Genomic DNA, 144,179 nt, shown 5'->3' on the forward strand with positions numbered 1-144,179 from the left:
TGAGTGGTGGGAAATGTACTCGCACTCTTCAAAAATTGTTAAAAAATGTGGGTTGCACTCCCTGGTGATGGTAACAGTTGCATCATTAACCACAGATGAAGAAAAGTCATCCGATGCTGCATATTTTTATGCATGAGGTAAAGTCTCCTTCTGCTGATTCTAGCTCAGAGGGGGGTTAATCTGGGGGCAAAAAAGGAAGAAGCTGAAAGTCTTCTTCATCGTAATGATTGCTTGAGTTTGCCTACACAGCTACAAAGCTTTCCTGTTAACATCAATACGTAGTAGTGAAACCAATCATTTAGACAAGATATAATGGCATATTATTGCCTGTGAAGGAATTGCTTTTAGGTTTTCCAGTATTCCTCTGTTGCTAGATTTAGTATCACATTACAGGAAGCCTGACTGGACAAACCTTGGCAAGATCTAATGATCTCATGTTCTTTGCTGCTGTTTTACAGGCTGACGTGCAGATGCTGATCAGTTTTGGAGAAAGTATGGGCTGGCTTTGCATCTTTAGCTATTTAAAAAGAATTAAGTTTTAGAGGCCTATATCCTGGAAAACCTGTGAGGATGAAGCTTGAGACTGTATTTTGTCTCTTCAAGCCAAGAATACTCCTGAGTCTCCAGAAGAAGCTGTAAAAAGCATCATGGATTTTTATTGTGCTGGTTAGTCAGTGAGGCTTTTAATGCCACAGGAAATCCGAGCGATGCAGCTATGAGTCTCCTTGTAGTTAACTACGGAGGCACATAAGTAATGCCCTGGAAGAATATATTCCAGGCTTAGTTGAAAAACAAAACAAAAAAACAAAACAAAAATCACCAACAAAAAAACCTTAGAAAATGAAATCACAAACCCCAGTATCTACAAGATGAGAAAATAGAGGGCTCCCTCCATTCTTACCTACATGAAAACATCTTTTCTTTGATCATGACCATCCTCTATGTGCTTTTTCATCCACCCAGCTGTGTTAGTCTGTTAGGCTGTTTAGCAATAGCCTGTTTGGATCTACGTGTCCAGCAAAATCTTGCAAGTTACTCCTTGGCATCTTTATTGCATTTACAAATAACAGGCTATAGTTATCAAATTCTCCACCTCCCACTTCATCATAGTGCACAAGAACATACGCACTGTCTGCCAGATCAACCCAGGACTTAATTTCCTTAGATGAGCTAATCAGCAAACAGGCGCCAGCTAAAGCAGATGAACCAAGGCAATCTCAAAAAAGTCAGTGGAAGTTTTGTTCTCAGACAAAAATAAATAAAAAGAAATGCATGATATTTATCGAGCATGGAATCATCAGATGCTAAGCATCAGATATTGCAAATTCTCACCATCCACCACAAATTCTGGACTAGAGAAGCACTCAGTACATTAGTGGTACTGCTGCAACTATTAACAGGTGGGTCCCATGCGTAAGCAGTGGGCTACGGAAAGGAGATGTGCTTGCATGAAGATAAACATTCCTCAGAAAAGCTGTGAACTCAAACTCTTAATGGCTACCAAGAATCATTTTTATATTGTTTACCAAAACACAGTGTTTCTAAATGCTTGTCTATTAGAAAAGGGTACTTTGTGTTGTCGGTAAATGGGATAACAAGGAAGTGTGAAAGATGAGTCACCAAACCACAGGGAAAGAAAACGTAGTGTGAACAACCGCAGCACCCTCACTTGCCCTGTGGTCCTTCGGTAGAGCGTAACGCAGTTTCCTGCAGCCGTGGCCTCCAACAAGAGCTATGTGCGGATGAAGGTTAAGGACACTTACTTCAGCTGCCCCAGATATGTCTTCAAGACCAAGTTATCTAAACAGCTTGTAATTTAGGAAGTACATTTATCCTGATCTAACAGGTGTGACTTGAAGGTTGAAGAGCTAAGCTCCATCTTCTCATAGGATTCAGGTGACAACATACCTTCTGGGGATGTGAAGCAACTCGGCTGAGGTCTGTGGTGAGAGCTAGGGCAGGAGTCCTGGCACAGCTGTCCAACAGGGCTGTCCTTCCCTCCATGTCTGGTATCCAAATTGTTACAATACTCTCCTTGAATGTTGAAATGGGGCAGATTCAAAGCAAAAACATCCAGGAAGTTGGGTAAGTTGAGCCCAGACACAGAGTAACACAGGAGCAAAACACTGAGCCAGAACTATGAGTAGGGAGGGAAAACATGGCTCAGCTGCTGAATTCTGACCAAAACCTATTTCTGTAGGTAACACTTGTGTAAAAAAAACCAAAAAAACACAACAGCAAAACAAAACACAAAATGCAAACCAACCACAGACCGTGATATTACTGCTAACGCTACCAAAAGTTAAAAGTGGGGGAAGTAGAAGGGAAAAGTTAATGGTGTGTGGTAGAGCAGCAATAACTTGTTTTTAAATCTTCATTGCATCTGTGACCTCCTCCTTCACCTAAATTTGAACCTGTGCTCGCTCTCAATGGCACCTATCTTTTGTCAAGTGAACAGTCTCCCTGGTAAATGCATCTTTCCAATAAAAGATGCTAAAAAGAAAGCTCTGTGGGAAGAGTCACACTGATGAGAGTAACTGTAGGAAGCAAAGAACTTGGCCTTGTGGAAAAGCAGTATCTTCACTGTTCTGAGAGGGTTTCATAAATAACTTGGCATATACTTTGAAAATGTCCTTGACAGTGCCCTTTTAACCAACAAGAAAGCAGGCGAGCTCATGTTACAGCATCAGATACGCCGAGCAACTGGTGCGGAGGAAGTATTAATGCCCACAAATCTCCTGTGTAAAATCAAACAGAGACAATTACCTTGGTTATGAACCATGATGGTGTAACAGGCTTCAGCTAGCAGCCTGTCCAGCTGCTCTTTGGCACCGATCCTGAACGGACCTTGCAGGTGGTCCTAAATCTTCAGATACTTTCCTCCTCCCTCAGCCGCTTGGCTAGTAGCCCTGCCGATTACATCACGCGTCCACAGAGCTGCTGGTGGCTGCCCTTTTCCGAGAGACACGGGCAGCTCCGCCAAATTGCCACTGACAGGCACTCTCCCAGCCTTTCCCAGCGGAGGGTGTAAGTCAAGGGGGGATATAGTCCCGAAGGAGGAGAACTTCCTAGACCATCGCCATTCAGAACAGAGCTGTAACTAGCTGAAGAAATCTGTGCTCCCTTCCCAAGAGAAGGGACAGAGAGGAACCCCCAAATATACGAGCTCCCCTCACCCCAGGCAATTCTGTTGCCCGCGTATCTCTCTTAACGACCTCAGGCCTCCCCTGAAGAGCTTTAGCACTGGATAGAGCTTACTCCTTTTACCTATCCACGGACACCCTGTCCTTGACAAGGCCTGTCGTCAAACCCCCTGCTCATTTCTTTCCTGCCATCCTTCTTACCATGTAATTCGTACATGTTTACTTGCCATTCTCTTCCCCTGCCTTTGACATCCTTTGTGCCTAAGCTGCTCCAGAGATCGAGCAGAGGCGTGTGTATATTAATAGAGCAGGTAACGGATGAGTACACTCTCATGCTCCCTGGCTCGTGCTCCCTCCAAAGTAGATCATTTCGGCATGGTACAAACAGTATTGCCAGACTACGTTTTAAGCATTTAAGCTAATGAAAAAAAATATTAGCATCTCAGAAGTCTATTAACAAACTTAAGAGGATTGTTTTTTTGTTACCCAGTATGTGTTTTTATATATTATTAATGAAATCCAAGAGTTTTGCTGTATATGCCTCTATTACTCCCATATCACTCCTGTGTATGGTGATGTTTAAATTATTCCTATTATTGGCCCTTGCTAGTTGTCTCTTAGGAAGTTAACAACGAAAAAGAGCTCTCTGGTCCTTCCAGAAATGAAGCCCCACTACCATGCCAAGCACAGGGCTGAGCTTAGCCCGCTCCCTGCCTGTTTTACCTGCCTGAAATCTGCATTCCCCCCTGCAAACTGCCTTCTACAGGGGTGAGAAACCAGGGGAAAGCTGCAGGATTACCCCAAGATAACAAAGAAAAATGCTGGGTACGAGGTGGTCTGGGAACCCACGCCAGCCTGAATTGGGTCTTTACACTGGAATCAGCAGGGGATGAAGCTCTGGGGAAACAGGTCTGAAGGAGGGTAGGCAAGAAAAACCCACATGCTGCTTCATTTCTCAGAAGAAATATTATTGTCCTTCCTGCTCCTCCTCCAGAAGCAGCCATTTCTGATCCCTGAGATAAACCCAACTGTTTTCTGTTGTTCTGCCTCTCTTAACCAAGCGCTGCTCCCGCAGCGGCTCCTCCGCTGCAGCACCCGCGGCAGCGTTCACGGGGGCTCGGCGAGCTGCCTTCCAGCCTCCTCTTCCTCCTCCTCCTCACCACCTTACCTGCTAACTCTGCCTCCCCAGCCCCGCTCCCGAGCATGATGGGACTCCCCAGCCTCTCGTTTTCTACCCTTTTTCCATTGCTTGTGTGCTGCCAGTTTGGGGGATCTTTGGCCACAATCTGCTCAGTCTTTCCTTGTTAGATCCTTTCTACTCCTGCACCCCTTCCTCCTCCTCCCAAGAGGAGAGGGAGCTCTTACAGGTTCATTTTCCAGACCAGCTGCGTGTTGATAAATAATTATGCAATATTTAGTGGATATTTACTGACTGCAAAGGAAAGCAAGCCTGCCGTGATCTGCGGAAAAACAAGGCAGGGATCACCTTTTCAAGCCTCGACAAAGGAGTTTTGTTGGATGACGAGCTCACGGCAGCATCTGCAGTGGAAACAGTTAATAGTTGTATTTAAAAAAACATGAACGTGAGACTAAGGTAGAACATTTAAAAATAACTGTTCTTAATGTTGCTACGGAGACCTTTATTATAGCCATTGTACGTGATGTGCATTGATTATTTTCCACGTAGGTAACATTTCTCTCTCGGACTAGTAGAAGCTGACAGTACTCCCACTTGTACGAGATGGTACATAGGAACATACAGGTCATGAAACTGAACAACAGTTGAGAGGAGGTTTACTCAGTTTTTCAACCTAAAAATTTGTAGATGTGCAGTTTTAGCACTCCATTAACAGTTTTTCGCCCTTGCAGATATCCCTTGTTTAATACATTCTGCTTTTTCTACACCAGAAGCGCTTAGGATCATTGTAACTGGGGTGATAAACACAGCAATCCTATTATAAAAATAAGGGCTATCATTCATATGGCTGGCAGAGCATGCATCTGGAGCTCCCCCAGTTAAATCTGAGTAGTTTCAGCAGATGGCATTCAAACAAAAACTGTATTGACTGCATTAAAGATTTTATTTGTCTTTAAGCCTAGTTGATTAAGCCACAGTACTGAAGGCAGAAAATGTATTGCTGGTGCTCATGTAGTTACATGGGCTGCTTTTTTTAAATGCTTTTGAGAAAACGTTGCTGATCAAAAGCAGTTAAGTCAAACTCTTGGCAAAAAACCTCCAAGTTTTCATTACCATATTCTAAGCTTTACTCATTCCAATAAAAATAACAGTATTTGGAAACGCAGCCCTCACAGAAGTTCAGTTTCACTTTTTATATGACAGTTTTCATCTTCCTGGCTTTTTTTTTTTTTTTTTTCCCTAATATTGACTCGGATTAAATAACCTTGTACAGATGACAAATTTTAGCAGAAATTATTCAGGAAGTCAAGCTTCTTTAGAGCTTATTTCAGAGACGTTTTAAATTTCATATTGAAAATATTTACTTCAGTTTTTCCATTTGTTAGACGGAGAGCTCAATAAGTAAATTCAAACAGAAGTGTAAAGGCTGCATTTCAGGCAGCTGTGGTTTTAGAGACACGCTTCTAAAATTATTGGAATAACTGAAAAGTTGTAGGCTGGTAGTGGGAGGAATTCCTAATTTGCTGCGATACTGAGGACAAGTTTCTCACTTGTTTTAGCCTGCAGACTAGAATTTCACCTTCTCAGTCAATCCAGTATCCTCAGCATTGCCGAGTGCCCGCGAAAAAAGAATGGAAATTGAACAGAACCAAAACTGTATGAATATCCATGAGTTTTGCCTTCTGGCTTAATGACGCTACAAGAGTACAGTTTGTCCGAAAATGGGGAAATTATTCTTCAGGGAATTTGATTTTTTTTTTTCCTTGCCATTAGTTTGGAAGTGAACATGAAGAACACTGATTCAAATCCCATTTCTGCCGGAGGTTTTTATCTATTTTTATTGATAAACCAAATATTAGAACAACCTCCCATCCCTAATATTTTTTGTAATTATTTTTCTTAATTATTTTGGATACTTTCCTTGTGTAGGCAGTTCACTCAGCCCATTCCCCTGCAGTGTCTTATGCTCAAACTAGGTAGAAAGCGTGAAAAAGTTATGGCCCAGACTCAGTGCCGAAGGATAAGGCCAGATCTTTTTGTTACTACAGAGATACGACAGTTTTCCAACTTGCATAATGTTTGTGAAACTATGAGTTGCTTCTGTCCTTTCAAATGTCACTTTTTGAGTGTGAAACATGAGGTCGTGTTTCTGGGTAAGTTTAAATTTGGCTGGTGTCTGCCTTGCTCTGAACAGACTCCGAACAGAAGCAGCGCAGACAGCGTAGTATGAAACCAGACTATTAAATAAACTCTAACGGGAGAAAGACAGGAATTGTAACATTATGCTTTCTCAGCTGAAATGCGTCACTAATGGTATTTACAGAGATTTCAGTAATATAGCTATTTGTCTTACAGAGGTGAACAGAGTAATTTATGCTATTACAAATATGTAGCCCAGATCGGTATGTATATGTATTACGTATGGATGTATATGTGTATGTATTACAATATGTAGTCCAGATATGTGTGCAATGATCATTATTTTTCATTAAACGTAGTCTTTGGGCCATCTTCTGTCAAAAAGCTACTTGAGTTTGTGCAAAAATATGTTGTGAAGCAAATAAAACTATATGGGTAAAGACTAGCCATGGGAGTCCGCACGCGTCTTTTAATTCTCTGAATACAGAAGCGTCAATACAGGCATGGGAAGACTGTTCCAAAAACCTGTTAGTAGGAAGGTACAGAAATGAAAATATGTAAATAAGCATTTCTGTTTACCTTTCCCGAGCTTGTGCCAACACAAAAGATCACGCAACAAAAAGCCAATCCACTTTTCCATGCTCAAATGGCCTTGAGTTCATACAAGGAAGGGAGCTGAAATGGCCATCTTCCAGCTCTGCGGTGGGAACTGAGGAAACTGTTTCTTTACTTAGTGCTTGTCAGACTCATCTCTAAAATAGGAACCTTTTTCCCCCCAGATATATTTACATCAAAATGCCGGGTCTAGCTTTGACTGCCTGGAACAAGTTATTTTCATTTCGGTTTAAACTGTTAGGTCGGGACGAGGGAGGGCTGACCAAATGAGGGAAAACGAAAAGATCTCTTCAGGCATTTGTGAAAGGTGCAGCTCTGCAAACACGTTTACGCGTGTTTAGATGGACAGCTTTTACGTACAGCCCTATGTGGACGCCTGTAAGCACTGAGAGGCCCGAGGAGTCCCGGAGTGGCAGCACACAGGCACGCCTGCCCGCTGCACTTCCACAGAGCACATCTTCTCCATAGGGTAAGTAGATGAGCCCACCAGTAAAGTCCTTTTTCCCTTTTTAGTGGCTTGATACCATATATGAAACTTAGAGGCAATCAGAGAGGCAAAAGTGAGTAACAGAGAAATCCCAGAATCTCCCAAGAAACCTCATAGATCTGGGCTAAAATTTCTGAGATACTCCCTCCGGCTTGGAGAACTGTGGCAGCTCCCCTCAAATGCCCTCCTGTCCCCTTATTTAGTTTTTCTTCCCAGCTGAGCCAGCGTCAGGATACACGGGAGCTGCGAGCAGCTACAGAAACCCAAGACGTGCCACGGTATGTCACCGATCCCAGGACTGTGGCTGGTGAAATTGGATTACCGAGTATTTGCACAAGTAAGCACTCTCCCGCGAGCAGGAGACGGATCCCGGGCTGGGATTGTTGACTCCCACTCCCCCAGCGCAGCCCCTTCAGCCCCCGCTCCATGGCCATCATGGCTAATAGTCTCAGCTCCGCACCGAAACGGCTGCAGCACGGACACGTGTTCAGCTCTGACCTTACCGCAGGGGTGGTAACTCCAGCAGAAGGGAGGAAGCTTCTCGCCGTGGCCTGATTTGGCCGAGCTTATCTGGAGGCTAACGAGACGGAGCAGATGCTCTGCGACCGGCTGCCGCCGGGACCCCGGGCACAAACCCCAGCCCGGTAACCAACCACCCGCGGAGCGATGCAGGGAATTACACTTTTAATGAAGGGCAAGTGAGGCACAAAGCCTCGCAGGGACCCTCATCTCAAAAATTACATTCATCCCTGAAGTGTGTATTAACTCTTTAGCCATTGAATCCTACAAACTCAAAATTGCTTTTTAATGCAGTTCCTTGAAGCCTCTCCATCAGCCAGAGGCTGCTTCGGATTAATCCAGGAAGTGAGCCAAGTATTAAAAAAAAAAAATAATGTGAGGTTGTGGAACACCAAAAACATATTGATCATAGTGTAATTATACTTGAAATGTATTAGGGGAAGTAGCTAAAACAATCTACAGTCTGAAAAAGATGATTTAGGAGTGTGCAAGAGGGCCTGGGGGAGGCTGCCTGCAATTCTTACGAGGGGTGGTGCATCTGCTTGAGGGTATGTAAGGAAAAAGTTCTTCAGCAAACACTAAATGACAAATGTGACAATAACTATCATCTCAAACATACCACTTTCTAAAGCTGAAGCAAGCTAGCATTTACATGAATACCAGCAGTCAGCGAAGCAGATGCGGTAAGAAGCAAAATACATGTGACAAACCTCAGTTGCGTCTTGCGATTTAAAGAACAGTTCCTGGACTTAAGAAGTAACTGCAGGCAGGGAATAAAGGAAATCTTCAGCTTGCCTTGGATACCAGCAATGTAAAAAGCCTGAATTTGTTATATTTACATTTAAAATAGCGCTTTTTTTTTTTTTTTTTAAATCTTGGAAAAGTTATCTCAGTGCTACAGTTCCTACGCAGAGGATCTTATTTCACGATATAATAACAGCCAGGGTCTGGGTGAGATAGTACAGAATCCCTAATTAGAAGACAGGATACTTTAAGCTTGAACATGAGCCTCTGGAAGTAAGTATCCAAAGCACCTTTACATCCAAAATGTTAAGCTCTTGATTAAACAAACAGAACATACTTTTGATGACAATTAAAGATGAGCTTCAGTCAAAATACTGGATTTGTATTTGGGCCAAACTAAACCTTGGATTCAAACCCTCACTCTCTTTTTGTTTTGACACGTTCTGATCCGAACTGTTTGGGCTCTAAGCAACTATTACTAACCAACTCAAGTGCTTTACTCGTTGCATGTAAGATTGCAAAACCGTTTCATAACCAACCAGAGCATCCCTCATGTGAGACAGTTCATATTAGATTGGTAAATTGAGACACAAAATTTTAAAGCCTCTTTTTTTCAGAAGTGAATGTCAATTTGGGGCATCTGTATCTTTGGGCAGCCAACGGGGATTTTTTTGTTTTTCCCTCCTGCTGCACACAGTATTCACAATTCCAAAGTGAACTCTGTAGTTTCTCATTAGCTCTGAAAATTGAGGTTTAGGCGTCTCAGGTAGGATCCAACCAAAAAGCAACATTTAATATGCACCCCAGTTTCAAAAATGTGGGTCTAGCTTCCTTTTCTGAATTCATACAGCAAGTCATTTCTAGGATAGGAATAAAACCTCCTAAAATTCTCAGTTGCCATTCTTAAAAATAACTAAAAATTGGGGGGATGTGGGGTGTGGGGGGTGTGTGTCAGATTTTTCAATGGGATAAATGGATACATTCAACTCAGTGGATCCAACAATTGATTCTTGCTGACAGTTCTCTGTAGCACTAATACAGTCTAAATATGATTGAGTCACCCAAACTCTGTTTTTTCCTCTACTTCTGAGTGGAGGAACTTAACTCATGACAGTGAAATGTACTTGAGGGATCTGAAAACGAGTACTGAGCCACAAGAGATGGAAGGAATGGGCTCAGAGGGGTCACAACAGAGGAGTTCCTCCAGGGAAGCTGAACAGAAGTCTTCCAGGGACCGGCTGGAGGTGGGGTGAGCCCTTTCCGCCAGCACTGGGAGCAGACTCATACTGCAACCTGCCCCTTCAAAGGCAGAATTAAAAATAAATTTAAAACAAACAAAAAAAAGGAATTTAGATGGCAACAAAGGAAAACTCACATGATTTAAAGCTTCAGAGGTTCACTCCAATAAAATGTAGGATCACCTGATATTAAGACGACATTGTGCTTGGCAGAGTTCAGAAGTAGAACTGGAAGCAGTCCTGATCACTGCATTTCTTTTTTTTTGTTTAGGTTTTTTTTTTTGGTTTTTAACATATCTTCAGAATTGGACTGGACCAGCTGTTGTCTGTGCAGTGTATCTGTCCTGTCTGAAATTGTAGATGCCCAAGGACCGTCAAAAGAAACCCACACACCCCCCCAGCAGTCGGTCACCAGTGTAACTTCCAGCAATCTTTGTACTTAATAGCCTTCAATGGATGGGTTTTTTCCTCATGAATTTACCTAATCACTTTCTAAATCCTGTTTCACACAGCACCATGAGAATGATAATCTAATTTTGGTCTCTAAGAGATGTAACACAAAAACAATAGGAGGCCCAGCAAAGAATGAAATCATTTTGCCAAAAGACATTACAAAAGCAGGCAATGGTTCCTGTCCAGTGATGAAGAAAAATACTAAAACCACTCATTACAAAACAACCCAGCACTTCCTGCTTTGAAAAATAACCTATTTAGAGTACTTTGCAGTTTTGAAAAAAAAACCCAACCCACCTGTATTTGCTTTTCTAAGCTTGTGATATGGATGTTTCTGTCCTCCATGCCATAATATGAACTCTAAAGCGTGCCACTTTGACTAGTCCTAGTGTCTGGGGTTACCTAAAAATGCTCCTAAACCCCAAAAGATCCTTGGACCAGTCATGAACAAGATGAATCAAGACAAATATTCCCAGGGTGTCACTACTCCTTGCTGAGAACAGGAGAATTGGTTCAAACACATGTCCCTTCTGTGAATTTATGCTACTTGCTATTAAATTACCAGGCTCTACATATTTTGCAATCTTCGTACACTCTCAGTGTTGCAATCTCCCGTAAAATGTTGAAAATTGAAAAACCTACACTTACAGGTTTGTTGCAATCATGTCCTAAATTGATTTGCAGAAGAAAAGAATATTTTCTTTGTTTAAATATAGGCGAAATATCCCTTTTAATAAGCTCTTCCCTAGTCCTTTTAAAAAAATAAATCAAATATACATATAGGGTGGGGTTTTTTGCATGTCTTGCATCCTATTTAATAATTTCCAGCTGTTCAAAGTGCAAATAGTTGAGTATATTCTACACAGTTTGACAAAGCTCTGTGTAACCAGGGTGGAAACTGGTGAGATTGCATACACCTTTCTACTTGCCCAGACTTCCAGAAAATGCAAACAGCAACTTCCAAACTGAACCCAAAGTAAAATATGCTCTTAAAGGCCCTTTTTAGATGGTATTAAGATCAATCTTTTTTTCCTCCTCGACCTGACAAATTTAAATTTTCTTTTCTCTCTTATTTCAAACCTGTTTCATGTTATATAACATTTCTGCACATCCTTTTTGTATTCATGTTAATGCATCTGCTGCTATTTCCCTTTATTCTTTCATTCTCATTGAAAATGCTAAAACATGCCCAATTGATGCCTCGTAACCTGTCTTTAAGATAACACGGCCCCTGTTGAAAATGTTCCTGAGAGAAGAGAAAAGCGATTACCGAGCTGAACATTTCAGAGGCTCTTTAGCAGCCATCAGGTGCACAAAATGTACCAAATTTCCTATTTTGCTTGTTTAACAGAAGAAAATACTCAAGACATCTGCAACATTGCTTTTTTTGCTTTTTCTCCTGCTGTTCCTCCTGACCCAAAACCAAGGCTGCTATTGCCTTTCTGAACATATTACTCCTTCTCTGAAAAGCCGTTTAGTTGCAAATCCAAAACCTTTCCGTTCTTGCCGCACATGCCTGTATTAGCCATGGTAAAGGCTCATAACAGAGCAGCTCAAATGTTGGACTAATGACCTCTCTGGTATTTCTATGGAAATGCTCTGTTAAACACCCAGGCATTTCAACTTTCAGTCACAAGACCTATAAAAAATTCATACTCTGAATCTCTAGTTTCAAACCACAGCACTGCATCATTAAGAGCTTTTCAATCCTCCCACCCCACACACTTTATGAAGGGGGAGGGGGAAGACGGCTTTTATTTTCCTGGCATTGAAATTTCACATTTTCTTCTCTTGTTTGCATTTTTGTAGTTCCAGAGGTTGAAAAAAAAACCCCAAAACCAAAAGCCAGCCAACAACGTGAGCCTGAGTTTTCTTTTATTCTATTAAAATATATTATCTAAGAACCTTTTAGCTAGTCAACTAAAAATGAAAACAGGTGTAAAAAAGAATCTTTATCATTTAAGTAACTTTTGTCTGAATTGTGGCTGTTTTTCAGAAATTATAAAACTGCTGCTTCAAGATTGAAAGAAAAGACTACCCTTGACACAGGGAAGCACCTGGAAAACCAACGTGCAGCTGTCATAGTACATTCTCCAGCAGTACGTACAGCTTTGATCTGGCCTTTAAATCAGTGTGCTGGACTAGAGTAACAGTTTTTTTGGAAGTATGTTTATATTTTCCAGTAAAAATATGGTTATGTCATATGATGCTTTTGTAAACCCAATTTGAATATAATGGGTCTTCTGAGTTAGTCTCTCAAAATATTCAAAGCAACTTTCTGAAGAGTCTCCACACATGTTCTTCCCACTCCCTGTAGCCCTGCCTCATGTCACGTTTCTTCTTTCTATCCTTGTTCATTGCTTTTAAAGCAATTTTTGTAAGTGTCCATTCTTTCCGGTCCTGTTTGATCAGCTGCCACTCGCCCTGCCTCCTGCGGGGATTACAGCAGTTGTCTCCCCTAAAAGGGTTGTGCCTGCTCTGGGAGGCGAGATGCTCTCCTCTCCTTACCCCTCTGAATTCAACGAAGCCGCAGTCCGTCCTACAAAGAAACGGCTGACCTTGATTGTCGCACAATACAACAGCGACTTCATGTACATCACAGGCTGAAATATCATGATGTTGTGCAAAGTTCTCAGCTTTCTTTTCTTCATATTCCTTTCCTCTGTAGGTTTGGTTGGGGTTTTTTTACTTCATTTATTCAATGACAGCTTTAAGCGGTAGTAAATAGCTGAAGAGGATGCAAACTGATTTACATGTTATCACCAATAACAGCAGAGCTTGATAAAATGTCACCTACGTAATATTTTTAATATTTGCTGAAAGCACCTCTCAGCAGCAGGAAACAGAGAAGAGGTTCTAGGAAGTCACCAAAACACTCCCACGAAAACAGCTTTCGTCTCTTTGACCCCCCCCTTCCCCCGAGCAATTTTACTAAATGAGCATCCTCCCACCGGTTCTGGAAGAGCCTAAATGTCCTTCCTCTCTCATCACTCCCCGTACGCTCCTTGGGCAACGCACTGCCCAACCAAACCGGTCACCTTCCCCCAGGCGGGACGTTCTCCCTCTCCGCCCCCCCGCTCAGCCGCGATGCCCTAACTACCGCTGCGGGTGACGGCGTCCCGGACACCCCGCCACCGTCACGTAACGGCACTCAGGTCCTAGCTCCCCACCCCAGCCTTCTTCTGGCCAAGCACCGAAACGCCCCCGGCCGCAGTCACGGCCCTCTCGCTCACAGGCGGCGGCGGGGCAGGGTCGGCCGCCACAGAGGCCCCTCCCCGAGCGGCCGTGCCGGGGTACTGGCTTTGGAGGCCGCTCCCGCTCCGGAGGTTCGCACGCGTGTCTCTGCGCTCCCGTGTGCCCCGGGAGCGGGCCGCTGAGGAAAGCCGCGGCTGTCCCCGCCGGCCCGCCCTCACTCCCCTCATCCCGCCCGACTACCCGCAGCGCGGGCGGCGAAGCTCCCCACGCGCATGCACCCACCGCGCTGTGACGCCACATGGCGCGGCGCCATGACGTACCCGGCGAAACCTTCCCGGTTCCACCAATGGGGCCGCGCGGAGGGGAGGGCCGCGCCGCAGTTGGCTGGCCACGCCCTCGCCCCGCCCCCTGCCCGCCGCCGCGGAGAGGGCGGTGGGGGGGACCCGGATGAGGCAGCCTCGGGCGGCCGCGGCCGTTAAACGCTGGCCTGCGGGAGCAGCCCCCGCCATGGCGGCGGAGCGGTGAGGGCAGCGCGCTCGGGGCGCGGCAGCGGGGCGCGGCGAGGATGCTGCTGGTGTATGTGATCCTGCTCTCGGCGCTGGCCGGCTGCTTCCTCACGCTCCTGCTCCAGCTCCTGCTCCTCTACAGGAAGAATCCGGAGCCCCCCGGGGCGGCCGGAGCTTCCGACGGCCTCGTCTACGCCCGCGTCGCGGCCGACCACAGCCTCAGGGACTACCTCCAGGGCTCGGAGCCGGCCGGCAGTCAGGCGTCTCCGGAGCCTGCCCCCGGCCCGGTCCCGGCCTCAGCGCCGGCCGCCACCGCGGCTCCCGCCACCGCCCCGGGCCCGGAGCCCAGCGCCAAGCAGCAGCCGCCGCCGCAGCAGCAGCAGCCAGAGCCCCCTCCGGCCCCCTCCTCCCCTGAGGAGACGTGCCACTTCCTCAATGCTATCTTCCTCTTCCTCTTCAGGGAGCTCAGGGACACGGCCCTGGTCAGGAACTGGGTCACCAAGAAGATCAAGGTGGAGTTTGAGGAGCTGCTCCAGGCCAAGATGACGGGGAAGGTGCTGGAGGGGCTCAGCCTCAGGGACGTCTCTCTCGGCAACGTCCTGCCCGTCTTCAAAGCTGTCAAGCTCATTCGGCCAGTGGTCTGTGGTGAAGAGGGCTGCCCTGAGGAGCTGGGCTTTGAGGTAGACCTGGAGTACAATGGTGGCTTCCACTTGGCCATTGATGCCGACCTGGTCTTTGGCAAGTCGGCCTACCTCTTTGTCAAAATCTCCCGGGTGATGGGGAAGCTGAAGCTGGTCTTCACGCGCCTGCCCTTCACGCACTGGTCCTTCTCTTTTATGGATGACCCTGTGATACTCTTTGAAGTGAAGTCTCAGTTTGAAGGGAGGCCCATGCCTCAGCTCACTTCCATCATTGTGAACCAATTCAAGAAAGTCATTAAACGCAAGCACACGTTACCCAATTATAAAATCAGGTAAGATGTCCTTGATGTTACTTTGGGTGGCGTACGTTAGAGTTGCTGTTTTGCCCTTAATAGGTAAAAAGAGCTTTCTCTTGGTAGTTCTGCAGTAGAGGTACTTGTATGATATGCTTGTGTGATATCAAAAGCTTTCTGTGAAGATAAGCGTTGTTTTCCATTTATAATAGGTGAAGAAGCCATTGCACAATGAGATTGTGACATGCTCTGAACCAAGTGTAACTAAATGACAGAATCAGTAGGTATCAAAAATTTTGGGATCTGATCAGGTGTCCAATGACAGGACCATGATATCCCCTTTTGGAAAAGGTAGAAGGATGGCTCTGTGGACAGCGTGTGGGTTTGAGGTGTCCTTCTCCCAAGCTTCTGCCACTGGTGAGCCACCTGGGCAAGACTTGTGGCATATGCTTACCTATACAGACAAGGTGGTTGTTACTTAATGTGAGAAAGGATAAAGTTCACTCTCTAGGGAATATTTTTTAGATCCCATGATAGATCGTGTCCTCTTCCTTTCCAGTTTGCTGAATTTCTTCGATAACTTTGGGAAAAATCTAAAAGTTGATAAGAGAAGTATTGCCACTATTGTGGTAAGCAAAACTTTGGAGAACTTCTTGGGGTTTTTTGTCTTGTTTTGTAAGATAATGTTTTCTTTTATAAATGCATGCACTGCAGCACAGGCTGCATTATATAGTGAATATAATGAAATATTCAGTGATATTTCTGTAGCAGAAGTGGCAAGTGGCATCTTTACTTTGATTCCACCCTCATTTCTGATTACAAGATGTTGAATGTCTTACCGCTGTTCAGGTACCATGTTCCCTTTTTGTCATGTGTCTTACCACTCTTAGGATACCGTGTTTCCTTTTTCTTTTATTTATTATTTGTAGCTTGTATTATGTGTTAAGTAAGGATTTTTGTTTTGTTTACCACATTCTTCTGCAATAAGCCTTTTCTCTGAAATTCATCACAGATGAGTAACTGGAAATGCCTATTTGAATTTTGAAGTGTAATTAGCTTTGCAGTGATGTAATTTTTGAAGCCTTTTCAGCTGTTTCTTCTGCAGTTGAATTTATAAGAGTTCTTATGAAAGTGGATGTGTAAAATATCCAAGATTTGGAAAGTTGTGACAGGGCAATAAGTAGTTTCTCTGGGTAAGGTGGCGGTCCTTTCACATTTTGAGGTACTGAATTGCTCTCCAGAAGAGAGCAATCCCTGGGCAGCAGGGAGGCTGTCAAGAGCAAGTTTGCTTTCATTCTTTTACTGTGTTGGAAAGAGACTGAAGCTGTTAACTGTGGAGAAGAGCCTGAAGGAAAGGCAGGGATAACACACTCATGGTGCAGAGTGAGCGCTCTTGACATACCTAGAAAGAGGAAGGAGAGCAAATGATCTTTACACTCTCTAGACAAGTTTTTAGAGTGCCTGTGAAACCAGTGATGATGTGCTCCTCCCCTTCAGCAGAGGCAGACATCTTCATTTTTCTTCTGGGAGATGCACCTGGGCAGTAGTGTGCACTCATCATTTAGTTTCCTTTAAGTTATAAGGAGTTGGGAATTTGTGAATGCTTGAGAGGGAAATACAGTATCATAGCTGGTTTTCACGCTAGATAGTAGCCTGGTAGCACATGGTGGCGAATGTTCAGTTAAACGGTGTCCAACCCTGTATATGGTGCTTTTGACCTTTAAATTTTATGCCGTGTTCTGAACAGGTCATTCTGACCCACTGTGTTGTGAAGGAGGAAGGGAGGACGCTAGGCTTAATGCGCATTAATGAAATTGTCTTAAGGAAGGAAGATTGGGTCATTGGTGTCCTAACTGTCTAGAACTATGACTTCAAAGCTTCAAGTGGGAACACAGACCCCTGCATGGCAACGTTTAGCTGTCCACAGTTGCCCAAGGTTTTGGGGAACACAGACTGAAAACACATATTCTCTGCCAGCGTGTCTCAGATGAGTTTTGCTCTCTAGGGATCTACCCGCATAAACTTGGTAACAACCAAGTAGTAACAATACACTCTTACGTGGTGGCATAGTTGAGATTTGAGACATTATGGTTTAGATGGTATGGATAACTGATTTGGAAAATCAAGCCCCCTGCTGATAAGATGCAAGATTTGGTATTTTTAATAGCATTAGTAAGAATACATTGGTTTGGAATTATGGTATGTTAATGCATTCCTTAGCAAAGAATATATAGGAAGAAGTCAGGAAAGTTTCACAACTGCTTAATAACCTGTTACTTCACTTTAAATTTCTCATCTACAGGGAATGTGCTTATCCTCTCCCCATTTTTTTCCTATGGCCTATATGCCTTTTGTTTAATAGAGTCAGTATTTACTTCCATGTGTAGTTCAAAACCTTTTTGATGTCTTCCTACTCTTGCTCAAGTAACTTTGTAAATAAATTTTGAATAGCAGTAATTACAACCTTGTAAACAAAAGCACTTGAAGTGCCAGGAGTTCCCTTTTCTGCTGGTTAAAAGGGGCACTTTGTTACCCTGCTAGCTTCCATATTGAAGTCCACAAAGTTGTTTTATCTTTTTTTTGATGTAAGTAGTATTAAAAATTAAAATATGCCATTTTCTTTGTCTTTTGTATTATGCAACTTCTAGAGATTGTTCCTTTGTAGTGAATGGCATAAGACCACTTGACAATAGTTGATTTTCAACATCCTATAACTAAGCTTGTGCTAAGGAAATCCCCCCTCCTCTGTTATTTATGCATTAAAAGCATTGTGTCTTCATGCATGTACTGTCTGTTGCTACAGCCAAATGACTATACACATACTTTTGTATTATTTCCAGTTATGTACAAAATTTTATGCAGCAAAGCAGTGATTAGTAAGATTAGCTTCTTTTGTATCATCCATTGCCAGGAGTGGCTTTGTGCGATGTGCATAACTTTAGCTTGAAAGTGGAAGAAGGCATCTTGCATTCCTGATGCACTCTGAAGTGTCTATGGGGGGAGGCAGTGTAGACTAGTAAATGCATTTTAAAGTTTGCCTAGCATTTTATGGACAATTTTTCTCCATAAAAGCAATTGTCTACTAATTGAAAAAAGGGGAATGCACTTTATGTCTAAACAAATAAGTAGTAATTTGTGTTTTATTCTAACAGTGTGTGATCACTTTTCTTTGTCTCTTTAAGAAATGTGGTTGTGTCTGGCAAAACACCCTATTTTGAAGCTGCCCTGCCATTGAATGCAATTGTTAGAGAACAGAATTTGGTTAAGACTCTGGAAGCAAGGCTGCTGGTAAAATTCAGTGAATGGTATCTTTTCTTTTTTTTTGTTATTGTTGATAAAGGATTTGTGCAATTCAAGCGGTAGTAGCAAGAGTCAGTACCGTTTTATAGTTAATCTTAATGTATTTGTTGTTGCTTTGTAATAGAAGTACAAACAGATTTTCTGAAAACATTGTGGTCTGTCAGAGAAGTTTCTTGTTCAGATGTGGGAAAGATCTAAAAATGACAGGTTTTTTTTTTCTTCTCCCATATACATGAGTTCTGGTGTGCTCTTGAGAAAGTAGGTAGCTGTGAGTCAAGATTTTCTTTTTTTTTTTTTTTTATAACTAGTCCTAATCTCAGTAAGTTAATGAAGAATTGTAGATATCATTTATTTGGCTCTACATACTCCATAACTCTATTTTGACTTAACTGTTTAAATTATACTTTTTTTAGTTCTAAGTCAAGTTGGCCAGTGGGTGGAGTTTGAGCATGGAAAGCTTTGACTTCCCCGTTGGTTGGTTGTGATGGCAACTATTGGTGTTCTGCAGGGCAGCTGCTGACCCACCAGCTGTGTCTTGCTGTCCCGAAATCTCTAGTGCTAACACTTGGGAACCGTAGTCAGTCAGTCTTGCCCATCAGCATAGCTTGACTAGACACACTATTTTTCATGTAGGTTTCTTTTACTAGAGCAGGGTGGTAGATACTAATTATCAGCACAAAGAGTTTATCTAGAAGCCTCAATCGACCTTTGGTTTTTCGTTGTATACACTCAAACAGTTCTTTCAAAGTAGTACTATAGATATTGTTCATGTTGGCTTTAACTTTCTGTATCATGCCTTTCTAATAGTAGGATAAAGTTGTTAACACTAAGCTGGAGTTACTAGTATTGCCATGATGTGTTTAGTATGAGACATGTAGTAAGGACTATTTCAGGTGTCTGTCTCCTTGCTTGTGCTGTTGCAGTGGTCACAGATTCATCTATGTTTAGTTCTCTAATGAGCTGTACCTTGCTTATTAACCTATTATTAAGCTGCTTATTGGTGGCAACCTTGATATTCCCCCCCCCCCCCGTACATAGGTATGCTAATTGTGCTGTATATTCTAGCCTATTCTTAACAGTCAGCTGTAGTTTGCTGTTTTGAACGGGTCCTGATCTCGCTTTGTGTAGGTTTTGGAGACCTTTGGTTTTTGGGCTCTTTCTAGATGATAAAAATACACTTTGCCATAATGAAGATACAAAGTTCTTTGTGTGTAGGTAAAGGGTGAGGAGGAAGTACTTGCAGTCTAGTCTCCCTCCAGAATTTAATTTCCTGGTACTTCTTAATCAATGATGTAAAAAATCTGACAGCTGCTGGGTTTTTTTCTAAATTTAAGGTCATGCAAAAGTTCATCCATTTAGATTCTAAGCAGATTAGGTATTGCCTAAGTAGTGAGTCAGTTCTGTATATTTTAAGAATCCTTGGTTTCTCAGTTTGTTACATTAAAAAAGATAATACTTTGTATTGATACTAGCCTGTTTGAGAAACTATACTTTGCTTTATTTTAATGCATGCTACCACAGAGTGGAATAACTTTCTTTTCTTTAGAAGTAATCCCACAAAGGATTACTTCTAACACTTCTATATCAGGGATTTAGATGACCTCCTGAGGTACCTTCCAACATGAATTATCCTTGGAACTAATCGTTTGAAATATAGTTAGTAATGTTAAATAGTTTTATGCTTTCTTTGGAAGCTGGGGCTATATTGAATTTCACTGAGAAGAACCATTAGACAAGCCTATTTTAATTTACCATTATAGAATGCAATTTGAGAGTTACATAGCAGTTTCTTATTTTTGGCAAAAATTAAGCTAAGAAGTAATGTACCTACCTATTGATTTGAAGTGTGTTTTATAATAGAAATGACTTCATAATGTGGTAGTAAAGGTATTGGAAAAAGTATAAAATTAAAAAAAGTATATATTATTCATATGATGAGCTTATACTCAGAAATACCAAAAATAATCATAGAGATTGGGATTGTGAGCATGTCTTCAGAAAGCAGCAGCCAGTAGAGATACCTACTTTCTCTGCAGCTTCTGCAAAGGGAGAGGATATGGAGATTCTTTTCCTGAGTGGATTTCTACTGTAGTTGTGATAAGAATCTCTCTTACTAGTTAAATCTGTAAGGCACTCCTGTTTAAAGTTCTCATTCCTGTTGCTGCTGAAAGGAAAGAGGGGACTCTTCTTTTTCTTAATGCCATGCCTATTCTAGGTGCAAAAATCTTCTAGTATACAGAAGTATTAAAAAACCCAAACAAGATCCGAGTCCTTTCTGCTCTGCAAAAATTGGTGGTAGAACAGCACTGTGATACTGGTGGGTTTTCAGACTTACAGAGATATAATGCTCTGAATGATACCAGTACAAAGACTTGTTCTGTTAAAGGCAAAGTGTGATGATTGGAATCAGTAGAGCTGTCTGCAGACAGTAGTTTCATACTTGGAAGACTGTCTTTGTAGTGCAGGGACAAGTAGTTTTTCTTATTCATACAGTTAGATAAATAGATCTGTAGGCAACCTGACACACAGTAAACAAAACCAAACCTTGGAACATTAAATATTTTCACTACTTCAAGTTTGCAACATGTGTAGAAGGAAGCATTTTGTAGTGCAGAGCTTTTCATTGTCTTTATTTTGGGAGTGGTCTATCTCAGATATATGTTGTGTCGGGTAGATCACTAAATACATGTTTCTTCAGATTAAAAGTATGTGGTACAAAATATGTGTGTAAATATCCTTATGTAGATATTCACAACCTATTGGTTCTAGGAGTTTTGAAACCTTTTAGTTATCTTCCCCAGCTCCAGCACTTCATGGGCTTTCTCACTAGAAAGATCTAATTCTGAAAGAATGCCAGTTTGACACTTGTTCATTATAAAGTCAGATTTAATGAGTGACCAGCTACATATTGGATATTTCCTGGTATACAGGTGGCATTCTTTTCAGGTTAGACTGAGCCTTTTCCTATGATTAGTCAACAAATGTTACGTCTTCTTTTCTTACCTGCATGGGTGAGGAACTAGTGTGGCACTGACTTGAGATGGATTAGTGAAGAAACTGGGAGACCAGAGGGATAGTTGGGGACCAAAACAAAAAAGGAAAAAATCTCAGTTGGAGGGAGAGATGGATGAAGACATAATCACCAAAACTTGTTCTTTTATTGTTTGTGTTTGCTGCAGATAGCAATCCGGTAAGCATTAAGGTTAATTGGTCTGACAGGAAAATAAAACCTCCTTCAACTTCTCTTACTTAAAACAGTGCAATAATAATGAAAAGAAACAGCATGGTGTTCCAGTGATGGTGAAGCTTAGTCTCAGGCTGCTAATTTCACCATTGGAGCTAGTCCTTTCATGTTACTGGGTTTCTATGGGAAACTGCTTACTCTGCATTCCTGCAGAGATTGCCGCAAGTCACCCGATATGCTCCTGTGTTTACAGTTCATGTTCACGCTTGTTTGATTACAAAACTGTTTCAACATTTGGTTATTCTTGATATTACTGTTCTTTAGAGAATCGTAAAAGACTTTAAATTTTAAACTTCTAGGATTAATAAGCTTTATTGTCTAAAATGAGTATGGAGAGAATGTTACATACATATGCGGTTTGTTCATTCAGTAGATCATTTGTGCCACCCCAGTCTCCTAGAATCCATTAATTGTGGAACTGCAAAAACCTTTGCATGATGATCTCAAACTGTGCTTTTGTCCAGAAGAAAGCAGTGATCCAATATTATAAATGTTAGCTGGAAACAATTAGCTTTTCAAGCACGTTCCATTCTGCATGATACATGAATATCAATATTTTATATAATTAAGAAAAAAATACTCTACTGAAAGTGTTTATTTTTGATGTTTGAGTGTTGAAGAGGGCTTGTTCATAACAGTGGATAAATTCTCATTTTGTAAATGAGTGTGGAAGGGGATTTGGGAGTCATTATTTTATAAACATTTCTCAGGTTAACTGTGACTTACTAAGCTGAACAGAGTATTTATAAATTATTTGAGTAGTTTCTGCTGCAGTCACTGAGTTTCTGGTTAAACTAAAGAATTGACTGCTGGAATGGTGTTCATCTCGGCTGAGACACGAGTAAGATCCACACAAGTTTTGGAAGCTTTTCCTGTTATTTACCTATTGTTTAACAAATTGCAGTTGTTTCACAAGCCATTCAAATCAAAGCTAGAATTCAGACCTTCAAGATGTTCAATGATCCTAACCAGTGTATTTGGTAAATTAGTGGAAAAAAATCTGCGGTGAAAACTCAAGCTGACAGATACATTTGTGTTGCAAAGAAAGTTTCTACAGTAAAGTGGTTGTGCATGCAGTGCAGTGGATATGGGTGCTCCTAAATTGCTCTACCCAGCAAGCCAGGTATACGCTGTGCGTGGTTTGCTAGCTCAGATTTCTTCATCATGCCTGCCCAAAGCCATTTGGGTGCTTCTGCCTCCCTAAGCACCCTTCCTTCTGAAAAGACTCTTATTCTTGTGGAGCTCTGCCAGGGTTAATAAGCCCTCTCAGGACTTGAGACTGCACCTCTGTTTACTGCAGGACCCAGCTGGAGCCCGGCAGCATTTTAGACTCATCTGTGGCCATATATAGCTATGAAAATTGCCAAGGAGATGCTAGGTGTAGCGGGGAAGAAAAGAAAGAGAGGACAAACCTAATTTTTTGTGAGATGAGAGGAAGGCAGAAATTTGTTTTCAACTCTGGGTTGGGCTGTGGAGAGCTACTGCCCCCCCCCCCCCCCCCCCCCGCCCCCATTAGCAGTTGTAATTAATTTTAGCCTTAAAACTACATGGGAACACCTCAATTTTATGATTTCTTAATTCCCCTGTTCAGCTTGCAGCTATGCTATAGTTCAGCTTGCAGCTATGCTATAGTTCAGCAGAATGGTCTGTGAGGAGCAGTGCACCCAGCCCTCTCCATTAAAGCCGTTTCGTGTGATGGAAAATAAAGGGATTCTACTACATCAGTACAGTCTTTGCATTTTTGAAGGAAAAAATCAGTCTGCAATAAAGAGTGAATTACAGAGATCAGCTGATGATAGAGTTAATCAGACTGGTTACACATACTCAAAGACAGTAATTAACTGCTAGATATGACCAGCATAAAATTAAATTAGCATAATCATTTGGGAGTACTTTTTTTAGCAATTTTGTGTTGCTTTAATTGTAAAACTTACAGGGACAATTTGAGATGTAAATTTACAAAATTATTTCTTAATTTCTGTCCAATATTTTAAAATTATCTGTGGATATCTAATGGAAATCATGATTTTTATACTTTGTTCCTGACTTTCTTAACTTAGTCTTAATGCTAAGCTTCAATATATTTTCCTGTATCAGTTTTAATGGTGACATAGTTATGAAAAATGCCCATTCAGAAGGAAATACGTACAAATATTACAGTCTGCTTTTGTAATGGTATTAAGTGCAAGTGGTGTTTACCAGTGTCACTGAAATGGAGATACAGATGCGTACAAGAACTAATACCACATATTTAAAATGCTTTAAATGATGCTAAAACCTTTGCAAAATATCCTGTCAAACGTACTTTTTTATATAGTATTTTAAATGTAAGCCATTGTGTAGTAAGAACTAAAATGGACTTTTACATGAATGTCACTTGTGTAGTAAATGACTTTAGCTCAGGCAAACAGGAATAATAGTTTAAATAGGAAGAGCAGTCTTGCAGTGACATGGCGGAAGGCTTCATGGTGGAGTTCGAATCACTGCTGTATATGATCTGGCTTGGTGAATAATTCCTAAGTAATTAAATAGTGGAAATGATGCAGTGTAACTCTGAAAATGTCAACATTTTTTTTCTTTAAGAATAACTGCATACTCGCTAACGAAACTTAATGCAATATTGTAGAACAAACAAAACAAATTCTAATGTTGCCAAACGAAGAGCCCAGTGGATTACAAGGGGACGTGAGGTGAGGATAGCAATGTTAGTCAGTGGTATTGTTTTAAAACAATACTACAAAAACTCAGCATTTTTTTCTTTTCTTTTCTTTTTCCTGTTCCTCTGAAAGAAGGGCAAATTAGAAAAAATATTTAAATTCATTATGGGGATGGTGGGAGAAGACTGTGGTAACTTGAGCAGCTGCTTCTTTCAAATGTAATCCTAAGTCCCAACTGTAACTTGCCATCAGTGATGCAGGATGTGCAAAGTGCAGGAATCCTTCCTGTTAATCTCACAAGCCCCTCCTGTATTTGATTTGCAACAGTGGTGTCACTGGTCACATCCAGACTGAGCTTCTATTTGATCCTGTTTGTTTACAGTACAGTCCCATTAATAACATGCTGTGACTCACAAATGGTGACACCTTTGCTTAGGGGACAGTTGACAACTATGTGCCATGGTGTGTCCCCCAGTCCCACCATTGCAGTCTGAAGAGCTAAATGTCTATAAAACAAGTCCTTAATTACTGCTGTTTACAACTTTAAGGTGAACTGTCAGTCATCTCAGGTTTGAAAGTGATACTACTAGTATGAGCTAGACTGTCTCCACCACTTTGGAAGACTTTAAGGGTATGCATTGGACCATCTTCTGTCTTGTCAGAAGTGACCAGATAAATGTAGATTGAGTAGAAGCTTCTGTAGTTCAAGCATTTTTAAAACAAACTGGAGTGGGGATAAACCTTGAAAAACTATCATGTCTAGAATTCAGAACAAAGTTTTTTTTTACTTTTGCTTTACAGCTTTCAGAGACTCTTCTCAGCAGTGAGACAGTAATTTTCTGTCCAAGTGGTCTAAGAGGATGTCATTAGTTTTCCTATGGACATAGGCTAGTGTTTAGTGCAGAGGATTAAAGCTCTTGAGCTCAATGAATGAGTCATGTACAGAGCTTAGACTTCTATTAGAACATCAACATTGTTTTCCTTTGACCAGTATGGCAGAGAGATGATGTTTGTAGAAAGACTTGAGACCTCCTTATGGGAAAATATATTGCTGAAGTGAGAAAAAGCTAGCATTTTGCTAGCATCAGTTACTGGAACCAGTCTCTAATCCAACCGACTAAAGACGTAGAGTTTTGGAGCGGCTTGGGTTTATTTATTTGGGTTATTTGGTGGTGGTTTTTTTTTCCTCCTGCTGCTGTTCTCCTTGAATACCTAAAAGCTGAACTGCACCTGCCTCTCTTCCAGCTCTACGTGAACATATTCTGCATCTCTTGTCCCATTTGGAGTAGAGCCACAACACTTCAGGCTTTCTGGTTAGACAGAGAAATTTAGTCTTCGTCCTGTCTGAGACTAAGAGATCAAAATCCTGCTATATTTCACTCTTAATTTGAACCAACAGTTGGCTTCAGCTAGGTCACATACAATGTTTAAAAAAAAAAAAAATCACATGAAAACTCCGAGATGAAACAGGCATTGACTGCATTGAGTTAACTAAGCAATTTCAGTATTTATGGAATTAGAATTTGGGAAACTAGTATTCTTGAAATGCGCAAAAAAACCCCAACACCAAACCCTCTGCATGGTCAAATTGATCTTTTTTGTGCTGATAAGAAAGTAGTTTTGATAAGCCTGAATCAAGACTTCTTTTTTTACCAGTGGCTATTTCAATACAAACAGGAGTGACGATTCTTTAAGACTCTTCTTGCCGTATTTGCAATGACTTCTGTCATATAATCAGGAAAAAAAAATCTACTATCTTTTTGGAAGGAGCTACTTGCCTGTTTACATTTGTTCTTTTATTTTTTCTTGTAGAATGGATCTTAAAGTTTTAAAAGTGTTTGTCTTGAGTGTCTGATTGAAGAGATATCTCGGAGGTACTGATATCACTGTAAGAAAGATGACTGTAGTGTAAGAATCTGGAAATGTGTGAAACACCTTTGAAGGGGAAAAAATTAAATCCTTGCTGCTTCTTTTTTTTCTTTGAGATCTTGATTTTAAAAAGTGACTGTTCATATATTGAGAACTTATGTGGATGAGCCTCCCACATGCCTGTGGCAGAATATCCTGCAACACAGTGGGTGGAGTGCTAGAATTGATTTGCAGTTTTCCATAAAATTTGCTAGAAAATAAACCTACTCTCTTATTGCAATGTTTTTCAGGTTGTTTGTAAGCCAAATTTTTCATGGGTGTGTATAAAGCTGAAATGTGTAGATTTCTATACTGAATAAGAGCATAGTTTGAATTAGTAAAGTCCCCTGAATATGAATCGTGACACAGTTCTGCAGCTTGGTTCCTTCTGAAATCAGTGGAAGCTGGAGAATTGCTTTTGCAAAATCTACAGTGGTTGTACTTTTAATGTATTAAAAAAACGCCAAAAACTTACTAATTCTTTTCAAAATAAGGCTGAGTCCCATTTTTATATCTTCCATGTAAAGAACGATATAAGCTGTTTGTATTGTAATACCTAACCCTAACAAGTTCAAATTTTTAGCTGTTAAGTACTTTTAAAATCTTATTAATATGATCATGCCTTTTTAGGAGTGGGTAGTAATATTTCAGAATTTTTGTAGTGCTGAACTTCATCTTAAATTACACAAAATGTAAGAATACAGGACTTTTTTATGACTTAAAATATCTGGTGTCCATCACTTTTTTGGAAATTCATACACTTTATAAGTGCATGACTTGTATTTCTGTGAATCAGATAAAAAAGGAAATCTAAAAATGACTGAGTTCTGTTCTGTAGCTAGTTGAACTTTTGAGTACTCCCAAAATGGAAAAAAAATTCAGCAGTTATTCATTCAAAAATATTTTAGATACTAGAATCTTCAAATACAGGAGCATTTACAAAAGTAAATTGATGCTTTACTAAACAGAGTCTGACTTTTAGATTTTGATTTGATTTTTTACTTAGAGTGGTAAACAAAACTCTGAGACTTGGAATGTACACAAAATAGCCTTACGCTAAAGAAACTTGCATTTTTAGCTGGTGGGTTCTTCTGAGATTTAAGGTCTCTTTTTGCCTTGTTTATTAAGATTTAAATGTTCAGTTAATGTAATTCGATTAAAAAAAGTTCACAAACCTGACAATGTTTAATCTTTATGGCAAGAGAGTGGTGCTGGAATTCATATAATACAAGTGATCAATGTGGTCTTAAACAGATATCCAGTAATTTTTAGGCATCAAACTTCCTTTATAAAACTAGAGAATAATTTAAAAATTTTCCCAGAACTTATTTGAGAAAAGTGTTCTCACATCTTAGCAAAAGCTCTACAAAATCCTAGCCTCATCTTGCATTTACAACTGAAGCTGTAAGTCTTTCTGCTTCTCCAAGTAGGAAATGAAGTACTGAAAGCTTTTGAAGTTTGTTCCTGTCTGTGTTTAGCTCTTAACAATTATTTTTTTTTTACCCGTGATTCTGGATATTCTTAACAGATGCAATGAACAGAAACACATAAGCGCATGGTTATCTTTGGCCAGATAAACTTGATATATATTTTTTTTTTCCCAGTTCTTAATAGATTTCCTCATATGACTAAAAATATTATAGTTAAGTAGGTACTGGTAGGAGCAGTTAGTTTAGGTAATAGGTTAATTAAACTAAAGTGTGAAAGAATATTAACTCTGTTAAAGATGGCTAAAAGACCACAAAGCAGTCATCACAAAATAGTGAATACAAATTAATGAGAATATAGGTCAGACATTTCTGAAACTAAACTAGTGAATTAGTTTTGTTCCAAGTAGATGAGTTTTTCCCTCATAGAACTGACAACTGGAAGGAAGAATAACGTTATTCAGGGGCAGAAACACCCAAAATGGAGAGAACAAACTTAATTCGTTTGGGTTTTGGTTTTGTTTTGTTGTTTTTCTTTTTGTTTTGTTTTTTATTTTGGGGTGTTTTTTTCAGATGCAATTTTGATCTAGACTGTGTGAGTGAGGTGGTGGTAAGATCAGAGCAAGTGAGCCACTGAAGTGACTGTGAAATATGACATGAATGGAGTATCGAAGTCCTTCGTGTGAAGGAGATATCTGACTGCCTGCAGTGTCTGGAAGTATTTTTGCTGTGCTTTGTATGTGGGAGAGCTCAGTATCATGCTATTTTAGAGTTTAAGTCTAATCCTGTATATTAATTGAGTAACTTTATCTTGATTATCTTTCAGTATAACTATCTGACCTAATTCCTTAGACGAAATGACTTTTTGCTGTTTGCGTCTTGCAGTATTTGTTGAGAAATGCTTTTGCTGTTTGATGGCTTCTTTTAAATATTATTTTAATAGGATTTGTTTTCACTTGCTAAAACTTCACATGAAGTTTGATGGATATTCCTATTCATATTATTAAGTTAAACTGCTGGGTTTTTAACGCTTTCTTAATAGTGTGCTGTTTGGATTTTAGACTTCTGGACAAATAAGATGATAGATTTGTGGAGGGAGACGGATAATTTAAAAACGAATTGAAAACACATAAGCATCTAATATAAGGCCCTTCTAAAGCAGGGGTGTAAGGTGTCTTGTTTTTCTTACATAACTACGATGTGCATATCTTACTCTGGAAAAGGTGAAAAGTTTACAAAAGCTTAACAAATACGGGTTAAAGACAGTAAAATCTCTCCCCCACAAAATCTACCTTAATTCTGATAGTTGTTCAGTATAATATCGCAGGTTTGGAATTGAAAAGGAGGCTTTTGGATAGGTGGACTGAGTTGCTGTAATGTCATAAATCCTCGACCTGCAAAGCATGAGCATGAATTTTGCCTTTTGACCTTGCTGAATAAGGAGATGGCAGCATTGTATCCCACTTGAAAGGAGTGTGATATAGATGCAATGAAAATCTGCCTCAGAGAATGTGGTAACAGCTCAGCAGTGTTTAGAAAGTTACTATATTTTTTGTAAATGCCTTTTGGTAACACTTTCTCAACTGTTGTACTGTCAGGAGCATCTCCTAGATTTCCTCACGTCATTGTCATGGCTTAAATCCTTTTTCTCAGGCTGCAGCAGCGAACGGACCGATTGCAAACCATTTGTTAGGGCTTGTTCTCCACTGATGAGGTCCACTAGCTCTTTTTGGTTACTGGTTAAAGTTAAGAAAAGGAGCTGAGAATACTTTATGAGTGTTTGAAGATCTAGACAGCAAAATAGAAACCACATTTTTTTTCTTGTTCAGAGTTTGCAACGTGGGAGCCTTGAATTCACAAGAGCAACCTACCAGAACGAATCAGATCCTGGGATGGCTGCTGTGATGAGGGCAGAGACCAGCTGAGATTAACTGAGGCATTTAGTTTGCTGTCAAGGTTTCTTTATAGACTTTTTGAATTGAGGCTTACTGGTAGGCTACATAATCTTTTTTTTTTTTTATTTTTTTCTTCATCAGTGTGGTTTAACTTCCCAAAGGCGTTTATTGGTGGGCTTTTGATCTTTAAAGATGGACTAAACATTAGAGGGTAGCAAAATACACCCTTAAAACTATTACAGAAGTTACAGCGAGGTTATTTACACAATGTATTTAGTAAAGTAAGTTCTACATTATAATAACAAACATAGGATGATAGGAAACTTCTCTCCTTTTACATAGGGAAGTTTGGGACAGGAAGGTGCTGAATCACCAAAGGTACCATAGTCCGCAGGGCTTGGGAATAGAGGTTGTATCTCTTGTCTCGTTCACAGAATTGTGTTATTGGCACTGTTAGCTAAAAGCCTGCTCTTGGTGCTTCAATACGATGATGTACAGCTCTGCTTTCATATTAGAAGTGTGTTTGTTGTCCTTACTGTAAATGCTTTATGAAACAAACTTCATGATTACATTTTGCCTAGCAACATGATTGTTTTCAAGCAGAAAAATTAGGCATTGCAGAGGTGGGGAATCTGGCTTCTCCGCAGAGAGGAGAGCACCCGTTGCTGTTCTGTGCGCCTGCTAGACTGAACAAGACTGCAGCACTGATGGCTCTGTACGAACGCGCTCCTCAGAGTGGCCTTCGTTATTGGTGACTGTGGTTTTGAAAGGTAGAGTAGCTTTCCCTGCCATGGGGGAAAAGATGGGAGAACCTGTGATGCCTGACGGTTATGTGAGTAGACTGCAGGTTGCCTACGTGTTGCTTTACAACGCAAAGGAATGGCGTCTCACTGTGTTACCAACTGTTGCCATCTGGGTCTGTATTAATTCACCAATTCCCAGTAGGAAAGTCTTTCCAGATAAATTTTGGGTTATCTTCTACTTAAATAGTCTGTCAACAGTTCACTTACCTAATGTGTAATTGAAATCTACTTGAAATAGTAATTTCTCTGATGTTTAATTTTGGAAATGTACAAACTGATAGTAAATTACCTTAAATAGATAACTGCTATGTTATAAAATTGGAAGGCTTCAGAGCAGCACTTAAACATTAAAAATGCATTTAATGTGGGATATTTAGCTCTTTGTATGTTGCTAATGCCAATGGAAATAGGTAATGTGTTAGGGTTTTTGCCAAGGATTTTGCAAATTAGTTGCAGAGGTAAGAATGCGAACATAAGTGCTTGTTGTAAATTAAAAATGATGTTGAGACTGCTTTTAATCCCGTGTTTGTAGAAAATTTAACCAGTGCAGCATAAAGTTCAGCATACACTTTTTTGCATATTATTGTAGATAACTGCATTGGTATTTTAGAATTTTTTCCTCTTTAATTCATTGTTGTATTAATAAAAAAAGTCTATTTTGAAAATTGAAATAAAAAAAATATTAACCATTATGTCTGAACCTACCAAGAAAAATGGCTTCTTCTGAGGATTATTTCATCATTCCATGCAGCAGCAAAAGCTTGCAGTGTGTGCTGTACTTAATTTTATTCTGAAGTTACTTGAGAGATGACACTTTTGGTTTGAATATGTGGGTAGGTATGTCTGCATCCTTGCTGGAATATTTTAGTCTGTTGGTTTGCTTTTTTGTTTTGTTCTTAGTTTTAGTATTGAAAATAGATTTGTTCAGGTTTGTGTTTTTGTTAAATAGCCTGCACGCTGTTTTATGGTATATGTAAGAGAAAGACGTTAGCAGTACCAACACTTTTAAGCCTGGCATTTGCAGAAATTCAGAGAGGTGAGGGTAACCTATTGGATCCTCTTTCTTCGTTTGTTCCTCCCTCCCAGAAATCTTGTTTGGGTAGCTCACTGATGTTCCTGATGGTGGTTGTTCGTTTGAGGTTCTCATGGAAAAACTAATTTTTTTAAATAGATTTTGGGAGAAGGTATATGGGCAGTTGCTGGTACTAATTGAAAAATTGTTTATTTGTGCTGGAAAACCCCCAAATCTACAAATATTTATTCACTCCAAACTTGGTGTTATTTTCCAGTATGCTTGCCCAACTCTTCCTTTTTTGCCTAACAAAATCTGAGCTAAATCTGTATTTTGAGGGGGTAAAAATCATTCCTAAAAGGAACAGGGTACCCTTACTTGTACTTAAAGTGAGAAACGTGTAGGTCTGTGTGCTGTGATGGCTTGGGGTGGGTCTGAGCAGAGAGGTGGCCAGGCCCTGAGGTGGCAGAAAGTCTTGTAGAGTGAAAATAGTGGGGTCATCCTGGTCGTATTTTCCCTACCCTTGTGATCCTTACTATTTCCCTGATTCAAGAAGATGATGAGTAAAGTATCAGACCAGATAGTAAATGCACAAGGCATGTTTTGAGTTGGTGGTTTTAAATCCCACTGGCCATGGTTTAGGTTTTTAATAGCTTCATATTTTTCATACACAGACATAATAAAATAAAAAAAATCAAGTATTTAAGATTGAAATTTTTTACTTGACCAATTCCAAAACATTTTTGTTCCTGAAGGAGTTAAGGAGGAAGAAACTTGGAACAAAATTAAAGTTAGAAGCTGAATTGGATTTCAGGAAAATATCTGGAGTGTTGAGTTGTATTTATTCACAAGGAGAACAAAAGACATGTCTTTCTCATGGCTCTGTACGAGGCTGATGCTCGTACAGAAACGAAGTGTCTTGAATCAGAGCATCGGGCTCCCTCCCAAAGAGTGTGCCGACAGTTAAAGGAAGCTTAATTATTTATTTGAATTTCTGAAACTCTTCAGTTCAGATCCATGTGACTGTTTCCTGAACATATTGTGATCTCTGAATGTGACAAGCAGATGCCTCTGGTGGTTGAGCAAACAGTACTTATGAAAGACTTCTTTCTCATGAAATGGCAGATACATCCTGCAGGCAGTGGTGCTCGTGTCCTGCTATTTGTAAGTCTTTTCCACAGAAATAATCTCTGTCGGTGACAGAGGATGGAAACCAAGGCATAGGGCAGTGCTAGGAAGTGGGAGCAATAAAGAAAAACTGAAAGAAGGAATACCCTGGAAGTGCTTTTTCAAATACTTTTATATAAAATGCTAGCGTAGATTTCATGATATTTTCTGATTTGGAGGGTTGTGCTCCTTCCCGTTGGGATCGCATGTGCATGTCTGCCATGTGATGGGGCTGCAGCTGCGCAGCCTCTTCTCCTCCTTCCTTCCCTCAGATCGTGGCTGTGTCCGACACTTAAGCACTGTCACTTAAAAATGAAATCTGTATTTATAACTCGGCATATTCTAATCAAAGAGAGAGAATTATGTGGTGAGATACTGAGTGTTTTTAAGTGTTTTACACACATTATCTTGAACATGAACTGTTTTTCCTTTGAATCACGTGCTGTGATGAGGGAAATAAAGCTCAAGTGCAAGTATTTAGAATACCTGTATCTTTATTTTAATTCAAAAAGACCAGCTGAAAAGAGCAACCAAATGTTTTCTGCAAAATAAGAGAAGTATTAATCTGTGTAACTAAAGTGTACTGTTTATTAGGATGTGCCAGTCCTCTAACTACAGCAGTGTCAAAACTTTAGGCTTTAGGGTCTTAGTGTATTTTCACCTTTCAATGCTGTGATGTTTTATGTAGATGAGCTTAAACAGGAAGCTGATAACAGAAAACGTTTCCGATTGCAAACATGATTTAACACGAGTCTTTTTGCAGTAAATGGCTTACCAGGTCTTTATTTTATCAAAATTAGCTACACTGGTAACTGTAACTCAAATAATCTATTCCAGTGAGGTAATCTGTGTTTATATTGTCTCCACTCTTCTGCATTCAGAAAGTTTTAGTAGCTTCTACTTGTTCCTTTTGATCAATAACTATGTAGGAATGGCAGTGTTTCTCTTTAGGAGTGTTAAAGAGTCATTGTAATCCTGTTACTCTTTTTGTGTTTTAGTCTTGTTTATGTAACTTGAATTAGAATAAGTCTCTCATATTTTTCAGGTTCAAGCCATTTTTTCCATTTCAAGTGTTGCCACCTGACGAATATGAAGATCGAGACCTCTGTATACAGGATTTTCTTTTGACAGAAGGTCGACTAAAAGTCACGTTAATTGAATGTACAAGGTATGTCTTGTGGTCTTTTGCTCGTTCTTGACTAAGCAAGTACCCGTGTTTCTTGAGTTTGTAGTAAATGTAGCGGTAGGCCTGTTCTGATTCACAGAGTACTAGCTTTGATGTTATCCTTGAGTTCTAATCAAGAAATGTATTTTTTTAAGTAAAAATGAACAAATGAAAGTTGCAGTAAGTTTCTGAGGCACTTCTGTGTTGTGTGTGGGCGTGTGCATTTGCTTTTCTTCTGAATTTTGCCTGGTTACAAGCTAATCTGTGCCTCCTCTTTACTTGTTGGTTTTGTTGGTTTTTTTTTCTTTGGCACACCAACTTATGAATCTCTTTCCAGGACAGTATAAATGTTGTAATTATCCTATTGTATTATGTTGTAAGCAAAGGGAAATAATTGTTTCACTCAGTCTTACTTAGATTTAATTCAAATCACTTTTATAAGGCATTATTTAACATCTGTGTTTTGAACAAAATAATGGAAAGAAATAAAATTACTGCCTTTGCTCATTGAAAACTATTCTCTTTAAAGCTGGAGGAAAGGTGTGTGGGCTCTTGGTTTGTTTGTGTTTTTTTTGTCAGGCCTCTTAGTTCTTGGTTTATGTTAGATCTTATCCAAGTAGTGCTTAGGCTTTGATCTAGTCATGTGCTGTTCTGCTCTTTATGAACTAAACTCTGGTTTGCAGCAAGACTTTTTATTTTTAACCTGTTCCTTTCATTGCTTGTATTACCATATGAGCTCCTTTTTTTCTGTAGCCTTGTACAACTGTTTGAACAGTATTTGCTGTATTAATGTAGTTTAGGTGCTGTGGATTTCCAGAAAGTATTCTTCTGTTTCTAAGGATTGTGTGGGCCACGCAATCCTTTATTTTTTGTAATAAAACTGCTGCTTACCTGTCTCCATAGCTTTGTGATATGTTTTCTGTGAATAATCCAAGAATACTTAATGGCTCTGTGCACTCCTTGGCTGCTAGGAGTGTTTCCTCTTTACGCAGACTGAGTAAGGGAACTTACGATCTCCCTTTATAGGCAGTTTGCAATTTCAGTCCAGTAGTGCATTCATTTTTATTACAAGAGGGCCCAAAATAACAACCTTAAGCTGTGTACAGTCTTCTTGGTTTGGAAAGTAATCTTTTAAATACTATGTCTTTCCTGAATCTGAAACACTGTAACATCACCAATATATCGCTAGTGTGTTTCTTTCCATTACATTTAGAAGCCAGATTGCTCAGTTTGACGTTGTCATCTGACCTCTCAGTATTTTCAGCTATCACAGATGCTTATCAGATGGCTGGGAGAGGATGCAGTTGCTGGCTTGTCAGGTCTTTTAAGCTTCAGGTCTGACTTAATTTGTTTTATGCAGCTTGGAATTTCTCGAAACGCACTTGAAAATTATGTCTCAACAGGCACCTCTCAATCTAGATGTCTGACTCTTGGTCCCATAGTAATTCCTCAGATCTTCCATGTGTCCTGTCCTTATTTGAACTAAGCTGTCCGTAGTCCCCCTGTGAGTAAATATTCTTGCTTACTTTGCACCTGAAGATATTAATGAGATAAGAAGCTGAAAGACACGTAGAGGATTTTGGTAGTAAAAGAAGAAATATACAACATGTACAAAAGTAACAATGACAAAATTTTGCTTTTTCAGCACCACTTTATGTGAGCTGGTGTGAAGGTTGCCTGGGACCGTTCTCAATGCTTCTTTTGCAGAGCAGCACTGCATGTTGAAATACAGAGCTTTTTCACTCATGTCTGCCATAGGGCCTTGAAAATTTTTCTTGGCAATCATTCTTGTTCCAGAAATGAAAGATCATTTTAATTTAAGTGTTGCTCAGTGCCCCAGAAAGTCTCTATCTTCTCTCTCAGTAGCTGTTCTTTGACATCTGTACAGAATTTAGAGTAGAATTCTTGACCACTGATGTTGTATTCAGTCTAGTCTGGTAACAGAGTTCTGCTGCTCTCCTGGTTAAGTCTGAAATACAGTGGTGAAACTATAGTGCTAAAACATTTAGAAAAAGTTTTGTGTGTGATAAATGCATGTTTTAATTCCATTATATTCTTCACATGATCAAATACCTGCACTTTTTGCACCTGTTGCAGGCTTGACCACATTAATTTTCTCACTATCATACTATTGAAAGAAAAAATAAATTTTGCACATTTTAAAAATTAAGTTAATGAAAGGATGGGAACTTTGGTGTAAATAATAGGGAATATGTTTTGCAAATTTTTGTTTGAGCGGTTGAAAAAAAGTAAGTTTTCCTGTACAAGTGCAATGCCCTCACAGAACTAAATCATTGCAAAAATGCTGTTACCTTTCATTACCTTAAATTTTTAAGGAAAAGGGAAAACAAAGCAACATGCTGTTAAATTTTGCTATAATTTTTTTTAAAGATAGACTGTGGTGAAAGCCTTAGAACCTATAAACTCTGATTTTTATATTAGGCGAGAATACTCCTCCAAAACTATGCCATCAAGTGGGCTTGCTAAATTAGCATTTGTTTCAATAGTTAACCTTTGTGGACAAGGAAATTTTCCTAAGATAGTTATTCAGTAAAATACCACAGAGTGTACCTGAGACTGGCCTGTCAAATTTGGAGTTTTATGGGTTCTTTTCCTTTTGTCTTCAAGTGGACTTCAGTGTGCAGCAGTGGCACCTTTAAGTGTGCGAATATTGAATCTGCCTTTGACATTCTTAAAATTTGGGAAATATTCTGCTTATTTCAGCTCCTAAAATGCTTGCAAATAGAAAGGCCACAGTTGAAAGTAAAAAATTACAAAAGAATTGTAAAGGAAATGAATTCAGCTTGTTTTTACGTAACTGGCAATAAATAGCATGTTACTAAAGGTTGGTGTGTACTTTGCCAGCCCACACCAGATTCCTGTTAAATTTGCAGATCAGTACTTTAGCATCATCCTACAAAAAGCAGGAAGCTCGATAGCCTCGTTATAGTCTTCTGGAAGGAGGATGAATAAAGACTTGCTGAAGTTCTTGGCTCGGCTCAAGAGTTGAGGTGTCCACAGCCTCTGTGTGCTTCTGCTGCTCTGTATCAGAGGACAAACCCTTCACGTCCTGGAGTCCCAAGCAGGAGAGCTACAAACTGTTTTCATATCCATAGCTACTCTGCTGAATCATTCTCTTCTACCTCATGTTCACCTGCTGCAGATATCCATACCATTCACAGCTGGGGAAGGAATAGAAAGTCACTTTCTGTATGTGTATTTTAATTATTCACGTGGTAATTTAATCACATTTCTTTATTGTTTTAATTGTAGCTGGGGTTATAAACTTTGTCTTTCATACATCCTTTCATACTGATTTACAAACTTTCACTCTGTAGGATATAGATATCTCCTTAATATCCAGTTGTTTTGGGTATGTCGCAACACACCCAAATGTCAGTCTTTATCTGCAGCTGTGTTACAGAATACAGTACCTCTGTTGGCATGCTAATGGCTGTATTATTCAAACAAAAATTTCTTTAGTGTAATAGCAGTTAAAATTTCCCCTTTGTCTTTCTGAAATTGGAAATGGAATTCCAAACTCCAGCATGAAGAGCTCTTTAAAATTTAAATGTGTACTTTTGCTGTCTTGTGATACTCTTCAAGTTGGGTGTTGGTAACCTAATGTAAGGCAAAATCTCATTATAGCTCATTGTTTTTCTTGTGAGTTTTATCTTATGGTTCTGGCTGAAATTATGTTTTACTCCTGTTTTGAGCTACTTCCTGTCCTTGTTCTTAGTTCCCACCAGTACAAGACAGCTAAATAGCTGCTGTGCTGATATTTTAGAGGGACAATAAGTACCCCTGGAAGATTCCCTGAGAGTGTGTCTAAGTGACCAGAAGATGAAATGCATGCAGCCGATGATCAGCTGTGGAAAAGGTTTAATGAACTGTCTGATATCAAGGAGACACTGAGGAAAACATGTTACTCAAAAGCAACTACTGAAAGCAGAACAGAAAAGCCACAAAGGGTTACTGGGGATGGCTTAAAAATAAGCAAAGGAGGCATGAGTTCATCACTTCAAGTAACCTCAAACAAACTAGGTCAAGCTGGAAATGAGGTTGACAGCTGCTGTTTGCAGTGTTTCACTAGAGCGTGCAAACTTTCCTTCTGAGGATGGGCTCACAGGATACAGCCCCTAACTCTGAATCAAAACCAGTTGACACTTTGGAAAGCAAGTGCGCTGGGTACCATCTTCCCCCATGCATTCATGTACTCAGCTAAAAACCAGTTAAACAAATTCTTCATAGAGAGCCATAGAAAAGAAATAGTTATTTACATCTCCTTGCTGCAATGCAAGCTAGAGAGCTGTCATAGCCAGAGAGGTGTTTTCCCTTGGGATTGGCTTAATTTTACCAGTTCTAATTGTTGGTGAAAGTTATTTTCAATAGCTTTGCTTAATTTTCTAAGTATGTTTACTATGTATCTCCACATCTGGAAGTCTAGGCACTTTTTGATCATAAATATTTAACCTAGAAACATTATTTAACAACATCAAGATAAACAGAGAAAATTGATTGTTTAGATGATATAGACAAAAGCTGTCAGAAAAGAGCTGCGTAACACATCACAATCACAAATAAGATACTCTGGATGAAAGCTTAGAAACTGTCCTTGTCAAATACAAATATATATATATAGAAAGTTGAGGAGGAGGGAATTAAACTGTAATAGCTGTTTTGAAAGAATAAGATTTGTTTGAAGGTTTTATTCCAAAATACTTACTTCCAGAGACTGTGAGAAGCTGTGTACAGCTTTATTGCTGTTCTGTAGCCTAAAGGTTATTGTTTGGTTGGTTTTTCTTGGGTTTTTTGTGGTGTGGTTGGATTTTTTTGGTTTGTGTGTTTTTGGTTTGTTGTGTTTTGGTTTGGGGTTTTTTTTCTTTCCCATGATATCTACCTGAAAACCTTTATAGCCTTCTGGAATAGGATTATCATGCATGAAGAACCACTCTTTTGTTTGTTATGAATGTTACAAAAAATTATAGATATTAGAGGATCCCAGTTTATTGAAATATAAACATAAGCAGTAGTAAACTGTGACTTTAATCTTCAGTAACACTCTCTTGAACCAAGAGCAGCTGCGGTATATGGTGAAGTTTAGGAGCAGAATGGAAGACTCTTGTGGCTATTGCTACTTTTTAAAAAAACAAAAAAGTAACTCTTTTATGGAAGAATAGTAGTCTGCCAATTGAACACATAATTTAAAAAAAGAAAGGAAAAGGGAAACACAGTAACAAAAAAAACCCCAAACAAAAAAACCCTAGCTAAAAATTTTAAGTGATATTTGATATTTATGGAGTTCTTCCACTAGAGGGTGGCAGTGTCTTTCCTTTGGTGTAAGGCTGTGCCTGTGGAATCTTTTCTGTGTGGACTTCTGTGTGTACACATTGATGATAATAATAGAGTATATAAATGAAGAATGGTGAGTTTGATATAATATCTGGGATAAATGTAATAGTATTACAATTCTTACTATGAGCTTTTCTATTTCAGGTTACTTATGTTTGGATCCTATGAAAGAGAAACAAATGTTCACTGCACGATGGAGCTGAGCAGTAGTGTTTGGGAAGAAAAATCAAGAAGTTCTATTAAAACGGTAAAAAAGGGTGTAATCTTTGCATATTGCAGTATGACTTACATTCTTTATACATTGTCAGGAAAGAGTGTGTTTTTGGACAATCAAATGGGTGATACAGCAGGGGGAAAAAACCCCAAACAACCCAAAACAAAACACAACAGACTAGTTATTTACTTTTTAATCCAAAGTACTTTACTGTCAGATTGATGTGTATACATAACATCACATTCAATTATCACAACTGTGCTTGAAAATGTACCTGGTTTGAATATATTGCCACCTGTCCCATCTGCATCAAAACAAATAGTGTAAAATATGCATTTTTATAGTCCTGCTATATTTGGATGGGGCAATGTTTAGAAAACGGGAAGATTCACCTGTCTTTCACTGAATGGTACTGTATTCCCTTCTAATGTGAGTGGTGAAGACACACGTGATCAGAGGGTAGCTCATGTGACTGACTTCCTTCTTTCCTCTTGCATTTTGTGAAAATTTAGGCAATTACCTCTACCTATTTTAGAGCATATGACTCCTACCCTGACTGCTAAAGAAAAATACTTCTACAAATGTCTGCAAATATAGAAAGCAGTAGTATTGATGGTATTGTAAGTTAGTCTTTTACTAATTATCATACTTGATAACATGAGTTTAGCAGCATACAGCCTACAAATTGCCTTTTTTGTGTGTGTGTAAGGATGACATTTACCTTTTTCTTCTTCAAGCAAGAGGTGCAATATGAAAGAGCCTTTCAGTTTCACATTAGAGTGATACTGTGGTAGTCATCAAACTGAATTGGGCTTATGCTGAGCAGTAAGTGATGTGCGTATTGAAAAAAAAACCCAGAAGCTTGAGAAAGACTTTATGTTAACAATTGGTTTCATACAAAGAAATCACTGGAGCAAAAATCAATGTCCTGCATTTTACCCTCTGCTGTCTCAGTGCAAATAGTTTGAGCCCTGTGCCTTTGTTACATCTCACTGAAATTGTGTTTGGAGACCAGCATTGTTTTTCCACTGGAGCAGCAAGAGTCTGGAATTTCAGCATCTCATTAATTTTCTGCAATTAAATTCCACTTTGCATTGTTTTTAAAACTCCTTGTGACAAATGCTGTGATACTTGTTTTCTGCTTACTGTACATGATGTTTTGCCAAAAAGGGTGTATGGCTGCGCAACAGGCAAAAAGCCTCTTTTTATTTTCTTAGCTGCTGTATTCTTAGTCAAATGAAAAACTTGAAGGGGAGGGTAGAGGTTCACCTATGCTTTCCTAGGAACCCATAACACTGGGTGGCAATTAGCTTTCTGAGTGCAACAGGGAAATGAGAAGTGGGGAGCCTGCAGCTGCAGCACAGGCTGAGCCACTTCAGAGAAGAACTTTCCCAGAGCTGTGGTTCAGCAGCCAGACATCATAGAAACTGATGGCAGCTCAGGACTACATTCTCCAAAGCTGTCTCTGTCTTGACCCCCTCTCTCCTGCTCCTAACACAGTCAGTGGTGTTTACGTGGTTGCAAATTAGCCATGTCAACTCCCTGAGCTGGCTTCTGCGTGGTAGCTCCAGTGCCAGTAGAAAGGAGAAAGAAAGGTGAGGTGGCACCAGCTTCAGCTAGTTTGAGGTGCTGAAGCATGGCACCACCAGAGGTGATGACATAAAGTGTTCAGTGGTCCTGAGAGGAATTACTGAGTTTGCTTAACTCTAGAGGTTACTAGACTTCATTGAAGCACTAGGGAGAAGGTAGAGTTGAGTAATTTATTTTCAGGCCTTCTTGTTTAATCTGTTTTATGTAGCAGTTTTTGTTTAACTTTTTTTAGTTTGTTTTAATCTAAAGGTTTAAGCCTCTCTGCTCCTACCTTATCCTTATGTGGTCATACAATTTGGCCTTAAGTAGTCTGGCCAGTTCGTAGTCTTAACCCTTTCCTAACGAAAATAACTATTTCAAAATCTTCAAGAAACAAGAATACTACCAGCTTCAACCCTCCCCCCCCCCAAAAAAAAAACCCCAAACCAAAAAACCCCAAACAACACCAACAACCCAAACAAAAAACCAAAAAACACCCCAAAACAGCCTGAACAATTTCAGGATCAGGACCCAATCCTGCTAATACTTACTCATGTGAATGACCCTTGTATTAGGATAAGCTGCGTATGAAACCATGCCCAGAGCTGCAGGGTTGATGCTCTTGCAATGAAGGTGGCAGTACACCGATTTGACTGTTACACTTCTCTGGTAAAATTAATTTGTGTTTATTTTTAGATGATTTTGAGTAGCAATATTGGAATATATTCTTTTACACTCTTAACAACAGAAGAGGAAAGAAAAACCACTCTGCAGACAGTGTGGCAGCGGTGTGTTTGTGACAGCAGATGGCAGTAGGACTAAACCGATGGAGGGTGGAAGGGCTCCTTTTGAAAACTACAGACAAGTACTCGGGGTGAGACTCAAGAACTCATCTTCTGTTTCAGCATCTAAAATGAAATGGCAGGCATAAATTTTTCAAGCTTTTTGAAATCTGGCCTGCAAAGTACAGAAGGGTTTTCTATACATTTATGCTGCAATCCTTCATTAAGCATCATTCTAACACTGCCTGCCAGAGAGCAGAGATTCCTTGATCTGAGGTGATGCATCTCTAGCTCTCCTGTCAGTAGGAAGAATTCACTGTGCTCAACCACCTTGAACTTTAGGCCACTAGACAAGCAGTCTAATTTTAATGTCTTGCTTTTGAAAAATCTTGATATGGTAGAACATGGAAACTGAAAATTAGGAACTTGTAGAACTACTTTTTGCTTTTCAACTTACGTTCAACAGATGTAGTGAAATCATGGAAGTATCTTTTCCTTACGAAATCAGGTTAAATATGCAAGTTGTTACAAAATGTTAGGACATCTCACTGGGTGGCAAGGGTATTGCCAAACATTCTCAACAAAATAAGAACTGTTGCTAACACACTTAACACTGGAACTTATTTATTTTTCTCAGAAATTGTAACTGTGTGAATAGTTAAATAGGAAATTATAAAGAAAAAAACATTGTGATACTTTCCAAACAAAAAGTTTACTTGTATCTTCTATCTATCCCTGGAAGTGTTGAAGACCAGGTTGGATGAGGCTTTGGGCAACGTAGTCTAGTGGAGGGTGTCCCTGTCCATAGCAGGGGGGTTGGAACTAGATGGTCTTTAAGATCCCTTCTAACCCAAACCATTCTGTGGTTCTATGATCTTCAGTTGTGATTTTTAGCTCTAATGCAATGTTAACCACGAGGCAGCTGATTGCAATATTTAATAACTTTCTAATATTAAATCCTTCTTTTAATGCTCACATGTACAATAATTATTTGAGAGAAAGTTGTTAGAATGAATAACAACTTCAGAAACTATAGAGGAGAAATGATAGACTAAGTTGAAGAGAAAAGCAGAAAGATATGTTCTGGTTTAAAAACGTCTAGTATAAGAGTCTCACATAGACATAACAATACATCCTCTGATTCAGATTGTGTTCTGCAATGCTCCTGAGGAAAATTCTCATAACTTTCTATATTTCCTGGCATTTTCATTCTTTTTATTATGTTAGTAGTAGTGATAAAAGATTAGACGGGTTTAATACTTCATAATGAATTTTGGTGAGACTTTAATCTGATCCCATTATTTATGGAATATTAGTAGGTGTCAAAATTGGTTTTGAAAAGAAGATGCTGTGTTATTGAACGTATCTAGAGCATTATTGAAGTGTCAGTTACAATACAGAGGTGTCTCAGGCTTCTGTTTATCAAATCAATCTGAAACACCACTAAGACTTCAGAGAGGTGATTTGGCACATTCCTGTGTGACAGATATAAACATTCTTAACTATCTTAATTAGTAGCACATGCTGCTGGAATTAACATTAATCACTGCATTGCTATGTAAAACTCAACTATGTATGGATAGGATGTGGTAATTAGCATTAGCAGTATTGGATTACTGAGCAGGTGTTCTATGGCTAAATAATTAGATATGTTTGTAGATATTAAATGGAGGCTGTGTCATAAATGTGAATGGTTATGTCCACTGAACTGCCAGTTAGCAATACCAGATTGATTTTTACAAACAAAAAGAATTGTTCTATTTTTGCTTGCAGCACATCTGTTTAGAGTGGACCCCTCTCCTTGTTACACTTGGTGAGAATCTTGCTGCTAACTTTACCTGTGCCAGTATTTCATGTATAGTGTTGTGAAAGAATAACGTAATTTTTCAGCAGAAACTGAGGTCGCTCAATGAATAAAAGGAAAACATAGTCTGCCTGCCTTAAAAATGGCAGAAGAATGAGCATAGAAATCATCTTGAAGAGACTTGAGGTAGCTTTGCAGCTGTAAGTACCCGTTACATTGACTATGCAATGCCTTGACTGCTCTGTGGATGCTCGGCTGTCCTGAGTGTGGCAAGCACTGGTACTTGCCTCTGGTTCTAGCGCTGCAGAGAAGAATTAATCTAGAGTATAGCTGTATCGAAATGAGAATCTTGTTTCTTATGAACTGCTCTGCATATCTTGGTAGTCATGGTGCCTTTGTTTAAGTGCTGATTTTTCTGACAGATAAATCAGTTTTCTACAAATTGTAGAAACTATTACACAGAGATTGGTATCTTTGGATACTTATACCCAGGAAGCATGTGCAAACTCTAAATGGTTTGTGCTTTTTATTGGTTGTATGAATGTAAAGTAATGGGGGAGGTATGCTCAGCTGCAAAAGAAAATGTATGTGTTCCAAGTTTTCTCTTAAGTCTTTCTTTCTTACTGAAATTCAGGAGCACAAGAGAATCGTTATTGATTTTGAAATAATCAAGTTAGATAATCTGAGAAAAACATGAGGAAACACCTTTAAATTCTGGTTTCAACTAATACATTGTCTGAGGTAGTCCTGTAGGAATAGCCATAGTTTTGTATTCCTAAAGGTAGTAAGTGTTGGGCCTTTTTTGTTGTTGCTGGGGTTTTTCTTCTAACTTTTTTGAAACCCTTTCTGTAGGTATTAACTTTAGCAATGCAGAAACTGCATTTCATATTCTGCAAAGTAAAAATTTCCATCTAAAATGCCATATCTAGTAGCCTATAGAATTTACTTTTGCAGCAGTTGTCTCAGGAGCACACAAATATCCTCTGAAGTAACCTAATAATAGAAAGAATTAAGAGAAGGATCGCACTGGGTTTTTTTAGGAATTCTGCTTGACGTTTTTTCCAGTTCATCTTGAACATTTTGGTCAGCACTGGAGTAACTGCTGAAGGGAAAGGCCAGTGACACAGTCTTTCACCACTGCACTCTGAATTTGTGCATGTGTATACATATATATATAGGTTTTGATTTCCACTTCTTTTGGTGAGATTTTTCTTGATGGATATGGCCTTTTATAGGTAAATTTAATGGTAACTTTGAAATGGCTGTAGGCAGGCTGATTGGTACCTGTTTTTATAAACAAAGCAATATTTCTCAGCCTTTCATAAAACTAAATTCCCTTTATCAGGGATTAAGGGAAACTTAAAGGCATTCCAGTACTGTAACATATGAATGTAAAATGAGAAATAATGTAAATCAAATCCAGCACCTTCTGAAATGAGTTGCCTGAAGGTACTAAACTATAATGTCAAAATTTAAAGCAACTGTGAAACGTTAATTTGTAAATACACAGAGTTAAATGCCTCACAGTTGGCATTTCAGTGTGCTTATTTAACGGCCTGCCATTTCAGCATTTAATCCTATCAAAAGAAAGGAGGAGGATTAAAGCAAGAGAAGCTTTTTGAAAATGTCACTTTTTATGAAAATTCATCATCTTGTAAAATTTGATAATATTTGTAAATACAGTGGGGAATAGTTCTGAGATTTGTGCCTTACATAATATTCTGTAATCCGTTTTTCAAATAAACTTGAAGGCCATCAGGATTTTTTGGTCTCATCCTAAACATTTAAGCTTTTTGACTTGGGGCTCCAGAAAGCTTTTCTGTGATTTAATGAGACACCTTCTGTGAAAATGCACTGTAGTTCTTTACAGCTCAGACACTATTGAATATGAGTATTAAAAAACCCCACTAATTTTTTTTTTTTTAGTGTATGTATATTCAGATAGCTGTTTAGAACTAGATGCCATCGCTCTAGTCACAGCCTGACCTGATACTTTTACCTGCTTATGTATCACTTAGAAGGTATCATGTACAGCATCCTTGGACATGTATATCCTCACCTGGGACAGGTAGAAAGCAGAACTTGCTACACTTCTGCGTTTAGCAGCAGACAGTACTAAATGCATCATGTGCAACCAAGTCTGTAGCTTCCCTTACATGCACCTTCTTTCTCCTTACGTCCAAGCTTGGAAGTTCTGATCCTCCCCGACTTCCCCTAGAGTGCTGCAGAGATTGCTGCAATGAATCTGACTTGCTGAGTTTCAAATTAAAATACCAGATGAAAAGTTAAAATAAAAAGATAAAGTTAAAATAACTTGAGTGAGAAGAATCTGTAATGAGCAGAGCTTAATGCTCTATGTGTGCTTGCACTTTGCCATCCCCAACTCTTACATTCAGAGCTGCCGTGGTACTCAGAGAAATTCTTCTGCAGCCAGGTACTTGTTTTGTATAGTAAAATAAATCTGTTTTGAAGCCACTGAATTCCAGTTCATATTCCATTCCATACATCTCCGTTATATTTTGTAACTGAGTTGTATTGCAGGTGCCATTGGTGATACTGTCTGTTCAGTTGGAGTCTTCCAAGTTGCTATTTTGCAGGGTGTTGTACTCTCTGAAAGCACGGTAGTGACCTCCTCCTGATCCATCAGAAAGAGTCATGAAAGAGGCATAAGCTTTTTAGATGGCTGTGTTGGGTGAATTCACCTTTGTGAGACCTCTCTGAATGACTGTTCTAGGACAAAAATTACATAAAACCTCACGTTTGTTCAGGGATTAGTTCTGTTCTTTTAATGCTTTTTACAGAGCTGATAAACAACATTCACTTTCACTGTGTCTTTTCCTTGAAGGTTACTCATATAATAACCAACCTGTAGTACAGATTCTTTGAGTTAGCTTTTAGTTGCCTATCTTCCATATCTTTCTGATAGTACCCAGTTTGAATAGCAATTGTAAGCTTTTCTTGTTGTACTTGTTAAGTTACAACTTTGTATTTAAAATATAAAACTATTAAGGAAAAGATATCATTTAGCGTTTACTTAAAAATGCTTGTAAAAGCTAAGACGGGCACACTGTTTAAGCGTGTCACTAGACGTGGTGCTGATGATACTTTTTTTTTTTGTTCTTGTCATCTGTTCTGCTGCATGTCCAAATACTAGATGCAGGAAAGAGTTTTAGGTGGGTTTTACAGCAGCTGCTTTCTTATTTGCAAAGAAATTGATTTACAGTGATAGCTGATCTTGCTAAATAAATAGATGGTTGATGCATGAAAGCTAACTTTGTATAAACAGTATGGCCTATTGTAAGAGAGATAACAGTGTTTTATTGACCAGATTAAACAAAGTGGTTTCTGGGTAATTTAGTATTTTTCTGGAATGACTTTCTAAACTATTTTGTTACATCCTATTGCAAAGTCGTACAGCCAGGTGAGCCAGCAGCTCAGGTTGGAGGCTGCTGCACATGGCTAGAGTGGAAGGGGAGGGACTTACTTAGACACAGATATCCACATATGGTTGGGTATTTTTTTTTATTTGGAAAAATAAACTGTTTTCATTCTCAGTGGTTTGTAGTTTTTCCTCTTCGGTCTTCTAGTTTACTTTTTAAATATATTTTTCTCAGAGCACCTTTATAAAGTTAACCTCCTCTTAACGTACTAGGTTTTTGCTTTTCAGATTGAGAGATTGGGATCTGTTCCTACTAAGGAGGTAGTAACTGGACTGAAACTAACTTACCCATTTGTGTGGATTTTAGTGATGTTGTAATGTTTCGCTACCAAATCAGAACCTCACCAAGTAAACTGTTGGGCATGTCGAAAACTGTTTCCTTCCATTGGAGAACAGTTACATCTCCCAAAATAAAAAAAGGGAGCTTGTGTTCAAATGTTTAATTACTGAACAAAAATGTGTTTTACAGGTTGTAACAACACAAAGAGAAAGGCTGGGCATGGGTAGAAAGTCTGGGAAAAGGGGCCTGTGGTTTAATGTGATAGTAAATTATATAAGTAAGAATAATTGTTAAGAAATAGTGAGGTACTAGTGCTTGGTGCTCATATGCTCTCCTAAAACCAGTTAACTTCTGAAATCTCTGTGAGACATGTAGGAGTTTGACACATGACAAAGTTGGAGGGGTGTCCGTTTCTGACTGCAAATTGCTCAGTGGTAACTTGTCTGTGAGTTACTCCCATAAGTAGTTTATCATCTGCAAGTTCATTTTGCAATTAAGGAAAGAGAATTACATTATAGTTTCTGCAGCTTGTCAAAGGGTAGGCAAGTGCTTGTAGTTATTGCAGAACAGCTGATGTTTAACTTATGACCTATTAGTGCCTTTGGTACTCTGGTATTGTCCTTGCTTCTAAGTAGAAACAATTTACCTGTTTATCGACTTTGAAGTGCAGTAATAACTACTGAGAAGGCTCGTCTTCTGAATACTATTGTATTTAGTTGCTTTGTTCACAGTTTTCAAAGTTTGAGCAATTAAAGCTACCGAGTAACTTTTTACTAGAAGTTTATCAAGAGCCTGCATCTAGATCTTGCATTTAATTTTGGGTTTGCTCTTTATGGGTTGTGTGGCACCTTCCCATGTTCGCCTGCAGTATGTCAAATGCTGCTACTGAGGCTTATCTTCTTCCCTACAGTGTTTATTGTTGCTATGGGCTGTACTAGAGAAGGAGCAGGGACAGTCTGTGTGCAAATGACTGTCCAGGAGGAGTTAACTTATTTTTAGTAGGATTTTGCCCAAATTGGTCATGTCACTCATTTGTTGTTGTCTTGTGATGTGGGTTTTTTGGTTGGCTGGTTTGGGGTTTGGTTTTTTCCTTCCTGTTTTTTTTTTTTAAACCCAAGATTGAGTTTGGAGACTTGACAGAGTCTTTAACTCCTGCTAAATCACTAAAAATGATGGATAAATTTAGCAGAATTTTTCTTGAAATAAAGTAAACCTGTTACAGGTTGGCCTCCTGGAAAGTTTCTACTTTTCATTTTATAGTCTTAAAAAGGCATAACTAGACTAGGAGTAATATCAACTCTTTAGCAACTCATTTTGGCAAAATGAAAGAGTGAAACGTAATGGCATACGTTTGGCTGCTGAACCGTGCCATCTGAAACGGAGATGCTTTTAGGTGACACACACTGTAATACAAGGAGCAGATGGAGCCAGCAGAGAGGTAAATGGATTGGTACTCACTGGTGTTCATCACCAGGTGAGCAGGTTCTAAGAATAGGCTTGAGGGACGTATGAAATGAAGGGGTCCCCAACAGGTTGGTTATTACAGGCTGCTGTGTAAGTGAAAATGTCCTTTTGTTGGTAGGTCATCTGTCACTTCTGTAACCGAAATTTGCTTGGGTGTGGTGTTGCTCACTTTTAATGCCCATAGATGCATCAAAGTATCCAAAACAACCACTTGCTTTTAGTTAACGGACACACTGAGAGCTGGTTGGAGCTTGTGGCATTCATGCTCCCACCTTCCTCACAGTTCCTCACTCAGAACGCATGCTGTGTGGCAATAGACAAGGTATCCAGTTATCTGCAAGGGTTTAGGGATGCTAAAGGGGATGGTGAATAGCATGGGCAGCCAGCAGGAATACCTTGTGAAAGATGTGGCCATATAGTTTGGACAAGAATGTATTCTGCTTATCTGCCCCTATCTGTAGGGCCTCTGTTACTATACGTACAGAGCTCCTGGTCAGCAAGGGCTGCTCTCACCTGTGGGCACCTGGCATAAGATTGTATTGTTTTACACATCTGCTTTGGCCTGCAACATATTATACACTTAGAAGTGTGATTTAGGCTTATAGTTGTATACGTGCAGCTGTTTGCATTGATTATTTTTTTTTTTTAATCAGAAGTGTGACTCTTTCTTCTGGTTCTCTTCTGGGTTTTTTTTCCTGAAAACAAAGAGCTAGAGATAGATATGAAAATAGCATCTCCAGGGTAAATAGTGATGGAGTGCTGGTGCTGAGGTGGTGTAGGAAGCTGGTTACTCAAATGCTCTGCACAAACGTAGTTCACTGTGAGCCACAGCATGTCTTCGTTCACAGTGTGTGAAGGGAAGAGAATGCAAATGGCATTGGGTTCCTTAGTTTTGCTTTTTACAAAATGGCTTGTGCATAAACTCATTAGTAGAGATGTCAAGTACTTGAATCTGATTCTCATGGCTAATTTAGCTGGTGTAAATATAAAAATTACATTAGCTTAAACAAAAAGCATCATCAGGCTAAATATCAGGAAGAAATTTGGAATGAAGATTTTTTAAAAAAGATCCTTCATTAATATTTAATTAATAACATATAGTATGATAATAGTTAATATTGATGATTTAACTAATGAACCCTCTGTTCTTTACTGTAGGTATTTGATGTTCTTCAATGGGAAGGAAATTAATTTTCATACACTGCAAATACTTGATATCTAGTGGTCTTAAATTTTGTGGTTCAAGTGTCAAAATACAGGCATAAAAACCGCTGAGTGACTGCAAAGAAAGCCTTTAATTATGTGGGAGGAATTCTTTATTCTGAGGGCACTCTTATGTAATGTAGCTATTTTGATGAAGTCAAATGAGTTAAGTAGTTCAGATTCTTGGAATCAAGACAGTGTTGTTAAATGTGTCGTGTCTTACCTTCCTAGAATGTAATTATTTAACTGAACATCTTCTCAAAATGGCTATTCATTTTTGTTCCTTTCTCCCTCTTCAATCACAAGCTGAAGCAGGAATTAGATGTTTGTCTCTTAGCATTACGAGTCTCTTCTAGGTCTAGCAGGGTGGAGCTCAACACCTGGAGGCAACACATGGTGAATGAGAATGGTCTTTGGAATATTTATGTGTTGCTCTTACAATTTTCACTAGTTACAGTACTGTGGCTATGCTATGTCTGTAGAAGAGCAGGAGCGAAATCTTGCTTTGTGGGAAAAGTGCACATTAAGATAATTATTAGTGCAGGATTAGTGATTCTTCTTGCTTTTTCTTAAGGGTGACCAAGCATTTTTAAAAATACTTTCAGTAATTAAAAAAAATGTATAAACAAGCATGTTGTAATGCAAGTGCAGTGTGTGTTCTCCAAATGCTCTATAATGATGGCAGATAGAAATGAGAAAGTAATATGGGTGGGCAGCGCAGCAATTGCCCTGGAAAAGCCTTGGGGATCAAAAATGGAATTGCTGATTCCCGTCATACAATTGAAATGACTAAAAGGTCATTCCAGTCTATTAAGGTTAGATACAGCAGACTGATGCTCTGCAAAGGACACCTGCAGATCGGAAGTAATCAGTAGTGAATTATCGTTAGAAAATGGAGCATTTCCCTTAATGCAATCTCTTAAAAGGCTGTCTCCATTAATGTTTTGGTAAGATAAATAGAATCTTTGAACTGTGAATGTCTTTACAAATATTTTAACCAAAAGTCTGTGGTTTCAGATCCATGTTTGTCACCTGTTTCCATTTTTAGGTGCTTAGTTTGGAACAAGTATCATGTTTGTGCACCCTTAGATCATTTGATATTAAATGAAGCTATGTATTTTCCCTAGCTGACGGAAGAAAACAAAACCAAAAAAAGCCCTTAGAAATCTGAGGCCAGATCTGCAGAAAGATTTTGGCTGGGGGTTTTTTTGTTTGGTTTTGACTTTTTCCTTAAGTTATAAAAACAGCCATAAAGTTTTTTACATCTAAACAAATATATAAATATACACACTCTTTATGTACATATGTATAAGTTGTGCATATATATATACACGCACTTAATATATATAAATTTGTGTATGTGTGTATATATATAAATGAAAATCATCAGTTCTTCAGTCAAATTTAAATGGAAGTTTCATGGCTGACAAATTGACCATACACTTAAAAAAATGTAGATACTTGTAAATACAGTAAATAACCCCTGAGAAATTGGGCTTGGCTTATCTGAAGCTGACCAGTGCTTACAGCTCCGATGATATACAAGAGTCAAGAAATACAAAGATGATATTTATCAGAGCAATTGCAGAAATCTCTTTCTAGGTTCCTTGGTAGTTAAATCACACATGTGTGGGAATACAGTAAGAATAGGCTGTACAGCAGCTTGTAAACTAAAAATACAATCACTTTACATAACAATGTGAACTACATGTGAAGTGAGCACAGGATTATGGTGTTCATAACTTCATAGCACAAACACGTGGTCTGTCTTCACTGTAATCTCTCCCCCTTTCAAACCAGCAATTTCCACTGGTCTCAGATCAGATGCACATTTGTAATGAGTAGAGATGAAAATATGCATAGTCTATATGATTTCAGTGAACTAGTTAAATCTAACAAGTTTGTTTCTGTGAAATGCGGAGTCAAAATCTATTTGAGCTGTGTAGCCTGTTCTTAGAGGATATGAAAACTACTGTGTGACAAAGGTGTTAATGGATGTTGTACATATTCATGTATAACATGTTTTTACTCATAATTTTTGGATCTGAGACCAATGTATAGTCTGTTGATGAAGTTGTCCTCTCTATGGACATGTATATGTAAATGAAAGAGAGTTTGGAAAATGGATTCGCATGGCACAAACTCTGACAGTATGATGCTTAGGCTGCCCCTACATGAGTAAGCAGTACAGCCTGGGGGCTGAGGGTATGACTTCACGCCACATGCATCATGATGGTTTTACTGGGGTCTGCTTCTGGTCCATCCTGGACTGACCACGGGTTAGTGGTAGGAGCACACTGTCTAGTGTAGCTTCTTCTGAAGGGAATGCACTTTGTGTTCCAGGAGCACATGGTAATGCAAATCAAAGCTCAGTAGGTGCAGACCATGGGAAGTTCTGCCTCAAGAGCACGCACCTGAGCTGAACTAAAAGGCAAATGTAGGCATATGCTTTCAGCAACTGTTAAATTGCCAGTTCCATCCTTGGTGTTGTTGGCTTGCTGCTCCTACCTCTTTTTGTCTCTCAAATGAGCTAAAAAACTATAACACTTATTTTGTCACTGTCTTGTGTGTGGCACAGAGGTCTATCTGTAAAAGGTCATCAAGCTTTTTATTTTTTCATTTTCATGGGGGTCATAGTAAAGAAGTAACTGAGGGGCTGTTGAAGCCTGGATTAAACTTTACCATCTGTGGAGCAGCAGGGAGGTGAGTTGCTTGTCGATGGATTTGGATTTTGCAGTGATGCAGAAGTCCCTTTGTGTAAAGGGATACAGATGTGGAAAGAAAGCATTTCATATATCAGCATAGGAGAAAAAAAACTTGATGGGCTTGAGCTGCCTGTATGTTAAGTATTTGGGAGGGCGGAAACTGAGCAAGACAGGATAGATCCAATCTATATGACTCAAATCCCATAAAATAGCTCAAAACCGAAAAAGAAACAGGTAGTGATGATGTGCAGGGGAATATATTCTTCTAAGTAACTTGATTTCTTGTGATACCTAAAATAAAACAGCTACACTTGCTTTGGTAATCATTTGTTATGTCTTTGAACTGTTGTTTTATTCGGGAGGAGTGAAGTCTAGTGCTGAGTATTGATGAGATGAGAATTTTGAGGATGCTCTTGAGTTTTCTTAGTTGTGATGTCCTGTTAAAATATAGGGAAGTGAGGGAGTGGTAGGAGTGAGTGTGCTGAATGGTGGGGTTGGCTTTGTTTCAAGGCTGAATTGCAGGCACATAGTTTTGACCTGGAGAAGGCTCCCCACTTAGGTGAGGTACGATGTGTTAGGAGTGAAATACTGCACTCTGTGTTCAGCATGGGAGCTTAGGAAGGCCGTGGCAAGAGCCTTGCTAGTTAAGCAGCCAGGTTAGCAAGGAAAAATAAGGTGCTCATCAGAAAGAGTTCAGTTAGCTGGAATTTCTTTGGAAGCTTCTAGTAAGGAAAATACCCTAGATGCTAGAATTGTATTACTTAACCAAACCAGCTCTCTAAGAAGCATGGAGATGTAATATCTGTTAAATATTAAAGGAGAAATCAGGCACAGTAGTAAGGGAGAGCAAAAAGTGACTATTAGCTTGGTGCAGGAGACCAGGTGCAATGATGAATAAAAGCATCAGTTCAGCTGCATAAACAGAGCAGGGGATGTATGACAAGAATAATACTACCAACAAAGTCATAGGAGTATTAAGGTCATGGGAGTACGGTAGCTGTGAAGATTCCACACTAGCCAAATATTTAAAGTTACTGATTAGTGTATGTTATCTATAGGTTATAGAAACTCCCAGGAAGTATGTGGTTGTATTATCAGAAACATTAAACAGCTGACTTCAGCTGAAAAATTGGCTCAACTTCAAGCATTTCTTCCTATATATGTATCTATTTTATATATATATAAAATTTGAAATAAGATTTAAATGATATCTGGACAAGGTATTGGTTTGGTTATTAGACTAGAATCAGAGTAATTTAGAATGGAAAGGACCTCTGGATGTAATCTGGTCCCAACTCCACCCACGTCAGGGCTAAGCTGGCTCAGACTACTCAGGTCCCTGTCCAGAGGGGCCCTGACAGCCAGGCAGTGCTGATCATTAAACAAGTAACACTTTTTTCCCAGATTTTTTTTTTTTTTTCACTTAATAGTATATGGCAGGCTATACTGTTACACAGGGTAGTAGGGCAGCAGAGCTATCTGAACTCTTTTTGACTAGTTAAATAAAAATAATTCATAGAGTGATGTAGTCTCGAGACCTGTCTAGGACTATTTCTATAGGGATGGCTTCAGATGGAGTAAAATTTCTTTGTGTTGCAGGCAGTCCCGGCAGGAGGCAGTTTTAGCCTAAAACCTCTGTAACGAAATTGCATCAAGGCTATGCCTGAGCTTACAGACCTGCTGGAGAAGAGAAAGTAGTAAATATGTAATACTTTTGTTTCATTTATTAAGCTTCTGCAGTCTAGCTACAATGCATGTTTAGCCAAAACATGGGTCCATCTCTGATGGATTTTTATTCCTTGCATACAATATTTGAGCAAAGAAATCTTTTTTTAACAAAGTTTTTTTGCCAGGTTTGATAAATGCTTCTATTTCCACTACAGTTCTTGAAGCTTCAGCTATTGGAAGAGAATCTGAAATAATATGTATTCTAAAAATATGTTTGTAATAACTAGGAACAAACTTTTGGCTGCCATTGTGAGCAAAGGCATTCAGTTTCTTGCCAACTGATGTGTAGAAGTGCATTAGGAACCACATATGACTGAGGTAACCAAGAATTGTAATTCTTGAGCTTTAAAAATAGCTGCTAGGAGGAAGTAATTTTGTAAAAGATCATTAAAGCAGTATTATGTCTAATAGTTGGACTGAAATTAAACGAGATTTACCAGAAAGTAAAGAATCTGATTCTAACTAAGAACACACAATTTACTTTTACAGAGATTCATTTCTGGATTTGTTTTGACAGCTGGAAGTACTATGAAGTCATTAAAAATGTGTCCTGGACAGAATACACTCTTTTCTGCATGCTCAAAAAATAATTTAGTAAGGCAAAGAGATCTTTTTTTGATATCATCAAACCTCCAACCCACTGTATAACTCTTCAAATGCTGAAATAAATATTTTTAAAGCTGCAGTAGAAGAGAAGCAAGGAATGTTGCTGTGTCTGGTGGAAGAGCAGTTTAGGGAAAGACACTCTATGGGTCTTCAATGACTGTATTCTGGGCCTCCTTTTCAGCAAAGCAGTAGTAGAACAGGAGAGGTGCAAGCAAACTCCTCCTTCTTACTGCTCTTCTGTCTATATCAGAAAATAAACCTTTGGCATTGAAACTGGGTACTCTTTCTTATTTTTTTATTTTTACATTTCATTGGGGAGTAACTTTACCAACTTCTGAAAGGAATTCTTCATCCTTTTGAAAGCTAGATTTTTAAATTTTTTTTTCTTGCTATGTGCTTCCTGGTGGTTGGCGTCTGGCAGTCCTACAGATTACTAGGTAAGATTCAATGCAAAGTGCAGGAGTATAAATTCTATTGTCAATAGAATAGATTGATTTTTCTATTGTTTTTTAAAGGTGGAATTTCTATTGAGGCACCAGCATAAACCCAAAATAGGAGAGCAAAGGTTAACCTACCATTACTGGAGAGAGATAACTTTGCAAATAGATCATGAACTTGAAATGTATAGTCATCCTTTTATCTATCTATAGGTATCATATACTTCTACATATCCTTTATTAAGGAAAGAATAGCGGTTGAGAATGCTTTAAAGTGTTTCTGACCAACTGATAGTTACTAGCTGCCTGCTTATTCAGCAGTGCCTTCTGTAAGTGAGAGAGTATGGCTGACATGCAAAACTTGAATGAGTTCACTGTACTTGCAGACAAGTTATTTTATCTGTCACTTCACCCCTTCCCCCAACATATCTGCAGTTCCATTCCGTGAGTATTGCTGCCATTTATCTTGAGTACTTGGTGTAATGTGACTGTTGGCTAGGGATCTGATCTAGTGTAAGGATTAATCTTTAATTGGTTATTGTTAGTATGGCAATTTTTTTGTTATTGAACACTTCCAGAAATTCGTGTTTAGCCACTCAGTGTTGAGGTAGTTATGTCATTTGAGTAAGCATCACTGACGTCTGGAGGCATAACTTGATAGCCATTTCAAAGCGTCTCATTATTCATTCAAAGGGTCTCATCTTCATATTAAATTAAGTATGTCTCCCTTTTTATATCTCTCTGAGTATCTGTATACCTGTATAGCACTTTTTTGAAGAAAACAGTGATTTATAAAATCTGTGGGTTTGAACTTCTGTTGGGAAGAAAAAATAAAAATTAACCAGGCAGAGGCTTAAACCAAGAAGGGGGTCCAGCTTGGCTCTAGTCCCTCTGTTAGCCCTGTGTCCTCGTTAGAGCTTTGCTATTTGTGTTCCCCCAACAACACAGAACTGGAATAAGTCCAGGTAAAAATATCTGGTTTTCTGTAGGGGTGCGTTGGCTCTCGGGCCCCGCATCAGTGGGACACCCGCCCCAGCAGGGCAGCCTGGCTGCCGAGAGGGTCCTGCTGCCACCAGAGTGCCGAGGGTGCTGCCGTGGGACCACCCTGGGTGGGCAGGGGTGGATCTTCCCACTTGTTCCCATCAGGGCTGTGTGTATCCCTGTGAACCACAGCGCTGTCAGCTGCCAGGGAGAAGGGCCCTTACAAAACCCCCATGTATTCTTCATGGAAGCCAGAACGTTCTTGCTCTGTAATAAAACCATAGCTCTTTCAATAATTATAAACTCTATTTCATCATCGTATACAAGTTCTGATCCTTGGATGCTGTTTTTAACCTTGGACTGCTTTGTATACAAAATACTGTTTCCAGTTCAACTCAAATGTGTCCTTGTATGAAAATGGCAAAAAATCAATGACACTTCTGCTGAAAATATCTAAATTACAGCTCATTTTGCTATTTGTATGACTTAGCAGTATAGAATTACCTCAAGTTTAATTATCTTGTGATGCACTTGTTCAAATGGTATTGAAGTATGTAAGTCTAAGACTATTTTTGTGAACTGCAAGAGTTCATCAAGAAGGGCAAGCTGTGCATGATGAACACATGTTTATTCATTATGATTTTCTTCTGGCGTTGCAGGCTAACCGACTCCGAAGATCTTTTTTTTAAAAAAAAAGGCATTGCACTGATAGTTTTGCTTTTTTAGCTCCCCAAATCGTTGTCTGTTTCTCTTGCAAAAAAGAAAATTCTTCATACCTTTCTCTGAATACATTGTAATACACGCATTTAATTGTATAACATTGTACACAAATAGGTAGTTGAAAATCTGAGTTTAAGCTATGGGTTTCTTGGTAGTTGATGTACATTAATAAAGTTTTAATAATCAGAAGTCATGGAACAGGAAAATGAGTATTTTTCCCACACCCATGGACTTGCAGACTGCAGTTCTCCAGTCCAGATCTGATTTTTTTTTATCTCCATCCTCCTTTCCCTTCCCATCTCTACTTATGCAGTGGGTGTCCCCCCCCTTTTTTTCCCTAAACTCTGACTGAATGTAATTTCTCAGGTATTTTTTTTCTTAAGCTTTTTTAGTGTGTTGCAGAGATTGTAAAAGCAAACATTTTTTTTGAGTTAACACATCTCTTGTTCTCATGAGCTGTGATGGAAGTGAAGTGGCTGTATAACAAATTGGGAGCTAGTTAATCATTAAATTTGTAATTTTGTATCCTGAAGCTTTTCTATTTATATATTTCATCTTTTTAACTTTTTTTTACTGTAAGGTATTTCATCATTCATCACACTGCACATTTGGTTTTCCTATAGAGCTCTAATCTCTTAAACCTGTAGGCTTTCAAATATAATATTTAAAATATCAATTTAGAAGAGAAACATCAGACTTTAAGTACTTAGTTTTGAATGTGCCATTTATGAACAGTGACTTTTTTGGGCTGTTCCACCAACAGTCTTACAGTGATTGTTAAAGTGTAGTACCGTGGCCTGATATCCAGTATTCCAATTATATCACACAGAATGTTTTCATCAACTTCTTGGATGCAATTTTGATTTTTTTTTTTGTTCATTCCAATTACGTAAACTAAATCATTCATACTTAAGAAATCAAAGAAACAAATAACTCATGGTTTCAGAACTGATGCAGATTCTATCCCTGTAATACATAGAAAGATAAATATTTACTACCTTAAAGAAGTAAGATCTCCTTAAGGACAGCTTTTTCTCATGCATGTACATCTGACAGTCTTCTCACCCCCCATCCATTGTTCAGTATGATTTTCTTTTTTAAAATATATTTATTTCTCAGACATTCTATGGTATTGACTAATTTTTTTGTTCATTTTTAAATTAAATGAGGGAGTTGTAAATTCTTTGGTTAAGGTAATTGGTTGAGGTCCCAAGCAAGCCCTGTTTCTGGTGGCAGAGAAGGGGGAAAAGGGAATAGAAAGATGTTGCATAATGAAATTTGCTGGGTATTTTTCTTATATATTTCACTAGCTATCAAAAAGATCTGTTGCTAATTTAAAAATAATAGAGCATAAAACCAGAGTATATGAAGTTATAATGAGTGCTGAAGTAAAAGAAGTTTTTAAGCTTGACATAATTTCCTATTCATTCTTTCACTTACCTTGTGATAGGGAAATGAGGAATCAGTGTATATTACTTCCCTGAGCAAGAAAGTACTTCATAAAAAAACCCAAAACCAAACCCTGTCAAAATTAAAGAACTTGTACTTCTTTTATGGGTAGTGTCCTGCTCCTCTCGTAACTTTCTTCAATTCCTAGTAAGCTGTGTCTGGAAGAGCATTTTTCTTTTAATGCTTTTGCATGCTTCCATGTTAGTGGTTTATAGGGTCTAAAATGAGTTTCTGGAGAACTCGTATCTTCTGCTACCTTCGGAAATACATGGGGGGAGGTAAATTATGGGAGAGATTTCTGCCAGAATCTTGACTAAGCCTCATAATAACACACAATCCTAGTCTCAAATGTTTAACAGAAACCTTTGTGGCATAACTAAGTGGTTTTGGTTTGTTTTGGTTTTTGGACATCGATTGTAATAAAGCTTTTTCATAGCCTAGAAATGGAGGACATTCAGCTCTTTGTCTAAGTAGCTATACCAATTCTGTGTGCTTGTCACTCGGATATAGGGGGGGGAAATTCTACTTTTTTTGTTACCCAATTATATGATCAGATCAATTACATGGACAAAAAGTGGCAATATGAAGGTCCTTTCCAAGCCAGACCATTCTGATTCTATGAAAAATTCAGACGTCTGCATCTTCATGAAGCATTTATGCAACCTAGGTTGCAAACTTGGATAGTGTGTTGATACCAATTTACAGCTAATTTTTTTTTTCCTAAATTGTTCTTCGGATATATTGGAAAGTTATGTTTATGTGTTTGGGGGGGGAAAAAAAATCTAGAATATTTTTGAAGTGCAAAGCAAATGTAGCTAGGTATTGATTTATTTTTTTTTTTTTCCTGAAGTGAATTGTCAGTATTTGACTTTGTTGGTATAAAGATCTTTTTCAGCCTAATAGTCATGGCAATTTTTATAAGTGATGAACGGTAATGGTATGAAAATCTGGCTTCTAGGTGTGCTGTTGTCTTGGTGCTACTAATTAGATGTGACACTGAGCTGCTGTTTCACTGCCTGGCAGCAACTTGTGCCCTATAACCATAAACAAACTGATTTGATGTGATGTGTTCAACAAAATAACCAGAAATAGATGCATGGTTGTGGAAATCTACTGGTTATATAGTTATATGTTTATATTGCAGTGTTTTGTCCAGAACTTAATTGAAAACAAAGTGTGGTTTGGCTGTCTTTCGGTGTAGAGAAAGATTATTGTGTACAAAACCTTGGCCGCCTTACAGTAATTATTTGGAGTAAGCTAGATACAAATCCCCATCTTTTCTGGTGTTGGAATTTCAGAAGAAAATTGCTCTTCTGGTTTTAGCAGGCAAAGAGTGGGGCTGGGGGGCTGTATGTAACAGGAACTTAATTTTGGATACAGATGGATCTTCTATTTAATCTCTGAAGAGCTGTTACAATGACGAATCATTTTATTACATCTGCTTTAGTTCTTTTTGGGTTTAGCTAGTTCTGTGGGAATGCAGGAGTTTGAAAAATGGTTGGGTCATGCAGGATATTATTCAGGCTTGTGCTTTTCTTTAATAGCTGTCTAGCCATTAATATTGATGAAAAATCTTAACAGTTGTCAAGAGGATAGCGTGTTTATGCAGTGCAGAAATAACAAACTGTGTTCACTTAAGTCCTATGATATTTCAAATTGTATAATTACGCTGGTTCTAGGTACACGTGAGGTCCCCGTTGCTCAGACAACGTATTAGTAAGAGTGTAATTTGTGTTACCCCAAATTAGTTTGTTTGTAAGAGTATAGTCTTTTACATATCTTTTTGCACTCTTGTGTAACTAACTGCTTAAATATAATGCATCTTTAAGTCAAATGACACTGCTTTATTTCCTCAGCTCTGGTACAAGCCTAATCTAAAAATCCTGTTAGAGTTGCGGGTGGTGTCGGGGCGAGCCAGGCTGCAGGGCTGGGGACGAGCCGGGAAGACCAGCTCTGTGCCTGCTGCTTCGGCCTCTCCTGGTGCTCCCCGGCCCTGCCACCGCCTCCACCAGCACCGAGCTCTTCCTTGGAGCAGCAGTTCTGCTCCTGCCTCAAATCCTGGTGTTTTGCTGAGGATTCCCAGGCAAGGAGTATTTATGGAGCTCCTGCTCATTTCAGAAGATGCACTGTACTCCAGATGTTAACTCTGCAGTTAGCGTTGCTGTTGCTCTAAAGAAAATACTTCTGCTCCAGAATAAAATCAGCCTATATGCTTATGCTTTCATCAACACTTTTCCTTCAGAAATGTAACTTTTAAGCCCTTTAAAATGTGACTTTTAAGCCCATTAGTGAGATCTAAGTGTTATGATTTGTATGCATTAGAAAGTAGTATTGTATATTTTATTTCCATGGAAATGTATCTGTGGTGCATGTTACTGTAACTACAGTGGATAACAACTTGTCATATTTTTAGTTTCAATGTCAGTAATCAGGTGGTTAAGGCTGCTGGGTGCAATAGTCAGAATTGTCAAGCAGTTTCTCTGTGTGGAGAAGAAAACTCTTCACCACGAATTTTATTTCCATTATAAAGACCTTTTACCTGATAGTCTAATATTTTAATTTCTTACATGAAGATTAATAGTAACTGTTTTATCACTATTAATTAGGTACTTCCAAGACAAATGTAAGTAATTACTAGCTGGTTTAGAGGATTTGCTTTTAATGCATACACTTGAATGTGTGTGGTTGTTTTTGCTTCCATCTCAGAGATGAACAAAACCCTGGGTTGACCTATCTCATGTGCACATATTGACAGTGCATAAACTCTTACGTTCTCATTAATCTTCTTTATCTTTAATTTGCACTGCAGCGATTCATAACAAATTTATACAAAGAAGAACATTAACTAGGTAAATTTTTAATTGGTTTTGGTACTATTAATGAACTTTGTTCTTTTTAATATCCAGTTTCAGTAACTTTATTTCAGTATTTGCAATTAGACTGAGTTTTTTATGAAATATTTATGTGATGACTGAGTCGTGCTTAAGCAATATTGGAGGAAGCCTTTTGTCTGTGAAAGACATAAATGGTGATAGAAGATTTGGGGAGGGGGAAATCAATTTTTTCAGGGCCAAAGGAAATCATCACAGTTGGGCTTAATAAAGACTAACAGGATGTCAGTGAGTAAGAGCACTTAAAGAAAAGCTACGTTGGTCTTTGTACTAAATTGCTCTTCAAAGAAGAGCTCCACATAAAACGGAAGGTCTACGTTTTACCTGTTTCTGTCACTTTGAAGTGAAAAGCAGGTTTTCTGCTGCCTTGTTTGTCTTTAACTCCTCCATTCGACTCCTGTAATTGCTGTTAGTAAGAATGCCTCAGCAATTCATGATAATTGCTAAGCAGTTTACTTTTTGCATGTCACATAACTTGTTCCACTGTACAATTGGAAGGTACACATTTTAGTAGTAGCTTAGAGTACCTCCAATGTGTTAGAAGCACTGAGGAAAATAAGATGTAGCTCCTTATTTTGTTCAGTAACTTTGGATTTTGCTGATGTCAAATGTTTTTAGTGTTCTCAGGCAGACATGCAGATGTTTAACTTTACTACCCTGAATTGTCACATTCATTTCAGACAAATAGCATGTGATGGTGAAGTTAGACATGTGCGTAACATTTGCAGTATTGTGGCCTTAATGAATTATTACTTTAAATATGATCTTGGTCCAATATGTAACTCACTTCAGAACAAAATTACCATCATATTTTGTAACTTTTGAGGGGAGGTTTGTAAGATATCACGTAGAACAGAAAATAATGAGGCCCACTAGCTTGCTATATAAGACAACTAGTAAAAAAAAAAAATCTCAAGAAATTTATCCGTAAATTAGCTTCTCTCTTAAAAAAAAAACCCCAACAACAAAAACAAAAAACCCAACAAAACCTCCATAAAAAACCAACCACCCAAACATGAAAACTGCAACCTTTGTCTGAGATAATTGTGTCTGCCCATGCACAGACCTCAGTTCACATAGCTGGAAAAATTAACAGCAAAACATCTACAATCCCACTCCATTTTTTCACTGTTTTATTGTCATTAAAAATCTCTGTTGTTCCTAATATTCCACAACAAGCAAAGCTGGTGACTATTCCAGGCCTTGCTAAGAAAGCAGAGGTAGTGAGTCCATGTGCTTATATGCCTGACTTCTCTGTGACACATTTGCTGTACAGATTTTTTTCATTAATAATGCCATTTGATTGTTTAAATAGAAAGCGTGTGCCACACAAATAAACCCCCAAGCCAACAACACTCATTTAATTGGGATGGCTAAAATGTGACATACCCATTCAGGGGAAATTCTGTCCCTTAAAAACTGCTTCGACTGCAGCTTGGAGAAAATTCAGTTGTGCATAAAGGTATTTGAAATGGACAAAAGGAGATTAAAACCAGTGGAAAATGGTGAAAATCTGAGATAAATGCTCTCAAAGCAACTGAAGGTAGGTCCAGACTGCAGTACATCACTATAATATTGATATAGCTGACATAACTCAGCAGTACCAACTTATCTGTACTAAGATTTAGTGCTGACTCAACATCAAACTCGAGTGGGCTAAACCATCACATGCCAAGTAGTTTGACATCAGAATACTGACTAACCGGTTTAAAGTCAGCATGTACATTTCTGTTTTAGTCACAGGAGAGCGTAAGAACTCATTACTTACTGCGCCTTTCCAGCTGCTAGTAAATGTAACAAGTCTTTTGAAGGCAAAGGTGTTTCATGTGTGTGGTTGGGGCGGGGGGCCAGGGGGGTTGGTTGGTTTTGTTTTTATTGCTCGTAGCGAAGGGGAGAAGAAATGGGAAAGTGGTGTCTAGGTCATGTGCATCATCTACTGAGTTGGGAGAACAGCAACCACAACTGAAAAAAATATCTTTTTCTGGAGCTGAGTTTTTCGCAACTTAAAGTCTTTAAAAGGTTCAGTGCTATTAGGGCTCCAAGGTTTCTTAACTTCTGAATGCTTTATTTTCTAGTGTTTGAACTTAAACTGTACCTTCTGAAATGGCTATGTAATTCCTCCGCTCTAATCAGCAGTCAGGGCTCCCTTTGAGAAGTCCGTGGCAGTCACACTAAACCTGCCAAGATACTCGTGGTGGTGGATGAACACCTGAGTCAATCCATCATGTTAGAAGTGGGTAACTTTATAAGATTTCTTTCAAGGAAACATGAAGAGTCCACCAGCTAATGGTTTTTGTATTTATTCAGTGGCACCTGAAAAGGCACAACAGTGTAGCCAGTCGCATAAAGCTCTGCACGGTACGTGTGATCGCTAGTGCCATCAGTACCTCGTTTGCCAGTTAGTAATTGGTGTTTCAACTGGTTATGTATACTCTAATCTGCAAGCATTTTCAGCTGCTATAATGTAAAATGCAAATACATATTTTTAAAAAAAGCACAGTAATTACAAAACTGCCAGTATTGAAGAAAACAAGCTGAAGAATGTGTTCACTAATATTTCAAATATTTATACTAGAGAAATTATATGAATATGCATTCTCAAGGTGGTTTTGAGTGTCGGCTGACTCCTTTGTTTTACTGATGGAGACGCTTTTCAAGACAGAATCATTGCTCAAACTTCCTTGGTGCGAAAGGTGATCCATGTAAAACATTGCCTTTTTTAGGGGATGACAGATTAGGCAAGTGAAGGGCTGTGGAGGACAGCTACATGAGTACAGAAAAACCTCTCTGGAGTCACTGGTTTTCAGAGCAGAGTAAAAGCTGCAGTGGAAGAAAGCAGAATATCAGATGAACCAAAAAGCAAGCAATCAAAATAGTTTAAGCCTTGAAGGATCAGCCGGCTCCAGAAACCCACTGCAAACACTACAGCAAATGTTGGGTAGAACCAAGGGATAGTTTAAGTATCAAACTAAGTGGTGTAGGATGGGATAAGAAAATGTAGTTAAGCACCTAAATAAATTCCGTAATATCCCTGTGGAGGCGGATTTCTGATAAAAACTTTCATATTTTTATATTCACTGTAACTCATCTCTGTATGACATGAAGTTTTATTGATGCTATCTACTTATAGAGAAAACTTATTCTGCAGTTGTTAGTTTTTCCGAATTTATTTTGGGTTTGCATGTTAAGTTTTTAATGGTTTTATTAAACTTCTTTCAAGCAAACTGGGCAAAAGAACATCTCTTTGGCAGTTGCTCAGTTGTGTACTGTAAAATGAATTGTGTAAGAACAATAATCTGGATCTTCATGGTTGCTATTTGACAAATCTATCTTTGTCATAAAGAACAATTTTTTCCCTTTTAAATTTCTTATTGAAAGTTCATACATATATATAATATATTTATAAATTAAGCTGCTTTGAAAAAGCAACAAAAAAACCCAAAGCACCCTACCCCCCATTCTAATATATCTAGTACAAATACATTTTTGTTCAACATATTTGTCTAATGTGTTTTGGAAAGATAATACAAAAAGGGGAAAATCAAATCACCATGTTTGAAATTTAACTGAATTTATGTAAATGTGGGAATGGGGGAAAAAGACATGAAAATTTTCAACCACATCTGGTATTAAAGGTGTATGTTGGTTTGGTGTGGAGGGAGCATCACATAGCAAGAAAGAATATGCTAATTATTGTAGTAGAAGTGTTGATACAGATTTTGGAACAGTAAAAACTTCAGATTTTAAGATTTAGCTTCAATTTTGGAAACAATAAAAATCAGGTTTTTATTCAAGCCATCCTGGGAAACACATTTTATGAACTATTTGAAAAAATCCATCTACAAATTACTAAACTAATTTCCAAGTTTGTATATGTGTTTCCTACTATATGTTGGGTTCTTAGAGTACAGTATGGCTTCTAGCTGTGAAGTATACTGATCTTTTGAGTAGCCAGGATGTAGTCTTTTGCATTAGATTACCTTCAACCTTTTTCTTGTTGTTTGTAATTAATGTCTGTTGCTAGAGGGGGGAGAAAATAAGTATTAAAGACTCAATTTTCTGTATAGAATTAGTTTTATTATAGAGAAGATTTCCCTGATTTTCATTGTTTGTCACATTGTACAGTCTAGGTATTCTGTAAATACTTTTAATAATAACTTTTAATTTTGATTCTTTAAAAAATCTTCTGATTATTTCTGTCAGTATGTTTTCATACATCTGAGCTTGCTAAAAGAAATAGGAAGATTAAGAAGATAGAGGCACATGCACAGTTTTAGGTAGCCAGTTCGTGGGTTTGTTCTTTTTGGGTCAGTATCTGGTTTTGCAGTATATTTGAATGCATGCTGACCAGGGAGTCTTTTGGGAATCCCTGTCTAGTTAACATGTTTATGAACCGAATTTTTAATGGATTTCTGTGCAACTCTGTGAGTGTACATATGTATCAATACACCTACATATGTGTAAGACATAATAGTGAACACCATTTGTAACTGCTAATCGGTACATACTTCATTGACTGCTGAACTATTTAAGCAGCCCAAGAACAAGGCTAGCTCTCACATGCTCAGAAAACTTTCTCCTCTTTCTGTTGTTGGGAGTTTTCTCTATGCCTGGGAAATTAAAGGGGTTTTGTCATCACAAATCCCTTGGTCAAGGTCTACATGAGACACTTTCTACTCAAGATTGTTTTCTTGACAGTTTTCCCTAGAACACTTCAGGAATTATCCTGCCATGTGGACAGGAGAGCTGGACCATAGATTGGAAAAGGTTTGTGCTACTCTGGCCCCATAGTTTTGAGCTTTGGGGCTGTGTCACGAAGATAAGCACCTACTTCTCTAAAGCATAGATGGAAATCCTCTCATAACACTAAAAGAAAATTTCAGGTTTTTTCCTTTGAGTCTAGTGTTACTAAGGAATGTATTGTGAGATTGGTGATACCTGTTTCCTTTCTCCGTCTCTAGCCCCTATAAATAATCTAGCAATCACTTCACTGTGCAGGTCATATATAGTGACTGCATTCAATAGTAGAGCTGAAAAAAAGCAATAATGTTGAAGTCCATCTTTTAAAGATATATGCCAAAAGCCTTTTTAGTAATATAAATATCTGAGTCTTCAGAATAGAAGGAACTGCTTCCTAGTTTTGTACTTTAATGTTGGTTAAAATATTCCTTCCTTTCCTCTCAGCATGCAGGGTTGTCTGGGGGAGGCCGTAATAGTTTACAGGCATATTTATAGACATTATCTCTTCTTTTTCCCCAAAACATGTTAGACTATACCTTGCAAGGATACGTAAGATCCACTGTAGTAACTCTGATGGGTTGGGGGGGGCGGAGGAGTAGAAGTATTTTATCTACAGTACAGCACTGACATGGTGTCAATTTGTGATACATAGCACATTACATACCACTAATATGGAATAAGAAATATTTGTAAAAATGTTATTCTTTAGTTGATATCAAGTCAATGAAATAAGATTTCTTACATGCTCGGGTGAGCAAGCTTTTCTAGGATTTAGTCAAAAGAATGTGACATGCCTACTAAATTCTAATAAAGCTTTATTATGTTAGCGCTTACAGATAGTTAAGCAAATATGGAATATTAGTTACAGAGTAAAATTAAGCTTTCAAAAAACAATTTCCTTTTTAGTTCCTGAAAATAAGTAATTCTGTTTAACAGCAAAAGTCATACACTAATTATCATGCTGTGGCTTAATTTTGTGACTTTTTGTGTGCATCTAATAGTTTTTAAAGCTTAGCTGAATGATATTGCACTACTAGTAAGAGGCTGTCATACGTATTTTTCCAGATGTTATCATCTCTATATTTATTGATGGACATTATTTATTATGTCTTAGAATTCTGAATGGAAATGCTATATCTAATGTTAACTTACACTGTGGTTATGAGACTACAGTATTACTGATGATATTCTCACCTCTGTATTGAAAAATAACGTAGCTTTGTAGGTACAAGTTTGGAAGCAAATAGTAAATGAGATGGCATCACATTTTTCTCTTGCCTATAAGAGGGATGTTTATTTGTCATCCCTTTGCATTTGCAAATTGTTTCAGACTGATAATTTAATGAATCATTTGAAGATTACAACTGCATCCTGTATTGACACTCATGTAAATATTTGGCTATTTCAATGGTATTAGCAAGCTATAAACTTCTGAATGATCACTGTGTAGCTGTGGAGTTCAGTATCAATATGTTAAAAAAGGTTGGAAAAATTGATTTTCACTGCCATCCAACATCTGCTAGGCTTTCATAATGACAAGGCTGAGGTAAGGGAAGGCTGTGAGACAACCACATAATTTTCTGCTGCATTGTATTTCCAGAGCATACTTCCAATATTGAACTGAAAATAGTGGTGGGGTTATGCTCTGCAGTGGCTCACACGCTGACGCATATAAATGAACTAAAGCCTGCACTGTGAAATCAATGCTTTAGGCTTTGTCCTGTAAAAGTCAAGCATTCACAGCCCCACATCAAAATGTTTTATTAATTTTAAAGTGAATGGGTATCTTGTGTCCTCTTGTTGTTGTTTTTTTCTTCTTGAATAATAAAACACTAAGGAAATTACTTCTTTTCATTTTTTCCCAAGATAGTAATTCTTGTTCTGTTGCATCTTAATGACAACAAGTATTTCATAAATAGTCTAGGGGTTGCTCATTTTAAAAAAAAAAAAAATGTACATTTTCTAGGTTCTATGATACAGTTTAGCTCTAACTCTTCCAATATAAATTACTCTGAATGTATGCCTGTTACTGCCAAGCAAGTAGTATTACCTGCTTTGTCTTCCTCCTTATTTAAGTAACTACTAAGGGCTGCAGGAACTAGTAAAACAGAACTATTAAATAGAGCAAATTAAAATGAACTTACTTTAATATGGTATAGCTAGTTGGTTAAAATTTCCCATTTTCCTAGGCACAGCTGTTAATTTTTCTACCTTGCAGCAAGCTTCCTTGATAATAAATGTCCTTTCATTATCAGCAATTTTCTTCTAACCTCTGTGTCATTTAGCTGATTTTTGTCCTTCTGATGTTTCATGTTCCGGTAGATCTTTGGCTCTTCACATTTATTGTTGAATTTTAATTTCAGGGAGCGGCAGAAGGGCATTAAGTAGGTGTGGTGGGTATATGAAGATGCTTGGTTTTGTGAGTGTATTTGTTGGGGCAGGGGGTGTTTGAGAGCTTGAAACAGTGCTTACCTGCATTGCAGCTAGCGTGAGAAAGAATTTCTTTCTTTCCAGAAAGAAAAATCAAGGAAACTGTTCATCTGCTTTGGGTTGATAAATAAAACCAGTTTACTTTGTAAGAAAGCTTGTGACTGTGCCAAAGTTAATAAAAAATTGAGATGAACTTTGCTTGTTATGTTCAAAGGCGCTCTCCTTCCAAAAACAGCTTCCCGTCAGATACTGCTGGAATATTGGAAGTCTCCTCGCCATCAGTGAGTCATACGCACTGTAATCTGCAGTTGATGTCCCTGCATGGGAGCCAAATGTTCTGAGATACCTCTTTGGTATCTTTGGTCCCAGCTGTTTCTTTTATGTGGTCTCACCCTGGGGAAGGAGGGAAGGGTGAAATGCTGGGAATCACCTCAGACGTTTCTGGTCTTGTATGGTAGAGAATATTTTCATTAAGTCATCCACTATTGAGATGTGCTCAAAGTATTCCTTGGATTCAAAGGGAGCTCAAGAGGATGAGGGTCTACACTGACAAACTGTTTGGTAACATTTTTTTTTCTTTTTTACTGTCTAATTATGCCCTTTCCCCATATCTACTCATCACGTAGTTTGCTGTGATTGCAAGTGTTAACAGTGGTTAGAGGTCATTGCTGCCTTTCTTCAAAACACTAGATACTGCAGTACCAGCTCTTGTTTTCCTTCTGATATTCACTTTCAAATAAGGCTTGTTGCTTTCTGAAGAATGGGTCTTTAGAAATCTTATCACTTTGTGCTACTCTTTGAGTGGATGAGAAAATATCCAACGGTAAAAGAAAGTAGATTTGCATGAGGTAACTCTTGTAGAAGTGTTACAATGGCCAGTTTCCTTCAGTAGTTTCAGTAGCTGGGTGTTTTTCTGATCTGCTCAAAGACTGATTGCACAAGAGTTACCTTGCAAACAAACTTAGAGCAACATTTCTTCTGCACTGATGCAAAACTAACAGACTATCCATCTTAGATGAGCTATGACTTTAAAACATCTTGGTTTACTAATTAACTCCAGTGCTGGGCGTTAAGATCCAGAACTAATGTAAGATTTCAGAAGAAACTATATATCATCAAAATAGATGTATAGATCCCTAAAGGAGTGCATTTAAGTGGCCAGGATTACTTAGTGTTAAGAGGAAAATCATCCTGTTTTGTTGTGGTGTGGTTTTTTTTTTTCTCCACTGTTCTGTCTAAGCATCCATTTCTTCCCTGAAACTGTCTCACTAAAGAGCTTTATACTTCAGTGGACTAACAAAAATTAGGGCAAAAAATGATTATAGTTTGCTTTTCAGTCCTTTGATATTCGTGTGTGTCGGCGTTTTGTAAGTTGGAGTTTATTTTCTGATCTTCATTATGATAATTTCGTTATCTATTCAAACACAAGGATTTGGAAATCTTTTTGCAAGCTTAGTCATTTAGAGCAAGACTTTCAAAGAAACCGTCATAGGAAAACTAAGATTTGAGTACTTAGACTCTGTGGTGAAGCTCAGAAATAATGATCTCCTTGTTGTTTGATGATAATATGTAGAGCTATGTAGCATAGGGGAGTGATTTTGGAAGGGATATTTGTTGCAGGCTTGTATGCTGCCACTGCAAATTCATGTCATTCGTGGTTTTGCCAGTTAAAATATTCAACTAGTGTTGTTTGAAATTGTAGTAATTGTTCGTGTTGTTTCCATACAGCACATGGAACATTTATGAATTGCTAACTTAAAGCCATATTATAAATAAAGAACTAAAGCAGAAGAGTAATTCTTTTCTTTCAAAAAAAGTTTCTCTTTTCTTCCACAGATATTTCTAATTCTTTTTCTTTGTTTCTTAAAACTTAAGAGTTTATTATTTAATTTTTTAAAATTTAATTATGTGTCAGAGTTTCTTTGGTGTAAATGGGAACGGCGTTAATTAAAACCAACCCCCCCCAAAAAAACTCCTACCACAGTTGTTTCCGTAGGTAACTATTTACTTGATTGCAGTTTCAAGATTCAAGGTTCTTCTATAATGCAATTAAGCTTATACTTGGTCTTGTTATTCTTACATACATTGCTTGGTTCTCACAATACACGTTAACAAAGTTTGAGAGGATATCTGACTGGGAAATGCAGAAAACTAGTGACAAAGCTTAGAAAGTTAATGCAAGTCTGCTTTTTCAAACTCAATGCTGTTCTTAAGCAAACTGTTTAGTGTAGCATTTTTATTTCTATAAGAACTGAACAACAATTAAAAAAACCAAGATGTGGTGCTATTATAGGGAATGACTGAAAGCCATGCAGCCAAGGAGAGTGTCATGTACTGGAGTTAAGTAATGCACTTCAGCTGTGGAAAGCTGTTGTACAAAACTAAGCAAACGACCACATCCTCAGAAGAGGAGGATCAACTCCAGACAGTTCAAACATCAGCTATTGAATAGCAACAAAGTAAATGCAGAAGGATGGAGAAGACTGTTTACCTAAACTCCGGAAATTGAAACCAAATAGAAAATTTCCTATGGAGGTTTTCTACAAACAGTGTGTGTCTCTCTGTTCTTGGGAATGAAAAAAGCAAATTAAATTCCTGTCCTTGGAGCTGAAACATAGACTATGAGTTCCTCTTTCAAATAGACAGAATATACTTTGGTGGAATGACAGCAGTCATTTGAAATAATCCAGAAGGAATGTGCTTTAGGGAGGAGAGAATATTTTTAAATTCATTAAGGACAGTCTTTAAGAAAAAAATTTCCAAAGATCTCGGACACTAAGGTGTGTAAACAGTTGACCACTACCTAGCTATAGTCTTCAATAGAGACTTCCAAATTATAAGAGATCATGAGTGCATGAACGTGGGATGAAACTCTACTACACAGATTGTACCTCAGTTGTTTGCTTTTTTTGTTAAAGAATAAGATATTTGAGATTGGGTTAAATTTAATCTTGTATTTGTTTTGCAAGATGAATATGAGAAAAGGGTTCTGAGACTTTGAAGAAACTTCTTAAGCTATTGTTAATTTAGATTTGTTCTAAATATGCTTTAGCAATGTGTAAATACATAATAGTTTTCTCACTACAAACCTTTTTGTATAGACAACTGAAGAACTACTCATAGTAACAGGTTTTATAACACAAATGTGGTATATTCAAAGTGATACCTAGATTGGTGGTACAGTGCTCATTTTATTGAAACTTCTTCCCAATAAAATGGATGTTGAGGTTGGGTTTAGTTGTAGCTCTGTTAGGACTGGGGCTTTTTGTGAAGATGAGCCATGTATTGCCTTTCCTGCTGATTTGTATTTGCATAGGTCAGCTCAATATTGTTATTAGTTGTATATAAACTATTGTACTGATGCGTACACACATACACTTATTTTTATATATATTTTTATTTTGCTGACAGCTCCTTGCACTGCTGGCTAATTTTGGCTCTTTGGAACTGGTGACATTTGGTTCCGTTTTTCTTCAAAGGTGTGAACTGGATTGGCAGACAGTTAATCTGTTATGTGATAATCTTCTGAATGAAGTCAATGGCTGTCCTAATGTCATCTTTTAAAATAATCAGTCGTATAATTTTATTTAAACGATCATTAGTAACCATGAATCCTTGCAGTCAGCTTAATTGACCTACTTGTAACTTTTAACTTCTTTCTCTCTAGGCAGAACTAGTGAAAGGGAATCTGCAAAGTGTTGGGCTCACGCTCCGCCTTGTGCAGTCCAAGGAAGAAGATGCAGGGCATGTTGTCATTGAAACTGTGACTCCAAACTCACCTGCTGCAGCTGCTGATCTACAGAGGGGAGACAGACTTCTAGCAATTGGCAGTGAGTAATATGTTGACTTTTAAAATAAGTGTCATCTCATGAACTGGGAGGACATGTCTGCATACAGTTCAACTAGACTGCCTTTCTCAAGAATTACAGTTATGTCTGCCACTCATAATAAAAACTAACATTTATCTGTTTATGGCCACTTAAGCTTGTCATTCACTTGATTCATTTTCTTGGATATTTATTCACTCTTTGCTAGGTAAAAGCCAAAATAAAGTTGAATAAACGTTTGAATGTAAATATATTTTTAACTGCTCTGATAGTGATGCTGTGAGGTTCTCAACACATTTTATAATGTCACTGAAATAAATTTAGTTTACAAAGAAAACTGTAACATTTTACATCCTTGGCCTGCGTGCTCGGCTTCGAACCTAAAGTTACTAAACAGAGTATGGAACAAGTAGTATAAACATATTTTTTTACTAACAGAGTAATTGTCTGAAATGTGAAAATGACCCAAGAAGATCTGCTGAGTATGCTATAGTATTTTTATACTTTTAGTATCAAGTTTTGTCAGCTGTGACATGTAGGAGCTTAAGTATTATTTAGAAATCCACTGTGAAGTTCTCATATTTGAAGACTTTGGCCAAATTGTAACTGGAGGGTTAAGTGCTGCATTGAGGCAACAAGTTACCCTTGACTTCTGCAGGAGAAGGCACTGTGTGCGTTTGGATTTTTAATAAAGATTGTGTTGAACTCCCTGGGCATTATGAAGTGGGTTGATACTAGTTTATATTCTACAATTTTAAATCAGACCATCTCCAGATATAGCTTGAATACGTCTGTTTTATATGGGCCCTGTCACCAACAGAGAACTAGATCATTATCATAAACCATAATAGAAACGGATACTAGAAATCTTACTGCTTTAAACTTGAGAATTGGAGGGGACCTACAGAATATGGCAGTGAACAGAAGGACAAATAAACCGTTAACAAGAACTGTGGCTAATCAACTTAGTGGAAGGAGCAGATAGGAACCTGTTTATGATCATTAAGAAATAATGCAATGTTTTCTATTCTACTGGATGTTGTGGGACTCAAAAAACCATTATGGAGTAGGAATCATAAGTAGCTTAGTTTAAAGTTGTTGGGGTTTGTATACTGTCCTGGGATTTATATGAAGATTAAAAAAGGAGTGGGAATATGACTGTATATTAATAACATTTTAGAAATAAGTGTAGGTACACTGATAAAATAAAATGTAAACTGAAATTACTCTAGAGGAAAAATGGTAAAAGAAATCCTGTTAGGGTTATATTGTGAATTTGGAGATTATCTCCATTGTGTCATTGGTAGAGAAAGAAATGCAGAAAGAACTGCATAATTATGAGCTATATATAGTATTCCAGATATCCCCGAATGTGACAGGACACACATTTCTTCTCCAAACATCATCCGTATAAATAAAAGGTAGAATAATTTTGTATTTGGTTCTACTAAGTCATTAAGGTACTATAGAAGAGTTAGTGTGGTCAAATACTATGAAGATAGAACTCCATACACTTACAGCATGAACTATTTATACTCCCTGCTGGTGCAGTCGCATTAATTTATATTTTTTTTTAAATTTTTACCTGAGAGGTTTTACAGACCAGAACTTAACCACTCCAATGAGTTACTGTGATTAGGTGCTGCCTAAGTCCTGTTGCATTGCTCCAGTGATTTAAAAGGGTTTTGAGTTGCTTCGAACAGGCAATCGATGATTGCTCTAGAACAAGGGAAAAAGCATTTTTACATGACCCTCTGCATGACTTTATTTGGACTGTGTGCTCATTAAGATATTTTAGCTTGCATGGAATTTGTTGAACCTTACCGTAGGCTGGAGATACTGTCAAATGGCTCTGAAACTTCTGATGAGGAAGATGATTCAGTTCGCTGTTCAGCCACACTGAGAATGTAGCATCATGCCTGTATTTTGTTAACATATTGGAACTATTTTCTTTGTTAGCCTGCTTCTGTTTTAATTATAACTGTATTTAAAGATACCCATCTCTTTTGAATCCTTTGTTAAATGCCTGCTGCTGAAAAGCCCAGACTTACAATAAGACCAAGGTTAAAAATGTTAGCGTATAAAATCAACATTACTCTATAAGATTATGGCATTAATAACAAACAGCACACTGGAGTATTTATGTTAGTATCTTTTTTAGCTCCTGAAGTGATATATTTGTATGAATGAAATGGAAAGGATCCATCAGTTCCATTTCAATTAAGCTCTTCTGTCATAATTTACTTTCTCTGTTAGTGAGCAACAGTATTATTACCACTATGAAAGATCTAAACGTGTTTGTCAGCTGTTTTGGGTCATTTAGATTGTTATAACAATTAAAATTTCACAATTTTTGTCTTTTTTTAATAGGTGTTAAAATCACATCAACTGTCCAAGTGTTGAAGCTTATTAGACAGGCTGGGGACAGAGTTTTAGTCTTTTATGAAAGGCCTGTTGGGTATAATCAGCATGGTTCAGCACTGCAGGATGGATTTGGACAATTGGAAGACACTGCTTTCTTGACACAGCCAGAAGATGACCAAGGTAGTTTATCAGCTGATGTTGATAACAGAGATTTTGATTCAGAATTTGAGGACTTAGCTTGTGAATCACCTGACCAAAAAGAAGATCTGCCAACAACTCAGAGTCCCAAACGTTCAGTAGTAATACTTGCTGCTAAACCACTTGGAACTATATCTCCGATTCTGAATCGAAAACTACATTTAGGAAGCTATCAGACAACATCAAAAACGCAACAAAAAGATGGAGCTAAAGTGGCAACACCCAAAATTATTGAGGGTTCGGATGCATCACAGCAATCGGGTAAACAATCACAAGGATCTGGTACTAAGCCTCCTGTGCCACCTAGGCCACAAAGTAAGCCTATTTTGCCTGGTAGTGAAACTCAAAATCTGTTAGAAACTGGAGGTGTATCTTCTGAAAAACCAGAGAGGCCACCTCCACCTACAAATAATGGAGATAAATGTACAGAGAAGGTAGTAAAGAATAATGATCAAATAGAAGACCCAACGGTATCAAAAGTAATAACAGCACCAAAACAAGATACATTAAAAGATGGACTTTCAGAAAATGCACGTAGTTACAAAGACAGTGGAGATGATCACCAAACATGGGAATCGCCAGAAATTCCTTATAAAATCCGGCAAGGCCGATGGCCAAGGACGAGAACATCCTCCTGTCTCTTTGAAGTAGAAGGATACCATAAGTACCTTAATGTTGCACTGTGGTGCAGAGACCCTTTCAAAGCAGGTGGCTTTATCTGCTTAGGATATGCAAGTATAAAACTTGAAGAAATCGCTTTAGATTGTATAGCTACATCCTCAATGGAGTATATTAGAACATTTAAACTGAATGCTCCTACACCTAAAGCAGCAGTAACTACTAGAACAGCATTGCGGAATTTGACAACCCATAAGGGATTCAATGAAAAATTTTGTTATGGCGATGTAACTTTACACTTCAAATATTTAAAAGAAGGTGAAATAGATGATTCAAACCTTTTCCTGGAGAAAGAAAGGGAGTGTCACTTGGAAGAAGAAGCTCGTGCACTTCAGAAAGAAGATCCTTACTTGGGACAAATTGTTCTTACAGAGAACAAGCATAACTTTCAAGATACTCAGTTTCAGAATCCAACTTGGTGTGATTACTGCAAAAAGAAAGTATGGACTAAAGCGGCTTCACAGTGCATGCTCTGTGCTTACGTTTGCCATAAAAAATGTCAAGAAAAATGTCTAACTGAAACACCTTTTTGTGTAGGAGCTGAAAAGCGACTTGATCGAACTGTGGGAAGCTGTAGAGCAGAAGGACAGGAAGCTCCTCAGGCTGCCTCCTCTCGCGTTGATTCGGAATCTAAGTCTGTTAACAGAACTACAGGTTTGACCAGGCATATCATCAATACAAGCACTCGTTTATTAAACCTTCGTCAAGTCCCCAAAGCTCGCCTTTCTGAGCAAGGAACAGAGGTGGTAGAACCTTCGCCAAAGCACACACCAAACACTTCAGATAACGAAAGTAGCGATACTGAAATCAGTGGGCCAAGCAGTCCTTCAAAACGTGCAGGAGGCACTGGGATAAAGTTGGTCCGAAAGGAGGGTGGTCTAGATGACAGCGTCTTCATTGCCGTTAAAGAAATTGGACGTGATCTCTATAGAAGTTTACCCACAGAGGAGCGTTTTCAGAAATTAGAATTTATGTTGGATAAGCTGCAGAATGAAATAGATCAGGAGCTGGAAAATAATAATTCACTCGTTAAAGACGAAAAAGAGACAACTGATGCGAGGAAAAAAGCTTTGATTTCTGCTGCACTGGCTAAGTCCGGTGAAAGACTGCAGGCCCTTACACTGCTGATGATCCACTACAGAGCAGGCATTGAGGATATAGAGTCTTTGGAGAACCTGTCATTAGAGCGGCAGTCCAAAAGAGTGACTAAAGATTCAGAGGAACCTAATATAGCAGAAGAGATGGATAATGAAGATGTCAGTCTGACGGAGGCTCCAACATTCAACATCGTATCGGAAGAACCAGTTGATCCACCTCAATCAGTAGACTGATATTTACATATTTAGCCTTTGAAGGAATGGACTAGAAGAATACTTTGCACTTAAACACACACAAATTAAATTAAAACACTGGTATAATGTACATGTCCTGCTTCTCCAGTTATTTGCCTGTGCAAGAGTACAGCTCATAATGGTTCTTCTCCAGCTACAGCACCATCATTTTGTTAAACTGGCTGGTTAAAACTACATTTTGGGGTTTATATTGGAAATTTATTTTTAATAACTTATTTTTATTTTTTCTAATTATGTAACCTTACCATTTCACACTAATGTGTGTGGTGTCCTTAAAGTATTATTTGTGCGCCCCCGCCCCCCCCTTTTATTTTAGCTACTGTTTTCAACAGGAAACTGGCGGGATTTTCAAAATGTTTATTTTCCATTGTATGATGAAAAAGTTATAAGCTTGTTGCATGCCTAAGCTGATGACTGACACAGAAGTCACTGAGGGACCAGGTTTTAAAATGTGGATCACAGTTACTGTATGTTTTCTAGGTAGTTGTGCATTTTTTGCCAAACATATCATGAAAGCAAACAAAAGGTCTTTCATTTTGTCTGTTATTAATATTTACTGAAGTTAACATTGCATATCATTTGTTTTTCACATTTTTGTTAAATACAAGAACTTCTCATAGTTTGTAATTGACATCAAATATAGTAATGCTATGCTAAAAAAATCCTCCTTAGAACTTGGGGCTATTGTATCCTGGTTGAATAATACTAGACATGAAAGTACATACCAGTATCTCGTAATAATTTAATTGGGACTATTTTTGAGATGAGAGACTGGTTGCCTTCCAGAAGAAAATTATATGTTTAAGTGTTGTTGTATTATCTGATAACCTGATAAAGGAAAATTGTTGGAGGTTTCATTGCATTCTATGAAAAAACATCTAATGACAGTTTAAGTAACTTAAAAAAAAAAATAATTAATATTTTGCTGCAGACTTTATCATTTCAGAAAGCTTAAGGTACAAAATACTTTATGAAACAGCTAAACATGTTCTCTCAGCGCTTTTGAGTAATCACATAGTGGTAAGTTGCATTCAGCTTCTTGCACAGAAGAGATGGTCTGAGCAGAAGGATCACCTTTGTCAGAAAAGTGTCCTATAGTGTACATAACATGTTTTATTTGAGTCTAAACAAGTGAGTGCAGTAGAGATGAGGAAGAACTTCAGCCAGCAGCTTTTGAAAAGAACTATCTGGTCTTGTGCTACGTGTAAACTGTGGATCTTAGCATCACCTGGCTAAGGCCATTGTTCTTATTTATTTCCTGTAAACATGTCCTTGTTTCATCTTCAGTGTATAGAAATGCCATATAAAATATCATCTTTATTTTAGGTACTGTGTTAGGCACTGGTATCATTATCACTGGTAGTAGAAAAAAAAAAAAAACACCTTTGTGGAAATGGAGTTGAATCTAAGATGGTAAAATAATTAATTTAAATTTTCAGGTGTCTGTAATGTACGTCTCCATTAAATCTACTTCTCAGTTTATTTTGTGACGGGCAAAATTAAGAAGCAATGGTTTTCCCAGATGGAAAAGCATACTTGTACTTCTAAACAAAACGGTTACTTCCACTCATGCAACTACTTGCACACTTTTATGAGTTCTGGGCGGTTGATACTTACTTAGTTGATGTATGGAAAACACTATCCATGCTAAAATAGGCATGTGACACACTTCTGAAATTAAGCTTCAGCAAATAATCACACAAAATTAGCTTCCCTTATTGACTAAAAGTTATTTAACCTATACTTGCTTGAGATGCATATTAAGACTTCCCCACTCCATTTTCTCAGTGGCTTACCATTGGTGGTGATCTGCATTCAGTCTCCATCAGTGTTTGCTCTTATGGACTACTATAGAGGTTTTCAAATATATCCAAGTACTTCATTTAAACCCTGGTACACATGAAGGAGCTGTGAAAACAATGCAACTACTGATATAAAAAATGCATTCAAAGTTTTAAAGTGACTTGTGTAATACAGTGGGTAAGAAAAGCTGGATATAGTTTTCCTCGTATAGTGTTGCTAATGATGATTGTAAGAGGTAAATTAAACGTAGTGCAATATTTTTAAATATACTGAATGGGAAAAGGGCAAAATAGTTGTATTTTAGTGATAAGAAGGAAAACATAAATTCCTGTCTGGCATTAATTACAATAAACGGTGAATCTCGAGGGGAAAATTGTAATACTACATTCCTGATGTAATCTTTGCTTCATGCTTGACTGTAAATAGCTGAAAATAAAGAATACCACAGAAAACAAGAATATCTTGACTTAATGATATCTGAATAGGTGGCAGCTACACACATTTGCAGAAGATCTGCCTAATATGATTTTGTTGGCTATTATTTTATCATGAGAATAAGCTTTAATAAAATAGTTTTGCTAAATTATCAACTTCTTTGCATTGTGTTAATATTTTTTTAAAAAAAACAACTTCTATTGCAGTAGTTTATCATCTAAAGTCACTACTTAAAAATCTTTGGGAGGAAAAGCACACATTTTTGCACTAAAACCTACTGGTGGCTGGATTAATTGGGCTTTTAGGCATTCGTTCTATTTGCGTGTGCATTTATTTTTTATTCTACAGTTTAATAGTAGATGCAGATTTCTTTCAAAATGGTGATTCCTGTTGATTCTTTGTTTAGCTAGAGAATTTTATAAAATGCTAAGGATGTTTGTGGGTTTCCTTAAGACCTCCAAGCACTGCTGAACTAATACTGCTATTCTGTTATTGATAGATAGTTGACTACCACCAGTTACATTAGGGGAAAAATGATTCAAGAAAAATTCTTCTGACTTGCCCTGTCCTTCAAAGTGTTAATGGATAATAACTAAACAAATCTGGACTGATTACTAGCTCGTTTTTATCTAATCAGTTTATCCTTGGGGGTTTTTCCCTCAAATTTGAAATAAAACATGGATGGAAGTTTAAAACTACACAGGAGGACTAAATAGTGGGAGCCAGTGAACTAAGTGACTTTATCACACTTAAATCGATACAGATCAAAATATAAAAGAACCTAAATTATTCCAGAACAGAATGAGGGGTCTTTTGTCTATTTTCTGTGACTGAAGTTACTTCCTGACTGACAGCAAAAAGGGTTTGATTACTTATTCCTCCAAAAATCAAAAATGTAGAACAACTGCCAAGTATATATTTTTGGGGGGGGGGGGGGGGGAAATGTGGCATAGAGAGCCCAAACGTGGGTGTCTTTGCGGCTCTTAGTTCTGTCTTCCTCTAACTTCTGGTGGAGCAGGAGCGGAGCAAACCCCAGTAAGATGCTCATCTGTAAGGCCCCGGTGGAAACTTGGCTCCATCTGCAGAAAAGGAATGTGATCATTTCATCTGTCCTTGGGCCTCCTCTTCATACACCTTTTGTGTGGCAGGTTCCTTAATTTTGATGTGCTGAAAAGTACAAAACCAAGCCATGAAGTAAGCCATTCTATACTTTTTTTTTTTTAAAATATATAATTTGCTGTGTTTGCATCACTTTTATACTTGTGAATTTAGGGAATACAGTGGTTAATCAGCTGGTAAATAAATGACTATGATGAGTGATAATTTAGAATTCTAACATTGGTATATTAGTTTCAAATTTAATTGGATTAACAATTTGATGTTGACCAAGAGAGTTCAGTAAAGTGAATAAAATAACTTCTCTTGGGGCAGAGTTTCAAGTATCCATATGATCTACACCATTAAAATCTGAACCTAATGTAAATAATCTGCACAATTGTTACTTATTCAGTGGCTGTGAAGTACTCTGTCTCCAGGCACATCTTGGCTTTGAAGAAAGGGTTTCCATCTGTTATCTATTCAAAAGAATGCAACTGAAAATAGACCACTACAACAATCTGTAAGTAGACTTTTTTTTTTCTTCAGATCAACCCTAGGCTCTATTGCTTTGCCTTTCACACAATTTAAGCCTCTTAGGATGTTTTCTCAGAATCTTCACCCTTATTTAAAGAACATACAGGGGTGTCCCCTGGAGCTGCACAGTTTGGCCTTACCTCTTTCCCAAAAGTTAACTCTCAGAGCAGCAGCCACATGACAGACTGATTTTTGGAAGCTATCACAGTTACTTAACCAATTTGCATGTATTTATGACCTGGAGTGAAAATGTTTCAGTTAAATGGACTAGAAATGAGGGGCTTTTTCCCACAACCTGAAATATTTGTTGGCTTTTTTCCACCCCCACCTAGTATACAGTAAAACACAATGCAAAAGGCAAAACATGAGGGGGATTTTTTTATTATTTTTACTGTATTACAATAGATCATGAAGTTCTTTCAGATAACTTTATTTTAATGTGGTCTGAATGCATAATTATTGACAAAGCAATACTTAAAGTTTGATCCACTATATTTTTCATATTTTCTGACCATAGTATATACACTTTACAAAACTATATGTAAACATAGCATCTATACTGTGGTACATAAACATCTGCAATTGCATGAAAGAAGGCACATAAAGATTTTAATTTTACAAATGAAAAGATACCCCACGGTTAATAAGGACATTGGGATTGTTTTAAAACGCTTCTTTCAAAGTCTGATTTTTCTCAGCGCAGACAGGGACTCCCAATACCAGCACTTTACCTGTATTAGACTCTGTCCCCAAATGTTAAGAGATACTGGCAACAAACTGGTCTTTTTTTTTTTTTCATTATTTTTAGTAAAGTTGGTATTTACCTCACTTTTAAAAAATAAATATATATTGAATTTCTAGATATGTATGCAAATGCACATAAGTTTTTTGTTTGAACTGCTTAAGTTAATCAGCTTACTTTCAGTACATGCTAAGACTAAATACTGTGATACTGTAGCTTTTCTTAACCAGTCACTTAAGATGCATCTAAAATAAAGTTGAGATATGTTAAAAATAAAAGATTCAAAAGATAGAAATACAAAAAGTATCTTCATGCTGTTCTTACTCCCTTTAAGGGAAAGGAACAGTGCACATTCATACCTACTTGTTTACCCAGTGTGTGTTTTGGGGGCTTCGTAGTGCACAACTGGTTAACTAATTAAAATTTCATTAAATAGTACTGACTAATAGCAATACACTCATCTGTTTAAAATACTGTTTTCCCCAACATTCCATGAGCGGTTCAGAGAGCTCATTTTTTTTAAGTGGCAAAGAAGTTGTGCCTTTTATTTTACTAACTTATGACCTAAAGTTGATCAAATCAGTGACAGCGATGTCCTGAATTCCATCCTTCAGCTCATCTCAGTGCACTTAAGGCTACAATTGAATTGGATAGGTTTTCTTTGAGCTTTGCTGCTTTTTTTTCTTTCCCCTTCCACTTAGGTAAGAAAGACCCGAGCTCCTGACAGGAACTCATGACTTCAAATAAAATATGAAATATTGTATGTCAATGAGTTGACTTTAAAAAACAAATAGTTAAAATTCACAAGTTTATACAGATTTATGCTACACATTTAATAAAAAATATAGTATAATATTCAATAAAATTAAATACACAAAATAAAGATTAATGCTATACAAATCCTCTATAAAAGCTTTCCCCCCCTTCTAAGGCGGTTAGCAGTCTGCTTTATAACCATGGGTGATGAATAATACACCTTTGGGGTTTTTTTTTTGACCATTTCACTATTAAATGTACAGTACAACTAAAACCTATTTCTGGATGAGATGTTTCACATGAAACACTGCATTTTGTACACCAAAATGTTATATGGCTTTTTGTGTTATTCATCGCTTTCATATTCTTCTTCTTCATCACCTATGGGGTAGGACTGGATGTTGTTCTGGGTGTACATTTTTGTCTTCACCGGACAGTTGTGATCCATGAGTATTGCCTACATGGAAACAGAGCGTGAACGTTAGCATTTCTGCTCAGCGACCAGCTGAGGTCCGTGGTTGCCTCCACCGCAAAGCCATCCGGCTGCATCCACCATTCAGGGATGCGCCTCTCCTTCCTGGAAGTAGAGCCCAGACTGCTTTCAGTTGGAGTAAATCAAGTCTATAGGTCCGAGTGAGGTGGGATCTTGGCCCTAAACACGTTGCCAGCAACTTTCTATTACCAGTATTTCAGCCCATGTATTAAATTGAAATACAGCCCCCTGCTCTCCAGTTAAGTAATTTCTCTCTCCTATATTTAATCTCTATTTATTAAAGGCTGGATGAATAAGCAGGAGGACTGAGCATCCCTTACTGGCTTTTCTTTTCCTGTGCCTTTCTGTGGGGGCCCAGGGCAGCACAGCCGGGCTCTGCCGAGCGGCTGGTCCAAATACTGCGGCGTGACAGCCCTGGCAAGCTAAAAGTGATTAGCGGAGTCAGAGCCAGCTACAGCGTTCCGTTCTTTGGGATGAATTTTTCCTAGGACAATGGGAGTCTGGACTCGGAGCAGTTGTGTAGCGTATTTCACACAGAATGTGATTTAAGTTGTTGTTTTAATTAATCAGGCAAGGAGCACAAGGTAGGGACTCTCCTTTTGACTCTCTTCAACCCCGAAAGACGTGGCACACCAGTTCACTGACACAAGCCTCTTTGGGAACAGGAGTCACTTGGCATTTAAAGGTACATTTGGGGGGGTGGGGACAGACAGTGGAAGGTGTTTAAGCCGTGGGGAGAGGTCCTGTCCCTTCAGTGATTACTTGATGTTACAAGTGAAACCCTGTCAGTGACCAGGGCAGTGCATGATGAACTTCCTATCTCTGGCAAACAGCAGCAGCTTTTTTTTCTTTTCTCTTTCTGTTCCTCAGCCTTAGTAAATGTAAAAAAATAAAATAAATAAAAAAATCAGTGCAGTCTGCAAAGGTCATGACAAGGGATTAACTGGAATCTCTGGGATGCTGCAGTCCAAATATGTGCAAAAGAAAAGGTCTCTGGCCTCACGTACACCATTATTTCAGCAAGATTCATTTTTCCACTTTCTGTTCTGCTCATGGTAGTACAAAGCATGAGCAGCATACACAGCATACACAGGTTCTGGCCTTACCTCGCAGAGATGTGATGCTGCATAGTAAAACCATGGCCATGCAGAAGTTACATCTTTTCACCCGAACAAACAACTAGACATCACATATTGGACCCAAGTCAACCTTGTTCAGCACGACCAAGGATGGAGCACTGGGTGGGCTAGACCTACAGCTGGTGACAGATGTTGCAGCAAAGATTGGGACTTATTTTCCAGGATTTTCCCAGCCCTGGAATCCCAACAGGGATTGTTTTGCCTACTGACTGCACCGCCTTTAACTCTAATTCCTCTGGGAGCTTCCCATTGCCTTGCTGAGCAGAGGAAACCTAGTGAGCAATGCAGTGGGTCCCCTCCTGCAGTAAGAGGGCTTTTGAACCCGATCCAGGATAAATCTATAGGAACAGCAAGTCTTGCAACAGCAGAGTAGGGGAGCAGATAAAGGATGTTACATGAAAGGGCAAATTGGGCTACAGAAAAGGGAATGGAAGGGAGAGAGGAGTGTGGTATAGGAGGGGGAATGAAGGAAAAGGACTGCACAATCAAAGCAGGAATCTTTTCCTTTTTTTTTTTTTGAGTGACAAGCTAAGCCAACGGTGAGCAATAGGAGTGAAATATTCCTGCAGGCACATTCATGGATGTCCTAGGGCAGAACTCATGGAATAAGCATTCAGCGGACCAGGTCAGTCCAGGCCTTGGGGAAAGGAGACTTTCACATTAACTCAGAGAGAGAAAAAAAAAAAAAAAACAAACCAAAAAACCCAAACACAAAACTGAAAGAAATCATGTTGTGCTTACCATTTTCTCCTCTTTGGCAGGTGGACTTCGAAGGAAAAAGCACAGGGGGGCGAAGAGGATATCCACAATCCCTATAATTGTCATGAGCCATGGAAATCCAATGGCCTTTGCAATGGCACCACCAGCAGAGGGACCTTGTACAAATAAAAACCCTTTTCTGAAGATTCCTCAGACACAAAATTTACAGCAGTCACTTCAAACAACAGTAATTTTATATACTAAACTCCTGCTTTACAAATTGATTTGAGGAATGTAAAGACATGTTTGTAATTACAACATAAACCTTTCCTGGCTCCATACTCCACATTCATTGAAGAAATTAGAGGTGCTATAGGGGCATCTGTACCACGCACTCAAGCAGGCAGAGGGTCAGTGGGAGTTACTCCCCTCACAGACTATTAGGAGCACAGCTGTGGTGGTAATTTTAAATGTTCCAAGGCCTCTCTCCTAGGGATATCCTATTGGTGTTCAGTGCCTGACACCTTCAAGCCTCTTACAACTAATGAAGCTGAGCACGGCATCGTGGCAGAGAAGGGGAACAGATGCCAAACACAATTTTCTCTGCTTTGATTTCACGTAGAAAATAATCCCTGCTCATAAAGCCTGCGAATGCCACTGGGATTCACACCTGGCATTGTAGCATATTCTCTTTTCTTAACTGTGCATCACAGGCAGGAAAAGGCTGGACTTACCTATGGCGAAGCCCATGCAAAAAGCAACATCAGCTATTGCGTACACGCTACCATAGACTGATACATGACGCAGATCTACAAGGTAACCCATAATTGGCATCATGGAGGAGTCCACCATTCCTGGTTGTAAGGGAGGGAAAGATATTTCAGAAAAATACTGCCTTTTTCTCCCCCCCCTTAATGTCTTGGTCAACTATGTGCTAAAAAGGGATGCAAAAGCAACTACAAGGATGCTTCAATAAGCAACAGTTTTGTGTAAAAATAGACTGTATTATCTGTGCTTTTTATGTTCTTTATTGTGTCTGAGGTCATGGACATGTATAAATGCGTACACGTGACACTTGCCAGAGGACAAAAGAGATGCGAGCTTAGAGCCTGTCAACCACTTCCCAACAACTGTCCGTGCAAAGGCCTCCATCTCACGTTGCCTGCCAAGTGGCTCTCACTTACGGAAAAGTCATTTGGTGTGAACTTACTTACACTTACTGTAGGCCTAAAAGATTGCATTAGCCTCCGGTCAATCAAAATTATTACATTGGTTTTAACACGTCTTTTGAGCCACACTTTCATTGCTAGCAAGAAACAGCACGAGACAGCTGACAAAACTACTGAGATACTGGGGTTTGTAGTTGTGTCTGTAACTTCTTTCCTAACTACACCTCCCTCATGAATGAGGATGCCCCAGAACATCTGCTGACCAGCCAAGCACTAAAAACGAAGCCGTGGTCCCCACCCCAGCCTGACTGCGTGGTCCAGCATAAGCAAAGTTCACATGTACTACTCAAAGAAGAGTACATGCCCATGGGCTTGGGAATTCCTATTAGATAAACAAAAATTTAAGCCTGTCTTTTTTTTTATGAAAAAATCTATATAAAGTATTTTCTGTGGGTTTTGGGCAGTGCATGGCTTTATTTCTGAAAACAATGTATAGTGTGCATTCACGGACAGCTTGAAAGATCTGTTTAGGTCCTTGGAGCAATTGTGGACAGACTTCAGAATCCAGCTTATCTAACAGCAGCCTGGTTCAAACTGCCTGACACCGTCCTTTAATCCTTCTTGCTCTGCGTACCAGTTTGGGCCGCAGCTCAGGCTTCACTACTGTCAGATCAGAACGGCAACAACACTGATTTTCCACGTAACTTCATATAAAGTCATTTTTACATAAACAACAGACTACAAGAAGTCATTGTAGTTTTTCTTACCAATGGCAAATCCAACTCCAAAATTTGGTGCTATGAGCCCATAAATGTTTTTAGCAAACGGTACCTATAAAGAAAGTTTCAGGCAGTTAATTACATCATGCTGCACATGCTAATGAGGTTAGTTTTCTTTTTCTGAGATAAATTCTCCAAGCAGTTATGGCACGCTTTGTACACATGTGAGACTTACGAGTTTGATCCTTGTTCTGGGCTACCGTTTCAGATAACTGTGCCATTAAACCACTGACTTACTATTATGAGCAAGAATAAACTGTTGAGCAACAGCTCAAAAAAAGGATCATCCTCCTCCTTTCAGAGCCATTCTTCCTTAAAATAATTAGAGCACCGAAATGTGAAAGCACTCAGCACTCTGATCTGGAAGCTATTAACTACACATTGTTTAATAACATATCATAAAGCAGAAACTTCAGCAGAATCTCATGGGGAAAGCACATATTTGAAGATGAACACAAGAACATTTAGATGGTTTGAAAGATACATGATCTTCTACTTACGCATAAAATACTTATTCCCACGATTAGCATCCCGAGTAAAGCACAAAGCCACCTATCAAAGAAGAAACATCACTCAGAGATGGGTGATACTGAGATGTTAGAACTGATCTTAAATATTTCCAAGTCACGTCTGAAGTGTCGAGTTGCACAACCAAAGTAGCAACATGTTCAAAAAAGCAATTTTGCTACTATAGAACAAACTTTAATAATTTCCGCCATCGATACACTGCCCTGGGAAACACTGGAAATGGTACACGAACAGACTGGAAGATTATTAGCATTTTTAAATTAAGCATACCTTCCCATTTTGTGTGCGAGTATCCCAAAAAGATTAGTCCCAATGAGATAAGAGATACTAGCTGGAAGAAAAGCAACGCCTGAAAAATACAAATGAGATGTTTTATCAGCAGTGATTTTAGTGAAGTGTTAGAAGAAACTAATAAATCCCAGACACTGCAATTTTGATTTGAACGCACCTAATAGACTCTTTGTGCGTAGCTCACCGCCCCCCCCCCCCCAAAAAAAAAAAAAGAGAAAAAAAATCAAATATCCGGTTTCTTGCAGCCTTTTCATGAAATCTAAGGACATCATCTATGAAATGCGGGAGTGCGATGTGACGCCTTTGAAAAGAGTTTCTCAGCATCAGCTACAGGAACTGGTATGGGAGAGGGGAACGGAACAAAGAGCAAAAAGTTTATATCTAACTACAGTAAGCTTTGGGATAGGTCAAGGAAAGCAACTCTTTTGCGGTTGCATGGCTTATGGACCATATGCTCAGCACATGCAGCAAGCCCAGAACAGTCGGGGTGGGTGAATCCCTCCCTGGAGGAGGGGACACCAGGACAGCTGCCGGGGCTTTGCAAGTCACGGCCCCCTCCAAGAACGCCGTGAGGCCTCGCGTTACAGGGCGGTTTGTAATGCCATGATATGGTCCTTGGTCAAGCGGTGACTGAAGTCAAGCGTATGTCAATAATGTAAAGGTGAAAAAACTTAAGAAGATGGTTTTGAAGTTATTTAGCCAATATATTTACAGTAAAAGTTAATTTAAAAACAATCAGTTATTGGTTTAAACTAAAAACACCAACTAATTATCTGTAATGACTTGCAGATGAGGGCACCCAAGTAAATGCCTTCTCCCTCACATCCACTCGGAAAAACATACTGTTGGGACCAGCAATTTTTTCTAGTCTTTAGGTTTCCACAGCAGCGGCTGCATCTGGAGTAGAAGCTGGCTGCACGGTGGCCAGAAATCTCTCTGGTTTAAAAGCCAATTACAGTGTGTACCTGAGGATCCATCCTCTCCCTACACGTAAATCACAGGGCAGGACCCAGCCGGAGGGGAAATGTCAAAGGAAGAAACGCTAACGGAGAGCACGGCTGCCTGAGGAGCACCGGGGAGGATGATGCAGGTGCGTGTGAGAGCAGGGACTGCCATTGTACGAAAAATATCCGAGGGGCAGAGGAACAGGGTGGCCGTGCCTAACGCTGCTGGAGCCTTGTGCGATGGCGTTAAATGGTTTGTGCACGTGTCTTGGAAGAAACGAGACACAGTATTTTTCTGTTGTGCCTGTTAAATCTTGTATCTTCTTAGGAAAAATAAAACTGGGAGAACTTGGAAAGTTTGACAAATTAGCGCATGCCACGACAAGCCTTCCACTTGGTCACTGCTAAGTGACCAGGTAATTCAGATTTAGACAGCAGCCGTGCCATTACGGTACTAAATCAAACCATTTCCTTTAAGTGCATATGGTCATCTTTCACCAAGGCAACATAGATTTTCTCATTTCCTGCCCATCCATCTTCCTTCCTATCTCTCCGATATTCATAAGGAAAAAAAAAATAATTCAAGAGGTAATTTTTAGCACAGCAATATCCTGTGATTAAAATCCATGTGGGTTACAATGGTGATGCTGGGGAAACATTTTCACCTGTGTAACCACAGCTACTTCAGCACTGCTTGGAGCTAGCTGTTTGTACCAAGTGGTCACATATAGCAGACCTTGACAGCTGTAAAAAGAAAAAAAGTAAAATATACTACAAAGGCTTGTTAAATAAGACTTGCAGGTTGCTGCGTAAGCTGTGGTATGCTGAAGCAGAACCGTAATTTTCTAAATAAGGTTTATGCACAGTAACATTAATTGATCAAATCAAGGTTGTTTTATACCTTCTTCAGATCATGCTTCAGACAGCTGGATCTCCAAATTGCATAAGATAATAATTTGCTTAAAACCCTGCAGTTCAAGATATAATTTAAGAGGCTCAAAAACTTTAATTAATGCTGTCAAATCAGACAAAGCGTAATGGAGTCAATTACTTATATCATTAAGGGGTAAAATTAGTCTTAATTTAAAATGGATACTTTCCTTCTAGGAACCTCTGTTCAACTAAGAGATTTGTAAATCTCATTTCCGTTGCACCAGTAATATGAAACTCTAGTGAGGGAGGTAGATAAGCAAATCTTCCTTTTTCTTTGTGAGGTTTGCGTGTTGATTTTGCTATATTACAGGCTAGCAGTCATTACCATGTTCAACAGTACAGCAGCACGTCAAGGACTGCTCGCTACGGCCACCCTAGATCTAAGTTTGCATTAATTAGAACTAAGGTTTGCGCTTTCTCCATGGTGTAGGGACACCTACATTAGCACAGAGTAGGGACATTAGTCGGATGCTAGCTGAACATCATTTTCACGAAGGGTTTTTCTTTCAAATGCCATATATTGATGTTAAAAAAATACCCTCATTAAATGTCACAGCACAGAATACTTCACTAATTTTATCAATTAGATATATGTTGTGTTTGTAACGGTAACTCTTTCCTACAAACTATTAAAAAGGTAAACATCAGCCAGATCGATAGAGGGGATCAGCACGACGCATTGTGGCACACGAGGGGCAGGCACCCCCCACCCAAGACGATTCACATCAACCTCCCCCACACACCAGGACCTCACTGGAAATTAGTCCATTTCCCCCCATCTCCTGTTCACCTCAAAGAGAAAGTAACAATTTTACTCTCTAGTCTAACTTGATACGTGGGACAAATTCCCAGTTTGCCTGTGGACACTGGTTTCCTGAGACTGTGTGCCTGTTACACGTGGTAAGGGGGTCCAACCTGGGGCTCTCCCATTGCTTTCTGTTGAATGGGATGACTAAGTAACCACAGAAAGGGTGTCAAATCTATCAAATTCAAGGGAAAGTGCTCCTCATGTACTTCGTGACCACATTCTAAGATAAGTCCACCCTTCTTCCACCTGTTACCAGGAGCAGCCCTGGAAGGAGTGTGTTGGCATGAGCGAGCTCTGCACCAAACAAACCACCTGCTGCAGATGTCTGTGGCTGCCTGCTCCTGGCAATTCAAACCAGGAACCGAGGACGGATTCCCTCGGGGAAAATCCCAAAACAAATTGGTTTGTCCCACTGGCTGGCTCTGCGGCTCACAGGGCATCTTGCAGCTGCCCCAGCCAACGCTCACTGCCAGAGGCGCTGCTGGAGCTCCCAAAGGAGCCAGGACGGGCACAGCACCATGGCCGACTGCATCTATTTCTCCTTGCAATGTGAGTGTTGCCCCTTACTGGAACCTCTATTACAATAACATCAACCCACTACCTATTTTTCTCACAGACTGATGTTTGCAGTTGTGCATGTATAACACTGACAATTTAAAGAACGTAAAAAACCCAAACAACTACCCTGAAGCATGTAAGGATACCATCATTAACAGGACCAGAACTGAGACAGTCATTAGACAAAATATAGCGATGCAAATAATATACTGTACTTTACCAAGTTGCCATTTTTTTGAACACATGGTCTCCATCATCCAGATGGGTAATGCTGGTTCAAGCATAGCAATCGCCATGTTTGCAAAGCAGATTGATCCTTAGAGAAAGAAGAAAAAAAACCAAAAAGTAGTAATTATTTCTTTTGACTATGAACAAAAATCCATGCAAAGAATGGATGCTTTCTTTTACAAAAAAGTTGCATTTTTACAGTCCTATTTGTCATGCATCAAATGTTGATTAATGTTAAATAGAACAGAATGTAAAATCACTGAAGACTAACTTTCTATATATTTCTATTCTCCTAGAAATTCTACAATAAAGGTTAAGCTATTTTCATAATGTGAAAGTCTGCAGTGAGCTTGATGACATTTAGAAAGTTCATGAGGTCTGACTGTTGTTCAAATGATTAACTAAAACTACAATCTTTTGGTCTTTATCCAGTCTCCTGGGGCAAAAAAAGAGCCCTGTTGTGTAAGAGGCACAGGTTCTGACCCTATGACTCCATCACCTGAGAATGACTATGATGAGATGTGGAGGTCTCGATCCTAAGAATACCACGAGACAACCACAGAGATGTCTACGCTCTACAAAAGGGAATTTTGTGTAGAGATCCTATAGCTAGCAGCCAGTAAATCCATGCAGCAAAGCATGGGTCTGGCTGGGCTTGCCCAGCCCTATGAATTTCAAATGATTCCAAATCTCTTTTGAATTTCTGGACCTTTAGTCACCCAGATGCAAAGGATAACAAGCGGTGGAAGCGCCGATTCAGTCGTGCCTGCCGGCTCGGCTCTGCCCAATGCCAATGCCTGCAGATCCAGACTCCAGCGGGTTTGTGCCAAGTTCATCTATCCTCAGCAGTGCACTTCAGCTTAGCGCAGGGATCATTAAACCCCACGGTATTTCTCTGGATTCAGGATGCCTTTCCCACTTACTGAAAGGAATGCGAGGCAGTCGGAGCCTAACGCAGGGCAACAGCACACGTGCCCTCTGCTAACCCCTTGCGAAATGGCTTTCAAGGGAATTTGGAAGTCACTAGAAGTGACAACTTCAAACTTGTGTTCCCACTTTTTTTCCTAATACTTATAATCTCTGAAATTTAGGAAAAATATTCTAGGTTCTTACAGTCATTTACCATCCAAATTCTACTTTTTTTTTTTTTAAAAAAAAAAAAGCTTAATTTGTCTGAGGTCAGAGAAATAATATTTCTCCTGGAACAAGTTCCTCATCATACAGTTCAAAACAAAATGAGCACTGATGTCATTCTTTGCTCAAACCTGTCAGAATATATTAGACTGTGTATCCACAATTCCTAAAACGAACTTTGAGGCTAGCTGGCTCAGTCCCTTCCTGGGGCAAGGAGCAACAGCTCAGCACTGCTTTACCTTCCAGACGACAGGTTGGAGCCCAAGCTAACCTTTCCACTCTGCTGCAAGCTCCCATGAGCGTAGTGGCTGTGAGGAGCCTCAGTTAAACCCCTCAGGGCTGCCCTCTTCCGAGCCAACATCAGCCACGCGCGAGCAGCTTGCTTGATGCTGGAGAAACAGTTCAGGCCACAGAAAGTGCAGCGCTGTTCTAACAGAGATGGCTTAAACAGGAAAGGTCTTATTCTACTCTTAAACTTCACAAAGAAATGAGAAACAAGTGCACACACACACATGTTGTATCTATTTCTCATTAGTTCAGGAAGCATCAGCAGGGCTTACCAAAGTAGTCAGGTACACGGTGACAAAGGTACTTCAGATCTTCAGGATGTGCCCCAAAAGGAAAGCGAGAGCCTGAGCTGCAAACTCAGGGCAAAGTCCAATGAAGACTGTGCTACCTTAGTGAAGCTTCCCCAAAAGAAATTTTTTTTTTTTCCCTGTCCTGCATGCAGCTGACTTCTCTTTAGAAGGCTATTTCTCAAAGGCATAAATCATACATTGTTTCTTCTTTAAATAAGATGGTTGGCCAGAAGGTGTGAAATTGCAGCCTTCCAGCTGGACCCCATCTCTGCAGCTGAGAACCCACTTGGCTTTTGGCAGAGTGCTGTAGCCATCACTGGTATTTTTCTGTGAAAAAGCGGGTAGCCAGTGAAAAGCTGTCACACGCCTTCTCAAGAACCCATGTGCTCGTGATGACGTCTGTCTCAACTCTGATAAAGTAACTTGTCTGTCAATGCCACGTTGTCAACCAATAGCACCTAAAGTTTTCTTAATCCCTGTCAGTGAGGTCTAGCTGTGAGAATGACGTTGACTTCACTCACTGAGCTCCTACCAGCAGCGCCAAAACATGTCAGTAACGCTTCTTTCGCCTGGGTACTGATGGCACTGACTGAAGCATCACCTCTGACACAAACCACATAGGACGCAGAGTCCGTATTTGCTCACATTTCCTTTCTCCTGCAGAGGTTTTCACATGAGCATGTTCAACAGGAACGGCCACAGCGCGTCCTGCAACAGCTACTGCTGGCACCAAAGGTGACCAGGCAGCAGGACTGGCTGTAGGGATTGCGATACAGAGTGAGTGGCCTCCAGTCTGTTGTGACGGTCACCGTTGTTATCTCACGGGCAACGTGAGTTATCAAGGGAAAAAGTCACACTTTCAGAAAGAAGAGAGAGCAACACCATGCTTGAGTTCAAGACACCTTGTGTTAGAGTAATACTGTGCTATAGATAAGACAAATTGGTCAGAAAGTGCTTGTACTTTGAGAATACAACCAATTATGACTCAAGTGTATGACGCACACTCAGGAGATTGAATCTGAATTTATACCATTAAATTAGTGTACCTAAATTGAGAGTGCAAAAAACACTTAAACTGCTAATCCATTTGCAGCATGCCTAAAATGTCCCTGATTTTTACTTCTGGTTAACAAGTCAGCCCATTAGAGATGCAGACATTTTCTTAATGAGGTAGTTAACTGCCTTAAAAGCCATTCAAAACCTTTAATCTCCCTGAGCAGTGCAAACCCAATGGGATTTTTAACTTTCCCCTCTCTAATTATTGTATCTGAACATTATACATAGTGAGGGACATTAGCATTTAGAGGACCCTTGTGAAGCAGAAGACCTATTATCCCAGCTTAGACATGGAGAAATGTGGCATGATGCCTTGACCGGTTGCCCCAAGGTGTCAGAGCACGGAGCTAACTCTACCCACCTTTCCCTGTTAGCGTCAGGATCACAAGTTCCCATCTTAGCAAATAAAGCAAGGAAAATACCAAATTCCTTGGGGTAAGGGAGAGCAAATCAAACTTTCAGATCCTTTTCACTAAAAAAGCAACAGCTTCAGAACTGAAGCAATTAACATTTAAGCAGTGTATTCCTAGTGCATCAAGAAAGCTGCTTTTGGACTGTTGTAGACTCATAGGCCAGATAAAAGGCTGAATTCAGAGTTGGTACTTGGGAGTCAGCTCTGAGAAAGCAAAATTTGGTCTGCAAGGGAAATGAAGCAGGAGAAGAGGCTGAGGTTAGAGAACATCAGCATCATCTGTACTGTCAAAGCACTGGCCAGTCTCTATCCTGGGAGGCAGAGACCCTGGGTGCCATACCTAACCCCACCAGTAACCCACCACAGGGACCTTCTCAGGGTGGGATGCCTGGTGGGAGCAGGACAAGTCACCCAGAGCAGTTGGTGAGAGCAGGAGGGATTGGAACAAAGAGGGTCTTTATGTTTCTACCCCTCCATACATCCTTCCTTTCTGAGACTGAGCAGCCCTGCTTTACAGAGCCCCAAAACATCAGCTGAAACAGCTTCAGAGAAGAGAAAAGCTGCAGAAGTTGAATACCATGTGAATGTGTTTGTTAGAAAATGGGAAGAAAATCCACCCCTGCTGTTAGCAGACATGGGAGATGGTCAAAATAGTGGGATCCATGGTCTTTGGTACCTTTTATCTTCTGTGGCTACAGCTAGCTTGGCATGAGCAGCTAAGTCCTAGTGAAGCGCAGTCCTTGAAATCTGTCCCCCGGTCATATTTTGTGGTTTAAACCAAGTTCTGTCATAGATTAGACCTTGGCAGGAATTACATTATTCTCCAAAAAACTACTTTATATGCTAGATGAACCTCACCTTGCAGCACCCGCTTTAAGCACTGTAAGGGACAAGGTGCTGAATGAGGTGAATGATAGATCCGATCTCTTAAGACAGACTTAGGGTAATGGTCATTCCCTAAGACCACCAAGAAAAAGTGAACCCAAAAAATGCCTGGAATAATTGCTTTCTTGGACAACCAGGTTAGGATTAAGGAACAAAACTGTGAAATTTACAATCACTTTTCAGATATTTTATGAACATTAAAAAGGGCCAGGCTTAATTACAGACTTCAGAATAAACATTCAACAAAATGCAACACAAAGAGGCAAGCTTCCCTTGAGACAGAAAGACTCATTAGACAACTGACACATGTAATACCAAGCGCCATCCACCATTCAACCCAGACCTTTTCTGAAACATAACCCACACTCTAGAGACCAAACTCACCCGCTCTTCAAACACAAAGAAAGTTCAGTGTTATGCCCTACACCTGCCTGTGATGTGCTGGCAATCCCTCCCTCTGAAAGCCTTGGCACTATTCACTTGCCTCATAGAAAGTTTCATGACCACATCCCGTTGCCTTAGCAAGCAACCACAAGCTGTTAGTGTCCCCTCAGCTGGAAGGACACCTTCATTTCAAACTTTCTGCCTGTTATGTTTCTACTGGTATATTCATCCTGTAAAACCAACAGATTATTTTTTTTTCTTTAAGCTTTACGTAAATGAAACCAGAAAATGACAATATTGTTAAACCAGCTCAGCCTGAGGCATTCCAGGATGCCAGGTGTAACACTAGCAGTTGGTTTAAAGAAAAAAGAAAAAAAAAGGATCTGGTACCTGCTGCAATAATGATATACGGGTCCTTCAAAAGTGTCAGTAACGGTGTCCCCTTCTGACTCTGTGAAACAAAAGCTTGGGATTAGGAAAGGCAGAGTGTCATCCATTGCCTAGAGTGTTTTACCTTAATACTTACTTCTGCTTGTGCTCTGGATGGCTGCAGAACAAATAATTGAACAGCTGCAAAAAGAAATCAATACTGTAACATTTCTTCAAGCAGGGGGTTAGATGGCAGTAATACAGAAGGGATGTGCTGCACGGTGATATTGACTCTTTGTATTTACTGACCTCCGTCTAACAGAGCTAGTGCTGCCAGCACCAGGAAAGGAGAACTCTTCCCCACAAACTCATACATGACGCTCCCAAAAGGTGGGCCCACTGCCAGGGAGAAAGAAAGGACACAGCTGAGAAGCCACACCTCTGACTCTGAACATCCCCTGCAAGCGTTTGGGCACCCCGTTACCGGCACTCAGAGACCAAAAAGCTCAAAATCCCCACAAAGCTCATTGATCATGACAATAACCACACTCCTCGCTCCCCAAAATACCCTTCCACGTAAACAAAAGACAAACATCTCAGACAGATTTCCGCATAAGAAATGTGCTGCTGCGGGAAAAACTATTCTTAACGTGCACCATGAATCTAATCTGGAGACAGCACGGTAACATCACACTTGATGGGACTCTGCTGCTGCTTTTGAAGACCACAAGTACATGCTTTGGGAAGGCAGAGGGGGGGTGGGGTTCTCTTGCCAGCAGAGCCTCTAATTCACTGACCTAATACTCCCATAGCAAGGCCTCCTAGTGCAATTCCCATTGCGTTGCCTCTCTCTTCATCATCTGTATACACGCTGGCGAGCATACCCATCCCTAAAATGCAGAAACAAACAAAAAAACCCCAACAACAAAAACCAAACCAAAAAAAAAAAAAAGCACAACACAAAATTAGGCATCTGTGTACTCCAGTTTATGGTCATCATTTGCCAGCTCTACTAAACCTTATACAGAGATGACAGCAGGTATCTCTGTGTGTGTGTATATATACATATATACATGTATATTCCCTCCCCACAGAACTCATTTTGAAGCAAAAGGGGGGTTTGGCAATGTAAATGGTCTCCGAGACCACGTTCTATCGTACAGTATTACTCAGGTAATTTAATGATGCCTTGATTTGCTTGATTCTTTGTCCCTGTCCTTGTCACAGAGCTTTTAGATTACGCTTTTCAACTAGCAGAAACAAAACTTTTGACAAGTGTTCACTATCTGTTATTTATAGTCTGGTGCTTGACACAAAGGTCTGGTGACCACTCACAGCTCTACCTGTGGTCAGCGCTAGCTGTGCTCTGGGCATGAGGTATTACGTGGAGCCGATTACTTGGAAAATGAGTATTTCAGGTTCAGCATCCAAAATTAAAGGATTCTTTTGACCTTTATCTTCATATGCCTCACTTCTGCATTTGACGATGAACCTTCATTTTACAAAACATGAAGCCTTATTCATGTGTTTTTGTGACGTACTCAGACGCTGTAGATGTAAATGCTGTGGAGGAGTCCTCATAGAAATTAATAATTCTGTTTTCAAATCAAGGCTTAAGTAGGACTCAGTAAATACGGTCCACAGCTACACAGAAAAAGAAAACAAAATATTGCATGATTGATCATTAAATGAATACCATCCATCATGTACATCAAAAGAGCAGAGGTCCTGCGTGGATTAGCATGCTTATTGAAGATTGTGGATGACATCAAATTGTTTGCACAAACAGCTGAAGAGCAAGTTAGAGAATGACATCAGAATTCACAATGAATTTGTGACAGTAGGGGAAATATTCTGGAAAAAGGTAGGAGGCAATACAAAGAAGATAACGCAAAGCTTTACACTTCGGTAGGAATGATTATGTGCACAAATGCAGAAGAGGTAAATGACTCGTTGGCAGCAATACTGCAGAAAACTCCCTTTGCCTGTGAGATACGTGAATTGACTCTCGCTGCTGTTGGCCCTTGCAAGGAGTCAGAGCTTCTTCCGAGCGCTGGGTCTGGTTCTGGTGCAACACAGGAAGAAAGGTGGGGGTGACTGGGCACTATCCAGAGAAGGGCAATCAGGGTGAGCAAAGGCTTAGCAAAATGTCTGTGAGGAACAACTGCAGGACTTTCGACTTAAAACCAGAGAGGAGAAAACCCACGTGAGATGTGATAATAGTCTTGCAATAAGAAAGAGCGCCACAAAGACAAAGAAAAGAAACTGTTTTTCATGTTCTTTCGAGTACTGGAAGCAGAAAGGGGTTTACATGACACTAAGGAGGCTTTAGATGAGACATCAGAAAAAAACTTCCTGAGCACAAAGCTAGATGCTGAGGGTATTTCTGGAGGCTTCTGAGAACATGCCTGTCAAGTATGCATGAGGAATGACAAATAGCTGATCCTGCCTTCAGGATAGGGGTGGTCTAGATGGTCTCTCAGCCTTTTCTGCTCTATTTTGTAGGTTGTCTGTGAAAAAGGTCACGTACTCGTCCAAGAGCTGTATCTCAAGGTGCTCACTGCACGGGGACTGAGTTAAAGCTGAACAATAGTTTTGATTCTGGCACGTCTTCCCTTCAGAAAGCGTGACTTGTAACCTCAACCAGAGTACAAGGAGAAAAGATAGATTTTCTTGGCTCTACCCCTCCTGCTTGTCTTTGCCTTCCCCATCGCTGGCTCCTCATACCAGCCCCTGCCTGCTCCCTTAGCCACATCCCCACTCTTCCCACTACTCATCCACGCTTAAATTTCTTGGCTGAACTAGTGCTTGTTGTGCAGCTTCAACCCCATCTTAAGCATCAGGTTCTTCTTGCTCCAAGTTCGAATGCTCAGTCTGGGGTGTTGCATCTCCCCAGCTGCCCCAGGCAGCGCTGCCCAGATGTGGGCTGGTGCAAAATCCCTCAAAAAGAAACCCAGGAGGAATCGAGCTGCCAAATTCTTGTTAAGTTTCTATAAAGTGTATGTGAACCCTGCCAGTCCAACTTGGAAGGGGCAATTTTCCCAAGGAAGCCAAAAGACATGTTCTTGACAAAACGCTGTATTCACCTCCCTTCCGAAGCCAAATTTGTATTTCTGCTGCCACTGATATCCACGGGATATTTGTCCAAGAAAAGACTGCAAAATGTTCTAACATGAACAAAACATATTTTCTCCAGTCTCAGAAACTGTTGAATAATTTGGGCTGAAAACCCATACTCCATTTCATCTGGTCATTTAAAAATTAGAACCTTGTATTAGAAATCTGGTACAGGCAAACTGAGTCTAAACTGGCAGACAGCCTGGTAAATCCTTGAAAACAACATTTTATAACAGAAATTTCAGTAACAGACAGAGCTGCTATCCCTACTAGAACAAGTACCAACATAAGTTCCCAATGACCTTTAAAATGGCTAAAAATGAATTTAAAACGAAGACGCAGATGCAGAAATCCCAAGGAGAGCGCAGTTCATTTAGTGCTCTACCTTACTGCAACCCAAATACCAAGGAAGTCTGAAAAGACATTTGCTTTTGAGCTACTTTATATGACAGGGACAGAAAAAACATGAAATTGATTTAATTGCATATTTTTGTATTAATTATCAAAACTGCAGACAAAATACAGTTCAGAGAATGACTAAAAAATGATAGAATTGGTGATCTGCATTTTAGTCTATCATCTTTTCTCTTACCTGCTACCGAAGAACAAGAGGAACCCACTCCTTGAAGGGACCTGGCAATAAACAGTAATGTGTAGCTTCCAGAGAAGGCAAACACTACAGAAAAAAACAGAGGTAAATTTTTTAAATTAGGTTAACTCTAACTAGGTTTAAAAGTTAGGTTTCTTGAAACTATCACAAAAACTTCATACAATTTAGCCCAGTGTTTACAATGACTTGTGCCACTTTCAATGCTAACTGCATTATTTTCTCTTATTGCATTTAGATGTGTCAGTGTTGAATTGCTCTCAGGTGTCCAAGCCTCCTGGTAACACAGAATGCAAGCGCACAAGCAGTTTTAACTAATTACTTAGGATTTGATTACATCCTGCTCTGCTTCAGCTGCACACAGAAGGAGTAGTAAGACTTTTCTTCCCAGCCTTGCCTCCCCACACTGCTTCATCTAGGGCGGCCCAGCCTGAAGCTCCAGGCATTCAAGAAAAGCAGGATTTAACTAACACACATGCACCTACCTGCATGTATGCATGCACGCATACATGCACCAATGTTTCCTCCAATAAGTAAATGGGTGGAGAGAGATTTTACCCTGATGTTGCTCGCTCTGCAGCAGATGCTGTGCAGCAACCGCTGGCTGAAGGTGCATTAAGGCAGCTTCACCTCTTCAAGGGCTGTAGCAAGTTCCTGATCGTCCAAACAAGCAGACCACCAGAGAAACTGCACCTGAGGAGATGCCTCTTTATCTCTCCCCAAGAGATTTTACCCCAGGCTCCACTCTGCTTTTTTGGGACAGAGCTCCTGGATGCTGCACTCATCAGTCCAGCCAAATTCCACATCCACAACACTGGAAAGTAGGAGCGTCCCAGAAACCCAAGCACATCTCTGCTTGTAGAGCCTGTGTCATGGTCAGGGTCATTAAATCCACAGTGACTTTTTAAAAACTTTTTTCAGGTCCTATCTCAGCCACCTCGGGAATTTTGCCAGACAGGTTATAGCTGGAGGAAGCTGTTATGCACCAACTAAACACAAGATCCACGCGTGCTTCTCCCACGCGCCCTGTGGCACTGTGCTTCTTGGGCTTTTCATCAGGTCTTACAAAAATCCCTACCCATGTGGACTGAGAAAAATCAAGAAAAATAAAGGAAGTAAGGACATCAGCAGATCAACAGTACTTCCCTCTGCCATGAATCAGGCTCACTATTCTTACCTCCATCCCAACCAAAATTTGTCTAACATGTTCCTAAAATGCAGAGCTGTCAGTAACTCTAAGACCAGGTAATCTCCAGCACTTTAGTCCCCTTGATGATACAGTTTTAAGATTGTTATTCCTTCTCTTATGTACAGGGGACATGGAAAAGTGTTTGTTCCATTCCTTTTTGTGATAGACTCTGATACATCTTACATCTGCCTTCTGGAGCTAAACTGGTTCTTTCACCATTCCTCACAGGCCTCTAATGATCCTTGATGTTCTCCTTTCTACTCTTTCCATCTGGGTCACAATTTTAAGTGCCATGCCAAAACCAAACATAAAACAGCAGCTGAAGCCTTATCAATGCCATTAGAGCAGACAAATTATCTCAGCTGACTTGCAGGCTATGCTCCTGTTTGCACATCCCACAGCGATGTTTAACAACGCCGTGATACTGTTGACTCATATTCTACTCATGAGCCACTGCAGCCTCACGATCTTTCTGATAAGCCCCTACGATAGCTAGTCGTTAAGGATCCTGCAAGACAGCCCTCTCACAGCTGACAGCCCTCCCATGGCTGTTTAAAGCTGTCCGAGCACTGCTTTGGATTACAAGAACCTGAGAGAAAGATTCAGCTAAGGAAGAGACTCGCCAAGGTGGGATGGAAGGTGGTGAATTCCTTAGAGCACGTTCGTAAGAGTGTGCTTGTCAAATCTCATCAGCACCACCATCCACATGGAGCAGGCACTCTTGAATTTTCCTTGGAAATCAGTCCCTCTACATCGAGAAGAATTTCTAGAGATAATTATTATAGATCATTTATTTAAAAGTTGCATCTGGGCCAGACCAAATAATATGTGGACACTTACTGATTGTTGACACAAACATGATGCAGAAGCCAGCAAACAGTGGAATCTGGTAGCCTATTCTGGAAAACAAAATGAACATTCACATTTCTGGGATTGTCTCATTGACACTTTGAGTTAGACTTAACTCACATGAGCGCACACACTGCAAAAACCCAACCTGTAGTCCCTTGGTAGGCTTTGAACCATTTATTGCAGACCGCATGATCAAATTTGTCCACGTTACAATTGGCTTTTCATCTGGCACAGCAGACTTTCTATCTGAAATCCCGGGAAGAAATCATTCCCTCATTAGAATTGGATTGCTCTGTTCTCGTTCCACCATAACTGTTCCCAATAAAGCCCCTCTGGGCCTCCATGGGGTTGCCGAGAATAAGAGAAGGGAAGATTTGTCTGAGCATGCTGAGCTTTGAAATATCCCAGTAGTGTTTCAATGCTCGTCTGCTTCCATCCTCATGAGACAAGGACTATAATGAGACATGGTCAAACCAATGGCTTTTTTAATAGGAAAATTTGTCATCAGCTTTCTTGGGAGTTCTGCCTCAGTCAGGAGCACTGGAAGCATCCCAAAGAGCCTGAGAATAATATTTTTGCTCTCCATGGGTTTAAGAGTAAAAATGGAGCTAACAAAACTTTCTTCATCAGCCCACTTCTTCATCAGGACTCTAAACAGCCTAAAGAAATGCCTGGTTGCTCTAAGTTTTTTCAGGTTTCCAGGAAATACAGGTTTTTCTGTCTGGAAAGCAAACACATATTTTCAGCAGCTAAATATGAATTTTCAACAAAAAAATTCACAATATACTGTTTTTCATGCCATTAAAAATCTACCCTAGAATCAAAACCACTACCCAGGTAGCTCTAAAGAGTCTGTATATTCTATTCAGCACACTTTATTCACAACTCTTTTTTTGTAAGATTCTGCATCTTAAATGTGTTTGTATTATTTAATGGCCAAATTCTTCAACAATGGATGATGCTTTTCAAAGGAGTACTGATCGACTTCAACTTCCAGTGCCCATTTTGACACTGTTAGGCATTTATATTGGCAATATTGGCTTAAGTAGGTCAATCAAATAATGGAAGAGTGTATAATTCCTTTTTATTTTTAATAATTACAGTCTTGACATAGGTAAACCAACCTAATTATTCTACGCTTTGTTTTTTCATTAATATAATTTTTATACAGGTAAGGACCATGGATAATGGAAAATTCTCCGAAGTGCACGGCTTGATGTTCATTATGTGTCGTCTTGTAGCATTTGAGTTTTGTGAATGAAAGAAATCTAGCATGCACATTTCCACATGCCACAGAAATCTCTAATGAAGAACAATTTTGCCTTAAATATTATCACTACATTAAAACATGACAAAAATGTAGTGCACAGATTCTTCTCGTTGAAATTTGTAAGTGGGTGTTACAAACATCCAGCACAGACTAGTTACTCGTGTGGTACTTAACTGGACCAGTATCTCCAAAGCAAATTAAATCTCTGGGACTATCACAGACTTCCTCTGTGGCCTTATGATAAACATTTTAATGTTTCAGAACCTTGATACCTGGCCTGTAAGAGAACAATACTACTTTTTGTCTGCTTTATTTAAAGTGGATGATTTTTCTAAGCCTATCTCTTCTCTTACTGTGTGTATAGTAAGTATTATACCATGGGATGCCAATCTCCACTGACGTTTCTATGTACACAAGGAAAGAAAAAATTATCCTCCCCTGTTCCTAACTTCTTGCCTGCCTCAGAGCTGAGATAGGCACTTCCCCTCCCAGTCAGTTCAGGCAGAACAGGTCACAGAGAGTTTGACCATAACTGCTTTTATTTTTAATTTTTCATTTAAAGCAAGCACTGATATTAGTACAGATTAAAAAAAACACCTTCAACTGCTGTTGGTGAGTGATATCATCTTTCTCTGTCGGACTAGGCAAGCAGAAGTTGAATGTCCTTATGCTTTCTTTTGTTGCAAAGTAAAGCAGTGTCCATCAAGGCCATCCCAGAGGTATCTAGGATGGACACTATGGGAGGAGAAGTCTAATTTTTAGTAGAGAAATCAAGCAACTCTTAGACTTGACACCGGGGCCATAAGACAGCAATTTGCTTCTGCTACAAGCACACTGAAATAAAATTCAGTTATTTGCATAAAGACAAATGCCATCCAAAGTGGCTCCCACGTTCATGTTTCCATCACTAGATCAGAGACATGAGCTGTGAGATCTTCCTCCTCTAAACATTAATGAGTTAAAGAGAAGGGCTGGCATACTACTTCTGTAACCTTAACCAAAGGAGAAACCTCTATCAAGGTTTCTCTTCTTCCAATCGGCTTCCTACACTTGGAAAGTTTCTGGTGGTTGAAAGCTGTAAGAAAACAAGTATTTTAGAAGTCCCTTCTAACGCTCAATGAAATACTGTTCAAGCACTGTTCTTAATTTTTGCATCTGCAGATATTATTCCTCCTTTATCTTGGACAGAGTCATAGCAAGGAGTGAAGCAATACATAGCAGAGGGTGATGAAGGCAGAACTAGAGCAGAACTCGGGTCTACTCTTGCTACCCAGCAGACCATGATGCTTTATGGCACATACTGAGGTCTAACGTATACCTTTTCCTCCACATAGAAATTACTGATTTCAGAACTAGACTTTATGGGGATACAGCTAGTCCTTTCGGTCAAAGTCTGCATTGCCAGTGATCCATACAAGATGATGCAAAGGTATACAGGTCAGCACAGGACATGCATTTAAACAAATCATTATAATTCTCTGAAAAGCTAAAAAATTGCCTGGAGCTTCACCCACAATTTGGAGATGCACAATTCTGGTGGGCTGCCCCTGCATGAGACCACTGAACCTCTAGAAATCGTGGTTGCTCTTGCTCAGGGGACAGTCTTACCCACATCCAGCTGACATTTAGTTACATATGCAGATTGTCTTTTCCCGCACAATCTTAGCAAACCCTGCCTCCTCCTGAAATAGCAGCACTAATTAGTTGGAGGTTGTGCTACCACAAACATCTAATCTGCAGCTGCATCCCCTGATCTATCCAATAGCTATGAGAGATCACAGACTGGGAGTTGTTTGCTGAACAATTACGCTATGTAACATAAATACTTACAAAAAGGAGAGGCACTAACTGTAACAGCCAACTACTCAGTGATTCTGTCCCTTGGTCCTGGGCCATTCATGTTCTTCCCACGCGAAACCCGTGAATATGCAGTTTCTACTTCTTGGCCATGACACGACATGCTCCATGCCAGTTATCTCTACACTTTGTTCCTCCGCATGTGTGTAACACAAAAGAATATTACAGCCTGTCTTGCCTCTTCTTTTTTCTCATTACCATGCTCAAGCATGTCATTTTCTTTGGCACTCCTTTCAAAAACCTCCAAGAGAATCTGAAACAAGGTCCAGCATGTTTCACCAAGCCTACCAGCAGCTAAAAGGGCTTCTTACAGGTATTTCTGACCTCTGAAAAAGCCAAAGTCATCAGCTGAAGGAGGGAGAGGAAAGGCTGCCACTGATGGAGAACGCCTAAATTACTCTGTTTCAGTGCCATGCTGACCCCAGATTGCAGGACTGTTTGGAAGTGGATTACATCCATTAATAAGGTTAGCCTACAATAAGACAACTGATCGATGGGTCCTGTGCAGCAGTAAAATAAAGGTTACACTGACCAGGATAGCAGCTGTGGATGATTAAAGCCTATTAATCCATCCATGACAGTGCTGCAAATCCACTGATTTCAACCTTGTTACACAGCTACGCCGGCACCACTGCGAGCACCCCTTGTTAAGGCTGTCCCGGTTGGCAGTCTGGCTATCTTCTTCACTCCCAGCGAAGACTGGGAGGACGTACGGCAAGAAGAGTATTTTCCTCAAGGTTACGAACCAGCAAACTGCTGCATGTGTGTGAAGGTAAGGAAGAAGGTGCGGGGACAGGGATGTGGTCCCTGTGCTCTCCACCCACATGCTCCGTGCAGGGCAGGCAGAGGGGCTTTGTCCAACCCACAGAACTCGTCATTTGAATCACCTGCCAAAACCTGAAAGGAAAGCTTATATATGGACTGACCTGCAATTCAGCACTTACAAATGCTACCTATCTCTCTGCCTCACTCTTTGCATGTACACTGTCGTGGTTCTAGTCACTCACTCTCCTCCAAAGAAGTTCAAAGCTGTAGCCAGACTGGTGTAAAAATAATGATGAAAATATCTGTTGATTTTTTAATGATTTTTGAGGCCAATATGGATACGCACAAGGATACAACTATGCATTTTTTCATACTGGTAAATAAAGGGAGGGACAGATAGGGCAGGTGAGACATTCAGTGGCTCTAGTGGCCTGTGGGGCTGGCACAGTGGGTTCACAGCCTCCTCCATAGAGCTCCTAAGAGCTCGAAAACGTAATGGAGCAAATCAGTAACTTCCAGAGGGCACAGCGGCCTTTTGCCCGCTTTCCTCACTGGAAAAGATTAGGCAGAGCCTTCAGTCTCCCTTTGCCAATACATCCTCCTCACCAAGTGCCCTGTATCGCGTGCTGTGGTATTTGTACAGTTTTTTACCAATTTCGCTACAAGGAGAAACATAATGTGCGTCTGAGCCACAAAATCTCACCAGCTCTGCCCTGAAGCAGTGCCACGGTGGGAAGTGTGTTGTTGACATCCTACGGCAAAGCCATCACCTAGCGTTTCCTTTGCTAGGACTTTGTTAGACCAAAGGTAAATTGTGTTGTTTCGTGAACTGTAAACCAGTTGACTAAAAGTCAAGTGTGTGTTTTGTCTGGTACTCCACAGAAAAAGCTGGGCTTTAAATAAGGAATATTTTTTAGCAGAACTCACTTCTTGAATTAAACCAATTTTGAAATTTATTTTTAAAAATCCACAGCTCCAGTAGTTATAGAAAAAGGGGGGAAACAGCCTACAAAACTTCCAGAAAACCTAAAATAAAGTAACGATTGGCACAGACTCATATGAATAGAACATCCTGTTGCATCCTGTACAAACTCAAGCACTCAAAGCCAGTGTGTACTGAAAGCCAGGAACTCCATACTCAATTAAAACTCTAAACCACTCTGATTATATTTGACTGAAAAACAAAAACCATGAACACAGTGTGCTACCTATTTGCAAAAGAGACGTACTGGGTACCTTACCAAACTGTGCACACTAATCTTGAACTAAGCAACCCATTCTCCTTCAGCTGTGATATTTTGCTGAAATTTTGCAAAAGTATTAACAGCAAAAATAATTTTCACTAAACACTTTATCGGTAGTAAGGAAGAGTCTTTATAATGATAACTCAGATACTTTCTGTTTCATTTATAATAATCTCAATTTTCACACTGCTTTTAACTGATCATATACACATTGTTTTTAGGAAATGTCAACTTTAGGGGCTTTTTTTGCCAATGACTTCTACAGTTAAATGATAAATGTGTCAACTGATAGTTCCCGCTAAACATTTCTCAGAAGTAAGGCAGATCCTGGTACCAAGATACAAATAACGCATGAAACAAAACCAGTTACTCTTAAATCTCATTTAGGGCCACTTTGCCACTAAGGTGCTCATTTCTGCTGGATGAGAGGAGTCTCTTGCACAGGACGCTGGGGCGATGTGCTCCTTGATTTTTCTTTTCCAACTTGTTGGGGGCCTGAGCTCGCAAAGCTGCCCCTGTGATTGCAGACACACACTCAGCCCCGTGCAAAAAAAACAAAAAAAACCAAAACCAAACCTGTAGGATGTTTCCAGGAGGAAATCTCAGCTCACCCCACTGATGTTCACACTAGTGTGTCACCAACCCTGCTCCTAACAGCAGCGAAGGGAGATGCTGCAAGAACACCTACTGCCAAACCTGCGGCTGGCTCCAGGGCAGAGGTGCTTCCCCTGGAGCCGGCAGAGGCAGCACCAGGCTCCCACCCTGAGATGCGCAGGCACACGGAGAGGCATCGGCAGGGACACGTACCCTCTTACTTGGGCCAACGTCTACCAAGGAAAGAGCGGAGGTCATATCTACACTATGACGTAACTGCGCTATTGAAAAAGCCGTGGACAACATGGATGGAGCACATTGTTGCTTTTCTCCTGGTTTGGCAGGTTGTGGAAATTATGTTACTAACAGAGAAAAGTAAATATCAACAGGGCAATAATTTAGACATTTAGGAAAATCTAGAATACCTAAAGAACTCTTGTGAAAATATTATTTGATGTTATGTTACTGTGCCTGTGGATGACCTATCATATCCTCACAAAACAATACAGAAAATCCAGGTAACAAAAATCTGTTTTCCTCCTCAACTTGCAGCAATATTCATGGGAAAGTAACTTTGCCACGGCGTACTTATATCCATGTAGGTGGTATGCAGTAGGAGATAAGGTGAAATGACAGAGGAATGAAACTGTCTATCATCTCATTTAAAGCTTTTGTGTTTAGATCAGTTCCACAGATTGACTACAGATTTTGAATTCATAGCACTGTGCGTCAAACCGCCGCTTAGCCCTCCGTTGGACACTCATCTATCAGATTGAAATTAAACACTCAGACAATGTATATAAGCTGTAAAATCTAAGAAAGGTAGTTTTGGCTTCAAAACCTGAAATATATAGCATTAAAAGGTGTTGGTTGTTTTGGTTATTGCCACATATGATAAGCACTGACTGCTTAAACAAATGTGTTTGACAAGGACAAATTCCTGGAGCACATCATTTTCTGAAAGAAAAATTCTTCTTCATAAAAATAGCTTAAATAAGAAATATGAAGCTTAGTGACCTGACTAAATACAATTTGGAGTTTATTTCCTGGGCAGATTGATCTCTTGCTTGGTTTGGGAGGACTGCAGCTGCTTCTGTGGGGAACAGTTACACAAAATGCTAACAATAAAATCAAATAAATTATTAACATCAGAAATTTAAATGATATTATAACTACTTTTTAGTCTCCATGTAAACATCATTAGTGATCAGATTTTGGGGGGGCAGTGGTTATAAGTCATTGATATTGGTGCTTATACCCTTGATCCTGGCTCAAACAGATTTTCTATAATGTACCATTTAAACATGTTTTCTTCAAGATATCATATATATGCGAGAATTTAGACAGAACAATTGGATGGCTGGGCTAGAGCATGTACTGATGGAAATCTGTGATCCACTGGACTCGGTGATGATCAGCAAAATTTGACACTTGATCATTTTTCACTGAAATCCGTGCGAATTCCCCACTGATTCTTACCTCAAATGACTCGGAATCGATGAATACCAAATGGCACCAAGAGGTGCGAGTCTCTGTGAGAGCAAGGGAGGATCCGAACCCTGCCTACAGCTTCAATATCACATTTGCCTAATGTAGACATAACAGACAGATCATCAGGTCACAGTGCTTCGTAAATACTGAGCTGTAGCATGTTTTGGCTTCATACAGCTGTATTGAAGAAATTTCAACACCATTTCAGAAAAAGTTTCTATAAGAACCAAAGATCTCAGGAGCTGAAGGAAAAGTGTACAATACCGGATATATCAAATGGTGCAGCTTACCAATTTATTTTGGAAAGGGTGTAGGCATTTAGAAGACATGTTCATCAAATGTACTTCACTAAAATGTTCCTCCAGATAAAGTGAGAAGGCCAGTAAGTCAGGGCCACAATAGAATTAAAAACGCTTGGTTTGAAATACTAGTCCGGACTAAAACTTCAATATAAAATCCTAGCCGAGTAACGTAGCAGAAATAACATACCTGTTTGTCAGCGGCCCTATGAAGGGGTTAGTGATTAGCTGCACTGTTGCTTTGGAAGCAAACAAGAGCCCGACTTGAACATTTTCATTCAGCAGGTCCTTATCTTCCTTAGGGCAGTCAGACGGGGAAGGAGTCACATTTACTATCATTTGTTCTGTCTGAGTATGATGCAGCTCTCTGGGCTGTGTCTTATCAGATTCGTTTCCAGTAACCATTGTTGAGTTGTCATAGTAGGAGAAGATGCTCTGAAAATTGTCCATCGTTGGTGAGACTGCATTAGGCTTAGTAGTCTGGATTTCTGTGGCATTTTTCTCATGTTTGATGCTGTAAAGGTAACTGGGAATTATTGGCACTGGAAAAACAAATAGAATATATTGGCATCTTACTATCAGGTTATTTGCAAACGGAATCACCAAATTTTCTTATTTGCTTTGCCATTGATTAGAAAATACAAGGCTTTCCTACAGAGCACGTTAGTAAGGATTTTGAACAGCGGAAACACAGAACTAAAATAGAAGTTTACTCATGGGAAAAAAATACACCCATAACTCAACTCAGAAGTGCAGTTAAAAATAAAAAGTTCTTTTACATTAGTCTTTATATTTTGCCAGTTTTCATAAAGGTAAGATTTTCTATACCGACATAATTCAGAAAGCAAAATATAAGAAGAGTCTCTTTGTTGCACGACTGTGAAGCACGATTTAGATTGTGAAAACATGAAAGATGAGAAAAGCATTGAAACTATTGTTAAACCAAAATATTGAAAATGTAATAAAACACGTTTCTAAAATAAACCACAAAAACATTGATAAGTAACAGCCCTAAGAAGGAAAAAACCATAACACTCCTATATTAAGTAATCAGAACTCATATATTGATGTTTCCATATCTCACTACTGTTTTTAAAATTGACATTGAAAAGATCATCCAGAAGGGACCTGCTTTGTATGCTTTACGGTCTTAGCTGCAATTTAATTGCATCAATATGTATCTCATAAATGTGCATTTCCGAATTTGTAAAAACAGATGTCAGGTTCATTCAATTTAACACTAGTGACAGAACCACCCCTCCTTGTCTTGCATCTCTTCCTAAAAAAGCCCACTCTTTCAGTAAGTCTGCAAACTATAATAATTTCTAGGGCTTCTTGCATCCATATTACTGAACAACTAATGAAATGTTAACTTTATAAGAAAGTATATCAATGTAAAAAAAAAAATCCAAACATCGACTTGCTAAAAATATATATGTTTATAGCTAATGTCTACATCGGGGTATCAGCTTTTAAGCTGAAGCCCCTCAAGACATTCAGGAGTCTGATTCAGAAGCTGACACTGCCGCGTCGTCCGAGAGCCGGCTCTGCACAGCCCGATTCCCTTCCGATGGAGGCATGGGCATTCGTGTGTGTGCGTGTGCATCCATGAACCACTAGTTTCTCCAAACCTTTCTCTTCAAATTCATATAAACATTTCAATATGAGGAACTTCTAAAACTACCAGTGGAAAAAGTTCAAGCGTTTGGAGCAGATTCCTAAATCTTGACACTATGCAACTGAAGCCAGTAAAAGTTGCATCTTCAACTTTGATCAAAACTTGGATTATTTTATTAAACCAACTCACGGAACTGCTTTTCTAAAAACCGAGTTAGACAGTTTTCTTATTAACCTATCATTTTAAGACCAACGTGGGGGAAAGAGGAACTATCGCAAGGAAACAGGCATCTCCAATGTTATCTAGCCTGTTGTTTCAGTTGCGTGACCACAGGAGAAAAATGATGATGAGCTAAAAATACTGTTATCTGTTGTTCTGTGAAGTATTAGTGGTGTTTAGTAGAAAAAAAGAATCATGAAGAACTTTTTATACCCTTCCTTATCCTGCAATTAACATAGAAATAAAGCCAGACTTTGGTGTGTATGGCAGTGTGTTTGCAATACCTAGAATATAATTCGTGTTTAAAAAAAAAATAAAAAAAATCAGTGCTTTAAAATGTTTGGTTTGAGAGCATTAATCATGCATTCAGGGAGTACATCTGTCACTGGAGATTATTTCTGGCATAAATCGGAACGGGAGAAAAAACCAACAACAACAACAAACCCCAACAAACCCCAACCATTCCACCTACCGACCACCGTCAGCAGCATGTTGTCCAGGAGCAGGGCGATGAACACAATCAGCAGGATCAGTTTCCTGGACTGCCGGCTCTCCCGGAGCCAGCGGAGGAGGCTGAACTCGCCCCAAGCCATGCTCCCCGGCCCTGCGCCGCCGGCTCTCGCTGCAGAGAGACAAAGGCCATTAGGCACCGCCGGGACAAGGCGGGGAGCCCGGCCGGCAGCTCCGCGGTCTGCCGGCGGCTCGGTGGGCGCAGGAGCCCCGCAGCCCCACCGCCCCGCTCCGCGCCCCCCCGCCGCACCGCACCGCACCGCACCGCACCGCACCCGGCCACCGACGGCCCGGCCCGGCTCCCGGCTCCCGGCACAGGTCCCCGGCCAGCCGCAGGCTGCCAGGCGGCAGGGCAGGAGCGGGCAGGAGGAGGAGGAGGAGGAGGAGGAGGAGGAGGAGGAGGGGGAAGAGGAGGAGGCGGCACCTCTGGACCCCGTGCGAAGCCAGGGAGCGCTGGAAGCGGCGCAGGGGGGGGAGATCCCTTCCCTTCCCCTCCCCTCCCGTCCCCGGGCAGCGATGCTCCGGGGCAGGCAGCGGGCGTGCCGGGCTGCGGGTAGGGCGGCCGTGCCAGAACCTCGGTGTGCCCGGCAGGAGCGGCCAGAACAGATACAGGCGGGGAAGGGTCGCTGGTCGCACTCTTAAACACGCCGGCAGTGTGCCCTGTCGGCGAGCCCAACCGAAATAGTGCCACTGATTGATTCTTGTCCTAAAACTAGGAACTTGCACCATTTGGCATTTAAATTGCTCATTTTTCTTGTCTGCACAAAATTCCAAGTGTTGCACCCAGCCTGTGGCATTTGGTCGTCATCATTATCAGTTTCTTTTCTTCTCAATCTATTTTAGAAAAGAGGTTAACTGCGCTGAAATATCAAGAAACACGTTTTAACAAAGATTTACATTTTTAAAAAACATTGTCTTTCATATCACATAGTACATTGCTTTCTTTTAGTGACCCAGTGTTGAACTTCGTGAACTGCTCTTTGCTTCACTGGCTTCACTGAGCTTCACTTTTGGTAGAGCCCATCGAATGTGAGAAAAGTCTCTTCACAAGTTTAATGGTTCCAGAACCAAACATCAGACTTAAGCTGATGACATCATCACTATGCAAATCGTTTATTTCTTTAACTGTATCGCCTGCCGGTTTAGTGGTGCTCATTTTCAGTGCGATGCTATTTCATTACTAATGCAGGTTTCTTAGGCAGTGGTGCTCAAACTTATGGCGGTGTTTCTGTGGCAGCAGTCATTTCACGCTGTGAACACCTGGTTTCAGAAATAACAAAAGACATTTACGCTGTGGAATTTTGCCAATGTGAGTAATGGTAGAAGATAAAAGTTTATGATCTAAAGTGCCCTCTCCGGTCCTAACCCATCTCTGGATGAAGTTTAACTGGCCTTGGGAATAGAAGCAAATTTTCAGTGAAGTGTGTTACTGGCTATACACAAATTTTTCTAAAAATAATGAAAAGTGGGAGAGGATATGCTGATAGCACATCTCTCTTTTGTTTGCATGCAGGTAGCTTTGCTTTTATGTGACATGTCCACCATGTATTATTTTTATCTGGCATCTATTATGCTAGTACATGACATACCACCCAAGGCTATTAATGCGCTATTGATTCTGGTATGATGGCTTATAAATGGTTTATCTTTTCCTAACTTTTTTTAACCAGCAGCTTCAGGAGTTGGGCACCTTCATGTTTGAATTTCCAAAACAGAGCTTCTGCTTCTGTATTCAGAGGAAATAGAAAAGTATGATCTACTGGACGGGAGTGCGGAAAAATGTTTCATCTTCCAAGTATTGGATCCCGAGGGCACTTGACAGTGAATTATATTGTTTAGGTGAGAACTTGTGTGGGGTGCAGTAGAAGAAGGGGAACACGGACTCTGGTTAGCAGCAGAAGCAGCATTAATACGGGATGCACATCAGCGAAATGTCAATAGCAATATGCTACCAGGAAAACGTGGGGCTGGGTGTTTTGTATTCCCAGCAGTTCAGAGGACAGTTAACTGACAGCAGTGCTGCTCTTTCTGCCACCTGTCAGAAGGCAGATGTGGAGAGAAATGAGATGCTGTTCCAGCCATTTCCGATGAGGGATGTGATTGTAGAAGCAACTTGCTTCTCTCTCTGTATCATCTACATGGCAAGGTGAACCTCCCCTTCGCCCTGCCTCCCCTCCCGGTCCTTTCGTCTAGAATATTTCTCCTCTTCATCCATCTGTCGCTGTGGAGCTGGCACTCACCCTGACAGCATCTGGCCACTTTGCTTTGCTGGACTTTACATCACTCCTCTTTTCTACTGTCCTAGTTTCTCTTGCCTTCAGCCAATTAAGTGTTTGATAAATAATGCTAAAATATATATGCAAAATCATGCCTGCACTATTAGCGTGGGCAAGCGGGAGAGCATTTCAATACATTTATTTGCATGTAAAGATGTCCACTAGTGCACAGATACTATTGCTTTACTAATCTTGCTGATGAAATTGTGGTTACCTCTAGGAAGTGAGCAGGTCAGGAACCTGCGAAGTCTGCTGCTCTGCAGGTGTAAACTATATTCAGGCAAATAATGATTCCTTCACTAATATTTTTTTATCTTTAATCAGTGATCTTTGTGTCTACTGAAGAACAAGCAGAAAAGGGCTAGGACCACAGCCAAATCAGCAATTACTTTTGGGAAGCTGTTGATGATTTGGTTTTCCTATTGAACTTTTTACTATTATGTAATTGTTAATTAAGATTGGTCAAAAAGGAGGGAAGAAAAGCCATGGGATTTTTTCCGGTTGTTATTTGAGCATTCAACAGAACATTTGAGCAAAACTTCACGCTTTGAAAAATGCTGGTCGGCTCCACCTCTTTTGTTAAGTCTCTACCTTTTGTTTGCTTTAACTATCCTTTAAAGTATACATGTTTAATAATAGTATCACTTTATTAATTTTAATAAGAAATAATTATAAACTCTGAAATGAGTTCCAAAACCGCATATTTATCTAGGAATCAAAATTTTGAGGACTTGTCGATAGTCGTCTCAGAGTGAAACACCCCTAAGCCATTAGGGCATGGGCTTAAAAGCATGGAGCATCATAAAGCTGGTGATGAAAAAAAAAAAAATGGTTTAAGGTGGTATCTGAGTCTCAGGCTTTGGCAGACTGAATGGTGGACTCTCCCAAATCACCTCTGCAGTGCCGTAGATCCTGCCTGGCCAAGTGAGCTAGGCAGTCAAATAAAATAGCCGTAAACACACAGGCAATGACACTGCAAATGATCACCAGTCTGAAAACGATGTTGGGGAATAGTACGTGTTAGCAGTCAAAATTTTGACCTCAGCTGAAAATTCCTCTGTGGCAAGATGTCCTGGGCGCTGTCATGGGAAGCGGCACAATGTCATTACAAGCACTGGGGAGAGGTGACATTTTGCTGGTTTGCCTACAGGTTTCTTAAGTGCTGAAATTTAGAAAAAAACATTTCTGGTTCTCACTATCCAGGCTGAGAAATGCACTACCTTGCTGCCTTCTTTGGAAAAAGTAATCCCTTTTAAAGCTGTCTCTTTTTAAGATTTACATTTATTTTCAGTGCTTGCAGTTTAATTTGCAATAATTCATAATTATCTTAGCTTTCTGTATGAATTAATCATTTGCAGTTATTGCTATTGGGGAAAATTCCTGCTATAAATAATTCTTACAATTTTGGTTGGAAGACATACCTGGCAGCTTATGTTTTACTAATAACAAGTAATATACTTAGTCAGCTTTTTCAACCTTTGTAGTTCTTTCAAGACTTTTTTCTTTGTGCCCGACAGTCATGCTACTAATTACCGTGTAGTAAGACTGTGTGGTAGTTAGTTCCACTGAATAATGCATCTCCTCTTCTCCAGGCATTGAGGATATGCATTGTATTTTATACTTCTGCCATATAGCCTACAGTAAGTGCATGTGTGAATGTGTATATTTATATATATGACTGTTCACTGTGGCGTGTGATGTTCAGAGGAGAGAGAAAAAAAAGCAGAAATTTTGCTTTTAAGTGGATCACTTAACAATTAATCTATAACGCTAAACATTTATTTAGCAGAACAACTGTGCGTGTGATAACCAGCTCTGAGACTATGAGGGGTTCATCTTTAGAGCCAGAAAGGCTCAGGGTGGAGAGAGGGTGTGCGGGGGAAGAAGCGATATTGCACAGCTCGTGTGTCTCCACTAAAAAGAAGCAAAACATCATTTGCTCCCCTTTGCACAGAAGCAACGATGTTAATTGTACTGTGGGAACGTCGGGCAGCCGTTTCCCCACGCACCAAGAAAGCGCGGCAGGAGGTGCAGACATTTTTTAGAGATGTACAAGTGGAAGAGAAGTAGAAGGAGAGATGAAGCTAAATAGGTGATGCTTGGTTGTGATGTTTGTGGGAAGTGATAGACTTTAGGAGACATATAGATGTGTCAGGGAGAAAATCGTGTACCACCACAATACATAATGGCATAGGCTATCTCTATGCTGTAAAGAAAGACCGAAATTATTAAGCTGGTTTCCATAATCACTTCAGTTCAAGACTGAGTGGACATTCTTATTTCAGAATGAGGTTCCTTTCCCAAAATGACTTCTAAAAAAGTAAAGATTTTCAAGTTAGGGCACTTATTCTAAAATATTGTTCACACACAGTCTTGACCCAAAGTAGTAGCAGTCTAAGGTGCAATCCCTCCAGGTTTTCTCCGTACTGTTCACACTTTTAAAAAAAACCCAAAAGTTGATGTGGTTGGGAACACAGTATTGTAAGAGTTTCAATGAGTGTTTGAAATTTTAAGAGCATTTCGGGAGTTCTGCAGCACAACATCCCTCCTCTAAAATTCACTTTTTAAACTATTTTGCTATTCACATTAAAAAAAAACCATTCATCTATTCTGAAGTTGGGGAAGTGGCTGAGTAGAAAATCACCGCTTACCCTGCTCCCTATCTAAACCCCCGAAGAGAACACATAGCCTGTAACACTTAAGTTAGCATGTCATAGCATGAAAACAATATTTAGCTATATGTGGGGAAATATTTAGCTACATATGGGTACATTAGCTAAAGTAATAGCAGAATAAATGCCAGTAATGCTTGATTAGTGGTTTCCTGGTATGCCTCAGGTATATATCCTCACCTTTTAGACTTGCTTGAAAATTTGACCTAAAGAAACCCAAAACAGATGAAGGAGGGGTCAGATATCAGCACTGGCCCTGATTTCTCCTCCTGCCTTCCCGTGCTATGTTACTATTGTCTGTCTGCAACACGAGAGGAGGGAAGGTCAGGCCCCTTCCATCCCACACCCCATACCATCATCATTTCTCTGCCGGCTTTTTGCACCCAGAATATTTTTCCTTCCTGGGAGCAAGCCCTAGCAAGAGCTGCATGATGCTGAGGATTTAACGCGACTCTCCTGATCTGTCAGGAGAGCCATCACGCTGCAAGATGGCCAGGGAAGGTATTTTTACTGTTTTCCGTGGCAGGCTTTGTCTAACCACTCTGGTATTACTGACCGCAGGTTAGTGATGGTGAGGTCTAGCTCTGACATGTTTCATTGCTCTGACAAGAAAAGAGCGTCTGCCAAGCACATTAAAAGCTGGAAAATAACTAGGCTAAATAATACCTTGTTTTATCTGTTCTTTCCAAGCTGGTATTCTGCTTGCAGTGAACACAACCCACCGTTAGCTCCATGATCAATGGGAAGACATGCTGGCCTCAGTTTTACAAACCTAATTATTTTCTTCAGAAACTAAAAGGCATCTGACAAAAAATCTTTCCTGTCCCTGGAGCTTAGAGGAATTCAGTCATTGCATGTAAATTTTGTTTATATTGACCGCTTACATGTCTTTTGAAACTGGTGTCTTTCAGGTGGCTTTGCAAGAAACGCAGTCCCCTCCAGGCACAACTGTGAACTCCATATAGTAAGAAGTATGGTTAGTAAGAAGAACGTAGTATGCATTTGTATGTGTACATGCAAAGACATATGCAAATAAATTTGTTGTGTGCGTACGCGTGTGCCTGCGTATATACGTGTATGTGCATGTAAGATGCCACAGTGCCTCAGTTACTCAGGTCATGGTGCACAATCCACAAGCCCTGGGAAGTCCGAAGGTTGTGTAGAGAGGGAGCAATAGCTTTTCCTTCAGTGGCTGGGCTTGAGAGGCAAATACCTTCCTGCTCTTTTAGCTCAGGCATCAGCCTGTGCACTAACTCAGAAGGTACAGGGAGCGTTAAGGTCAATTTGGTTTAAGTAGTTGTTCACCTTTAACATTTGTCGACTGGTTAAAAGATTAGCCAGCTTTCACGCACATCATAAGCCCTTTGCCACAACATAGCTCTACATCAGAAAGTGGATTCAACCTCTTCTTTCTGCTGGCAGATAACACATTGCCTGCATTAGCACCGATTAGTTTTGCAGAACTGGCCAAGGATGAGTGCACGAATGCAGGGGTCTCCTGAGCAAAAAGCTCTCCTCTTTCTGCATCCCTGTGCAACTGCCAGGAGTGAAGAGATGGCTCCAGGCCTCCCATAGATCTGTAAACCTTCATTTAGCACAAAGAAAGATGTGCAAACAAAGGGAGAAAGATGGGTAAAACATATGAAGAAGCACTTCCACCTCTTGGTTGCATTTCAGTTCAGTTGCTGGGCCGTCATGATAAAGCACAGTGTGCTGCAAGACCCTGAAAGCCATACCAGGGGTCCTGGCTTAGTAAAGCTCTTGGTCAGGTGGTTGTTGGGGTTCTTCTGTCCAGGATTTTCATGCTTGCTTTTTCCCTGACAGACTGTTCACTGCAAGGTCCTCCAGCATGACCAAGATGAGCTTTTTCAGGACCTGCTGGCTGGCTCAGCCATATCCGTGCACCACTGTAAAGGGACCCCCAGTTCCCATGGGGTGGGTGAGTGCTGTTGGCACCTGATAGCACACCACGTCACAAGGGCACAGCAGTCACGTCAGGGCAGCCACACCGAGCAGTGGGATGCCTGGGACTTCTTGTAGAGTCATTCCTTGTTTAACACAGTTTTAGCACACCTGGCTTTTGCTTGTGGAAAAAGGTTAAACCAAGCTATAACTTTGTCTTTCTAAAGGATGAATTGAGTGCTAATAAAATAAAGCAAGGCGTCATTTGCCATGTTTAAGAATTACAATATTACAGTACAGTCCCCCAAATACACAATCATCATCATCAGTGGAAGGAGCTCCAAAAAGTTGGCCTACTTCATTAGCGTTTAAGAGCAAATCCCATCCATTGTGGAAAGTGAATCCACTCTAAAATCCTTGAACTGTCTGCCAGACTTACATTTAAATATATTATCCTGGATTAAACCCTGTGGAAAATTAATAATGAAAAACAAGCCAACCACACAGAGCAGGCGTGACCTGCAGGCTGCTGAATACTGTGATTGCTTCCCATAGATTATAATTTTAGCAACACCTGGGCTGATGCAACAGCCTTATGGATCCTAATGAAATAATTACGAGATAAGAGCACCAAAGAAACATTCAGAGCTTGCGAGAAAACAAACAACCATAATGCAGGAACAAAGATACTAGATTAGCTGGGAGATGAAAAGCTTTTGTGTGGCTTTATTTATATTGCTGGCATAAATAAAATCTCTTCAGACCTGTATGTAATATGTTGTATGTAAATCAGTCAATGAGAAATGTTAGCTGCCTGGTCTGGAGGGAATCGCTATAGTTTTGCAAAAGGACAGGCCTTAAATAAAATATCCTGGTCATATGGGAAAGGTGAGATGGCAGAAGGAGAGGAGAGGTTTGTGCCACCTACCTCTTTCCCTTCTGGGTTCCCTGAGAGCTCAGGGAAGGGTTACGGGCACTTTCAGAGGGCAGCTGCCTTGCTGCAGGCTGAACTGCCCTCTGCGGCTGCCGCTTTCGGCACCAACCCATATGACTTGGGACAAGTCACAAAACCATGACATAATCACTTGCTGCCTCAGTAAAATGTGTGTAACACTCTTTCCCCAATCTCTGGTAGCCTCACACATCCATTTTAGTTAGGTTTGAAAGTCTCCATGAAGGATATTATCAAATAACCAGCTTGTTTTCTTTTATTTAAAACTATCTGGCCACAAACACAACAAAAGATTTCTAATGAACATCAGAAAAAAAACAAGGGAGGTACAACTCTGCAAGTAGGAGCAATGTGGCTCTTCCAGACAAACCTGTGAAGTCAGTGGGTTTCCCTTTTGAAGGGTGATGGAGGTCAGCTTGAAGGATAGATTGGTCAAAAGTACCAAGAAATAAATACATTCAAAATAAATACAGACAACTGTCTCTGAAAGATCTGAAGGTGAAAAATTGATATAGGACAGATCTAAATTCTTGCAAAATTTGGTTCTGAGTTAGTTCTGAATATTGCAGTAAAATAGCAGGGACATGTGGGGTGCACAAGCTCTACCTCTCAGCTACACGTGTGAGTCACTCAGGATCTCCTTAGACACCTGGCTGTTGTAGGGCATCTAAAGTAGCTTAAAACCATCCATGGACTTATTCCCTCACCCATTGCTGATGGATGAAATTAAAGGAAGATTGCTACTCTAATACTTTGACAGCCCTCACAGTTACTTACATGTATAATCCCTGATTTCAAGATGTGACGTTGCAGGACTGGATCCTAAAATGTGCTAGCAATAATAAGTGTTTAAGTATTTAAAAAAAAGAAAATAATTCCTCTCTAAACAGTGTTCTTTTGCGTAACCTTTTAATAGAAATTGTATTTCTTTCTTTAGAATATCTGTTCTAGAGTCAAGTAAATAGACACAAACTAAGTTTATATCTTACCTGAGCTTGTTAAATTATAATTCTTAACAACGAAACATGATTTATGATGTAGAATCACTGAAATCCTTTGCTTCATCAAATCTGTCATAATCTCTTAGATACCTGCATACACTACTGGAAATGCTGTAGGAAATTTTTTCAGCCAAATTCCTTTTTAAAAATCTTCAATTTTCTTCCACCAAGAGTGCTTGTGGTTTTGCATTTGTTTTCAACAGGAGCTTTTTTTTTTTTTTGTCCCTTGGATTATACAATCTTCATATGAGTCTAAACACACTTGGAAAAATAGGAAGCCCTTCCTGGGAGTATAAATTGCACTGCTGTGCTTAGTCACAAATGGCTGAATGCAATGAGATTTTTACAATAAACCAGAAATGTCTGTGTTTTGTTGTGTCAATAAATGTTCCAGTGATGCTCTTAAAGACAATAAATTACTGGTAATGGAACACTATCCTCAGCATGTAGAAGTCATTTTCCACTTCCAGACATTCTCAGATTAGGTTTAAATTGCTATTAGAAAATCCTAAATGTGTTTGTTTGAAGAAAACCTTTTTAATGCCAAGAAATAATCCAACAGTGGCTGATTAGAGCAGAGTTAGTTGGAGTATTCCTGGGGAGCACAGTTTGCATATTTGGAAGGGAGATCCTTACCACTAGCAGAGGAAACAATATAGAGAGATTTCACAGCCTGTAATTTTTTGCAGCTGCTGGATGGTACTGTTCAGCCAAAGAGAAAACATGTTGTCAGTCTGCTAAGAAAATTATTGTGAGAGTCCGAGTGTATAACGTGGGTATAAGACTTGATCCTGAGACAGCGCGTCTGGGCTGCGGTTGGCAGAGGGTGTCTTCGTAACGGCTGTTCACAGCAAGCCCTTGAGGCAGCAGAAGTTAACAGTGGACATTGCAAGCAGGGCAGGATGGGAGGTGAACGGGGGAAAGGAAGAAGCGATAAAGAAGGAAACAGGAGAAAATAGGACTCCGCTGTACAACCGTTAGCTCTTTTGTAAGTAGAGCTGTTGGTTCCCTGAAGATCCACTGAAATCCACGGTGTTTTCATCGCTAGGACCTGAAGGTACAAATGCTGGGGTTCTTACATATTCTCTTTTCTTCAGCATTGATTTTAGCAACAGAAAATCAAAGCAGGACAAACCCTTTACTATTTTCTTAGTAATGGCAGCAGCACTGAAGATCAGAATAGCTTATGTGTTTACAAATGTAACGAGCTGTGAATAATGTGATACTCTTCCTGGTCCTACACTGAAAAATGAAGAGTGAACTGGAGATGCAAAGCATTAAGAGGAATTTTTATATTGACTTTCTGAGGATTTTCGGAAAGAAATCCACAAGGGATTGAGCAGAAATTTCAGAGGGGCTAATTAGCTCCATGCTCTACGAGAACCATCCCTGGCAATCTCAGGCTGTGCTGGATCGCACTGCGCTGTCTTACAGACTAACGACCCCCAAACCACTGAGCAAATGATTCTTTCCTGATCAGTGCCCAAAACTGATTCCATGCATTCAAATTCAAAATTGCTTTTCCCTTAGCATAAAGCCTGCTTTGCTTCTTATTTTATTTTGCTTTATAGTACCAAAAAATGAAAAGAGGATACATTGATGCTGCTGATGGATGTATTTTCATTAGCTGTAGCAGGGTTTGCCCATACATGTGATGTCTGGCCTGTGCTGACATAAGTGAAAAACAAAGATTACCGTTTCATGTTGGGAGCCATCAAAATTGGCTGTGCTACTTTCTATTCTCTGTCAGTGTTCTGAGCTTTTTTAAGTCTTGTGTAGTCTTAGTATGATAGGTAATTTTGCATAGGGCATGCAGCTGTCCATGAGCATGGACATGTAATGTCACACTTGTATATCAACATACGTATATGTATGTGTGGGTACATTATATATATAAAGTGTGCTCTGTAATTTTATTTTCAACCCTACTTAACAAAGAGATGTGAAACCTTGTATAATGTATGCATTCCAACCGCACATTTATGTTGCAGCACATTTGGCTGAGCTTTCCCTGATGCCTTTATTGATATTCTCCATGGGGACACAAAGAACAAAAGTATTAATGAACTCCGATTCTGACTGAGCAGAAGCTATGTTAAATGCTTTCCATAAAAAGAGGAAGCAAATGTGAGCCGGAAGCAGTGAAGAAAGTTCTGGCTGTTGTTGAGCTTGCTGCACATTTTCATGTGAGATTCCTCTTTTAAGGACCAAATCTTTCCCAGGGTGCTAGATCTGCTGTCAGTGATAGCTTCTCAGACAGCTATCCACAGGCATCCTAAGGCATGGGCTAGAGGATTTCCATGGATCTTCCAGGGGAAAGCAGTTCAATAAAATGCTTTCTTACACTTGTACTTTCTTATATGCCTTTTTTTTTGCCATTGTATTCAAATATTGATACTAACGTAACAGACAAATGAAGTTGGCGTGGTGTCAGATAGTTAACAAACCAGTAATTAACAGATATAATGGCAAGAAATCTTGACTAGTTGTGTCTGGCACTAGGAAGGGGGGGTGCGTAGGTGTGAAGCAGGTGGTATCAGCGAGCAAAATGCCATCAGCCTTAATGCAGGTGGGAAAAGAGTTGAGCAAGAGCCCTGATGGGGAAGGGAGTTTGCAGCATCTCTCAGATGAGACTCCACTCGGTCATTGGGAGCCAACGAGCGGTACCAAGCTTCTTCACCGAGTCAGGGAAGGGAGTGAATCAGCCCTTTTATGTTGAAAAGTTAACTATAAACAACGAAGCTACTGGTGAGTCAAAAGATGATTTGTTTGAACTGAGAAGCTGTGAACTGTAAAAAAATAAGCTGAGCCCAGAGCTTTCTCCAAAAGCCTTAAAAAGGCTTAGTTTGACAACCAGAGATTTTTTTCTTTAATATAGCAGAATGCAAGATGATGAATAAGACCGTAGAAGCCATGAAATGGAAAAATGTGATTTGCTGAACATTGCGTTTAAAAACCTGCAGTATATCCATCTTTATCCAGGGACAAGCCTGTGAGTAGGAGAGACAGTGTTTCTACAAAGGGAGTGAAGGGATTCCTCTGTGCATGACATCAAAGGCATTAAACTTTTACTATATGTCATTTCTACCTTTCTGAAAAGGAAAGAGAAAAGTTATGTAAAATCAGGATTCTGTGACATGGAATATTTTCTATGTCATGCAATCCTGGCTTTATGTAACTTTATATAACCTATATAGTCTTATATAATTTCCCCTTCAGTTTTTCTGTGTGAGCAAAGCCAATCACATATGAAATATTTGAGGTCAGCTCTTCCATGGTCATAAATCACTCTAGTTCCTCTGCTTTCCATGACAGCTCACCATAACTAAAGTTTTGATCCAATGCAAATTAGTTAATCACTGAAAAGTTTAAATATTTTAGGGGAGGGAAGTTCCACACAGTTAGACATTCAGATCTGACAAATATTTAGCATCCTGACACGACACATGAGTGGAGATGACATGCCTTCCCACCTCTGACCGTCATCGGAGGTCCCACCTGCTTAGTTGCCTGCCAGCAGCACGTTACTAGAGGCACAGGACAGCATCGCTGTCCCTCTTTTGCTCCAAGATCTCAGGTACCAGGTCAGCCTGCAAACTATCTATGGCTGATGTGGGGGTGCTGGAGCAAGAGCCAGGCAGCAGCAGCTTTCTGCAGACGTGTGGGATGCAGGCACCGTGGCTGAGCGAGGCGGCGTGGGTCCAAGATGCTCGATCTCGCAGCCGGCGTGTGACGCTGGCCGGGCTGTATATTAGATTAAGCATCCACATTTTCCAGTCACCAGATTTTCCCTGCAGGAAGAGTCAGTCATTGTCAATATTTATAAAGCCTGACGAGACCTTCTCACTGAAGGGCAGAAGAAGCGAAAAGTGTTTCATCATTATGAGTTTCCAGCTCTTCAGTGACATTTGATGAAATCATATTAAGCATAATTATATTTGAGGGGAGCACGTCTAAGTTCTAATGAGCCTTTATAGTTATTCATTATCTGATTTCCTCATTTTCATTTTGCAAAGGTTTGTTTGCTTCATCCGGTTAAATTAAGGGAGACCCATTTTCATAACCTCTTCCCTTCAACTTTCAGGTCCTTTACTGAACTTTATGGCTCTACACCGGTGAATATTTGTGCACATTTGCTTGATTTTTAGCTTCTCGGGGGTCCCATCATATGCGTGAAGTTGTGGACAAGAATAGCTTTATGCATAAGCACTTGCAGGTTTATAGGCTACATTTGTTTGCTTTTTGTCAAAGGAAATTGTTACCTAAAGAAAGGGGGCTTTGCATTTTCAGAAAGGACTACAGTTAGTGGGATGAAATCCAGGCACTACCAATGCTTCACACAAGAATTATACACAGATTTAAAGCATAAATCCCATTTTGTCCATTTTGAGGGCATACTCTGGATTTAAATGGAAATGGACAGAGCACCACACCAACTTCTGCTAAAGATGAATATCTTCTCTGCCAGCCTGGTCTAGTTCACTATTTAAGTCCCTGGCATGGGGACAAAACGGTTTGGATTTTAACAGGAGTGAATATCTCCATTCATTTTATCCTTCTCTTTCTGTGCCTTTTTCAATCTGAGGAATCTGGGTTAGATATATTCACTGAAAGCTGCAGATTATATCTGTAACCGTAATTATAATTAACTATCTAGATCACCTATGGTAAAAAAGGTGAAGCTCTGATGAAGGTGCTAATTGGCTTCTGTTTAATGATGTTTTTCTCAATAACTTTTCCTGGTAGTCTCATTAAAAATCCCTTTTTTGGGAAATGAAAGATGTTTGAAATAGTACATTGTGAACAATCACCATAAGAAAAAGCTTCTGGTAAAAAAATATGAAGCACCAAAATCTTAACAGAACATAATTGTTCAACTTTGTATATCTGTAACTGATAATTTTCCAAAATTAAATATTGATTTTGAAAATTTAGGTTTCAGTGATCAGCCTGCATTTTACTCACATTTTTGTTTATATCTCCAAACTTCCCCTAGCCACTTTTCTATCTACTGGGCACCACTACTACACATCTACAGGAGAAGAAACCTGAAGTAACATCATTTCTGAAGAGGCTTTCCTCTTTTTCTAGAGGACCACAGATCAGGCCCAGGGTGACCAGTGGAATTTCCTTCCCTCTTTGTAACTGCAAGAGCCCTCACATCCTTCTGCCGTATTTTGTGTTAAATATTAAACAACACACTGTCGACCATCTGGCTATAGTGAAATAATATTTTGTTTGGAGTGTAGTCATTCAAATGCAGGCCTGGTAGTTCAATGCAGTATTTGGATGCAAAATTATCTCACGGAGCACTGTATCTTCTCTTCCATTAACATAACCGGTACACCTCTGTTATTCTAGAACATTTATTTTCTTTCTGTATCTTCTTAGATTGTCATGTAAGTATAGTGTACCAGATCCTACATACTTTCAAAGAGATGACACCCAAGCCAAGGATTTAAGAATCAAGCTCCTGTAAACGTCAGGAGTTCTGGAAATTCAAAGCTCACATCTAGGTATTTGTAAATAGCCCTTGTTTTTGTTGTGAGCTGGACATCTTCTGAATTCTGGACTGTTCCTAGTCTCACTTTGAATCCAAACGTAGCTTGAACATCACTCCAATTTCACCTGTCTTTAAAGACTGGATGCTTTGCTTCCTGTGTGCTTTCTCTTTGTCAAAAATAATCAGGTACTCCAACTTCCACTTTTTTTGCAAAAAAATGATCTCCAATTTAGCTCTGCTAGAACCTGCATCTACATTAAAGGAATTTTCAATATGCTGCCGTCATCACCTATATTTTCAAATCACAATATTTGCATAGACTCTCTCTTCACAAGAATAAATAAAAGAGAGAAAGCAAAGTAATAAAGGGAAAATCAAGGATAAAAGAAATAATTTGCAATCATAGTTAAGGCAAACCATCATGCTACATCTTTATTTTTCAGATAACGCAAAACAACTTCAAAGTTAGACTCTAAAGGCAAGATCAATATCCATAGCAACTAATTGCATCTGCTGCACCTGCTGGAAAGTGCAGTGGCTGTGTCCATGAATACCAAAGTAAATCATGCTGCTACAAATAAACACAGAGCTTGGTTGAAGGTCTGTCCTTGGGCGATTCGATGCTACCAGGATGCTTCCACTCTGCTGCTGATGCTCAGACTTTGTTGGTTTTAAGAAATATCTTGCGCTTTCTCTCCTGTTATTCTTGACATCAAAAGCATTCTCCAAAGAAGAAACTTTGTTGTCCTCCTTCAGCCTGTGCTGAGTACAAAAATCTTGGAGCACATAGAAATTGCTGCCTGCTTGGTCGTTAGATGATGCCATCTTCCCCCTTGTGCTCCCTAATGCAGCTCTCCCTGCCTCTCTTCTGTTTGATGTAGATCGTGTGCTACTCAGGGCAGGCATTACCTTTGTATTATTTAGTTATGCAGTGCATACCATAAAGGGCTTCTAGTCCTGGACTGGGACTACAAGATACCTCCATATGGATACTAATACATCAATAGTGATTTATCATTACTATTAGCAACACCCCTCTATTAGGCAGCACCAAGCTGAGGAGCAGCTTGTTCCATTGCAGACTGAACATGACTACCTAAGGCCAAACAGCACTTCTATTAACCAATTAGCAGTGCTGTATTTAAAATGTTTACAAAAAGCAGAAGCAATATTCTGTAGCTGGAACTTCTCCTTGTACATATTGCACAAGCAGAGCACACCTTCTTGGTATTTATCAAATACTGTAATTAATTTGAATTTTTTTATAAGACAACAAGCCATTCAGTGTAAATGGCTGATAAAATTAGAAACACTTTTCTACATGATTTAATTCTATTTGATTACACAGATAATATGCTTCTGTTTCTGTTTGTCAGTTCTATATACAGAACTTTTAGAACCAGAAAGAGAACCAGGTCTGAAGAGTATAGACGAGATCGATAAACAGAAACAGAGACATCTTTTAAATGCTAAACATTTCCTTTCTGGGTCACGCAAGCCTTGCCAGGAATTGTCCATGGATATATGATACTATTTAAAGCACAATGCTTTGATGATAGGTGTTAAAATGGTACCTTTAGCCAACAGATCTTGTTCTTTTTAAAACCTGTGTTTGTTCAAAACAAATTAATTGACAAATGTTAACGAATACTCACCAAAACAATTTGCTTGCTCCGGTATAACTCCTGAGCATTTTGTTAGTGATTTCCAGTTATTCCTTTCTGATAAAAGAAGCAACATTCATTGGGCAGATAGCAAAATTAATACTTGGACTTATTTTCTGTTCACGTACAGCCACCATCTCCCTCTGTGTATGAACTGCACTTCTGTTTTCTCTTACTCTTATCTGACAATAACCACCGCCTGGGAAATCATGGCCTGTTGCAGCTCCAAGTCACGGAGTGACAGATACGGCTTGTGCAAATGTAAATGAGGATGTTGACGAAGCCCAGAGTGATAAATCTGTGTTGGGGAGGTGAATTTGGGTCAGTTTTTGCCCTTCTGTGCAGCCCTGTGCAGGCTCGGATCTGCACAGCAGCCCGATCGGCACAGCGCTCACGCTGCCCTGGTCTCCATCGCTCTCTTTCTCTCTCTGAAGCCTTCGTTGGCAAGTTCACGCTGCTCAAAGCAACATTAATTTCTGCCTGAATTTCTGTCTGAACCGATGGGAGATGTGCTCGGGGGGAGGCGGGGGGGACAGGGCAGAAGGCAGGCGGGGAGAACAGGCGCAAGGGGAGGGCATGGTGGCCGCTGTGTTTGCTCTGCCCGCTCAGCACCTGCCCTGTTCCCCCCTTCAAAAGCAAATACAGAGAAACCCCTGCGAACGTGCAGCGCTGGCAGGCTGCGGGGAAGGCAAAAGAGGCAGCATGGGGCCATCAGCAGGGATCTGTGCCCCTTTCTTCCCCCCTCCTTGCAGAAAGGTACCCCAAGGTCACACACTGTACTCCATGGCCCGGGAATGACACTTAGGAGCACGTCACGGCTGGTTAACATCTCCTTTTCCTTCCTAATTTCAATAGAGTCACCCACAATGTATTTATTGCCATTGCTGGCAGCCGTTATATTTCCCCGTGCATTATATTTCCTCCTGTATTTAGGGCAGGGAAAGTTCAGCAGCCGGAGCAGCATTTAAAGGGGTGGTAAGGTCGGTGTTATTCCAGGATGGGGCTGCGGTGCAGGAGCTGACATTTCGTGTATTTACATCAGATCTGCCTCATGCAGTTATAATCAGCCATGCTACCAAGACTATAAGCTGAAATGATTCAGGCCCTATGGCCTCTACCATTGCAACTTAAATTCCACTAAAAATAGTAATAATAAGAGAAATCGGCGACATTTAAGTAGAAGTCTGGGCCGAGTATGAGCAAGGTTGGAAGAGAACAAACAAAAGATTATCTGTCCTTTGAAACACCCACCTTCTTGCCAATTCAAATATTGACCAGCTACAGAACAGGAAAATCATTGCTTGCAGTGGGATGGAAATGGCTGAGTTTGCTTCAGAGATAACCCATAAAGCAAAAATGATGTTTGGAGGCTTCCAACAAAGGCCAGCACGCCAAAGCAGAAAAAAGGCATTGTGTGGATTGAGGGGGCTATCTCAGGGATGCTATTGCAGTGAGAAATCTGAGTGGAGGCATAGATTTCATCCCTAGGATGCTATATGGCATTTAGAAGCGCTCAGGGGTGACACCAGCTTAAGGGGTCGTTGTGAGAACATCCTCCCCCCAGCCGTTTTCATGGGCATGGTGTGAAACGGATGGGGGAACTGATCTGCCTGAAAAGAAAACTTGTGCATTTGGGGTATCGTTCAACTGGATCCATTCCCTACTCTGGCTCCCAGCTCGACCGCACAAGCAGAAGTGCCGTGACAAGCGGTGCGGGGTAGCGTTGGGCACGGATGGGCTGGAAGGGCAACGGGAGGGAAGGGAAAGGGAGGAAAAGGCAAGGGAGGGGCAAGACTTTAAGTGCCATGGTACCAATGCTCACCACTTTGCAACATCAAATCATGGTCTTAGCATAGCTGGTTGCTAGAATACATGCACAGAAATGCCACGTGTGGTTTCATCCATTACAAAGGAAGATGTCTGGGCTCCCTCCCTCATCACTGCTGAGGGGTGGGTTGGAAATGCCTGTTTCTCCCCTCTGACCACGGAGGAGGTCTTGACATGACTCAGACTGCATGCCTCTGTCTGTCTCCAGTCACTCCAGCTAGGTAGGATGAATATCACCATTTGTCATCACCTTCAGAGGACAGTTTCCTGGACCTTGCCTCCAAGAGGATTCAGCATCAGTTACTAGATGCCTACGATAGCGAGTAAAGCAGCATAGTAGGAGCAGGTCTGCAGGGTGGCACAGCTGGCAACGGGGACTCCTGTTCACACTGTCTGTGTTTCAAGGGTTTTGCTTTGGATTAGGTCTGGTTTGCTCCTGTTGACTCAGCAGCCATCAGCGATGGAAGTGCTTCAGGCACATTCCTGGCATGCACCCTACAGATTATCAGGGATCCACGTGCCCACTCTGGGGTGCAAATCCAAGTGCAGCAAGTGAGGATGAGCAAGAGATTCACTTCCAAGTGCACTCCCAGTCCAAACAAAGCTCCTGGAGTAACCATTTTCCTACCCACCTCACAATACTCTTGCTCCTCAGTTATTTGCAGAAAGCAGAAAGGGTGAGCTCCTGCAGCTGCTCTGTTTTAAGAAAGATATTGCTCAAAGAAAATCAAGTACTGAAGGAGTTATTTCTTCTTTCTTGCTCTGTTCCTAATACTGAAATGGTAACAAACACCTTTCCGTTGAACTCCTGAAGTGATTACCCATCTTACCAGCTGTACATGGGGTGTGCTTGGTGACATGACTTCCAACAGACTCTGAACTCAACATTGTTCTGACTGTGTTTTGACCATTATTTTAATTTTATTGTGATGGGTGGTGGTTTGTTTTGCCTTTTTTATATCCTTTGGGATTTGTCCAGTGATTTTTTTTTGGCACTTTAAGACAGAAAAACTTCAGAATAAGTCTTTCTGTCTGAAATGTTTTGCATGTTCATTTCCTAGTGCTAGAAAGGCCTGTAGAGATCAGTTCTGAGAACAAAGAATTAGAATCTAGTCCCTCCTCTGGTATTAATTAAATCTTTTATCCTATGCTGAACAAACAGCATATCAGGCTTTGCCACAGTCCTCAAAGGTATTATTACCACACTTCAATGGATGAAGGCAAATGAAGCCAAGGAAGGTTGTAATTTGCTTTAGGTCATTCAGCCAAAGTGATGAAAAATGAAAAATAGAACCGAAAGTGCCCAGTTCTATATCATATTTTCTTTCCATCGGCCAGTGGTTCTCCCTAGCGACACGCACAGCTACGTGGGCAGTGGTTGTACCCTTCTTGGCCTTCCTCATACATGAACAAGGGTTGCAAATGCCTCAGTTTTCCTTGGCTGCCTCCCATATGGGATTGGGTGGGTCTGGCTGAGGAACAGGCACTTCTTCACTTCCTCTGGAGGAAATTCTTTTTCTGCCTTCTGAGGAATAGAGGAAGAACTGGAGAGAGTCAGAGGGGGACAGCACCGCTGCGGAGTCAGCAGCCCCGGTTTCTGGCACTGGCCCTGAACTGCTGTATTGCTTTAAGATTTCTGTGCCTCAATTTACCCATTCATACGGCCATGGTTAAGAAATTTAAGATGTTTCAATATATCCTTTATATTTTTGTCTAAAAGAAAGGTTAAAATAAGAATTCATTGAGGAGTATCCTAAAACCTATGCTCTCTCTATGTAGGTAAATGTAGGGCATCACACTAAATGAACTTGGTGGTCTTGCTTTAACACTAGTAACAGATGGACTTTACTATGTAAAGTTTAAGTATTTTGCTATCATTTCCTTCCTAAACTTTATTCACCTGCTACTCCTTCTAAAGTCTCCACCTACAAATGCCACTATTCCTACGTACAGAAACTTGTTCTTAACGTCGCATAAAATTTTCCAAGTCGTTCTCTGGTTACCAAAGCAGATGAGCACTGGCAGTGCAGAACCAGATCCCGAGGCTGGCAGTGTGAGATGAAATGGAAAGAGGGACTCAAGCCACCCCTCGCAGCTCTCCCGGCTCTCAGCCGTGCCATCTGGTGGTGGTTGGTCTCCAGAAGGAACCAGGTCTAGTTGCACCATCTAGTGGCCTAAGGTAAGCGAGCTCAAGGAATTGTCTATTCGCAGCCCAAATGACTAACAAGCCTGAATTAAAAAAAAAAAAAAAATAGAGAGAGAGAGACAAGGTATTTGCAATAGATAACTCTAAGTGAACATAGGAAATTAAAAAAAAGTAAACTCATTAAAAATGAGAATTTTTAATTGTATATTCTTTTTTCCCCCCAATTTTTATTTCATATTATCTCCATTAAAAGCAGAATCCATAAGAAAAAATGGGAAGGAAGGTTCTTCCACAATAATATCAGAAAAGGCATCAGTCCAACCTCACTTCCGAGGGCCAAGATTGTGGAGGTCAGACTGTAATCGTTATCACACATCCCTCACTTTGCAGTTGCTTGAGAACAGTTTCACTTTCCTCCAGAGAGAAGTAGAGCTGTGAAAGAGCTAGTACAGAGAGAGTATCCCACCACTCTTACTGAGTGAAGAATGGAAAGAAAGGGACATTTCTAGGATGAAATGTTAAAGAAAAGGAAAAGATCATTTTCCATAAATATATTTATACTATTTTTCAGTGGTAACCATGATACTAAAAAACATAATCCAAAACCAGAATGGCTTGTGTTGGGATTGAATAACTTGGGTTTTTTTCCTAAGTACTCCCAGAAGTAAATATCTCTCAGCCTTTCACTCTTATTTCTGCAAGTTGCATAGGCCGAGGTCTAAATCTTCAACTGCATTCAGGTAGGGAGAGCGTGACCTGGCAGAGGCATGTGGCCAAGCAGAGCAATACAGCAGCACTCGCAGGTCCTGGCACCAGTAGCACCACTGGTGCAGTCTGGACCAGCCCTGTGCCAATGAGATGAGTTTTTGTCTGGTAGGAGGCAGCACCCCATGCATCCCTTTGGTGTTTAACCCCCACCACGAAGTCATCTGAAAATCTGACCATTAGGAGAGATGTTCTGGCTGGCTAAGCTCTTTCCCATGGTGTCCTCAAGGCACTTTAGAAATTCCTAGCTTGGCTTCTTCAAAGTCTGCTGCGGTGCTGGGAGTGTTACACTAATCAGTGCTGCAGGTCTTGTGTCAGCACAGCTTGCCTTGTAAGGCCACATAAAAAGGAAGTGCCTAGCACAAATTTGAGTTAATTTGTCCATCCCAAATGTGCTGTCATAGTGTGAAAATTTCTCTATTCATCAACGTCAGTCCTTGCTGCACACCTTGCTCTTGCCAGTGCTACCAAAGAGAAGCAGTGAAGATGTAGATTTGATAGGGGCGCAAGGCCTGAGAGGTGCAGATAGCCAAAGCCAAAATATTAAAAACAGTCTCCGGCAGCAGGAGACAACTTGGTCTCTGAAGCAAAGCATGAGAGCAAACTCAGAGTACAGAGAATTCTGCCCCGTTTCTCCTCTCATTTAACAAGCACCAGAGCTCAGCAGCTTCCCTTGGATTCATACCTCTTGCCCAGAAAAGACAAGGCAGAGAGCAAGCTGCCTGCACTGGAGCAGAGATGTTCTGCTCATGGTGGGAGGCTCTGCGACACCCAGACTCAGGCACAAGGGTGCTTGGTTCCTCTCTTTTGAAGACGGGGGCGAAGGCTTGGAGCAGTGCCCCCATTGTTACTCAGGTCAACTCAATGAGAGATGACCTCTCATTCCCCTCCTTTCTTTCCTCCAACCTTGCCTAGGGTAGGGAGCAGAAATGTTTACTAAGAGCCCCTGAGTCCAGCACTAAGTAGGACTAAAACACAAATTTCACAAAATAAAGTATCTCTGGTCAAGGACTGGGAGACCAGAGCTGGAATCTTGCTGGAGCCCTGCCAGTGGGTGACCTCAGGCATGCCTCTTCCCTCTTCCACGTCCCTCCTTACCCTACTTCATAAAATAATTATAACTACTTAGCTTTGAGGGAGGTTTAGAAATATACTCATGAAATATAGAACATTATTTCTATACTCTATATGAAATACAGAGTATTATTGTTGTGCATTGTTTTCCAGTGAATGACTTTCCATATTAACATTGCAATGGACACTGAGGCAGATGTAAGGAATGCCCATAGCTGGGAATCATGAGGAATCTTCTGTGCACACAATTACACAGAAGAGGGCAATTAAAGGCCTTGATTCCACTGGTTTGAATGATGGTGTCATCTCTGAAATGCACTGAGGCATCTCCCAGGACTTTAGCAGTACAACTAAAATGGCAGGAGCTGCATTGTTCAGGGATAGGGTCACATTTAAGGTCTTTGGTTTTCCCTTGAAGAAGAGTTTTGCAATTGGTGTCAGTTTGGGGGTTTACCTGAGCTATGGAGTGCCTTGCCCTCCTACCACAGAGATCCATCTGAATCATGTCAGAGGGTGTAAAGCATTGAGAGAGGCATTTGTCGATGAAGTTCCACCTTATATTTGATGGATGCCTGTAGACTTCCTCAAATACAAATTATTCATTTGTCAAGACAGTGTGGTATATATAGAAAGCAGAGCTTCACCTATAAGGAAACAATTTACATCACTCAGGACAATTAGAAATGTAAAATATTTTGGGGGGGGGAGGGGGAGAGGGGAAATTTAATAGCTGAGATTTGCATCTTGATGGTGACCACATGTAGATGAGTTTCAAAGAGCCAGCCATCAAACTCAGAAGTGCTGTCTGTAAACACAAGCATACTGTCAGCGTGTCAGGGTCCCTGGTACCCCGAAGAACCTACCTCCCCTACCTAGCTGATTGCCTCCACCAAAAGTCTCTGGCTTCAGAACAAAAAGGAAAGCTGAAGTAAAAAAAAATAGTTCCTAGCACAGAGTTGTTAGGTAAGGACTTGGAATACTTTTTTAATATTTCAGATTCCATTTATTTTACAAGGTAAGAACATGACCTGCTAAACCACCTGGACTGAGACCTTTGGAAATTATAGCTTTCACTCATCCTATGCCATCGCTGGGGCAGGGACTGATGTCCCTGGGCTGGTCCTGGGCAGGGTAGGGGGGAGGGACGTTATGGCCTGTTAGCTCTCTCGGGACACAGACAGACAAGAGGCTGTGACCAGCTTCTCTGCTTTGCTCTTCTGTTGGCATTTGGACTTCTCTTTACCTTGCACAAGTAGGAGGTGGTAAGGAGCCTGTTTGATTTAAAAGGCTCTGGGACTTGCTGTGAAGGTCTCTCCCAGTTTAGCATATTCCTGCCCAATTTTGACATATTTACCAGAGAGACAGCCAGGCAGGCTCTGAATTGAAACCTGTCTTCTCCTCTGAGGATGTCAGTCTCTCTCAGTCTCTTCTCACCAAATAACAACCATTCAAGTGTGGTTGCTCTCTTGACTGATCTCTTCCCTGCACCTGTTCCAGCTTGGTTCAAAGGCAATGCTTATCTGTGAACAAGTGTGATGCTCGTGGACTCATGAATACAGATCCTCTTACCAGAAATTATATAATCTTGACAATATAATAATACGACTATAAACACTTCTATATAAGTACTTCTCTTACATACACACCTTCTAGTCCAGTTTCATAAAATGTGCTCAATGATCTGCAATTTTGCAAGTTTATCACGTTTCTCTTTCCCCACTCTGGAGAGGGGAAAAGTGTTTTACTCTCTCCATGCTTGTCAAATGTGTGCTCTGCTGGATCACTCCACTCTTCCAGCTTTCCAGGCAGCTGCAAGCACCTTGCACAAGAGCTATCCAGATCGTCACCGAATGCTAAATTAACAGTTGAAGAGTGATAAACTGATGCTTTTCCCAATAGTCAGAGGAGTGATCCAAGAGGTTTATGCAGAGGTCGCAATAGGTATTTATAAATACTAATATCCAAAACTGATTGATCAGGTCAAGTGCCTATGAGCTGGACTGCAGCTGGTAGGGTGAAGCGACACAGCTGGAACAGGACAACGGGGCAATGCACACACTTTCCTTGTCATGAAAAGTCATTGTATTGCATGAGGCTTCTGCATTCACAGCTCCTATTTCACTAGGTTTTTTCCTTTTTGAAATACACCGCAGCTGCTTCACAGATCTACTCAATCACCCAGTGACACATATTTGTAAACTCGCCATAAAGATTTTTTCTTTCTTGCTTAGCCAGCACAGGCAGGAAGTGAGAAGGTCTGCTTTAGCTACAGTGAGAGATGCATGCTGCGGCAGGCAGGCAGCTAGAGGCTCTCAGATAAAGGGTGGTAACTTAAGGTCCTTATCTAAGATGCTCCAAGGAACTGCCATAATAAAAATATTAAACACCAACATTAATAATTATTAACAGAATTCAAGGAGTCTGACCCTAATCCCATGCTGTGTTTAGAATTTAATGATTCTGCTGACTTTGACAGGGCTGCTTCCCTCTGAAACAGCTGAAAGTTAAATCAGAATCAGGGCCCAAATCTTTTGTCCTTATTTATAATTGAGCTGCTCTGAAAGGTTGTATAGTTCCTCAGTGATGCTATTCAGACTAAAAAGCAGGTAAGATTTTTAGATCAAAGAAGCTTTTACCAAACTCAGTCACTTCAAATCCCTCTGTATGAAGTGGTAAGCTGGAGAATTTTAGAGGAATGGTTTTTTATTACACATTTTTCCAAACAGTAGAAATACTGAGAACAGTTTCTAACATGGTTTCCTGTTCCCATCAGTAAAAGCTTATACATAATAAAAAAACCCCCCAACAACCTGACTTTAAAAACACTGGGCTTCAATAAGCCTAAGGGTTGGTCAAAGCATTTATTTGAACATCATCCCTAAATTCTACTTTAAAATTGCCTGGAGATTGAGTTAAATGACTTCATTAGTTGCTGTGTTCATAGCATTGTTAATATTGGTGCTTCTGTTTCCTTATTCTCTTTTAATGGAAAATAAGGCTAACAGAGGGAATCTCCATGCTTCTCCAAGGAAGAAGTGAAGCTCTGGCCCATCACGGCGTGAGCCTCGGTGTCCCTGGGAGCAGGTCACGCATCTCGGGTTCTGCCTGGGGACCCAAGGGCGTGCTGGGCCATCGGCAGGGACTGAGATGGGGAGCTCTGCCCTAAACCAATGAAAAATGTGGTCAGAAGAAAAATAATTAATAACCACAAGAGTGCCTGATGTAGGCGTAAGACACATCTTAATTTTTTTCTATTCTTGAAAAACTTGGGTTTATTTCACTGAGAAATTTCCATCTCCGTGGTCTGCAATCATGTCCTGATTGCGGGTCACTGCTGACAGTGCAGGAAAATAGCCACCCCTTTAATGAGAAAATGAGAAGATGAGAAACAACCATCAGGAACTTAGCCAGTTTGTGTGTAGAAAAAACCTTTCCATGAGACGGCAGTTTAGGCATGAAACAACCCTTCTAAAACCAGGATCAAAGGGATTAATGGCAGCACAAGGTCTACTCGCCACTTGTTTCCAAACCCGATTTCGCTAAAGGCGCTGTGAGCTTTGCCATGGATTTCACAAAGATCAGGATTCAGCCCTCTGCTTCTTAGGTAGCATTTAGAAGTGGGTTTTTTATAAAGTAAAAACATGTATACATGCCAGTCCTTAACCTCTTTGAGCACAGAATGTATTTGTTTCATCAGCGAATTGCTGTAAAAACCTTTTGGCAGTGTAACTTTTCTTGCAGAGCAGATAGAAAAGAAGCGCTGTTGGCTGTCAAATGTTAGCCCAAGCACGCACTTGGTATTTACAGACCCAGACAGTAAATCAAACTTCTTAGTACAGCAAATCATGTCCTGCTGTTAAACTCCAAGAAAAGTTCATAAGCCTTCTTTTTTTTCTTTTTTTTTTTTTTTTTTTTATTTTTTTATTTTTTCTTATTTTTCTTCTTTTTTTTGCTTATTTTTTTTTTTTTTTTTCTCTTCCCAGTAACTACAAAGCTGTCTTAACATAAAACAACTTAAACTGTTTGAGAAACATCTTTTTGAAAGAACGCCACGTATCACTTTGTCTGAAGTAGATCATACCAGGGTTTGGTGTTCTCCTGGGAGATATGGAAAAACTTGGAATCACCCCTGGAGAAATGCAGTCCTCTTTCATCAGCATCCTGTGTGAGAAGCTGGAGCTATAGCGACAGTACGGGGAGATCACAAAGAGCTTTATCTTTCAGGTCCTTCCCTTCTTACTCACAAAAATGGCTCATCTCAGGGAGTCGTTCAAAGATGAAATTGCTAACACCATTTCAAACCCCCTCATTTGACAATCAATATTCTGCAGTTCAACCAAAAATCCTCCTACGAATTCAGATTTGCTTTGAAAACATTTTATGAAAATGCTGCTATGAGATATTCAAAACTTCCGTTTTCCTCAAACTTCTTTTAAGTGTCATCAGAAGTTTTCCTCCAGGCATCAGCCAGTTCTGTTGCCCAGGAAACACTGTGACATCCAGGCCAATGCTCTCCTGAGACTTCGGAAGGTTGTGTGAGAGAAAAACAGCCTAAACGCAAACGTAACATCCAGCCATTGGGTAGAAGCCTTCATACACACATCGAATTCCCCAAACCCCCAAATTCCTTTAGCACCAACAACTTCTATTACTTGCCACAAGAAAAGTGTAAAATAGGGAAATTCTAGAATCTGCGTGTCTTATAGCCAGTCAGAGCCCCAACCTCCAACTCTGGCACGGCTTCTCAAATCTTTTTGTCACATGTGACAGAAGACAGCAAACGGGTGGCTTTCCCCTACAGGGCACTGATCAGACAGCATGATGACAGTCTGCATCGCACGGCAGATCAAATAACTCTCTTCCAGCAGCGCATCAAGTACGTTGGCAATTTTATATGCTGATTTTGTGGTGTCTTCTCTCTCCGTTTTGCTGTTCACACAGGACTTTGTGGAAGCAGATAATGTAATGAGTCAATGTTGTTAGACAACATCATTACCCCAATTTATCATCAGATGCTTAACACAGCAATTAATTTTTCACTGTCAAATCTTCACTCTTTTCTTCTTGCTATGCTTTCCCTTCCCTTCTTGCCCATTTCTTCACATTTCTGCTGAACTTTGGTACATCCTGAAAATGCACAGACATAAAGTTTTATGCACAAATTCAGTGTCAGGAAGATTCTGTCTGTGCACAGACATTGAGAGCTTCATCAGCTTGAAAAAGTCTGAACTAACCTCAGAAGGACTAGATTTTATCTACTGAGAGACTGAATTTTTAACTCGAAGCAAAAAAAAAAAAAAAAAAAAAAGAAAAGAAAAAAAAAAGCAAGCAAGCTCAGATTCACATGCAAAACCGTGAGCACAAGCCAACTAACATTTGTCCAAGCACTTCCTAAAACTCTTTAATGAGCACCACATGCAGACAACCGGCTATTGGCACGCACGAGCAATGCAGCCACTGACTTCTTTGTCCATGAAGCTTTGTATTTAGACCTTTGGCCACCATCCTAAAAATACTGGCCTCATATATGAGAGATCTGGTGTCTTCTTGCAGCTATTACTTGCTATGAGTGATGGAGCAAATTCCTAGTATTTCTGTCACCATCTATGCCTATGTACTTTAAGAAAGATAATTGAAATTTATCCTGAGCAACTTGATCTCCCTTGCTCTGTCTGTAATGTAGGCTATCATTTTGGATAGCTTGAGAAATATTTTTTCTACCATACATGTGGGGCATGGATAAGGAAGAAAGGGAAAGGTAGCCTAACTAAATAAGTTGTTCTTAGAATATAATACATCCTGGTAGAACAGCTGAGCACAGCCTGTGAAGGTGCTGAAGAAGAAGAAGAAGAAGAAGAAGAAGAAGAAGAAGAAGAAGAAGAAGAAGAAGAAGAAGAAGAAGAAGAAGTTGTTTTTGAAAGCCAGGGAAAATAAGACGACCCATCTTTCTGGGTTCACAAAACATCATATTGCATGCAACAGCCACACATGCTACATGTGATGCACCCTGTGGTCTGGCAATTAGGATCACAAGGTACGCTGGGATCCTGGAAGCAAAGGGGACTGCAGGGACTCCTCTCAGCTGGAGTCTCAGCCTTTGCCTCTGCTAAGCCTGACACCACGCGTGCTATTAGCATTCATTATATGAGAGTGTTTTTGTGATGTGGGTGCATCTCCACCTGGAACGAGTTGAAAAAGCATAAAGACCATCAAAGTGCTATCAAATGTTATTAACATTGAGCCCACTAAAATCTGGACTACATCTGAACTACTGGCACACAGATGACAAGTCCTACATCCCATTAAGAATTTCCTGAGTCCTCAGACATATTGTTCATGTAAAGGATGCTTCTGAATGGGTTGCTGTTCTTTAAATGTCAAAGCAGAGAATATGAGGAATATTTCTAATGGTTTCGTTAATGGCTTTTCAGTCCAGTCCCTGTATCTTATGTCTGCCACTGTTTTATCTCTCGGAAGCCTCCCTTGCACAGACTCCCCTGCCCTCCCTATGGCTGCTGATGGAGAGACCTGTGCTGGAGCCCAACAACCGTGACCACCGTGCCAATCTCCAAAGGGCTCTCCAAACACAGACTGGCTGCACAATCCTTCACCAGACCAGAAGCACCAACCCACACCATGTTTTCAGTACCTCTCAAGCATCTCTTCATCATATTTATGCCTATACAGAAAATGGCTCCATCCTCTACCATTGCTGTCATTTTCTCTCCCTAACCCTTCTGCCCAAAGGGCAGAATGCCTTTTCCATTCATTTCTCCATCCCTCCCTCTGTAATTCCCCCACCAGGAATACCCTCCTCTCCACTCCTAAGTGCTCGTGACAGCTGCCATCTTGGCCCAATCAGGAGTGATTGATCCAGCATCCTTCAGCGCCAAGTGCATTTGATCTGTAAAGCTCTCCAGCTGGGTTTGTAATAACTCATATCCTTTGTGGGTTACACATCAAGCAACTCTTTCCCCGTCAGTCACGTCTTTCCTGATAGAAAAGTTCTTCCATGAAGCCCTTCACAGCTAATCCACCATCTCATGCAGCACGTGATGGAAAAAGTTATGAAAAGCAGTATTTTGTACTGCTTTGATGCAAACAAAGCTGATTTCCATGTCAATTTTGTTGAATGAAAACTACTGGGGGCAGAGACAGTGAATTCTTCTAGGATTTAGGCCATCATAAGAGCAGTCAACTCATAAATATTTATGCCTGAGGCTCACTAAATGAGCACTACTCACTACTTTGTTTCATTTTCATTAACTCTGTTGCTGTATTCACTGAGCTACATTCAGGTCCTGCTCTACAGACCAAACCGCTGCTCTCGCCGTCAGTGCAAGGCTGCTGCGTACTTCTCTGGCGTCTGGGAAATTGTCTTCCAACTTTGATAGTAAGAAAATTAGGACCAGATATTCCTGGTTGCGTGGGAGCAGTGTTTCAGTGCACCTGAGAAAACATAAATACCTTTTTATCCCTGACATTTGGATGTGTGTCCAGCTCTCCACCCTCCTTTAGGTCCACGGCACAAGACGAATGATCGTGTTATATTTGCCGCAGGCTGGTTGGGTTGTGTTGCCTAAAGCACAATTTTTTTTTTTTTTTTTTTTTTGTGATATGTTTTGCAGAATCAAGGTGTGTTAGTTTGTCTACCTTGGACACAAATGTGAGACCAAATATGCCTTCAGAAATCAGATTTACTGAATATTTTGTTAGCTATACAACAATCTGCTGCGATGCATTACAGGCACTGAACTCAGGTCAGAACAAGACCGTCAGACCAGTATTCTGTCTCTGAGAGATATCGGGTTGCAAAGGAAGAACACAAGGACAGGAAAGCCTGTAGAGATGCTTCCTCCTCATCTGCCAATTTGGTACTCAGTGATTATTGAGCCAGAAGTGCTATTTTTATATGTAATTGTTTTTCAAGTTTTTCTTTCATGATTTTGTCCCATTTCCCATTGATCTAATGTGAACTTTTAGTTGCCACATCCTCCCATGCCAAAGAGTATCTACAACTTAATTATATGTTGTGTGAAGTACCATTTTCTCTTCTTTTTGTTTCTTTTCTTAAACCTGCCACATGCTAGTTTCATTTGGCAGCCCTAGCTCTCATAATGAAAGTTGTTTAACAATCATTCCATCATTCCCTATTTCCCTCCTCTGTGCCCTTATAATGTTACACATCTCTCCTTTAGTCTCCGACCTCTTTCCAGACTAGAGACCTACTCTACGTGTCTCATCTGGAAGTTGTTCCTTATCTTTGTTCATCCATTTCCCTGGTCTATAAACTTTTTCCAATTTGAGATATCCTTTGGGACAGGAAGGAGCAGGGCTGTGCATTGTATTCAAGAGACAGGTGCGCTGTCATTTTATAGAGGGCCATGGTGATGTGATCTGTTCTCTCACCTTCTATAAAATATGTTTTTATTCCCAATAACTGATGGGTTCTATATGAAGGAAAGCTGTTTACTGCCATCCTTTTGCCATAACTTAAATGATTTGATACAGAATCCTTACTGCAAGTCCAGCCAAAATTCCCTAAGTCAGTAAAGTAAATGTGAAGTATCAAGGTACCAAGTCAAGGAGAAATCTATAGGGGATGAATTCAGGATTAATGTCTCTCCAAAAACGAGATCTCACTGATATGAGAAACTAATTAAATGATGTAAAGACCAGTTCTACTAATGCTGGCCGTGTTAGGCATATCACAAGGAAGAACCCTGAGGAGGAGGAAGTGCAGGTCTCTGATCCAAAGCCCATTAAATCATCTGGGTCTTTTCATTGATTTCTGAGAACTTTGGCACGGGTCCAAGGTTCTACACTGATTTTAATCCAAAGACATAAAATAAAGTAATATGAGAATAGTCTGAACAAAAGGACTTTGTATGTGAAGCCAAAGTCACGGCAAACATGAAAAAGTTAATCAGAGTTCCTTCCAGCTGCTGTATTCTTTATTGTTATTCTTATAAAGCACTTTTCTATATACCATCATTCATTATATATTTTGCATATCATCAGTGCATCTAATTATTAATAAAGACTGGATACACATTACCATGTACATGGAGTGTAACACAGATAGGATGCCATGTAAATATTCTGAAAATTACAGCTTCAAATAACAAATTTACTATGGAGAATATTGTACATTCTGTACATAATCAAGCATGCTTTAATATCTACAGATGTCACCCCTCATGTTCAGTGGGCATGCATATAGTTTACAAGTTAAGAGGCGGTTAATTAAAGTCAGTGGTTTCTGTTATAGAGTGTGTTGGGGTCTTTTTGACAGAAAAAAAATTATCTATCATTGATAGCTCATTTCAGATTATGAATAATATAAGCAAAATCTTGAAGAAATAGCATAATTCACACATTAATGTGCTCCAATTCACATATTAATGTACAGGATCCTCACCACATCCCAGTGAAACAGGAAGGTTTTTCTTTCTACAGGTGGGTCAAGGAACTCACAGAAGTCAAGTAGTCTGTGCAGAGTAAAACCTGGATTAGGAGTGGGGACTTCTGGCATCGATGTCCCCAGACCATCATGCTTCTTTAATAGCAAAGAGATGGAGGTTTGTTCCGTGACTGTAGTCACCTTCAGGTTTGCTGCATGCCTTCCCCCAGGTGACCCTCTCGAGAGCAGAACTCGTCATAAGCACTTCTGTAGCTGGACATCATGAGACACACACCGACTCTGGGCTGAGTACAGGTATGATAAATCATGATGGAAACGGAGTGGTTTCAGCCCTGAACAGATGAACAATTCTCTGATTGATTTCTGGACACGAGACAGTGAAAGAGGTGAAAACTTGGTGTCCTTCCTCTTATTTTAAAATTCCTCTGGCCTGCACAAATGTACAATGTATGCAATACGTGCAGTCATGATGAAAGAGCAGCTGGGTTCATAGTTCTTCTCCCCAACTCTCTCTGATGATGAATCATTTTGCAGGAGCATGCTGTCACAGTTCAGGTCTGACAGCCACAACCAAACTGTTTCTGGCTGCAGACAAGGTGGTAGGAGGAGACATTGATCTGAGCCTTGCTTGGACAACTGCTGAAAAAACAAAAGTCCTAAATTGGCTTGCTGTGGGAGAGAGGACAGAAAGGTTGCTGAAAGGCAGAGCTTTGCAAAAGATGCAAGGGAGTACTGGCAGGGAGAGCCTTCTTTTTCATCACACGTCATCTTCTTTTATTATTTAGCAGATGGGACCTTGTTGGAAAGTACTCCCTGGAGATGCCTTCACCAAGTGTCTCCTGAGGTATTCAGCCATTTTACAGTAGATTCTCAGGGGAAATCAGAATAAAATATGCCTCCTGCCAGCCCAAGGCAGGGAGAAGAAATGCACAGGAACAGTTTCATCTCATTGCAGTGGCCAATGCTTACAAGCGAAGGAGAAATAACCGTTCTTATTTTGGATATACCTTCTTTGATGGCATCTTTTTCTCCCCACAAAATGAAATCACCTTTTTATACAAACCAATTAAGCGGTCTTGGCCCAGCTTAAAAGCAATGAAGACAATTTCCATGCCAATAATAATATAGAGGGAAAAAAACAAGAAAAACTTGGGATGTTCCAGTTGTGTATCTCCAAATCCAATAGTTGTCAAGGTGATAAAGCAGAAATAAAAGGCTTCCTGAAAATCCAACCTGGTTTCCCAGTTTGGGAGAATAGCAGCTGCACAGGAGATGTACACAAAGATAACTAGCACCATTAATACAATGGGCACATCTAATTTTTCTAACTGTTTCCCGATTTTGTCAAAATTCTCAATTACTCTGGACATTGTCTTTCCCCTGGCTAGTTCAGGACATGAACTCCATCTCTCAATGCTTTTATTTCTTGCTTGTTTCGTATGTTCCTTTTCTCTGTCAATTAACATTTCAAAAATTTCGGCATTGCGGTATTTGATTGGCTTCCTTTTAAGACCTGGCTGACTTTTCAGAACTTCCATAATAGTCAAGGGCTCATTGATGACGACTTTAGACTGTGCTCTGGATTTCGGTTCATCCCCTTTGTTACATGTGGATCCAGAACAGAGTTTAGAGGCTAGAATTTTTGACTGTAGTTTTCTGAATTCATTGTAAGACTTGGATAAGA

At 39.9% G+C, this 144,179-nt stretch overlaps 3 protein-coding genes across 4 annotated transcripts in view; 1 reads left to right on the forward strand and 2 right to left on the reverse strand.

Annotated features, from left to right (window-relative positions):
* Positions 1–14,107: 14,107 nt before the first annotated feature.
* PDZD8 (PDZ domain containing 8) lies at positions 14,108–79,163 on the forward strand. 2 transcript variants are annotated; one of them, XM_075757811.1, is made up of 6 exons: positions 14,108–14,192; positions 14,638–15,150; positions 33,570–33,692; positions 39,186–39,288; positions 72,151–72,313; positions 74,681–79,163. In XM_075757811.1, the coding sequence occupies exons 1-6, from the start codon at positions 14,119–14,121 to the stop codon at positions 76,879–76,881; spliced, it is 3,177 nt and encodes a 1,058-aa protein (XP_075613926.1). In that variant the 5' UTR covers positions 14,108–14,118; the 3' UTR covers positions 76,882–79,163. The 2 variants fall into 2 exon arrangements, with proteins under 2 accessions (XP_075613926.1, XP_075613925.1); XM_075757810.1 differs by having other exon boundaries at positions 14,113–15,150.
* Positions 79,164–81,152: 1,989 nt separating this feature from the next.
* SLC18A2 (solute carrier family 18 member A2) lies at positions 81,153–111,757 on the reverse strand. The gene is made up of 16 exons (XM_075757809.1): positions 111,714–111,757; positions 111,252–111,401; positions 109,133–109,484; positions 101,411–101,469; positions 99,367–99,450; positions 96,455–96,547; positions 95,967–96,056; positions 95,815–95,858; positions 95,679–95,739; positions 90,832–90,927; positions 87,348–87,426; positions 87,050–87,101; positions 86,538–86,601; positions 85,336–85,455; positions 84,644–84,777; positions 81,153–82,727 (listed from the first exon to the last, which is right to left on the reverse strand). Exons 2-16 carry the CDS (start codon positions 111,370–111,372, stop codon positions 82,617–82,619), a joined length of 1,560 nt encoding a protein of 519 aa, XP_075613924.1. The 5' UTR covers positions 111,373–111,401; positions 111,714–111,757; the 3' UTR covers positions 81,153–82,616.
* Positions 111,758–143,487: 31,730 nt separating this feature from the next.
* Positions 143,488–144,179, reverse strand: part of KCNK18 (potassium two pore domain channel subfamily K member 18) — a 6,039-nt gene continuing 5,347 nt past the window's right edge. Inside the window, exon 3 of the mRNA XM_010309549.1 lies at positions 143,488–144,179. This exon is cut by the window's right edge and continues 120 nt beyond it. Coding sequence (XP_010307851.1) covers positions 143,488–144,179 — 692 coding nt within the window.

This window comes from Balearica regulorum, chromosome 7 (assembly GCF_011004875.1).
Source record: "Balearica regulorum gibbericeps isolate bBalReg1 chromosome 7, bBalReg1.pri, whole genome shotgun sequence".
Taxonomy (NCBI): domain Eukaryota; kingdom Metazoa; phylum Chordata; class Aves; order Gruiformes; family Gruidae; genus Balearica; species Balearica regulorum.

What these genes read in the sequence shown, in the direction of transcription:
- PDZD8 (XM_075757810.1), top strand. Translation starts at nt 14,237, where the DNA reads ATGCTGCTGGTGTATGTGATCCTGCTCTCGGCGCTGGCCGGCTGCTTC. An exon ending in ACGTTAATTGAATGTACAAG is followed by an intron (nt 33,693 to 39,185) that starts GTATGTCTTGTG and finishes TTTCTATTTCAG; the next exon opens with GTTACTTATGTTTGGATCCT. An exon ending in CAGACTTCTAGCAATTGGCA is followed by an intron (nt 72,314 to 74,680) that starts GTGAGTAATATG and finishes TTTTTTTAATAG; the next exon opens with GTGTTAAAATCACATCAACT.
- SLC18A2 (XM_075757809.1), bottom strand. Translation starts at nt 111,372, where the DNA reads ATGGCTTGGGGCGAGTTCAGCCTCCTCCGCTGGCTCCGGGAGAGCCGG. An exon ending in CTCTTGTTCTTCGGTAGCAG is followed by an intron (nt 96,548 to 99,366) that starts GTAAGAGAAAAG and finishes TCTGCATTTTAG; the next exon opens with GGATGGGTATGCTCGCCAGC. An exon ending in TGGGAATAAGTATTTTATGC is followed by an intron (nt 86,602 to 87,049) that starts GTAAGTAGAAGA and finishes CTTTCTTTATAG; the next exon opens with GTACCGTTTGCTAAAAACAT.